We start from the raw sequence: 144179 nt of genomic DNA on the forward strand, positions 1-144179 counted from the left end.
AAAATTGTGTTTACAGGACCTTTTCAAAAAAAAACTCCAGATATATAGGAAACTCATAGCGCATTGGTTGTTTTAAAAATTAATCTAGAAATTATGTTGGTTGGATTAAATTAAAATCCATGTGAATTTGGATACTTAAAAACTTTTTTTTGTTGGCATTTTTGCTTTAAAAATAAAATAAAAATATTGAGAAAAAAAAGTAAAAATCCTAAACACCATTTTCGGTGCCATTTTTTTCTCAGTGCATCCGTCAAGTGACAGCAACACAAAGCCTCGGCCGTCCATCAGCAGCCATTTGTCATCATTCGAAAATCGCAGTCGGAGGAAATTTTATTTTTCTTCGCCCGCGGATTTGTTGTGAAAATTGCCGAAAAAGATCCGATTTCCGAGTTGTGTTAGCCGCTTTAGCCTTTTCCCGGTTGATCGTTGCTGTTTAAGGTAAGGATTTGTGGTAGATTTGTGCGGATTTGAACTTAATATGCTAACAAATCCAGCGTAGAAAAATCTCAACTTTTCGACACTTTCCGCGGTTGTGTTTTGTGCGTAGAACAAGTTTCTGCGTTTTGTGGATTTCCCTCTTCGCATTCCGTTCCGTCCATCCATCCTTCAAAGAGGAACGTCAATAAATTATTGCTCCGCAGTCCGCCGAAGCGCAGAATGTAATCAAATTTTGCTTCGCAGCGGATTAGTCATCGTCTTTTTCTAGCAATTGTCGAATTTGGAGATTTTTTTTTTCTTTTCGCTGGAGCAGGATCTTTGGCCACTCAAAAAGCAAGTGTTTTCTCCGTTCCAGCCGCACCTCTAGGCCCGTCGCTCGAAATGGCCGCCGGATCGACGCTGCAAAAGGCAATCGATATTGTCACGAAGGCCACCGAGGAGGATCGCAACAAGAACTACGAGGAAGCGCTACGGTTGTACGAGCACGGAGTGGAATACTTTCTGCATGCCATCAAATGTAAGTCTCGGTTGTGTGGGTTGGCCTTGGGTGGTGGGGGCGGCGAACCGTTTGACCTTTCGATTTCACTTTTCTCGTTTACGCAGATGAAGCCCAGGGTGACAAAGCAAAGGACTCGATCCGGGCAAAGTGCCTCCAGTATCTGGACCGGGCGGAAAAGCTGAAGGCGTACCTCAAGAAGGGCAAGAAAAAGCCGGTCAAGGACGGTGGCAGCGGCGGCAGTTCCAAGGACGACAAGGGCAAAAAGAACAACGGCGGCGACAGCAGCTCCGAGTCGGACTCGGACGATCCGGAGAAGAAGAAGCTGCAGTCGAAGCTGGAGGGCGCGATCGTGGTGGAGAAGCCGCACGTAAAGTGGTCCGACGTGGCGGGGCTGGAGGGCGCGAAGGAAGCGCTCAAGGAGGCGGTCATCCTGCCGATCAAGTTTCCACATCTGTTCACCGGGAAGCGCATTCCGTGGAAGGGGATCCTGCTGTTTGGGGTGAGTTTGGTAAACATTTTAAGGAATGTGTTTTTCAGATGTATTTTTACTCATATGAACCTGAAGAAATTTCAGCAAAAAATATTTTTATTCAATTCTAAACTCAATCAAACCTATTTTCAATTTGCTTGTTTCTATAAAAAATATTTAAACAGAAACAACCAAAAGTGCTTCACGAACAAAAAAACTAAATTTCAATCGTTATTTTTCAAAAAAAAAAATATATACAGCAATTCCCCACGAAAACAGCATGAAAAAAAACAAAAGTGCTCGGATCGGGCTCAAAATTTTTCTGGGGGTTCCCTGGCCGAAATAATTAGACCCGTATTTTTTTGTTTGGCCATTAGGGTGACCTACGCCGTGTTAGGGTGGTCTGAAAAATGGCCATTTTCGTCGATTTTCGCAAAAAACCACTTTTTTCGAAAAATCATAACTCCTCGCCATTTTAACCGATTTCAATTGTCTTATACGCAATGAAAGGTGATAAGTTGGCCTTTCAAAGAAAAATAGTAATAAGTGTCAAAAATCTAGCCTAACATATGAAAAGGTCGAATGAAACTTTAAAATGCCGTTTTGACGGTGTCTGGACCAAAGAGCCTATGTCTGGAAATATTTTTATCGGATTCCCCGGTCATTTTTACGTAACATACTAAAAAATGGGAGGAGTTCATTAACAGGATTCCGAGATATGATTTTTTGAAAATAAAATTCGTGCTTTTCGACGCGCCTCGCGCATAAACGGGAAAATGACAAAATCAGCAAAAAAACAATTTTTTCCACTAAAACTGCGATAACTTTAAAATTTCAGCTATGACCTATACATGTTTGGGTACCAAAATTTTCGTAATTAAAAGACGCAACTTTTGGTACCCAGACATGTATAGGTCATCGCTGGAATTTTTCAGTTATCGCAGTTTTAGTGAAAAAAGTTGATTTTTTGCCAATTTCGTCATTCTCCGGTTCTCCGGAATTGCTATATGTATAATAAATAATCAGAGTTTCACACGATGCTTAACAGCAATTCCAACCCAAATCAGGTACTTTTTTACATGACCCCCTCAGATTTCAATGAAACTTTGTAGACATGTTATCCTAGGACCTAGGATAATATATGCCATTTTTTAGTTACTCTAGAAAATGACATTTAAGCAGATTGTAAATTGTTTAAATATGTTTGTAGACCGTAATTTAAATATATTTAAATATTGCTGTATCTCGATGCCGTTGATTCGTAACAAAAAGTGATCAAAGACAAACTTATAGAAAATTTGACGGGCTATATTGCACTGTAATAAAATTTCACGCTATTTCTATAAGATGCTGCGATTAAAATGTTTTAAAGTCAAATTTGAAGATGATCTCATGATTTTTTTCCGTCCAAAATTTGTGTGGAAATAGCCTATGTTGCTGCAAAAAGCCACCAGGACCAGGGGGCAGAATGGGTTACCCTTGGTTTTGGACTTCAGAATGGATTTAGACCAACTATAAGGCTAGCTAGGTCTAATGAAAGACGTCATATAACATCACCACACCTAGACGGTGATTTTGGCGTATTGCAGTCTAGATTTCACTATGTGATGTGATGATTATCTAAGCCCAAATTCACAACGAAAAAGCTTTTTTTTCTGAGTTCAATGACCCTTTTTACGACCGCAAAGGATTTAAAATGGATTTTCAATTCAAATTTGAAAAAATAACATCGGCGGCCCTTCTTGACAGATAATATTCTACTTGACAGCTCGTTCCAAAGGGGCCATAGTTGATCCATCGAAAACATGTTGTCTTGTCAATTTATTTTATTGCATTAAAATGAAAAAAATATATCATAGATGGTTTTTAATTGTGTCGTTTATCGTTGTAAATAAAAATGTACAAAGGACCCTATTGGATAATTGGGAATAAAATCAACTCCACCAGAACTAGATTCTCACCACCATGACTGCCTTGAATAACTGGCCGTTCCCATCTTCACCGCGCACCTGGGACAAGGAAAAAGAATTTAGAAAACGGGAAGTGTTGATGCTCCACTTTTTCAAGGGGATAAGGGAAAATCTCGGTTTTGGGAAGGTTTAAGGTCCAGGATACGCTCTAAGCAAGTGTTGCGACCAATGGCTGGTTTGCTTAAAGGTTATAGTTTTTTTTTCTCAAGGCAAACTATCAGATGCTGCTGTCGAAAAAAAATATATACAACTCATAAAGTAATAAGTAAACGCACGCGTTGTCAATATGACTTCTTCATTCTCTTTCTCACTCTAAAGACCCTCTAGTACCGAAGATATGAAGTTTGAAAAAAAAAGATTTTTTGGAGTTTATTTTTTTTCAGAAAACAATCCAAATTATGCAATTATAAAATACCATTTTGAAGAAAATAAGGAATATTTCTGAAAAGCCACAAAAAAAACTAAATAAATTTTATAAATTCTTTGATATTTTCAATGTTTTTGGTAGTAGCACAGCTGTGATATTTTTTGCTTTAAAATTTTCAGGGGGTGTCCATAAACGACGAAATTTTCAAAACGCTCATACTTTTGCTCAACCTTCCTCGAGGATCAGGGCTTAAACAAGTCCGGTTCAGAATTCAAAAAGCCCAGAGCCCAAAAATTTAAAAAATGAAAAACTACAAAAAAAAATAAGAAACTGAATTCTGATAAATAAAACAAATCGAAAACTTGCAATTTAGATTTAACAATTCCTTAAATTCTTAAATTCCTAAAATCCAAAAATCCTGAATTACATAATTCCTGTATGCCTAAATTCCTTAAATCCTAAAATTCATAAATTCCTGAATTTCCTGAAATTCTTAAATTCTTGACTTGAAAAATTCAAAAATTAAAGAGCTTATTCTTAAATTCTTAAATTCTTAAATTCTTAAATTCTTAAATTCTTAAATTCTTAAATTCTTAAATTCTTAAATTCTTAAATTCTTAAATTCTTAAATTCTTAAATTCTTAAATTCTTAAATTCTTAAATTCTTAAATTCTTAAATTCTTAAATTCTTAAATTCTTAAATTCTTAAATTCTTAAATTCTTAAATTCTTAAATTCTTAAATTCTTAAATTCTTAAATTCTTAAATTCTTAAATTCTTAAATTCTTAAATTCTTAAATTCTTAAATTCTTAAATTCTTAAATTCTTAAATTCTTAAATTCTTAAATTCTTAAATTCTTAAATTCTTAAATTCTTAAATTCTTAAATTCTTAAATTCTTAAATTCTTAAATGCTTAAATTCTTAAATTCTTTAATTCTTTAATTCTTTAATTCTTTAATTCTTTAATTCTTTAATTCTTTAATTCTTTAATTCTTTAATTCTTTAATTCTTTAATTTAATTATTATTCGGTTTTATTGGTGAATTATCAATATACAATAAGTTCTTTTGAAATACATAACAGAGTTTTGGAGTTCCTTTCAGCTGTGTGTTACATCATAATCCATTTTGGAACAATTGTTGCTTGTAGTTAAGGGGTTACCGAAAGTAAGAAAAAGATAAGAGAAAAAAACTTACTAAAAAAATTCTTTAATTCTTTAATTCTTTAATTCTTTAATTCTTAAATTCGTAAATTCTTTAATTCTTTAATTCTTTAATTCTTTAATTCTTTAATTCTTTAATTCTTTAATTCTTAAATTCGTAAATTCTTAAATTCTTAAATTCTTAAATTCTTAAATTCGTGAATTCTTAAATTCTTAAATTCTTAAATTCTTAAATTCTTAAATTCTTAAATTCTTAAATTCTTAAATTCTTAAATTCTTAAATTCTTAAATTCTTAAATTCTTAAATTCTCAAATTCTTAATTTTTTGATGCTTTTATTTAAAGTTGTTGTGCTTTATTTTAATATATTATTTTAGCGTAACGTTTTTAAATTTTTGAACCTTAAAATTTTTGTTTTTTTCGATTTTCGAATTTTAAAATTTGAGAATTAAAATTTTTGGACAATTAAAAATTATTGAATATTCAAATTATAAAATTATATTTTTCAAATTTTTCTAATTTTGAATTGTTTGAATTTTGAAGCATTCAGTTTGTTATGTTTTAAAATATTGTTTTTAATATTTGGGTCAGAATGCAGGCCAAGAGTGAATGATACTGATATGATGCCTCTTCAGTTGACGCTCAGGCGAGGAACATCCTGGAAGGAGCGTCACTGACTACGCCCGTAGTCCTGTTAGATCATTCTTGATCAGGACAGTATAGCTCTGGTTCCTTGCAAGTGTCCTATTTTCTTACCTCCACGTTGGCTTGGTTTTCATGATGACCTAGCTGGTGGCCTGTGGAAACGGATCGTAAACTTTTGACCAGCGAGGGTCAGAGTCGAGACGGCTAGAAGAAAGGGGCGCGTCAATGTGGGAAAGGGAAGTAATTTGTGATTGTAGACGGTATTGTTTTGATTCGCAGTATGTTGAGTCAACTGCTGTGGATGTACCTGAAACGTCGCAGAACGGGGTTTCTCTTCTTTCCATTTCAGCTAACAGCTATCTTCTGTTTATTATGTTTCACTGATTTTCTAAAACGGTTTCTGTTTACTATCCTCCATTTGATTTCGATTTTACTTATTTCATTCTCTTATTTCTCAACGCTTTTCCACTCTATTTTACCAATTGATGCTGCTGTAACAAACTGTCTGCTTTCCCTTAATTTGGCAGCGATGTCAATTTGGTTTATCATGTGCCTTTTCCTTATTAATCTATTTGAATAATTTCTAATCTTCCCTGTAAATTGCCCTCAATACAATCTAAGCTTGTTTGTTAATTTCTTTATCTACTTCATAAATTACTATCTTTCTTTTACTATTGATTCTTTACATAGTATATTTCCTTCACTGTCCATTGTTTTGAAACTTCACCTTTTTCTTAAGCAAGTGAGGTTCGAGCCCTTACTCAATTTATGGAATGTTTAAAGGATTAACACAAATATTACTATTGTACTTTTGAAAAACTTTTCTAAAATGCTTAGGACCAAAATATTATAACAAAACACCGCGACAAAAGAAATAGCAACAGATTAACACGACTCAACATTAGGCAAGATTTCAGGAGAAAACAATACACTGTAAATAACAATTAGTTTTTGAATTCAAACTAAAAATTAAACAGTTTTTTGCTTTACTGAAAATTGATAAGCACACTATAAATGGTTAGGCGCTTATACTTACATCAAACCCTACGTAATGTACCACCCCCGGCCGAGTTAAAATGCGTAACCGGAAAAGAAGGTGTGCATGCCTGGCACGAACACTCAAAGTGTGTTCTAGCGTGCTGCTCGTACTGACTCAGAGCAAGGGTGAGATGTAGGTGTAAGGGCAGTGCGTGTTCGTCGGGAACCTGGTGCATAAGATCGGTCAAGGCCCGTTCTTACACTGAAAATTGCGAATTGCGAATATTTGGGTCAGAATGGCCTAAGTAAAATGCGCCAAAACCCTTACAAAAACATACATTTTTATGAATTGAGTGTAATAGATTTATGCCCCCAAGTGGATTTTAATTTAACACTTCCACCACCAAACTTTTTTAAACAATCCAACTTTTCTGAAAGCTTATTTAAAAACCTCGAAATAAACAACATTTGCGTGGTTTTGTCAATAAATTTACATTTTTGCTCATAATTCGAAAAATACAATGAATTCAAACGTCGTTTTCGGTGTGGTTATGTTATTTGACGTCCTTTATAAACCCTTGTCTTACAGTTGGGCTAAATCCATTCTAAAGCTCAAAACTAAGGGTGGCCCATTCTGTCCCCCTGCCCCTAAGTGATTTTCTTAAACACCCATTCATTATTTTCTGTTTTCGCAGCAAATGAAAAAAAAACTGGTCCCAACTTCTAGCAATATCACCTTTTGGCAAGTCTTCTGGACATGTTTTAGCTCCGAAAAATGTAACTAATTAGCAAGAACTATCGAAAATTCTGAGGCACTCAGTCATTTGACATATCTACCTATTGTAATCAAAATTGGTTGACATAAAAATAGAGCTATCTATGGTGTGCTCAATCCAGCGTCTCGCGGAGTTTACGTCATTTTGGCGGCTGTTTCGTAGTATCTAAATACTATATAGCCCAACATTTTGAGTCAATAGTTCCCGTAGATCTTCAGATTGGCAATGGTTCCGTCTAGACTCATCACCCAACCCCCATCTTCCCTCCTTCCAGCCTCCCGGCACGGGCAAATCCTACCTGGCGAAGGCCGTCGCCACCGAAGCGAACAACTCGACCTTCTTCTCCGTGTCCAGCTCGGATCTGGTGTCCAAGTGGCTCGGTGAGTCGGAAAAGTTGGTCAAAAATCTGTTCGAGCTGGCCCGGGCCCACAAACCGAGCATCATCTTCATCGACGAGGTCGACTCCCTGTGCTCGTCCCGGTCGGACAACGAGAGCGAAAGTGCGCGCCGTATCAAGACGGAATTTCTGGTGCAGATGCAGGGCGTCGGCACGGACACCGAGGGCATCCTGGTGCTGGGGGCGACGAATACGCCGTGGATCTTGGACTCGGCCATTCGGCGACGTTTCGAGAAGCGAATCTACATCCCACTGCCGGACGAGCACGCCCGGTTGGTCATGTTTAAGATTCACCTGGGCAACACGGCGCACTGCCTGACGGAGGACAACATCCGCACGTTGGCGGGCAAGACGGACGGGTACTCCGGGGCGGATATTTCGATCGTGGTTCGGGACGCGCTGATGCAGCCGGTGCGCAAGGTCCAGTCGGCGACGCACTTTAAGCGAATCAGTGGCCCCTCTCCGGCGGACAAGGAGCAGACCGTGGACGATCTGCTGGTGCCGTGCAGTCCGGGCGAAGCGGGTGCCATCGAAATGACCTGGATGGAGGTGCCCGGAGATAAGCTGAGCGTGCCGCCGGTTACGATGGTGAGTTTAGTGAGATTTCCCGGCAAGCCCATCTTCTTACAAATCGCCCTTCTAATTTCCAGAGTGACATCCTGAAGTCGCTGACCAGCACCAAACCGACCGTCAACGAGGAGGACATGAAAAAGTTGGACAAATTCACGGAAGACTTTGGTCAGGAAGGTTAATCGCTAATCGAAATGGCACCACACACGTGCTTGCATGGCTTTTCCTTTAACAATAAAACAACAACAAAACAAACTGTTTGTCACCAAGTTGTGCTGCTTTCTTCAGTGATTACTAAAACAAGCACATTGAATGCGTTTTGTAAATGTACGGCCGAAACTGACAACCACTTAAAAGATATTTTCTTCGTTCTTTAATTTACGCCGAGCCTTATCAAATGTGTATGTATTTTTAAAATATTTTTTCTTTCTCAATCTTTAAATCCCCGCAAAAAAAAAAAAACCTTGAACATGATTCTTAATATATATACGAGCGTAACTAAAAACAAACGAGAAGAAACGTGCAGTGTCTATTTGGTCAACCCATCCAATAAATTGTTAAGTATTTCTGATATATTCTCTATATATGTATCTATGTGTGTGCGCTGTTGATGGAATGAAATTGAAACAAAAAAAAATCACAGAACGCGACGATCTGTCAACAGCAACCGGCATTGGATTAATGATTTAAAGTGAATAAACTGTTATTAGTGAAATTGTGGTGTTTAATTTATTTACAGTGGAACAATCAAGAAATCATGTCCGGATAATTCCGAATCGAGAAACGGTCAAGGTTCATCTTTCGCGGTACGAAAACATTCAATAATTTAGATTTGCTTGTTTGAAATTGACAGAAAATTACAAACGATTAAATAATTTTGTACCGTAATCTGGGGTGGATCGGGACTACAGTCTGAAAAGGGACAGCAGTTTTTAGAGCGCTTGAAGCTTTAAAATTTGGAAATGGATGAACACATTTTGTTAGCCTGAGTCTGTTCTAGCCGAAACCAACCAGAAAAATCAAAATATTGTGCTCCAACATTATTAAAATTGCTGTCCCAATTCGCCCCATGTGTCCCGATTGACCCCAGTTTACGGTATTTCATATTATAAAATTGAAAATCTAGAGTTTTTTTTTAAAAGGACCTATAAACTATTGTCTTCTATATGTTTATAGGACCTATTAAAAAAAACTCAAGAAATCTAAAATTACCTCATAAGGCCGAATCTCAAAACGCAGAAGCTTGAAATATTGGAAATTAAAAGGACGGATTTTACGAATGGCCATAATAACAATCATTTAATTTTGTGGCAGATATTTAGAAGTTCCAAAATACAAATCTGGAGTTGTTTTTATTTTTTCATTTTTTTTTGTGTTTTTGAAAAAAAAAGTCCATTGAACATTAAAAAAAAACACTCCGGAAATATTCAAAAATCTAAAGTTCTGAAAAACACAATATTGAGAAACCAAACATAAAGTTTGAAAACTAAAAAATCTAAAATAAAGATAATCAATAATTAAAAAAATAATAATTTTAAACCAGAAACGAAGAAATTTAAAAAAAAATACAAAATTCTGAAATAGAAAAAAAATTGAAATAAATAGAATATTTAGAAATGTTTAAAATTCTAAAAACTGGGTTTAAAATTAAATTATAGGTCGTACTCGAACTATCTAAATTCCTCGCCAAAATATCACACAAAATCTTTTTTTAAGAATTTAAGAATTCAATAATTAAGGAATTTAAGTATTGTGATTATAATAATTCAAGAATTTGCATATAAAAAAAAATTAAATATCAAATTTTTAGTTTTTACATTTTTGCCTTCCTCAATGAGGGTAGGCTTGACCGGGACCGTCTGGGATCGAACCCAGTCCAAATGGAGTGAGAGGCAACCACGTTTACCCCTACACCACCGACCGCGTTCAGTCAGAATGCTAAAACACTCAAAAAGTAAAAAAAAAATATTAATTAATACATATTTTTTTCAAGATTCAAAATTAAAAAAAACTAAAATTCAAGTTTTAAAAACCTTAAAATTATAACTTAACAATTCAGAAATTATTAAAATCGGAAATTTTAAAAAATGAATTTTTAAGTTTTGAATTCAAGAATTGGAGTTTTTAAATATTTTAATTGTATCATTCATTTATTCATTTTTTTAATCTAATATCGTGAATGATATTAAAATGAAACAATAATCACTATATGTAAAATGCTTCTATAAACAACGCAAAGAAAACCGTTTTTTTGGTTGAAATACAGTCCAGACTCGATTATCCGAAGGCCTTGGCAAATTTTCACTTCGGATAATCGAATCACGAAAAAAAATTGTTTCGTTGTCTTATTTTTAATTGTTGAGCTTTAGTATTTTGACATTATGCCATTTTTAAGTTCAGTCTGATGTGTACTTTAAGAAAAACACATAACATCTGGTACTTTGTTCGGAAACTAATCAAAAACAACACCGAGTCTGTTTGTCCCATCGTTGAACTTCTACGCATAATTGTCCCACGAAGTATTTTCTTACACGATTAGAGACACATAGGGCGAAAAGGAACCCACGGGACAATTATGCGTAGAAACACAGAAATCGGTCGAAAAATTTCAATCGCGTTTTTCTCAGTTGCACTTTTTTGAACATGGGACAATTATGCGTAGAACGGCAGTAAAACTACTCTAAAATGATTCATACTTGCTTCAATTTGAAGAAAAACTAAAATTAGTGTCGGAGGTCACGGTGGCTCTTACAGCTTTTTGAAAACTCATCCGAGAATTTAATGTTTCAAGAAAGAAAATAAAAAATACGATTATTTTTTGTTTGTGATTCGATTATCCGTTATTCCCATACAATCTTTCGGATAATCGAGTCTGGACTGTATTCTGAACCAAGATTTGAATGTTTTTCTAAAACAAACATGGCCGCCAGAAAGGTGAAAATTTTACCATTTTTAGGGCAAATTTTATCGGATTTTTTCCGTTGGGTTGTTAGGCATACCAAACTGAACCGAAATACAGTTTTAAAACAAAAATATTAGAAAAAAAATCTATTAAACACGTTTTTCGGTTCAGGTTGGCACGGTTGGCATGCTTAACAACCCTACAGGCCAATACGCAACTCCCAAGAAAAGGGGTCAAGAAATTGCTTTATGAACAGTAGAACAAAGGAGAGGGAACGATTTCTTGGGCCTTTTCTTCACCCTCGTTGGCTTGCTTTCGCTGCCGCTGACAGACAAAATCCGGTGAAAATGGTCAAATTTTCACTTTTCTGAAAATCTGCATAAAATCCGGGTTTCGCGCTAACTATTTTGACAGCTGGGAAATCCCGCCTTGTTTTATCTAAGCTACATACCTTGGGCTTAGATAACTCTATTGGGACCATCCATAAACCACGTGGACACTTTCTTTCGTCCGTGGCTTGAACCCGATTCTTGGCTTGCCAATCTTGAAACTTCTTTCAGGCAGTTCATACAGCGCATTCGATTTTTCCAGAATGACCATGGGACAGTCAGAATCTGTTTCGGACTCACTCATCCTTTTTTAGATCTTGGAAAAAATCAACTTGACTTGACGGCGTTTTGAAAAAAATTTGACAGAACAAACTATTTCAGAATTAACAGGCTAAAGATGGCCCATACTCTTGGACGCCAAAAACTCTTTGTAAAAACCCTTTCAACTCGTCGTATTTATCTTCGCTCTGCCTTGTTGCATAAACTTGTTTCAATGCAAAAAAAAACGTATTTTTTTTCGGAATTTTGAGTACGCCATTAAATCGGACGTACGATTGACACCAAATTTCCAAGTCATCAATTTTTTTTGTGCAAATAATTTATAAACACGACTTTTTCGAATGCTCAAAAAATGAAGAGGGTCGTACCGCGCCTCCGTCACAAGATACCTATTAAAAAACGTTACTTAATCCACCCTTAGGTGGTTGGTGCCTTCCTCATATAATAGATACAAAAAGGCGGACCTTTCAGTGTTCTATCAACTTGATTCATTATTCATACCATCAGATTGGGTAGTCAGATCTTCATAATTCAGGGCACTTACGTGCTTATAACTTTTGATAGGATTGTCAGATCTTCAATCTTTTGAACTCGTTGTAAAGGTCTTTTGATTACCTATCCAAAGATAGGTCGCATGATAGATCCGGACAACGTTCTCATCAAAATATTTGAGATCCGGCCTCCAAAAAGTGCATAAATAACACTTAAGTGTTTATAACTTTCGATAGGGTTGTCAGATCTGCAATCTCTTGAGCTCGTTGGAAAGGTCTTTTGATTACCTATCCAACGACAAGTCGCATGATAGATCCGGACAACGTTTTCATCGAAATATATGAGATCCGGCCTCTAAAAAGTTCATAAATAACACTTAAGTGCTTATAACTTTTGATAGGGTCGTCAGATCTTCATTTTTTTGAACTCGTTGAAAAGGTCTTTTGAATACCTTTCTAAAAATGTATAACATGACGGGGTTTCTTACAAAAACCACCCTTTTTACAATCTTCCGTACTTTTGTTTAAATCGTTTTTTTAGCAAAACTTTTAAAGTATTAAACTAAACTTCATAATTTTCAATAGCGACTTATGGGACCCCAAGACGGATCGAATGAGATCAAAACGGTCCAAATCGGATCACCCAGTGCCGAGATAACCCAGTGCAAATTTTTTTGATCAACATCCCACCACACATTTGCTAAGAATTTGATTCTGAGTCGATAGGTATACATGAAGGTAGGTCTAGGAGGTCAAATTAAGAATTTCATTTTTCGAGTGATTTTATAGCCTTTCCTCAGTAAGGTGAGGAAGGCAAAAATGGACCTCGGAGTTGGAGTTTATCGCAAATCGAAGAGGGATGGGAAAACTGCTTCGTGAGTTGCTTGAGAATAAAAAAAAACGGTAAATGAACAAACACAGACGACGTACCTTCCGAGCAGTAATGCTATAGGGAGAACACTTTGAACCACGTGATAAATCAACGACACTTCAAATAAAACACGTTTTTCCGTATGAGTTGGAAATAATAATTTATTTACGAGATAAAAAGAAAACAAAATAACCACTGGTTGTGTCCTATGTACGCATGTGTGTGTGTGTCAGCATGTTTTGTTTGTTTGATTTTTTTTCTGTTAGTGTAGGGTTAGGTTTGCAATGCACGATACGATATTACAAGTCTACAAGAGAAAGCTCCAACAACCAAAACCAAGAAGAACAGAAAGAAAAATCTTCGTTTGCATTCATTATTTTCTTTTTTCGTTAAGCAGCACACCTACACCATATGTTTTCGCTGGTATTTTAGTTTGTTGTTTGTAACACATCTTCTAAGAGGGGGAAAGAAAATAAGTTGCGGGTGGTAGGAGGGAACGTTGTTGATTTAATTGTGTGTGATTGAATCCTTTTTTGTCTAGTAGCGCAAAGCGGTTTTTTTTTTCGTTTAACTTCCTCTCTAATTAATGATTTTCTGTTTAAAATTCGAAGTAAATGTTTAAATTTTGCTCTATTTTTTTCAAACATGGTTTCGTGTCATTTTTTTTCAACTAAAAATCGCAATTTGATTAGGACAACACTAAGAACAAAAATTAAAGAATGTGTTAGCAATAGTTATTGTTTGCAGTTAGCGCGTGTGGTAATGATGCTTTCGTTCCGGAACCGAACTGGAAGGAACATTCCGGAGGGGGAACTTCTTTCTCTCTCGCCTCTCTATTTTGCGTTCTTTTTACCTTTTTTTAGTCAAAACTATAAACATAACAAATACGGGTAGTTTTTTTTTGTTTTGTTTGCTTTATTCATTGTTCTACTGTTTAATGCTTATTCGCTAGGATTTGCTCTCCCTCCCTCTTTCTTTTCAATTTTCCTCTTTCTCCTCCTGTCTTGCTACGGGACACAATCGAACATGAATCTTGATTTTTTTTTTTGTTTTCTCAATAATCTGTGGTTGATTTTTGCTGGTCGCTGCCGCGACCGCCACTCTTCGCGTCCTGGTTTCGAGAGGGCCTCAATTTTTTTCTGTTATTGAATTCTTACGAGAGTGTGTGTGTGTGTTTGTTGAATTATATATATATATTTTTTGTTAATAATAATAATCTATTCCTCTACGAGCGACAGTTTACTTGTTTTTCTTTTTTATTTTCGTACTGCGTGTGTTTGAATTAGTGTTTTTTACTCTTTTTGCTAGGCATTTAAAAATGAATTTAATGGTAAAGAAAGATTGCTCTCTGTCTCGCGTATTATTTTTACTTTTTTCTCTCTCTTTCAGTTTTTTTTTTCACTAGAACCAGCAACAAGAAGAAGATTGATAACTAATAATTGTTCATTTCCTGTAACATGCCCTTCCACTCTCTCTCTCGCTAGCGAACATAATTCTAGGTTGTTTGTTGTTCTTAGGATAAATACGATTTTGCTTTCTTCTTGTTTTTTTCTTTTAGCAGCAACTGTTGTAGATGTTGTTTGTGGGCTTCGCTTCGTTGGAATCTGCTGCCAGAGCAGACCCTTTTGTCCAATAGTTTGAATGTTAGGTTTATTTTTCAACGATTTTTTTTTGTTTTGTTTATTTCTTCCATGAAAGTGAGTTTGTGAGTTTCTTCACCGAGAGTGACACTGATTCTCAATTGTTTTTTGTATATATTTTGTGTTTGCTTCTTTTGTTTATGAACCATACAGAGCTTATTTATTGGTATTCTTCAGTTTTAACATGTTCTTTTTTTGTTTAATTAGTAAAATGTGTGTGTGTGTTTTTGTCTCTTGTTTTCTCCCCACCGCGCACCCCACCACGTCTTAGTTTGTAAAATTTAACCTCGTTTTTTTTGTTTATCTTTCTCCATGCAGATTGAAACAGTACGTCACGTAAAGCAGCTTCTGCTGTTCGTCGGTCGGTCTAAAGTGTGTCCGTGTGTGTGTGTGTGTTTAGAGCTTATTATCATTGCCGCCGCTGCTATTGTTGCTGCCGCCACCATTGTCGAGCGTTCAGAGCACAAACTTGCCCAGGATGAAGCCAAAGATGGCGAGCGCGATCGCCGCCGCGACGTACATGATCGGGATCTGCTGCTGCTGGGCGAGCGCCGGCGGTCTGTACACGTTCGCGTACTCGCCGGACGCCGCTCCGCCGGGCGACGACGCCGACTTGGACTCCGCCGCAAACTCCTTCCGGATGTTTTCCTTTTCCAGCTGCAAGCGGAGAAGCGATTCCTGTGTGGCGAAAACAAAATTAAACTCAACAATCGATCGATCGAGTAACCACCCACCTTCAAGATCAGATTCTCGTGGCGCAGGTTGGTGGCGGCCTCCTCGAGCATCTTCCGCGCCTCCGACTGGCCTTCCACGGTGACGCCGGCGCCGCCTCCTCCGGATGATTTGTCCTTTTCCCCGCTAGACTGCAGCAGCAACTGGTCGGATGTGTTGGAACCGCCGCCGCCGGAGACGTTTTTCTTTGGTGTGTCGTCGGGGACGGCTGGGTCTGGAAAAGGGGAAACAAAAGAGGGATGGTGTTAGTAGAAATTTGAAAAGCTTCTGGCAACAAGTAAAACTTTCAAGTCGCTGGGTCTTTTAAAGGCCCATCTCCATAGAATCGTAGCTCGTAAGGCACGTCGGCGAGTTTAACGATTGATTGATTTTGTTACATGCCTTGAAGGTGAGGACCAAATTAGGCGTTTTCAAATGTTGCGACCCTCCGATTGTTTGGCTTGCCCTAGTGTTGTGCCAGCTCGTGGTTTATCCTTCTCCTCTGTTACATCCTAGTAGGCCGGTCGAGCCTATGACGTAAACAGGGTGACCACTCAAATCTGTAATTCTGTAATTCTGTAATTTCGGAATACATTCGTCCGGCTTCAGCTGAAGATTCATGCTGTCCCATGTTGCATGTTCGAGTGTAGACCTACGGAAAACCTTGCCGCGAGGAGAGGTGAGTGAACCTGTACACGAGCCACCTACGACATAATTCCTCGGGCGGCCCAGGTCAACTCGAAGTTACCCCAGGCACCCCCAGTGCAGGACACATTGGGGGTAGAAAGCGGATAGATATTTCAGTGAATACAATAATTATGACAATATAGTTTCATATAATCCTTATTCCTTGATCTTACCTTTTGACACTATCAAACCTAGCAATATTACTATTGCATCTTACCATTCCCTTTTGATAGTGTCACCCTCAAACCTTCATCCATTGTGCAATTAACGCAGAATTTCCACTATATCCTTCATGCGGAATCGTCGTCTACTTTCTTCGCCTTATTATCACTGAACCACGGCGCGATATTGCTCTCACATTTTTTTGAGCTTCAACGACCGATTGTTATTCACGCACTTATAAAAATACTTGTTCTGTTTCGCGGCTTTGTAAAAAATACACGTGTGTTGGCTTAAACAATGACTTTTTCGGTCATCGTATGCTCGCAAGGTACATGAAAGAGAAAAAGAGAAAAAAATGGGATAAGTACAATGCAAAATAAAATCGAACATTGAATAACAGACTAACACAGAAAGAAAGAATAAAGAAACCTTATTTTGCAACTAGTCAGAACTACCAACTTGTAACGAGAAGTTTACAAGAACACAACTGAAGTTGTGAAATATGGGACAGGACAAGCAAACTAGAATAGTTAATATATATAATAAAACAGATGGAACGTACCTTTAATCATATTAATAACAGTTATGCCCAAATTTCTTACCAATTTTTTTCAGCAGTTACATTTCTACAATAATGTATTGCGATTCCAAGATTGAAGAATAGAGTACTTAAAGTTTGTGAAGTAAGGGACAAGTTAGAGCAATAGCAAAAAAATAGATAGATAGATTTTACTAAATTTTATCTTAAAATAATAGGAAAAATCTAGCTTGTTTTTAAAATAGCCAATGCACCAATTGCAAACATACAGCATTTCACGTTCACACCGTATGGAGTAAGTGTGATAAACTATATGTCCACATTCGGCGCATCACCTTTTTCAAAATACAGGAAATGATAGAAGGAAGACCCCATTCTGTATAGTGGAAGATTTCTGCAACACCTTGGATTCGGACCAGACATTTTGTCTGAAATAAGAGAGAAAGACAAATATTAAATTGTGGTATTATCACTAAATCCTATCATCCTTTCACCCCCCAAGACATGGTCTATCCTTCGTGCCTTCGTGTCTTGGGTGATGGCGAATTCTACCTTCTTCAATGATCTTCGGACCACCTCCAACTAGAATTCACAACAGGACCTCCCTCGGCTCCAGTTTACAACATGACAGCGACGAGAACACAGCCGAATGGGAGTTGACAGTATCAAATGCATGCTATACCCTTTGCTTTGCTGGATACTTACTAATAGCAAAGGGCGAGAGTCCTGCGACTCTCAGCAATCATGAATACTGCCCATTTGCCACAGGGTGACCACTCAAATCCCATTTTCAAATTCCAGACTTTTTCCCGACTTTTCCACAAACTTAAAAAAATAGGCATTTCTTATCTAAATAATGATTTTAAACAAAAAATTCTTCATAAAAAATGCCATCGAAAAAAATGGAAACAAATAAAAAACTCAACAACAAACTCCTAAAAAATACTTTAAAAATGGTAGCACTCATTTTTTTATTCAACGTAGAAACATAAACAAATAATAGTCATTGAAAAACAACCGAAAACTTAAAAATACTTATAATTTCAATGTTAATTTTTAAAACTGGCAAACGTATAGTTTTTGATACTTCATATCAACTGAAAATGGAAAAAAGTTGAAGATAACTGAATTTAACATTTTATTCTAATTTTTATTTTATTTGAAATCAAAGAGTGCTTAAAACATGATTTCAAAGAATTTAAAGAAAATCTAGGAAATATGTATGTTTGTATCTCGGATTAGTTTTCGAAAGGACGTAAGAGCCTTTGTTAAATAAAGTCCTTTTTGCATCGGTATTCGACCTACTTACGAAAACCAAATTTCAAAAATGCTTGAGGTTGTTCATCTACACGTCCTTCAAGTGCCCGAAACTAAAAATAAATGAAATTTTGTTGCAATTTGGAGAAAAACGAAAATTAGTGTCGGAGGTCAAGGTGGCTCTGCATAGATTTTTTTTGCACGAATATTTAGAAAAATATTTAGGAAATCGATTGAAAAAAAAATAAGATCCCTACTAAATTTTGATATTGGTTTTTTAATCAATGCTGATGTATCCAGTTGTCAGCATTTAAATGTTTTAATTTTTTCAATGAAAAATTCAGATTGATAAGATTCTATGTTTTAAAACTTACTTTACGCGAAATGTTCGAAGGGACAATTTCTTTAAACATATTTGAAATAACTTAAATCAAAATTTCTTTTATTTATTTATACTTTATTGATTTTTCAAAAAAAAAAAAGATCATGTTTACAAAACGTAGAAAAGTTTTTTTATTTTTTTCATTCAGAACGAACAACGATTGGATTTTTTACGATATTTAAGTTTACCGAAAACTGAAAATCTAGCTTAATCTATAGTAATTTACCCATACTCACAAAAAAAGTTCAAGATAAACATTTGGATAAAATATTTGAAATGACTTATTGAATATTTTCCACAAAAAAAAAACCATTGCCAAACTTTAGTTGGAATCTTTTTTCAATTATTCAATCAATATTTAAAGCCAGGGCTGCGGAGTCGGGTCATGTTTTAGACGACTCCGACTCCGACTCCGACTCCGGCTTTCTGAGATTAGCCGACTCCGACTCCGACTCCGGCTCCGGCTTTCAGCTCGAACCGACTCCGACTCCGACTCCAACTCCGGCCTACAAACTCTAGCCGACTCCAACTCCGACTCCGACTCCAGCTTTCAACAAATGGTTAGCTCCGACTCCGACTCCGGCTCCACATATTTTTAAATGTTTCTAAAGTTACTTGACTATTATTTTGAAAACATTGATAAATAGGATTATTTAAATACTCTCTAATTGTAATGTATTTCTCAAGGAAAATAAGTTCAAATCACAAAACTGAAAAAAAATTCCAGGTGAAAAGTTTTAAACGTAATTGAAACAGAAATCAAAAAATATCTCCAGTTTTGAAATCATTTTCACAAGAACAATTCAGAAGTATGGACCAAAATTTTGCCGACGATATATGATTTTTTTAAAAAGTGAATTTTGTAAAAAAAATAAATCACGTACTTAAAATTTTTTGATCTCATTTTTATGTAAAATCGAATTTGCAATCGAAAAGTACTATACACATTTTTTTATTACGTGCACCGTTTTAAAAATATAGCCTTCAAAGTTAAATTTTGTCCGAAAAATTCCGTTTTTATTTTATTTTTTATATAGTGTCCATGATTGTCCATTCCTGAAAATATTTTTTTCGAAAAGTTCAGAAAATTTCCTACTTTTTTGTCGAAGAGGATTGGACCACTGGTTGCTTAGATATAGCGGATTAAAGAAACAGGAAAATTGATTTTATAAGTCTAACCCAAACAACCCTCCATTTTCTAATGTCTATATATCAGCAATTAATGGTCTGATTTTCAATATAGAAAAATGAAACATTCGTGAAATTTTCTAAATACTAACATTTCAAAAGGGCCAAACATTCATTATTTTTAGAAATGGACATTTTAAAAAGCCGGGACCGTGGTGTAGGGGTAAGCGTGATTGCCTCTCACCCAGTCGGTCTGGGTTCGATCCCAGACGGTCCCGGTGGCATTTTTCGAGACGAGATTTGTCTGATCACGCCTTCCGTCGGAAGGGAAGTAAATGTTGGCCCCGGACTAACCTAAAAATAAAGGTTAGGTCGTTAGCTCAGTCCAGGTGTAGGAGTCGTCTCCCTGGGTCCTGCCTCGGTGGAGTCGCTGATAGGCAGTTGGACTAACAATCCAAAGGTCGTCAGTTCGAATCCCGGGGTGGATGGAAGCTAAGGTGTAAAAAGAGGTTTGCAATTGGCAATGGCAATGCTGTAGAGCGAATAATTTGATTTGATTTTGAAAAAGCAAAAGCGGATTTTTTCGGCAAAATTTAACTTTAAATGAATATATTTGTAAAACGATGTACTTAATAAAAAAATGTGTGATTTACTTTTCGATGGCAAATTCGATTTTACATAAAAAATTAGTTCAGAAAATGTTAAGTACAAGATTTCCATTTGAACATAAATCACTATTAAAAAAATCATAACTCTTCGACAAAATTTTGGTCCATACTTCAGAATGGCTTAAAAGATGTGGGATGTCCCCTCAAATATACAAAAAACTAAAAAAATTAAAATACCGATTTTGGGAAATTAAAATTTTGTAAATAAAAGGTAATTAGAAAATCACCAATTTTTTTGGCCGTGAACCTGTTTTTTAATAGTTCTCATCAATACCTACAACTTTGTCGAAGACACTAAATCAATCAAAAAATTCCTTGAAAAGTTACAGATCTTCGAATATTTACGTACCATATTTATATGAACTTCTGTCAAAATTGTATGGAGATTACTTGAAGTGAATTAATGACACAAGATGGCTTCTTCTGGGAAGGCCCCCATAAAGTTTGAGTCAAATAGCAAAAAAAACAGAAAAAATAGGTTGAAATCGGCCAATTTCGTAGAGAAATCTGATAAATCTATTTAAAAAAATGAAAAAATGGCAACGCAATGCATGCGTCTTAAAAAAAACAATGAAAAAATAAGAAGTTTTGTGAATTAACCTACATTATAACAAATACCAAACAATAAAAAAAACATAATTTTTGTTGACGTTTAGATAACTCCGACTCCGACTCCGACTCCGGGTTATCACAAATTTTCGGCTCCGACTCCGACTCCGACTCCAGCTTATAAAATTTAGCCGACTCCGACTCCGGCTCCGACTCCAGCTGATCGATTTTTGACGACTCCGACTCCGACTCCGACTCCAGCTCCCCAAAAAGACCCGACTCCACCGACTCCGGCTCCGACTCCGACTCCGACTCCACAGCCCTGATTTAAACAGAATTATAACTTTCCGCTGGTCACAATCGCTAAAATTAGGTTCTATTTTTCTATTAGTTTTTTTTATTAACTTTGTTGTTGTTTTTAGTTGAATTTGTTTTTTTAATAAATAGATTTTGTTTGATAAACAAAAATTGGTAAAAATCTGTTGATTCATAAAAAAATTATTATGAAAATCTGTGATAAATGCATTCAATATTTATCAGGATTTTCAATGTCTAATGGCCTATTCATGCTGAAATAGTTTGAAATTGTGAAAGGAACCTTAAACTTTGAGTAAGTTACTGAAGAAAAATTGAGTAAATTTAATGTGAAAATCGTACAGAATATGACAAAATTAACTCTTGAAAAGAATTTTACAACAAGTATGTTTGGAATTCCCAACTTCGCGGCGGTGGTATGCGCGACAACGCAGCTAAACTGGGCCAGTCCAATTTACAGCGTCCTACGATCCAAGCCATATTTCTTCTCGAAGACTTCGGACTAACTGTTCCGCCACTTTGGTTCCTCTCCAACCGTCAGATCTAGCAACAGCATCAGAATCGCTTGACTGGTCCGATCTTGATTTCTCTGGCGACAATACTGAAGAATTCACTCACGCTCTCTAGCAATTTTACCTACTACAGTTGTTATCCGACGTCACCAACGATCCGAGGAACACAAACCCCTCCACGTCCTCGAACTCGTCCCCGTCGACCGTCACGCTCGGTTCTATGCGAGCCCTAAGGGACTCAGTACCTCCTACTAGCCTCCTCCGCTCGAAGACCCCAAGTGCTCTCTGGTCAGCCTCCTTTAGCGTCCACGACTCGTGACCGTAACGAGCTACAGGGAGTATCAAGGTCCTGTACAGCGTGGTTTTCGTAGGCGTCCTTAGGCTGCGGGACCTTAGCTGGCTACGAAGACCGTAGAAGGCCCTGTTTGCAGCACTAATCCGCCGTTTCACTTCGCAGCTCACATCGTTGTCGCATGTCACGAGTGTACCAAGATATATAAAGTCATCCACCACCTCATATCTTCCCCATCTATTTCCACCTCCGAAACACCTTCACCTGCACTGCCACGCGCTCTGTCAGCAACCAGATACTTGGTCTTGGCAGTATTGATGGTCAGTCCGATCTTCGCAGCTTCCCGCTTGAAAGGGACGAACGCCTCCTCCACTGAACGACGGTCGATACCAATGATGTCGATGTCGTCAGCGTATCCAAACAGCATGTGCGATTTAGTGATGAGTGTTCCGTTTCTTTGCACGCCTGCCCTTCGAGCAGCACCCTCCAACGCTATGATGAACAGTAAGTTCGAGAGAGTATCGCCCTGCTTCAATCCATCCAACGTAACGAAAGCTTCAGATGTCTCGCTTGATTTTGCTCAATCGAGCGTTGCACGAATCAGTCTTATTAGCTTCACCGGAAAGCCGTGTTCTAGCATAATATTCCAAAGTTCGTATCTTTTGACTGAATCGTACGCCGCCTTGAAGTCGATGAACAAATGGTGTGTTTGCAGGTTGTACTCCCGGAACTTGTCGAGGATTTGTCGCAGAGTGAACATCTGATCCGTCGTTGACCGACCCGAGCAGATATCTTTCGATAGTTCTTCGTTCGTGTTTAGAGAGTGTCCTGTAATCTTACTCCACTTCCGCGAATGCCCATTCCGCGTGATCCCATGCCGTTGCCGTACAAACTCCTTGCAGCTCCATTTAAATTAGCTTATGTTGCTTGTCGTCTTTGCATTCTCTGGAAGCTGGTTGTAAAGTTTAAATCTTTTGTAATAACAGCGATTTCTGCGTACATGCCTTTTTCCAGTTCTGCTTTCTGATATCGTCAGCTCCTCTAGTGTCATGCTTATGGATATCCCTTTCGCATACCATGGCTTCCGTCAATTATTGTGGCGCTATCCTTTTTTCATACGATAAACAAATACAAGAGTGTTGTACTCGACTCATTGCTTCACCGATATCCACTGTCGATTACACTTTAGTATCAGCCGCATTATTTTACTTTGTAGCACCTGCATCCTTTTAAGTTGTCGTTTTATTCCCAAGAACAAGATCTATGAACAATGGTCGCAGTGAGGAGCGATGAGCGAATTGTACACCTGAACTTTCGTCTCTGCCGTCAAGTAGCGATTGATCCTACACAGAATACCAAACTTCCGTGCTGCCTTCCGAATGGTATAGTCAATATTTTAGTTGAAGTTCAATTTTTCGTCCAACATGACTCCTCCGTCTCCGTCTTCTCAATGTTCAGCTGCAGCTTCTTCCATTTCAACCAGTCTGTGAATGCTATTAGCTCTTCGTTCATGTTGTCAAAGCACGCATCGAAGCTGTCACTCTGTCACCTGTACACTCCTCAGTGCCTGTTTTATGTCGTTTATGTACAGTATGAACAGCAGTGGGCCTAGCACGGTTCCTGGCGGTACTCCGAGCTTGAATGCTGTTTCTGATGACACCTATTAGTTTGGTCCGGTCAATGGTTTCGAAGGCCCGCTTCAGATCCACGAAAACTGATAGAACAGCTCTTCCTTCTTCAAGGTTCACATGGTGTCGATCCAAATCCCAAAATAAAATTCCCTGACTTTTCCCTGACCTCTCCAGACCACCAATTTTTTTTTTTATATTGTGTCAAAAAAAAAAAAACTTTTTTTATATTGTGTCAATCATTTTTTTCTTATCGAACATCCAAAATGAGCAATCATAAAAATGTCCTTTGTTTTTTTTATCTGGTGATGTCATTTTAAATGTTGCCCTTTACCAAAAAACTCTAGAAATAATTCATAATAAGATTGTTGCTAATTTGCAATTGTGATTAGTCAATTTCCCTTCATTTCGTAAAGAAAATTTAAAGTTAAAAGTTTTCCAAAAAAATCAATTGGTAATTTGAATTAAAGTAAGAAGTCATGTTTAGTTTTAAAATTGCTGCCTATTGCCGAATTTTCAAACGAATTAGGCCGATGCCATTTTTGATTGTGTTTTTATTAAAAAAAAACTAAATGTTTTGGAGACAAAAACTTGAAAAAACATGTAATTTTGCAAAACCTTAAGAAAGATTAAAAAAACTGAAAAACTAAAAAAAATATACAATTAAATGTGAATTTTTCAAGTACATGTTTACGGTTTAAAAAAAGATCTAAGTCTTTTTCAACAATGTTTGTATTTAAAGTAAACGGGTTTCTGGATATTTGAAGAAAACACTACTTTATTAAGTTTACATAAAAATATTTTTGCTATAAAATTCAAAAACAAACGATCAATCACACGATAAATACATTTTATAAAAATAAAAACAAAATACAACCTGCTCGAGCTTTTCAAAAAGTCATTATTTATCAAACTTAGATATTTGGGTGTTTTGGAATAGATTCCAAATTAAAGCTCAATCTGACCACGGGAACTCCTCCTTGTAAGCCCTTGAATGTGCTGGATCTTAATTAAAGTTGAAACAACTTTTCCGAAGAGACCATATTTGATAAATTCTTGAACTCTCAAATTCCATTATTCAGGGTTGTTACGGAGAAATAGAGAAAAAAAATATGCGCCATCCCAAAACCCAATCCGCGCAAAATCCACGTCATTTTTAGGAAAAATAATTTTGCGACAAACATATAAAAGAGTTTCATAATAAATTCAATTTTGTAATCTCAGAACGCAGAATCTTTAAACGCTGAAAATGTATTTTTGCTAGGCTTAGGTAAACTAGAGGGAAAAGCCAAAACAAACATTTTGGCATAAAAAATAAAAAATTTCAACATTTAGAAATTAAGATGTACAAACTGAATCAAATCTTAGTAAAGAAAAATAATAAAATTTTAAAATTGTAATAAATCCTCAATCTTGAGATTTTAAACTAAAGATACAGTTCATACTCGATGATCTTACCAAAGCGTCACTTTGAAAAATCGAAGCAAATTTTCCTACATATTCTTCTCAAAATTTCTCTAACCGAAAAAAATAACTCCAAAAATATTTCGAATTGTATCAGGTTTTCTGTAATCTAGATGGTAACAAAAATGGTACATTCAAGAACCTAGGAATTTAGAAATATAAGAATTTAAGAATTTAAGAATTTAAGAATTTAAGAATTTAAGAATTTAAGAATTTAAGAATTTAAGAATTTAAGAATTTAAGAATTTAGGAATTTAAGAATTTAAGAATTTAAGAATTTAAGAATTTAAGAATTTAAGAATTTAAGAATTTAAGAATTTAAGAATTTAAGAATTTAAGAATTTAAGAATTTAAGACTTTAAGAATTTAAGAATTTAAGAATTTAAGAATTTAAGAATTTAAGAATTTAAGAATTTAAGAATTTAAGAATTTAAGAATTTAAGAATTTAAGAATTTAAGAATTTAAGAATTTAAGAATTTAAGAATTTAAGAATTTAAGAATTTAAGAATTTAAGAATTTAAGAATTTAAGAATTTAAGAATTTAAGAATTTAAGAATTTAAGAATTTAAGAATTTAAGAATTTAAGAATTTAGGAATTTAAGAATTTAAGAATTTAAGAATTTAAGAATTCAAGAAAAAAAAATTGTTCTCTTGATTGTTAAAACAAAATATTTTTGAATTTTGATGTTTTTAAAAATTTCAGAATTTTTTTTATTATGATTTTTTTTTTGGTTGTTTAATACTTTTTTTCCTAATTTTATTTTCTAGTTTCTGAATAATTCAATTTTGAATGTTAGAGCTGTAATGTATGTTCAAATTAAAAAAATATATATACTACTGTTTGAATCCCATCTAAAATTGAAAAGCGGAGGCCAGCTTCTGTTACGTCCAATCAAGCTCATTTTTGGGATTTAAGCACAGTACACCCACTGGAACATGCCCCAATAATAATTTTTGTTACATCCTTATGTTTGTATCTTATAATATGATAATATATACAAGATTAAAATTGAATCTATCCAGTATAAAAGAAAACAAAATAATGATAAAAACATTACGCAAAACTTAAAAGCAATTAAATATTCAGAGTCAGTATGTTTAAAAATGAGTTGAGTGTAGTAATACATTTATTAAGGAAATCCTCAACAACACATTTAAAAAAATATCTCTTCATAATCTTCATCTTCATTTTTTCGACGTTTCTTGTATGTATGTATGTATGATCCCCATACCCGCAGGCAACTTGGTCCTGGAACACATGTGAGCGCTAGGTGAACAATTCGATCATCTTTTACTCCGTAATCTGTACACCCACGTGCATAAGTTTTTTTGCACGAATTTTTGTGCTACAAATACCGGCGCATAGAACAAAATGATTTCCCTCTTCCCTCCCCAAGCGCCAGAAATTTGTAGCGGGTGTAGGGACACTTTGCATAGACGCCCTTGCTCCCATCACGTCACTGAGGGTATGGAGCGACGAGAAATTAATAAGCATGCCCCCCCAGTCGAACCTTCATTAGAGAAGCAGGCAATCCACAACTCACAGCGAACGACTAAGGGAACACCCTACCACGTATATAGTAATAATTGGGCGTGGTTGTCTTGAATGATATGAGTGAATGTTAGAATAAGTGTTAGAATATTTGTTTTTATAACAAGAACGGGCTCACCAATTGTTGATATCGTCGAGTCTAGTTTTTGAGCTTCATTTACTTGCGATCTGCAGAACTTCAAACGTCGAAGATGACAAAACCTGGTACTGGAAACAGCACCGTCGGGCCCAACGGTTGACCACTGACGAACTGACGTGCCACCCCATACATATTTTTGAGAAAATTCTGACCGCAAATTCTCCAGCGAACACCAACTCCATCTACCTTCAGGTTCGCTGACTCTCTCCCACACGTGTTTTCGATAGTGCGACTATGCTTCAAATTGTTATCTGCGTCGTTTCAATAAAATCTACGCTCAGAACGTTTTTGGAGTGCGCTATTCGATTCGCTGAAAGCGCATGCAAGTTTAAGCTGACTTCAACAATACATTGCATGTAAACATTGGCGCGAAGCGAGAGGGAAGAGAGAAAAATCGGTTGACAGATTGTTCGCTAGAAGAAAAAACGCCAAACAAGAAGAAGACAACTGCGGTCAAATGTGGTTTGCTCGTGGCACGTCAGTTCGTCAGTGGGTTGACCTTGGAATTACACTGGGAGAAGAACCCCATCTTCCGATTTGCTACTGGTGCTCCTACAGATCCCTGTTGGCTACCGCGTTTTCTCCGGCTCGCTTGAACCTTCAACTTGCTCATCGACCGTAGAATCCTGGACCATTGAGCCTTCATCTTCGATCTGCTTTTGCTGCTGGTTGGCATCGCTGACGATCGCGTTGGCCACCGTTGACACCAATCGGAAGAGCACACGAAACTCGGACAATTCCGGAACGAGCTAAACTTCCCGACGAATTTATCACAAAATTCCCTTTTCGTTAATCTTCATAATTCACTTTTGCAAATAAATCTTTGATAAAAAACGTCATCGGAAAAAACGCATCCGATCTCGCGCACGGCTTACTTCGATCTCCATCTTCATTTTTTCGACGTTTCTTCTTGAGAAAATACAAACAAAAATTTTCGGAAGAAAATTCAATTAATAAGAAATCGAAGTTTTTGCACTCAACGAAAAAAAAAAAACAAATTATCCTGGTCCTTGATAATATTTTTCTTTATAAGTTGAAAGTAATTTTATCTCTCTCAATAATTTTTTTAAAAAAGTTGCTAACGCACGAAATCCGCGCCAAATTCGCGCCATCCGTAACAACCCTGCTTATTCCATAAATTTTTGTTTTATTTCTTTAATTCTTGAATTTTATTCTTTAATTTTTAATTTCATTTCACCATCACATCATTATTATGCTTACATTTTAAGATTACTTTGGATCATTTTTAAATCATAGTTCAGTTTAATCTTGAGAAAAATAAAAATTTAGATAACGAATACTAAAGTGAAATTTTGGAAAATTTTCTAACCTTAATTTTTTTTTTATTTTATAATAAGAATTTAAAAAATAAGAAATCAACAATTAAAAAAAAGCAAAAATTCAGAATTTTCAAAATGAGCTTTAGAATTTTAGATTTTTTTTTAATTTTCAAATGTTCGAATATTTTAACTTATGAATTTTTTAATCATTAAATTTTTCTAACAAAATGTATAATTTTCTCTATGGTCCTTATATGCTGAACAAACGACCAATTTTAGAACAAATCTCTGAGTATGGTGGGGCAACTGCCTCATATTGTCCCACCCTTTGTGCGCTAGTAATTTGTAATTTTCAGTTTAACGCAAATCCAAAGCAAATCCAAATTATTTGATTTTTAAGCCTAAACATATTGCAAACAAGCAACGTGCGAAGTAATGCCAAATGCAACTTTTTTGTTTCTGTTCCTTTTCTTCGTGACCCTTTTCTTAAGCATTTTTATATGGAGTTTCGCGTTCCTTCCGGACTGACCAATATAAAAAATTAAATATTATCAATGTTGTAAAGTTTGGCCTGGAAGACATTTAAATACATCATCAAGGGCGAATTTTCAAAAAGAAATTAAATGATGTAGTAATATTTTTAAGATCATCAAAATTCCCTGACCCAGCTTAAAATTCCCTGACTTTCCCTGACTTTTCCAGGTCAAATAAAATTCCCTGACAATTCCAGGTTTTCCCTGACTTTTCCAGAAATCGACACCATGGTTCAGGTTCAGATTCACAGAGGTGATGTTTCCGAAAACCAGATTGTTCCTTCAGCAGCACACCAGTACGATCAATGAACGCCATCAGTTGTTGTTCCTTCACGGTTGTCTCCACGACTTTCTCATACAGCGGCAACATGTTGATAGGTCTGTGGTCCTCCGGATTCTTCGATTCCGGAATCTTTGGAATTGGAATCACCAAGGTCCTCTTCCATGCGTCTGGGAATTCCCCTCGAGACAGCGACTTGTTTACAATATCGTCAGTCGCTATCCGCGCCACGATGGGTTCTGACGTCGATTCTGTCCGAGAAGTCGATGAGAACATGGTCGATTTGCGATCTCCGTGTCATTTAGTGATCTCCAGGTGTACTTGTAGAGGAGGCTGTGCTGGAAGAAGGTACTACGTATGGCCATGTTTCGGGAGGTAGCGAAATCGATGAGTCGTAGGCCGTTCTCGTTCGTCTGCTAGTGGGCGCTGAACCTCCCAATAGCCGGTCTCCTCTTGACAAGTTTGAGCGTTCAAGTCGCCGATGACAATCTTGAAGTCGTGTTATGGACACTTCCTGTACGAGTGTTCCCAGCTGTTTATGTAAAGAAGTTGAGAGACTTGCAGTTCCACGTTTCGAATTCCCGAAACTGGTCGATGATCTACTTGAAAATCAACAGATTGGAAACCTTGGCTTCTAATCCCAACTTCAACCCAACATCGCCAAGACACCGCCGCTTCCCTTACCTGTGGCTTCCCGCTTGTTCGCCCCGCCCAGCTCGGCCATCTCCGACAGCGTCATCTCCTTCTCCTCGGGCAGCTCGAACACGCACCGCAGCTTCGAGTCCATCAGGTTCTGCGGGTTGCAGTCCTTCCAGACGCTGTCGATCTGGACGTCCCCCTCCGGCATGATCATCGACTGCACCATGAACTTGTGCTTGTTCTTTTCGGCCGCTTCGAAGATGAACGGCTGCAACACAACTGCAAAAGAGATTCAACTCGTCAAATTCTATATGGGACCGTATTTCAAAAATACTACTTACTGGTAATTTCAATAGTGTCTTTCGGTTCCAGAACGCCACAGTTGGGACGTACGCAGTACTTTTTAGGCGCCGTGGTTTTGATTTTAAACAGGATGACATGCTCGGTCGGGTTGGTTAATCGCATAAACGACGAAACCGCTGTGCAGAATGGACCTGGAAAGAAAAAGGGAAATTGGTATTAGTTTTCAAAGTCTGGACAAGTGAATCTATTGACAGATGCTTCGAGCTACCTTGAAATTATTATCAAGAGTCATCTCTCAACATCGAACCTACTCCACCCCTCATCCCGTCAATCAAGCGGATCAACTTGAGTGCCAACAAGAACACTTGCATATAAGCAAATACGAAAAAGAGAAAAAAGGCGAAGGCGCAAAACTTTATCGATAAGGTTTCCCTCCAATTTTCACCACACACACACACCTTTTCTTATTCGCGTAGGTCGTCACAGCGTCTCATCGAGTTTCGATATATCGCTATCTTTCTGTTTGCCTCTTCTTATTCTTTACCATCATTAATAGAGGACCTGCGGGCTGGCAAGTAGGAAGACAGAAAGCTATTGATACCCACCATCAACCATCAACCAACTTCTACAAGCACACCATAAATTTTAAATGAGATTACACAAAGTCCTGATTAAAGTGGAGGAGCCTTTATTTTTTCGCGAAAAAGCTCATTTTATTCGTGGTCAGGGTGGATACTTGTGTCAATTTTTTTTTCTTTAAATTTTCAAGCATCGGAGCGTTTGGTAACGGTATGTCCACGCATCCTTCCTTCCCTTGACGATTCTGTGGGATATGATCCGTTCTCAGAATCCTCTCAGCGCTAAAAACTACACAGTAGGGCTGGCCACCTACATTTTTGTAATACATTTTTGGCTGTTCCATGTTTGATCTTGAATTTTGAAAATATTTTGATTCGAAATATTGGAAAAAACCCAAAGACTTCATTTTAAACATAAAAAATTGGACCGATGCTTAAAAAACCAGTTCGCTATTTTTTTTATCATAATGCAAAAAATCGAAGTTGACAAAACGACATTTTACGACGGATAAACTATGGTCCCCTTGAATCGAGCTGTCAAGAAACGCTGCGAAGCTGATTTTGCAAAACTATTTTAAAAATCTTTTTTTGACCAAACCGCCGCACAGTGGTCGGAAACGCAAATTTAGCAGGAATAATTTATTTCCGCTTCAGGGATGCATTTTCGAGCTTCGGTGTCTAAGAAGCATTTGTTAAGAATAAAATTCTACATATTTTGGTCAAAACGATATTAGGGTGGTCCAACAATTTCTACTATTTTCAAAAACTATCTTTGCTTCTAGATGAGATAGAGGTGTACTTTCTTCAACAGTATTGTAGTACTAGCCATTTCAAACAACTTTGTCGAAGACACCAAATCTCTATCTCTTAATCTGATCATTCTACAGCATTTTATATGAAAAGCAGTAGGGTGGCCCATCAAAAAAGTGTTTTTATTGCGTATCTTTTTTGTATTATTTTTGGAAATTTTGGTGTCTTCGGGACATATTTAGAGCATAAAAATACGCGTGTTATATTTGTTAGGAAACATCTTTTAGGCTAGTGTTCAGGTTTTGTTGTAAAACCTGGTACTATTTTTTTTGATTAAATGCACCGGTATCATTATTTGCATTTTTTGGTAAAAAGATATAAATTGGGAAAGGATCCTCGTATTGGCATACTAATTATACAAAGTGACTCCTTTTGTCAAAGAAAATGCATGGAAAGTTTTATCCTATTAAAAAAAAACACAAATAAAAGTCGATTTACGAAAACGTAGAGAAATAATAAAATCTTGAATCTTTAATCTTTTTATTTTCTAATTAATTTGAGCAACCCTAATCAGATATCATATCCTCAGCTACTTTACTATTTAAAACAGGTTATGTATTTTAATTTTGTTTAAATGTTTTTTTTTATTTTTATTTCCATGCGAATCAAATAAAATCATATCTTATAAGAGTGAACGAATATGAACCACCCTAGGTCATCTAAGACCACCCTATTTGCCATAAAAACCAGGTTCGACCACGCAAACCAATTTAACCTGCATTTGAGCTCACTAAGAGCCGTTTTGATACTGAATAATGCGACATTCATGTAAATTTTCTCATAGAGCATGGTACAAAATCTCATAAAATGACCATTTTTAAATCGCTGTAACTTGGGTTTAAGAAAAACCCTTTTGAGATGTTATGTTCATATTAAAGAAGAAGTTTTGAGCTTTCAGATGCACCGCAGAGCGTATTTTTTTGTGTCCCCCTCGAGAAGATACAAACATTTCAAAAAGGCCTATTAAAAACTTTAAAAACGCTGTAACTTTTTACCAAAATGACCTAGCGACTTCGTTGACATTCCAAAAGACGCGTATTTTTATGCTCTAAATATGTCCCGAAGACACCAAAATTGCCAAAAATAATACAAAAAAGATACGCAATAAAAACACTTTTTTGATGGGCCACCCTACTGCTTTTCATATAAAATGCTGTAGAATGATCAGATTAAGAGATAGAAATTTGGTATCTTCGACAAAGTTGTTTGAAATGGCTAGTACTACAATACTGTTGAAGAAAGTACATCTCTATCTCATCTAGAAGCGAAGATAGTTTTTGAAAATAGTAGAAATTGTTGGACCACCCTAATATCGTTTTGACCAAAAGATGTAGAATTTTATTCTTAACAAATGCTTCTTAGACACCGAAGCTCGAAAATGCATCTGTTTAGAAATTAAGTTTATTTGTACATTGCGCCGTTTGCCCTATATTTTAGATCGGTTTCAAGATGAACCGTGAGAGAAGAGAGAGTATGTTTAGAGAGAAGAGTGACCGTACGGGAGAGCCCTACGGGTTCAATGTGTTTACATTTGAGAATAAAGTTTAAGTTGCTTGCCGATACTCGACCGGCTCAGTTCAGTAGAACTCCGCGTACTTTGTACCGTTCGTTTGTCGCGCAATAAAGTTGTTCCGCACAACAACTTGTGTTTTTATTCGGCCTACGGGTGAAGAAAGTTTGGTGCGAGGTCGTTGACCTCTTGCGTGTGTGCTCTGGACGAGCAGAAGAACTCCCCCGCAATACAGTCCACAATTTGAAGGGCTCGATCCGGAACATTGGTCCTTCGAACCGGATCGAAGTGGCCGGCCCGAAGTGGAAGGACTTTTTGTGTGCGCGCGCGTGTGAAGTGGCCTGTTCGCGGAACAGTGGCCATCGCGATTCGGACTGTGCGAGTCCGCGGCAGTTGGCGCCATCGCGCAGTGATTTGCGGCTTTGTGCTGCAGTTTTTTATTGCTGTCTGCGAGGTGGTGCTGACGAGAAGAAGCAGCTGGAGCGATCGTGGTCTGCTGGGAGCTGTTCTACGGCGGACGGAAGCTGCGCTGCTGTTGGAAGCTGTGTGTTCGAGAGTGTTTGTGTGTGTGTGTGTGGAGGTTCCAGGAGGGCCAAGCAGCGTTCCAGAGGAAGTATTGGGTTGCATGTGGTGCATGAGGTGTGTGTGTGTCTGTGGTGAGGTGTGTGCCATTTTGGGTTTGAGTGAATGAGCGTTTTTCAAGAGAAGTTTTAAATAAAGATTTATTTGGATTTTTTACGCGTTTGCGTTTCTTTCCGGAGTTGTGGTCTGGGTATTCCTGCGCAAGCCCTGATTTTTGGATTGTTCTGGTCTCTGTCGGTCTGTCCACTGCTGGTTCTCCACCTTGGCTGTCTCTTCCCACTGTCAATCGGGTCGCGTAGAACGTTGAGTTGATCGTTCCGGTGTTCGCGGTTCCAGTGTTCTGGATTTTTGGCGGTCAACGGTGAGTGAAGGCGGTGAAGAATGGACGAGTTGAAGGATTTGCTGAAGCAGGAGCGGCAGCTGATTCTGACCATCAATGGTGTAGGTGATTTCGTGGAGGCGTACAAGAAGGCCGAGCATGAGAACCAGATCTCGATTCGGCTGGACACCCTGGAGGAGGCAATGAGGAAGTTCTTCAAGGTGCGCCGCAAGATCGAAGCCATGATTGACGACGAGGATGAGGATCAAGTTGTTGGGGAGTCAAAGGAGGCTCGGAAGAAGCGGTTGGCTGATCTGGTGGTTCAGCGTGAGATGGAGTACAACAAGGCTCTTCGTGACGTCGAGGAGAGGTACTTCGTGGTGAAGGCGAAGCTGGTCGCGCTGCGCCCAGTCAAGGTTGAGCCCACTCCTGCCGCTGACCTGAACGAATCCTGCTTCGATCGTTCGACCTCTCGTATTAAGTTGCCGGACATCAAGCTACCCAACTTCAGCGGCGCGCTGAAGGACTGGATCCCGTTTCGCGACACCTACAAGAGCCTCATCCACTCCAACATGCAGCTGCCGGACATCGACAAGTACACCTACTTGAGGTCCGCTCTGCAAGGTGAGGCGCAGCTAGAGATCCTGTCGGTTGATTTCTCCGCAGAAGGCTACGACGTTGCTTGGAAAGCACTGGAGAAAAAGTACGACAACCACAAGCTCATCGTCAAGGCATACCTGGACGCGATCTTCGACATCGAGCCGCTGCGGAAGGAGAGCTGTGACGGTCTGTCTCACTTGATCAGCGAGTTCGAGACGAACCTCCAGATGTTGAAGAAGCTTGGCGAAGGAACGGAAGCCTGGTCAACTATCCTGGTCCATATGCTCTGCGCGCGTTTGGATCATGCCACGCTGCGTCTGTGGGAATCGCACCACAACTCGAAAGCTGTGCCGAAGTACGACGTTCTGATCGAGTTTCTGCGTGACCAGTGTACGGTGCTGCAATCGATCAAGGCCAACCGGCCCAGCGAAGGAGACGGACGGCAGAACCGATCGAGAATCTCAACCGCTCACACGTCCTCGCAGTCACAACGGCGCTGCCTGTTCTGTGGAGAGACGTTTCACATGCCGTTCAATTGTAGCAAGCTGAGAAACATGTCTGTGTCTCAACGTGTGGAGGAAGTAAATCGTCGTCGGCTGTGCAGGAATTGTTTGAATGCTGGTCATTACGCCGATGGATGTTCTCGTGGTTCGTGTTCCCGCTGCTGCGCTAGACATCACACGTTGCTGCATTATGACACGCCGGCACCTGCTGGCGCTCGTCAAGGAAGATCCTCCGTTCAGAATACGCAAAATCGACCCCCAGCAGCTGGACAACAACAACACACGAGACAGCAAGGCCAGACACAGAGCAGTTCCACCCAACCAACCACAAGTTCCTACCCCGTGCACCAATCCACTTCTCGAAACACTCACCCACCACCACCCACAGACTCTCGCAATTCCACCACCCTCAATGCGGCATCCCTCCCCGCACAAAATGCACCCACACTGTCCCGCCAAGTCCTCATGTCTACGGCTGTAGTTCGTGTTGAAGACCAGTTCGGAAACTATTCGCTCGCTCGGACACTTCTTGATTCGTGTTCCGAGTTCTGCTACATGACTAGCACCTTTTCCAAGAAGCTGAAGTTCCGGACAACACCCGACGTACTGAGAGTACAGGGCATCGGAAACGGCTCGGCGACGTCGCTGAAGGCCGTACGTGCGAAGATCCAGCCGCGGTTGGATACGATCTCGTCGTTCTCGGAGGAAATGCGGTTCCACTTGCTGCAGAAGATTTCCAGTGATTTACCCGCCACACCGGTCGACGTCAGCCAGTTGATGCTCCCCAGTGACATCATCCTCGCTGATCCGCACTTCGGAGAACCTGGTCCCATTGATATGATCATCGGTGCTGAGTTTTTCCTCGATCTGCTGTCTGCTGGTCGGCGTAAGATCGTCGAGGACGGTCCGACGCTGCAAGAGACTGTGCTTGGGTGGATAATCTCTGGAAAGGTTCCCGCATCGTCGCCCAGTATCCCACGCACGGCAACCTACGTCAGCTCAACAGTTGACCTGAAGGAGTTGATGGAGAGGTTCTGGGAACTGGAGTCGTGTCACGTCAACAGCACCCACTCTGTGGAAGAGTCCACGTGCGAAGAGCTGTTCAACAAGACGACGATTCGAGACGCAGAAGGAAGATTCGTGGTGACCTTGCCGAAGAAGCAACGAGTCATCGAGAAGCTGGGCGAGTCCAGAAACATGGCGATGAAGCGGTTCATCGGCATGGAGAAGCGGTTCACGACGAATCCCGCACTGAAGTTCATGTACACGGAGTTTGTGCATGAGTACCTGCTCATGAAGCACATGCGAGAAGTGAAGGAGGACAGCGGAGAAGGCCCCGTCTACTACCTGCCGCACCATGCAGTTCTGAAACCCGACAGCACGACCACTAAACTGCGCGTGGTCTTTGACGGATCCTGCGGCACCTCCAGTGGTGTGTCCCTCAACGACGCGTTGATGGTAGGACCAGTCGTGCAAAGCGATCTCCTCTCGACCGTGCTACGGTTCCGCTTGCATCGAGTCGCGTTGATCGCTGATGTGGAGAAGATGTACAGGCAAATTCGCGTGACGCTGTCCGACCAACGCTTGCAACGCATCTACTGGAGAGACAACGAAGACGAGCCCGTCAAGACGTACGAGCTTTCGACCGTCACCTACGGAACGTCCAGCGCTCCGTATCTCGCTACCAGGTGCTTGAAGAAGCTTGGAGAGGATTGCGCGGAAAGCCATCCAGTGGCGTCTCGCGTCATCCAAGAAGACTTTTACGTCGATGACATGCTGTCTGGCGCAGACAGCATCGAAGAAGCAAGTGCGCTGATGAAGGAAGTCCGGCAGGTCACCGATTCAGCTGGGTTCACGCTGAGGAAGTGGAACTCGAACTGCCCAGAGCTGCTCAAGCGGCTCCCGAAGCACCTGAAGGACGAGCGCAGCACGCTCGAGATCGATCCTGCGAAAACAACGGTGAAGACGCTGGGATTACGATGGGAGGTGTCAACCGACATGTTTTGCTTCGTTCTCCCACAATGGAAGTCGGAACTGTCCCCCATCACGAAGCGCACGGTCCACTCGGACTCTGCGATGCTGTTTGATCCCGATGGTTTCTTGGCTCCGGTGGTCGTTCAAGCAAAAATAATCTGCCAACAGCTGTGGAGGATAAAGAGCGACTGGGATGTACCGCTCGACGAATCGCTGCAGCAGCTGTGGAGAGACTATCGTATGAGTTTGATGGCGGTCGCAACGATTAAGGTGCCGCGCTGGATTGGGTTCAGCACCGATTGCGTCGAGATCCAGATCCACGGTTTCTGTGACGCCTCAGAGCGAGCTTACGGTGCCGGTCTCTACCTTCGCTGCACTGCGCTTGACGGTTCTGTCACGTGCCGACTGTTTTTGGCCAAGTCCAAGGTAGCTCCGATGGAGAACCTGAAGCGCAAGAAGAAAAAGGTCAACATTCCACGCTTAGAGTTGTCGTCTGGTTTGTTGTTGTCCCACATGTACGAGAAGGTGCAGTCGATTCTACCAGCTGCACAGTTGTTCTGCTGGACGGACTCGATGATCACGCTTGGATGGCTTGCGTCACCCCCGTCACGTTGGAAGCCGTTCGTTGGAAATCGGGTCTCGGAGATTCAGCACATCACGAGGAACGCAATCTGGGGACACGTGCCTGGAGAAGAGAATCCCGCAGATATCATCTCGCGAGGGATGTCGCCGGCGCTACTACAGTACCGAACCGACTTCTACGAAGCGCCGCGCTGGGTCGTTCAAGATCGGGAGAATTGGCCACGAACACAACGTGTGTCCTTGGCGGACTTCGACCCAGAAATACTGGAAGAACGTGTCACCCCAGCATTTCCCACTCAAGTGCGACCTCCGCACTGGTTGTTTGGACTGTGTGGCTCGTACATGGAGTTGGTACGCTTGGTGACTTGGCTGCAAAGGTCCAAGTTCAACCTTTCACCGAAGAATCGAGCTGTTAGGAGATTTGGATTCCTGACATCCGAAGAAATAGAAGAAGCTGTGCTGTTTTTGGTTCGACTGTCGCAAGAAGAATGTTTCCCTGGAGAAATGCATTGCCTGAAGGCCGATGGTGTGGTCCACCCAACGTCGAAGATTGCACGCCTCAACCCACAACTGGTGGATGGCGTCATGCGAGTCGGTGGCCGTCTCTCGAACGCGAAGATCTCGACCAACCGGAAGCACCCCCTCATTCTGGACCATCACCATCCGTTCACTCGACTGGTAGTGATGTACTTCCACGAAAGACTGTTTCACGCAGGGCAACAGCTGCTCATTGCGAGCGTCCGCTCGAAGTTCTGGCCTGTCAACGTCCACAGCCTAGCGAGACAGGTCATCCACGAATGCATCAGTTGCTTCAAAAGTAAGCCGAAGGTGATCGAGCAGATCATGGCGGATCTGCCTGCTGAACGAGTGAATCCAGCGCCGCCGTTCCTCCACGTGGGCGTGGACTACTGTGGCCCATTCCTCGTCAGCTACCCGAATCGCAGGGCGAAGCCTGTGAAGTGCTACGTGGCCGTATTTGTGTGTCTCGCTGTGAAGGCTGTCCATCTGGAACTAGTCTCCGACCTGACGTCCCAGGCATTCATCGCAGCGTTGAGAAGGTTCGTGGCACGCCGCGGCAAACCGCTGCAGATCAAGTGCGACAACGCCACCACGTTCGTCGGAGCGAAGAACGACCTGATGGAGCTGCACCGGCTGTTCTACAAGCAGCAGTTCCAGGATGTCGTCACGAAGACCGCGATGGAAGATGGGATCGAGTTTAGTTTCATTCCACCACGCTCACCGAACTTTGGCGGCCTGTGGGAGTCGCAGGTCAAGTCGTTCAAAACTCACCTGAAGAAGACATTCGGACTGCAAGTACTGAAGATGGACGAGATGCTAACTGCCCTAGCGCAGATCGAAGCTGTGCTCAACTCGAGACCGTTGACGCCGATCAGTAACGACCCGCAGGACTTTGAAGCGCTAACGCCCGGGCATTTCCTGATCCAGCGTCCCCTCACGGCCATCGCAGAGCCAGATTTGGAAGGAGTGCCACAAAACCGCTTGGCAATGTGGCAAAACGCGCAGCGTTTTACGCAGCAACTTTGGAAGAAGTGGAGTACGCAGTACCTGTCCAACCTCCAAAGTCGGACGAAGTGGACGAAGGAGCGAAACAACGTCGCCGTTGGTACGATGGTGCTGATCAAGGACGAAAACGCGCCTCCCCAGAAGTGGAAACTTGGTCGAGTACTGCACGTGTTTCGCGGAACGGACGGCAACGTGCGCGTTGTGACCGTTCGCACGGCAACCGGACGCTTCGATCGAGCGATCTCGAAGGTCTGCGCGCTTCCCATTCGGGACAACCAAGAATTAAATCAATCGACGTCTGATTAAGCACTCGCTGTGCACCCCGACGCTCCTGCGTCATCCATTCTCGAAGGTTATGTTGGTGTTTGTAGGATGTATGTGTGCATGTTAAGTTGTCGTAGAAGAAAGTTCACTGGACGCGATCCAGTCTCTCTACTCGGTAGACACCTGTCTGCCCGAGCTGAGCGCGCAAGGCGCTCACCTGGTTTTGGGATTGTATGTTGTCATGTCGTTAATCACACCCTATCATTGGTAGTAAATCCTCCCACGCTACCACGTCTCACTGGAGGACCCATGGATCCTGCCAGTCGGTCTCGGCTGCTCGTTCGGCATTGAGCTTGGCCAGCTCATGCGCCGATCGACTTCCCCGACGACCACGAAGTACGAAGTCGAAGACATCCCAAGCCAGCGAAGGACAACGCCCCCAGGAATTCACCGATGATCTGCGGATCGAGCGCCAGAATTCACCTGGTGGGGTAAGTTGTTCCAGTTTACGCACGCTACATACACCTACTACATCCAAGTTCTGTCCGAGGCTCACCACCAACTACATCGACGTCCGAAAGTCCACCCGCACAAAACGCATCCTCGTCCGCAACAACAGCACAGCGACGACCAGAACACCGCCGAACAACACACCACCAGCGTAACACCTTTATGGCCTGCGGGCCCAGTATCATCGTTACCTGGCTAGGTAAGTTGTTCCGGTTTTACAGAAATCTCCACCAGAATACTACAGTAAATCTCTCCCCGAGGAAACCTGCAACGGAAACAGCATCAACAAGATGGCACACCGCACGAAGAAGAAGAAGGCATCAACCGATGCACCTGCACCCCAACCGTGTGCACTCTGTGGTCGACAGCTTGTCCCACCCGAAGCAGAGCGTGGTCCGCTGGAGCATGCGACCACCCACACCGAAGATTCGCAGCACAAGGTTGCACCAGAAGGTCAGCACACGGCCAGCGATATGGCGAATGCTGACAACGCGAAGCAGAGGCTGCAACGGCAACAACCACACCACCACGACCGCTACTCGGCGGCGACCCCCACGAGAAGGCTGCACCGGCAGCACCGAAGCAGCAGGTGACCTGATGCAGGGAGCAGAGTTGCAGTAGAAGCAGAATTGCAGCACAATCCAGCTGCATCGTCCACGATTTTCACCCCACGATGGCAGCAGTTTGTTTACAACAGCAGTTGAAGTTCGAATGAATTATTGAAGTGTTGTGAAGTTAGCCCTAAGAATATTAGACATGTAATTAGTATTAGTGGAAGAAGAAGGTAGAAGGTTTTTTGAAATGGTTGAAACCACAGGTTTCAAGGCGGGCGGCATGTTTAGAAATTAAGTTTATTTGTACATTGCGCCGTTTGCCCTATATTTTAGATCGGTTTCAAGATGAACCGTGAGAGAAGAGAGAGTATGTTTAGAGAGAAGAGTGACCGTACGGGAGAGCCCTACGGGTTCAATGTGTTTACATTTGAGAATAAAGTTTAAGTTGCTTGCCGATACTCGACCGGCTCAGTTCAGTAGAACTCCGCGTACTTTGTACCGTTCGTTTGTCGCGCAATAAAGTTGTTCCGCACAACAACTTGTGTTTTTATTCGGCCTACGGGTGAAGAAAGTTTGGTGCGAGGTCGTTGACCTCTTGCGTGTGTGCTCTGGACGAGCAGAAGAACTCCCCCGCAATACAGTCCACAATTTGAAGGGCTCGATCCGGAACAGCATCCTTGAAGCGGAAATAAATTATTCCTGCTAAATTTGCGTTTCCGACCACTGTGCGCCGTCTTTTTAGCTATGGCACAAGTTGGTCAACATTCATTTGGCAGTGTTGCCAATTTAAAAAAAACATGATTTTAGAAAATTGTGGAAAAAAAATCCAAAATGTTTGCAACTATTGGATTAGTTGTAATTTTAAGCTTCAAATTTTACTTACAAACAGTTTCCTGAAAAGTTTTAATCATATCCTAGAACTTTGGCGAAGACACCAAATCGATCAGAACATTCCTGCTCAAGATACACATTTTCGAACATTTACATCACAAAATTCCCGCAAAATGTTGATGATGCAAAATGGTTTCTTTTGACATAGAAAACGCATGGACTAAGTTTCTTGTAAATAAAAGCAAACAAAAATATCGATTTTCGAAAACGTAGAGAGTTACTCCTGTAAAAGTCGACCAAGCTTGACCATTCTTATGAAATATTTTTAAATTTTTTGGACTAATTTGTTGCAAAGACATAATCTTAAATGACCAATCGTTGCTGAGACACATTTGAAAATGCCCAAAATACTAATTTCGACCACATCAAATGTCAGAATTGATTTGAAACTTAATAATAGGGAATTTGGAATTTAGCGAATTGCTTTGTTTCTGGAGATAAGATTTTCTGATCGAATTGGTTTCTTCGGCAAATTTGTAGGTTATGACCAGGAATCTTATAGGTACCTGGAGATTTTTTTTGTTTTTCTAAATATATATATTTCAGGGGACTTAAAATGCATTTTTTTTTGCGTTAAAGTTTAGGATGGTTCAAACTCTAGCACAGTTGTAATGTTTTTCTGATTTTTTTTCGGAGATTTTCTGGAAAAACATGAAAATATGGTAATTTAAAATCAAAAACTCGCTTTAAAATAAAAATCAAGGTCGCATTCGAAAATGAAGCAGCATATTTTTCTAAAAGAGCTTATTTTTAAATTAAGGGAAAATCTTCGAAAAATACACAGTATTTTTATATTAAAGATTCTTAAAATGTTGCGAAATTTTAATAACTGCTTCAAAAAGTTACAATTCTGTAAAAACAATTTTTTTCAGTGTCTCATAAATTATGTTTTTTAGCCGTCTCAAGATGTAAGGCTTGATTTTATGCTTTATTTTTGGAATTTAGGGATTGCCCCTCATAGCTTTTAATTTTATAATTTGTAATATGGGTATCAAACGATGCAAAATTTGGTATGCATTTTCACTTGATTTTAGTATTATTATAATTTTCATATTTTTACTGTTTCAGCGTTTTTCGAACAAAATATTCAAATTTTCACAAAACTTTTTTTTTTTGCAGGCGTTTTCACTTTATTAGATTAGTTGTTGCAGGATACTCAAATCTTCACAACATATGGTATTTTATAAAATTGCTCATATTTTCATAAATATATTTTTTTTAAATAAAAAACCCGATTTAATATCACCAGAGGTGAAATAGAGTCTTTCTTACAAAATGATGAAACTCCGACAAATATATTGGTGCAATTAATTTTTCAGAAACAAAATGATACCACCTAGTGAGAATTTGACCTAAAGCTTCAAATATATTTAGGCAAAACCTCAAATGCCTTTTTTTAAATTTCAGAGGTACATTATGGGTTCGCAAGATATTTAAATTTAATTAAGAAAAACATATTGGATTGACATTATTAGAAAAAATAATAAAGGGTACTCAGTCTTTAATTTTAGTCTATGATTAACTTAAAAAAATATGTATCGCTATTGCACTTTGTCGATCTATTATGAGAAACCAGAAAGAACATTTTCACGCGCAAGCCTAAATGTGCTGGCGTTTATGCTTCGACTTGACGACTTGTCGATCTTTCGAGCGAGAACGAGCCGTGACTTCGAATTTGATGTTCAGTATATGATTTTGTATAAAACCAAAAATTTAATGGGAAAAAATAGGGTAAAAATAAGACGAAAAACACTAATATGGCCATATCTCTGGAAATACATTTTGGAAAAGCTTCAAATTTTGGGCCCCAGTAGTTTATGGCGCATGTTTTCCAATGGATTTTTGTTTGAAACTGAATTCTTTTAATTTGTCAGTGTTATCAGTAAAATTGTCCAAAAAATACCTCTAAAAATGGCTTTGACCACATTTATTGGAACTGTCCGGGTAGTCCCAGGAATGGCAAAATACTAGGTGTAAGAAGACAATTACCACTGATTATTCCTGCTGTGGAATTCTGGTCTTTGCTGTCGGGATGTAGCTAGTTTGTGTCGTTGAAGAGGGCGATTGGTTACCTTTCGCTACCCTGGAGCGATCTTCCAATGTCATTCAGGTGTTTTCACTTTTGTAATAAAGTCAATAATTGGGTAACTAAGAACTGAAAACAACAAAACGATCATACTGAAAAATATACGGATTTCTTTCATCCACAATCTATTTTTTTTCCAGAATATTGTTGAGTTTACAGCCAATTCCACGTAATTTTAATTAACCATCACCCAAAATTGGGCAGTAATCGACCTAGAAATCATGGCCTCGAGCCATGAGAATAATGGTACCGTTTATGGACTCAGCGAACACAGCTCGAAGTGGCTGATAGAATTATGCCCTCGATCTCATTAGAAAAAAAAAAACCGTCAATAAAACTCACAAGTTTCTGCTACGAGAATCGAACCAGAAACCTTCAACAGACCATCTCAATGACTTTACTGCCTCGGCAACCACAGCTAACTGATTAGATTGTGGTCAGAAGTCGATGAATTACACTTTTTTTGTTTGATGGTGTGATGGAAAATCAGTTTGCCAACTGTGATGAAAATTATCCCGCAGCACTCTACTGAGGTGCAAAGTGCGCAAAGTTGACAGTTCTCAGTCCTGCAAAACAGTGTGATGAAAAAATCTAGGCCTAGCACGATTGACACAAAACTCTAGGAATTTCTGCAAGGCGCAATAAAAATGCCCACAAAATTCCGCGCCTTTTGATAACCATATTGCAAATAATGAAAATGTTAGTTTTTTCATGAAATTCGATATTTTGGGAAAGTATCAGATATAAAGGCTCTACATCCAAAATAGGGACGTGGCGTTACATCGTGCTGCCACCTGGTTTTTTTAAGTGCAAGAGTGTAAAAGTGCTGAGTCATCGTCTAAAAATAGACGGCGTCCTATCTCGCCCAGCAAAATGAAGTCGATAAAGTAGTCGGTTTCGATGAGAAAAAGTGGAAAACGTGGTCTAAAAATAGCGACGCCATCCCCCTATTTATTGCGGACTCAGTGCCAACAATAAATCTCAAACAAGTGTCGTACATCGACTTCTGACCACACCTTGGTCATCAAGCTGTGGTGGTCGAGGCAGTTAAGTCATTGGGTCTGTGTGACAAAGGTCTCTGGTTCGATTCCCGTGGTCGACACTTTTTATTTTTTTGTTTTGACGGACGAACTTTTTTTTGCAAATGAACCTAGAGGGAATAATTCATCAAATAAAAAGTTTCTTTTAAATTTTCAAACAGAGTTGTCACCCTGGACATGGCAACGCCACATTTTGATAAGGCACCGTCCCCAAAAAGTGACTAGCTAAAATAGATTACGATTAGTTACGTTAGCCGGTCATCGCGCGACCACTTGAAACATACCTACTGTAAAACGACAATGTTTCTCAGGTTTGGTTGCGTGTGCCGAAGGCTCCTCTTTCTCTCTCGCAACGAGCAAAACATATAATTCCCAAGTGCACCCACCACCGCTAAATAAATTACTTTATTGCGTCATCCGTGGCGTAGTTATTGGGCCGACTCGAAAGGTATCACTTTTATACACGAACCCGTCGGTGGGGAGTTTTGTTGGCTTTTTGGCTGAGTCACTTTAAGAGGGGAGGTTGCAAATTATCTAAAGTGGTATTGTTATCACTGATTAAGAATGAATTAGGTTTTCCTGAAGACTTTTAAAAAATAAATTCAATCTTAGAAATTTTTCCTTTTTGATCAGCGCTGGCCAAACCTTTCTTCCGCAAAACTTCCGCAAACACAAATGCACAAAATCATGATGACTGCCAAAAAACTTAAGGCGCCACCACCACTACCTTCACCACAGAGTATCGGTGACGTTTGTTCCGAAAAACGAAGGTTGATGACGCCGGGCCAGGCCGCGGCAGCACGCGAGAAAGGCCAAAAAGTGAAAACAAAACATCAATTTCACAGACCTAGGAATCTATTTTTACGATCATATTTTTGCAGAGCTAACGCGATGCGGCACAGACAAAAAGACGTTCAAATCGAAATAATTTGGATAAAGAGAAAAAAAAACTTATTGTTTAAGAGGCAGTATTTGTAAATATTGCTCTAGTGGTCGTATTGGATTTGGATGAAACTTTCAGCGTTTGTTTGTCTATACATGAGATGAACTCATGCCAAATATGAGCCCTCTACGACAAAGGGAATGGGGGTTAAACGGGCATTGAAGTTTGAGGTCAAAAAAACATGAAAAATCTTGAAATTGCTCGCATTTCCGTAAACCTTCATCAATTCCAACTCTCTTAGATGCATTCGAAAGGTCTTTTGAAGCACTTCAAAATGTAGACATCCAGGATTGGTTTGACTTTTTCTCATAGCTTTTGCAAATTACTGTTAAAAATGGATTTTTTTTAAAACCTTAATATCTTTTTCCAACAGCCTCCAACACCCATACTCCCATCCCAATTTTTGGCCAATCGCAGTTTTTCTCATAGTTTTTCGATTTTTCTATAACAAACATTTTACAAAGTTAGTTTTTGCCCTGTAGGCCGTCAAAGCGGCACTTTTTGGTCTCAATTTTGTCATATTCGGAATCCTCGGACAATTTCACGTAAGTTAGAAGTATTGGAATTGTAAATTTGATTTAAAAAATAATTAAATAAAATATTTTTGAAAAAAGAAATAGATCTTATTTACCCTGTGATCAATACGTCAAATGCTGTATCAAGTAGACGAAAACCTGTTTTACCCCTAATCCGACAAATTGTGAAAAATATTTTAATTCATTCTAAATGGCATTTTTTCCAACCAAATTTACAACTTCAATACTTCTATCTTACGTGAAATTGTCCGAGGATTCCGAATATGACAAAATTGAGACCAAAAAGTGCCGCTATGACGGTCTACATGGCAAAAACTAACGTTGTAAAATGTTTGTTATAGAAAAATCGAAAAACTATGAGAAAAACTGCGATTGGCTAAAAAGTTATTTCCGTAGGCTTATAGTCCATGAAATTACCTATCTTTTGACCTATGGGAGTATGGGTGTTGGAGGCTGTTGGAAAAAGATATTAAAGTTTTAAAAAATCCATTTTTAACAGTAATTTGCAAAAGCTATGAGAAAAAGTCAAACCAATCCTGGATGTCTATGGCACATTTTGAAGTGCTCCAAAAGACCTTTCGAATGCATCTAAGAGAGTTGGAATTGATGAAGTTTTACGAAAATGCGAGCAATTTTAAGATTTTTCATGTTTTTTTGACCTTAAACTTCAAAGCCCGTTTTACCCCACTTCCCTTTGTCGTAGAGGGCTCATAATTGGCATGAGTTCATCTCATGTATAGAGTTTCATCCAAATCGGAGCACCTTGATACGACCTGTTACACATTGGTGAAAAACTCGCTCTTTAACTGTTTTGTTTTCTAATTTTCGTAATTACCGTTTGGTATTGCTCATTGAGTTACAATAGTTTCATGTCGGTTTGTCTAGTTCTTCAGTCTGTAAAAGAACGTCTGGCGCTTTTCCGGTGATAGATTTGGAAAACCAGAGACTCGTATCGAGGGTTTAATGGTCAAAGTAGTAACCCCAACAATTATCTCAGCCGCTAATCAGAGCCAATATAAATCATCGAAATGATTCAAAGATTGGAATCTGGCCTGAATCAAGTTCATTGTGCAGGTTTGCACACGTAAATTCCTCCTTAGTTATTTTTTTTTCTCATCGAACTTGTAAATATGTTGTGCACTTGTTCATCTTCGCTGGTTGTGGCCCACATTTCGTGGTTTGCTGAATTTTAGTGGTGAATGGTTTTGTTTTTCTATCTTCACTAACCCTCTGATCGGTGTCAGTTAAAAATTTAGCTATAATGTTGGGTTACCACAATTTGCACCAATTTAGGTACTCCGACGAAAATGCCGAAATAATTTGAGACAAATACACATATTTAGTTTACGATGCTGTTTTAGGATGCTATTTCCGATTTTTCACACCGATTTGATTAGAGGTGGGTAAAAACGCTCTTTTTCGTTCGCTCAATAAAAAGAGCCGCTCTTTTGAACGGCTCTTTCACTCTTTTTCAAATATGGATGAAAAGGATATTTTGTAAGAAAGGTCTGATTTTTTAAGCTTTTTCACATTAAAATTATAAAAATTATTTAAAAAAAAAAATACTAAAAACGAGAAGATGCCCTTGAAAACTATAGGTCTTAGCGGTCTCTATTTCAACATTTCTACTCGAACCTAAACGTTCGAATAATTTGATGGCATCCAAACTTAATTCTAGGATTTTGGACAAATTAATATTAATTTTAAAATTGCGTTTATCTTTGCTAAAACTGAACTAATGCTGATATTTTATTTATTTTATTCTTTCAAAAGACCAGAGTTTAAAAAAGAACCGCGGTTCTTTTTTTGTGAACCACCGTTCGTTCGCTCATTTTAATGAACCGGCTCTTTGAGCGGCTCTCTTTTTTTGTCCACCTCCAGATTTTATAGATTTTTTAAGAAAAAGTCGGAAATAACATTTTAAAATGGCTGTATCTCGTAAACTCATCAGAAAACCTTTTGAAACTTTGCCCAGAGATACTTGACAGTCATATGAAGCAAAGTCCATCATTAACTGTACATGCATATTTTTTAAAGTGCTGAAATTGTATAGATTGTTTTGGTTTTCTTATTGAAAATCGGATGTAACATCTTAAAAGGGCTGTATCTCGAAAACTACATCAGCGAATGTTTTAATTGTTTGCTCACAGGTACGTTATGGTGTAAGGAATCGATAGACACCAAAATCTCGGAATGCATTTTTTTCTTCTTCATAATAACGGTATTTTGAGAACCCGTGAAATAGGGTTGGGATCAATTTGGTAGGATATTGGCCACAGTTTGGAGCTGCTGGTGCCCTCAGGGATGTTCCGATGGAGAAACATTGACCGAACCGAACCGAAATTGGGCAATTTGGTTATCGAAATTCATGATTTTTGTTATATGGGGCATGAACATTTAGATTTGGGCCGAATCACTCACAAATCAGATTATAAAGATTATACCTAAAAATATTTTCTACAATTTTTATTATCTAACATTGTTTTTAGTCATATTAGTCATGTTTAACAGAACACCTTGCCCCAATTTTTTCTCGAGTTGTTAATTTTCAATCAATGCTTCGGTTTTGAATAGCAGAGATGCCAGGTACACAGATTTGTCTGTTCACAGACTTTTGAAGTTGTGTCCTGGCATTTTGTGATGCACAGACTTTTGAAATTTGACACAGACATACACAGATTTTCCGAAAACGGAGTGAAAATTCGATTTTTGGAAGTCAGGATGGTTTTGATAACATTAAAACAAGAAAAACATAAAACAAGAGGAGTAAATTTCAATTTCAATTCAATTAGTTTTTATTAGTAAATAATCAATTCACAATATCGTAATTATTATAACCTAATAGAGTTTTGGAGTACCTTTCAACTATGATTTGTACTATAATTCATTTAGATGTAATTGGATATTCTAACAATGGATTTGCCAAGAGAAGGAAAAATTATTTAAAAAAAAAACCTTCGAAATTTGCTAAGGAAAAGGATAGAAATAGAAAAGCTTAAAACTAGATCACAATTTGTTTTGTCTGTTGACGTCGAAAAAACTGCGCTGCACTAGGCAGCTTATCCGTTGTAGATATACTTCATCATCAGCTCACTAAGAGCTTGGAATTGTTCTGCCTTGTTCCGGCAGGCACGAAAGCGCGTGAGCATCTCTCCAGCAAGAGCGAAAAACTCGTGAAGCGTGAAGAGGTCATCTCCGGTGACGTCTGCTTGTCCCGGTGAAGTACCGCTCCCAGAAGCGGCTACTCTAGCGTACGAACCTCCCCAACCGGGAGGGAACGCTGGGTTGGTCGATGGAACCGCTCCGCCGCCAGCTGCTGCAGCTTTCGAGCTCGAAGTCTTCGGAGGTTGGCGGGACGCTGGCGCTTTCTTCTTCTTGTCCTGCTCCTCGAGGTACTTTTTCCGCGCGGCACAGCCACGGAAATTCGCCGTGTGGTTTCCACCACAGTTCGCGCACTTGACGCGTGCTTTGTGCTGCTGGGCGTTTTCCCCCAGCTGGTCTTTCCGCGGAAGATTGCACCTTTCGGTGAAGTGGGTCTCACCGCACTTTACGCACCGGGGCGGAAGATTACAGTTTCTTGAACCGTGTCCGAATTTTTGACAGCGGTGGCATTGCGCTGCGTCGGTCGGATTCTTCGTGTAGAATCGCCACGTCACGAAGAAGCCGTCCAGTGCTTTGATCCGCCGTAGGTCCTGGATTTTGACGGACCCACGATCGAAGTACAGGAGGTACAATGTGTACGTACCTGTCACTGTTGTCGATTTCGAGAGCACCTTAACCTCTCGAGGTTTAACCTTGATGCCCGACAGGTGTTCTTCCAGGTCGGAGATCGGGCGGTCCGGATATCCCTGAAGGACGATCTTGACAGGGACCTTCTCTGCTGGATCAAATGTGAAGAATTTGAAGTTTCGCAACTTCAACTTCTTCACCACCAGGTCGAAATTCTGTTTATTGTGCGTAATAACTTGCACAGAAGTTTTACTTATTTTCAGACAATATTGGAGTCCCTCAAGCAACTCGTCAATATTGTCTGCCAACGTTTCCAAAACAAAAATTGGAGGTGGACGTCGTTCCTTCGGAGAGTTGCATTTTTTCTTCTTTTCTTGCTTGCGCGCAAGTTCATCATCGTAATCGTCGTCGCTAGCATTGCTGCTGTCACTGTCGGTGTTGTTTTCTTCTCCACTCAGAATCTCAAATTCGTTTCTGGTGGGAAAGTTGGAAGTGGTTGTCGTCGTGGTGCTTGTGGACTGCTGCTGCTGCTGCTGGCCGGAAGTGCTCCCGGATGCCCGGGTGGATTGTCTCGTCCGTACAGGGGACTCACGTGGACGGTATGACACGTGCCACGGCCGGCCCTTGGCATGCTGGAGCAGCAAACTCGCGGATAATCACGGTAAATTACGGCGAAAAAAATCGAAAAGTTTGAGGAGCTCCGAACAGTAGACTGTTGCTGGCTGGTGTTGCCAGTCCCGATGAAAAGAGGAGTAAAGTTTTTCGTAGAACACGGGAAAAATAAAAATACTCGAAAACAAATTTGGGCAGTAGAGGGTTAACCTACCGGCAGTCACATACGTGTACCGTGTACATACTTTGTAAAGGCACTTGTATGAAACGCCAAAACACGCGACCTCCGAAAGGTTAAGAGCGAGTCCAATCTGCCTGAAATTTAGATCCCATTTTATGGTGATAATTTTATCATATTCGTGTTCCTGAGACAATTTCACAATAGAAACATCCATAAAAATGTTTATTTTCATACATTTTAACCCTTTAAAAAATGCGCTTTGGTTCTCAGTCTCAGATGGTAGTCCCAGATGTCCCCTACAAGCTGCAGGTCGAACCGAGTTGATATCTGGATGGAACCCTTTTTTATTTGAGTTTGAAAATTATGCTATTTTTTTCACTAAAATGCCAATAACTCCCTTTAGATTTAACCAATTGGGATGCTCTATACTGCATTTTGTTGCATTTTTTAAGCCCTTTCAGATGCATTTTGAAGTTTGAAATAAATATGAATTTTGCCTAAGTTATAGCCATTTTAAGATTTTTGACGTTTTTGAACCTTCCCGTTGACCTATATTTAAGGCAATTTCGCAAATGCTTTAATGTTGAAATTCACCTTTGTACGCAAAGGGTTTAAACTAATTTGCTCTGTTGCATCTCGAATCATGATTTTTATCGGATTCTGGATTCAACGGAGCAAAAAAAAATTTTTTTCACTCTTGTAAATTTACATTATTTTCATTGGAAAATTACACGATTTCACAATATTTTGGATAGGAACGTTTACAATGAAAATCATGTAAATTTCCTTTGAATCTAATGTAAATATACATCATTTATCATGATACCTTTTGGTACATGATAAATAATGTAAATATACAGGAATATTTTTTTCTGTGTAGAGTGCTCATATTTTGTCCAGATGCTAGTTTTATATGTACAAACAACCCCTGAAAATTTCAGGCAGATTGGTGAGGTCGCTGCGAGATGGGTATGCTTTGCTCGTGGACTCGCTCTTAAAAAGCATTTTAAATAAGAACTCTTAAGATTCATGAAAATTTTGGGGTTGGAAGTTTGACTTGTTTTATGTCACTTTGCCAGTGAGCAATTCTCTGAGATTTCGGTCATTCGATTTTTTTGTATTTTTTAATCCGTCTGAAACTTTATTGGTGCCTTTGGTATGCCCAAAGAAGCCATTTTGCATCATTAGTTCATTCAAATAATTTTCCATACAAATTTGGCAGCTGTCGATACAAAAATAATACGTGAAAATTCAAAAATCTGTATCTTTTGAAGGAATTTTTTGATCGATTTGGTGTCTTCGGCAAAGTTGTAGGTATGAATATGGACTACACTGAAAAAAATGATACACGGTAAAACAAATTTTGGTGATTTTTAATTTTACTTTTTGTCACTAAAACTTGATGTGCAAAATAAAATACTATTTTTAATTTTTTATTTTCTGATATGTTTTAGAGGACATGAAATGCCAACTTTTCAGAAACTTCCAGAATGGGCAAAAAATCTTTGACCGAGTTATGATTTTTTGAAACAATACAGATTTTTTCAAAAAAAAAATCGAAATATTGGTCGCAAAAAAATTTCAACTTCATTTTTCGATGTAAAATCAAATTTGCAATCAAAAGGTACTTTAGAGAAATTTTGATAAAGTGCACCGTTTTCAAGTTATAGCCATTTTCAGGTAACTTTTTGACAATAGTAGCAGTTATTCATTTTTTTTAATTAGTGCCCATGTTTGCCCTTTTTTGATAAACATATTTTTGTAAAGCTGAGAAAATTCTCTATATTTTTCTTTTTTGAACTTTGATGAAACGACCCTTAGTTGCTGAGATATTGCCATGCAAAGGTTTGAAAACACAAAAATTGATGTTTTCTAAGTCTTTTCACCATTTTCTAATGTCGATATCTCAGCAACTAATGGTCCGATGAACAATGTTAAAATATGAAACATTCGTAAAATTTTCCGATCCTTTCGAAAAATTATTTTCAAAATTTTTAAATCAAGACGAACATTTTAAAGGGCGTAATACAATATTCAATAAAAAAAATAAAAAAGACCGATTTCGTAGAGAATTGCTCTGCTGGGTTTGAATCGCGTCGGTTGTAACTTTTTTTTGTGTTTACAAAAATTGTACATGCAGTGTGTAATATCAAGTGTCTTTTTTTACGAAGGTGATGTGCATGCTTTTGCATACGATTTTAACATCGTTTTTTTCTTTTTGCTACGTACATTCACGTGTAAAAATTTACACCGATTTTGAAAATTCTTAATTTTTGGTTATTAAAAGTTAAATATTTCAGCTCAGAAACATAATTTTTAAAAAGTTTTCACAATAGTACTGGCAACTCACAATTAACCTAGTGAAGTGTTTGTTATGGCTGTCATTGTTTACTCGTTCATTTGACGTAATAGCCAAATCGAGAGAATTGTTGACAAGCTTTTGAAGCTATTTACAGGCAGGGAGACGACTTTTCAGTGTATCAACGAAAATCGATGTAGAGAAGGAAAATTTATGCAACATATGTCGAAGATGCCAAATTTCTAGCACTTGAACTAAACGAGATAGTGGAAATATACCCATTCCCAGCCTACTAAGTAGTCGTGTCTTAATATTGCTGGATAATCTGGAGTGTTCCTTAAAATCTACTAAAACCAAGTACACCAACCAGTAGAGCAGCTTCTTGGGGAACATTTCTGTTTAATTTAGCATTTACTAAAAGTTATTCGTATTCCTTTTACAAGAATTTTACCAAAATGTTTCCCAAGTCTATTACGATTTGACGAGGACACGCTGGAGCCCCCAAATCGGTTAAGCTATAAGGGTCGCTTTTTATCGTAGAATTTTGTATGGGAAACCGCAAAAAAAATATGGAGAAAATGGCGTTAAATGTGTCGGATCGTTTTCAAGTGTGAGATTCTTGAGTAAAATTTCATGACAAACAACTTTGTCGAAGGTCGCAAAACAATCCGAGTTAACCCTGAAGTTTGTGTATGAAAAGATTTTTTTACCAACTTCAATGATCTATAGCGACCCTTAAGGGGAGATTAACTTTGCCACATAGGGTTATTTTTTTCACTGTTTGATTTTTTATAATTTTTGTATTTAAGATATCGTAAAACCCTTTCAATCAATTGTTGTACACATCATGGAGAATGTTTGGTGAAAATATTAACATTTTTGGGGGTCATCCATAGAAACTGGGTGATCGATAAACGACGTACTTTTGGTATTTTGATATTAACTCGTATCCAATCCGTTCAAATATAGGCAATATGGGTATCAAACTTCATGATTTTGAATGGCCCATTCAGACAAAATAATTTGAGGTCAATTTTTGGACCATGGCCACTTCGGAACCGTTTCTGGGTACCCCCGGGGAACCTATGAAGTGGCCAATATCATATCAAAGCAAAACCCATCAATATGGGTATCAAAATTCTTCATTTTGTCAATACATCTCAAAAATGGTCTTCCAACATATTTTTTTGGCCACTGGCCACTCCGGAACCGGTTCCGGATTTCCCCCCGGGGAAATCTTCGAAGTGGCCAATATCATATCAGAGCAAAGCCCATCAATATGGGTATCAAAATTCTTCATTTTGTCAAAACATCTTAAAAATGGTCTTCCAAAATATTTTTCTGGCCACTGGCCACTCCGGAACCAGTTCCGGATTTCCCCCGGGTAAATCTTCGGAGTGGCCAATATCATATCAGAGCAAAGCCCATCAATATGGGTATCAAAATTCTACAATTTTATCAGAACATCTCAAAAATGGTCTTCCAAAATGTTTTTCTGGCCATTGGCCACTCCGGAACCGGTTCCGGATTTCCCCCCGGGGAAATCTTCGAAGTGGCCAATATCATATCAGAGCAAAGCTCATCAATAAAGGTATCAAAATTCTTCATTTTGTCAATACATCTCAAAAATGGTCTTCCAAAATATTTTTCTGGCCACTGGCCACTCCGGAACCGGTTCCGGATTTCCCCCCGTGTAAATCTTCGGAGTGGCCAATATCATATCAGAGCAAAGCCCATCAATATGGGTATCAAAATTCTTCATTTTGTCAATACATCTCAAAAATGGTCTTCCAAAATGTTTTTCTGGCCATTGGCCACTCCGGAACCGGTTCCGGATTTCCCCCCGGGGAAATCTTCGGAGTGGCCGGTTCCGGATTTCCCCCCGGGGAAATCTTCGAAGTGGCCAGTGACCAGAAAAATATTTTGGAAGACCATTTTTGAGATGTATTGACAAAATGAAGAATTTTGATACCTTTATTGATCGGCTTTGCTCTGATATGATATTGGCCACTTCGAAGATTTCCCCGGGGGGAAATCCGGAACCGGTTCCGGAGTGGCCAGTGGCCAGAAAAATATTTTGGAAGACCATTTTTGAGATGTATTGACAAAATGAAGAATTTTGATACCTTTATTGATGAGCTTTGCTCTGATATGATATTGGCCACTTCGAAGATTTCCCCGGGGGGAAATCCGGAACCGGTTCCGGAGTGGCCAATGGCCAGAAAAACATTTTGGAAGACCATTTTTGAGATGTATTGACAAAATGAAGAATTTTGATACCCATATTGATGGGCTTTGCTCTGATATGATATTGGCCACTCCGAAGATTTACACGGGGGGAAATCCGGAGCCGGTTCCGGAGTGGCCAGTGGCCAGAAAAATATTTTGGAAGACCATTTTTGAGATGTATTGACAAAATGAAGAATTTTGATACCTTTATTGATGAGCTTTGCTCTGATATGATATTGGCCACTTCGAAGATTTCCCTGGGGGGAAATCCGGAACCGGTTCCGGAGTGGCCAGTGGCCAGAAAAATATTTTGGAAGACCATTTTTGAGATGTATTGACAAAATGAAGAATTTTGATACCCATATTGATGGGCTTTGCTCTGATATGATATTGGCCACTTCGAAGATTTCCCCGGGGGGAAATCCGGAACCGGTTCCGGAGTGGCCAGTGGCCAGAAAAATATTTTGGAAGACCATTTTTGAGATGTATTGACAAAATGAAGAATTTTGATACCCATATTGATGGGCTTTGCTCTGATATGATATAGGCCACTCCGAAGATTTCCCCGGGGGGAAATCCGGAACCGGTTCCGGAGTGTCCAGTGGCCAGAAAAATATGTTGGAAGACCATTTTTGAGATGTATTGACAAAATGAAGAATTTTGATACCCATATTGATGGGCTTTGCTCTGATATGATATTGGCCACTTCGAAGATTTCCCCGGGGGGAAATCCGGAACCGGTTCCGGAGTGGCCAGTGGCCAGAAAAATATTTTGGAAGACCATTTTTGAGATGTATTGACAAAATGAAGAATTTTGATACCCATATTGATGGGCTTTGCTCTGATATGATATTGACCACTCCGAAGATTTACCCGGGGGGAAATCCGGAACCGGTTCCGGAGTGGCCAATGGCCAGACAAATATTTTTGAAGACCATTTTTGAGATGTATTGACAAAATGAAGAATTTTGATACCCATATTGATGGGTTTTGCTTTGATATGATATTGGCCACTTCATAGGTTCCCCAGGGGTACCCAGAAACGGTTCCGAAGTGGCCATAGTCCAAAAATTGACCTCAAATTATTTTGTCTGAATGGGCCATTCAAAATCATGAAGTTTGATACCCATATTGCCTATATTTGAACGGATTGGATACGAGTTAATATCAAAATACCAAAAGTACGTCGTTTATCGACCACCCAGTTTCTATGGATGACCCCCAAAAATGTTCATATTTTCACCAAACATTCTCCATGATGTGTACAACAATTGATTGAAAGGGTTTTACGATATCTTAAATACAAAAATTATAAAAAATCAAACAGTGAAAAAAATAACCCTATGTGGCAAAGTTAATCTCCCCTTAAACCTTAACCGATTTCGCTTAAAATTCTCACATTTACTGATTTCTGCCTAAGAAATCGAATCAGTGATGGGAAATGGTGCCTCAAAATATAAATTTTGATCAAAAGTCCATAACATTTGATCATGTTGACCAGTAAATGACATAAATTGGTCGAGACGGAGTTGTTGTTGATAAGTCAAAGTGTAAACAAAGTTAAGGGTCTATCACGCTCACGTTAGTTAATGTTTACGATGTTTATATTAGAAACGAGCAGGATAGCCTCTTTGTTTGCACTTCGACAAAGGCCCAATAACATTGTTTTTTTTTTGTATAATTATCCATACAAAGATTGTATGGAGCGTGGACAATCGGAGACATTTTCAGGAAATATAGTTAAAAATTGGTCTTTTCAGAAGCTTTTTTTGATTTTACGCCAAAATACGGCATTTTTAAACATAACTTCTTTAAAGCAGCCTCAAATATTTCGCTGTTTTCGAAAAAATGTGTAATTTTATGTTATAAACAACACTCCATGACATGGTAGGCCGGTTAAATGAAGTTACCACTGAAAAAGAGACTATTTCGACCAATTTTTATTTTTGCAAAAATGGCGTTTATCTCTTGTAGATCCAGAGCTACAAATTTAGCATCTTCGACAAACTTCCATGAAATTTTCTTCTCTACAATTTTGCCGAAGACACCAAAGCCAATGGACATTGGATTTGGTAAGAGAAGGAAAAAATACAATAACTAAACTAAATCACAGTTTGTTGTTGTCTTTTGACGTCGAAAAATTTCGCTCTAATCCGTTGTAGATGTACTTCATCATCAGCTCACTGAGAGCTTGGAAGCCTTTTTCCCCAGCTTGTTTTGTGGGTCTCACCCGCACCGAGGTGGGAGATCGAGTTGGACACCTGCCGCTCACCAGGTGTCTTTCCAGGTCGGAGATCGAACGGTCTAGATATCCCTGAATGACGTTGAAATTTCGCACCATGTCGAAATTCAGTTCGTTCAGTGTAATCACTTGCACTGACATTGTTTAATTCATTTTGCTACATGATGTGGCCAACAATATTGCTCATTTCAACACCTGCCGCTGGACAAAACGCGCTGCATCAGTATGCAGGAGTCGTTCTCCCTTTTTTCCTTTATCCCGGGAAGGAATGTTTATTTCCCTTTACGAGAAGTTTAATTTTGCTACGCATTTAATGCAAAATGTATCTCCCCTTTCCCCTTCTAGGCTTCCAGGTTTTGAGTTATCATCAAGTAAAAGACTCTTTAAAAGCGTCACGAAGCTGCACACACGTTTCTATTGTGGCATCTATTACGTTACGACAGACATTGCACTTGTACTCTCAGGCAGCAGTGTGCAGGGTGAAATTTTGACCGATTGATAAATAATGCAATGGCCGGAGCGGTGAGAGGAGGGTGGTCTCGGAGGAGGTCGGTCGGACGGAACGTGTAACACTCACACAATTCGACACACACACACACACACACACACGATTGTGTGTCCACGTACGAAGCGCTAATATGGTGGGCTTTTGGAAATGGAAATTTCTTCCAGTTTCGGAACTTACCCACGAATTTGAGCTCGTGCGCTGGCTCGATGATAAGCAATTGTTTGGACATTTTGCTTTGATTTGCGTTTTTTCCCCTTTTAGCGTTGGTCCTGGCGAGGGTGACCCTGTCGGAAGTTGCCTAGCGTTTTGTTCGCGTTTCCTGCCGGTCCTGGTCCGGATCTTCGTCGTGTGCCTTCCCCACGGGAAACGGCCTCAATCTGGTCCTGCTCCGCGGACCGAGTGCGGGGCTAAAAACCTTTCTTTTCCGAACGGATCGATAAAACACTCGAACTCCGCACACAAGAGCTCACCGTTCACACATACACACACTCACACGTACGCACACACACAATAAACACTGCTGCTGCTGGCAAAAATTCGGATTCCTGGCTCACTCTTTTCAGGGAACTTCTTCTTCTTCTTGGTTCTTTCCTTCAACGGTGCGTGTATGCAAGCTCCTTTTTTCTTCGTTCCTTCAGGAACCACACACGCACACAATCCGGGCGTTTCACGACGTTAATCCGCGACGGGGAAACCGTCCTTGCTTTTTCGGCGAGAGTTTGACAGCGGCCACACGAAAAATCAATTTTCACGCCCCGGTTTCGCTTTCGTCACTTCTTTTTTTTTGTGCTCGCGCTGACTTGACGGACTGCTGCGACTTTTCAGTTTCGTTTTTTGACAGTTGCGGGGTTCTCCTGCGCGGCGCTTTTCGAGGATTGCGTGTCGCGCGACAAGATAGAAAGGTTAAAACGTAACATCTAAAATATGTTTAAATTTTCGAAAAAACTAGTTTTTTAACAAGCAATACATTTTTTAAGTTCAAAATTTGAGTCTTAAAAAAAATATCTCACATTTTCCGCAAAGAATCATGTCAAAATCTAAAAATTAAACATTTCCCTCAACAAATCCGTCACCACCTTTCCATCTTGACGCGCGCGCAGCGATGATGGCAAGGTTTGTGGAACGCCGCAGCATGGTTGGCGTGACAGCATGCGGTGCATCTCGTTCTGGCGCACGGCGCGCCGCGGCATTATTGCGGGCGTCTCGCTCACACCCGGTGGGGACTCCCTCGGAGCAAAGTTGGCAGTTTGAAAAAGAAGCAAAGCGTCGCGACGCCACGTCACAGACAAATGGAGCCGATTTTGTGCGAACTGGAATATTGAGGTGCAAAGTTTGCAAAGTTTTGTTCATCAAAATCAATGAATCTATGAGCAATAGGGGGATGGCGTCGCTATTTTTAGACCACGTTTTCCACTTTTTCTCCGTCGAAACCGACTACTTTACCGACTTCATTTTGCTGGGCGAGATAGGACGCCGTCTATTTTTAGACGATGACTCAGCACTTTTCCACTCTTGCGCTTAAAAAAACCAGGTGGCAGCACGGTGTAACGCCACGTCCCTATCCAGGTTTTTAAGCGAAAATGGCGTTCGAATGGTGAACGCCCGAAATGTCAAAATCACGCAGTGGTACCAACATTACGAAAAAAGTGTGCCATGGCATGACAGAAGCATTTTTTTTTTCTAATGTTGGTGCTACTGCGCGATTTTGACATTTCGGACGTTCAACATTCGAACGCCATCTTCGCTTAAAAACCTGGATACTAAACCATAACCGGATATGTATTTTATTCATATTTTTTTATTTGGATCAAACTTTGTGGGGCCCTACACACAAAGAAAAAATACTCTAAATTTAAAAAGATCGTTCGTTGGATTAAAAGTTCGCGTTGGTGAATATTCGTAGAAAGTTCAAACTTTTCAATTTAAAAGTTGGAAAGTTTTTGATACTACCATGCATTTATGGAACAAAATCGTTGTATCGGTAAAAGTGTTTTACTTTTAATTTGAAAAGAAACCTTTTATAGCAAGAATAAACAACATTTAATACTACAGTGATAGTTTCAGAAAAATGGGCTTGATTCTAGGCTTGATTTTATGTTTATTTTTAAAAGTTTTAAACAGTATGTTAAAAAAATACATTTTGTTATTGTATTTAACGCTTCTGGCCAAAATCCGAGTCCAAGCTGTACCGATTCTTATGGTACGCCACCGGTCACTTCCGAAGACCCCAAGCTGGACAGTTCCGGATGGACGTTTCGACGCGCGACAGCAAAGTAGAGAACAGGATGGTCACGTTGCCGGCCTTCATCAGGACAGGTTTGGAGAAGTTGACTGTAGAGTCGGCAAGGGTGATCAACGTTTCCCGGCTGGAAAGTGAAGTGCCTGAATGGGTAGTTCCAGTTTCTGGAAGCGCATCCGGAACATTGGGTTGATGTGGCCCTCGGAACGGAATTCGATTTCGAGCACTTCATCCTCCTTCGAGAATGACACAGATTTTTTCGGCACGCTGTCCAGGTTCATTCGGCTGGAGCTGCGCCGTCGCGAGATGAGCATTTGTGGGCGGTTAGTTGCTAAAAGAGATGGAAGTTAGTGAAGTTGGCAAGCCACTGCACACATTATCATTACTCACCGGTGTTGTAAGCCGCCGGCACCGAGTGCAACATCCGCTCTGGCCACCTCCGATTATCCCGCTTCTCGTCGTCCTCCTCTTCGTCGGCTCCTTCTCCTCACCGTGAAAATCACCTGTCTAGTACTTGTCCAAAACCCGGATGTTTATCTTCTTCAACGCAATCTCGTTGTTCACGCAACGCTTCGGCAGCGCCATCTCCTCGATGATCTCGTTCCAGCCCTCGCGGGAATTGACCTTCAATCACCAATTCTGGGCCACCACCACCGAATACAACCGGTGCGAATCCACATTCCAACCTCCCATCCTACAAAAAACAAACAAAATCAATCACAAACCCCACAAAAACACCCAAGCTTCCTCCTTACCCAATCCGGTCGTGGAACAGCTGCAGTTCCTGCAGGAAGCTCGCCTAGTCCTTTTTGAGCACTTGACCTCATCCCGTACCCGCACCACCCTCTTTCGAAGGCGTTCCGCTGCTGCTGTTTGACTCACGAAGGTTTCCGCGTCCGATTCCTGGCTGCTGCCGCGGTCGGCTTTGCTTTGCGTCCTAGAATCACCAGCACCACCAGACCCACCAAAGTGTTTGTTTACATTTGGAACTTAGTCGTACACGGTTACACGAGAACGTCAAAATGAAAGAAATTTTACAGTCGTATTAAAAGTTAAGACTTTCAAATCAGTTAGTAAGGAGATTTTCCAAAACTTTACCAGTAAAAGTTTTCATTTTTTAAACAAGAAAAAAACTTTCCCTCAAGCTACTTTTAGCAACTTTTTAAATCAAAAATAAGTTACTTTTGTCATTACGGTAATATTTTTTTGTGTGTATGGCCAAAGAAGCCATTTTATGTCATTGGTTTACCCGTACAAGTCTCTATACAACTTTGGCAGCTGTCCATACAAAAATGGTACGTAAATATTCTGAAATCTGTAATTTTTGAAGGAATTTCCAGATCGATTTGGTGTCTTCGGAATAGTTGTAGATATTGATAACGACTATTAAGAAAAAAAAGCCAGATGGATTTTTTTTCTGCAGATCTTAGTTTTTTTTGCAAAAAATAAATACACTTAACCCTCTACAACCCAACCCCGCATTTAGACGGGCTTCGATTTAAAAAATCGTCAAAAATCCATTTTTGCAATTCCGTCGTGAAACTACTTACTTTTCATGTCATTCTCGAACGACGAAAAAGCCTACTTTTCTCTGCCAAAAATATTTAACAGAATCAAATAGTAACCCTTTTCAAAACAAATGCAGAAAAGTTCTACTTTTCAGCACTGAAAAGGATGCTGAAAAGTTGAAATTTTCAGCACTTGTTTGGAAAAGTAATACTTTTCAAAAAAAAAATTGATTTAAATGATTCATTGATTGAATATATGGACATTTGGCTTTTTATTCTGTTCAAAGTGTGTTTTTCGGAATTGTGTACTAAAGCCCTATGTCAATTTTTATGTGCAACGGTAAAAAACACGATTAAAAACCATTTCTGATCACTTTTTTTTAATTTTAATGCATTTTTTTAACAAGACAACATTTTTTCGATGGATTAACCACAGACAAACAGACGGGACACTCGAGTGCCGAACCATCGTCCTTCTAAAACGGTTATTTCAAATGCAATTTTGTTTCGGCATCCACTCACCTGGCGCTGATGGCGCTGCTGTAGTTACAGCTCGCCCGTCTTTTCTCAGTATGTGTGATGTGTGTTTTTAAGTTGAGCGTGAGCACGTGTGAGGCGGCAAATGAAAAGTCAAAGTAGTTATGTCACAGACATAACCGGAATGGCGTAGACTACGTAAAGTTTAGATGTGTGGGTTTGGTGAGAATCAAATCGGGTAGCAAGTTGTTTAACTTTCGACATTTTCGAAAAAATGAAATTCTTTGAAATTTTCAATAGGATTAAAAAGACTAATAAATTTTTAGCATTTCTAAGCATGAATCAATACATAATTATTGATTTTGAAGGTAAACGAGAGCAAAAGATGATAAAACCCATATTTGCCTCCCGCAGTGGGCTTGTTTCGGTGGCAAATTTGCTACCCTAGCGGTGGCGATGACGGAGTTTTTTCAAGGTGGCAAATTTGATCTCGGTATTTATAAGCCGGATGCAAAATTAGATTTTCACTCCAGCGTTGCAGATGCCCTGAGGGCACAAGCACTAACAATTGGGAATTGATTGCGTTTATTGGATGAATTTTTGCAAGAATGCTAAGAGCAGAATGGGGGGAGGGCAGAGGGGTTGGGGGCGAGAGCAGCCTTAGAAAGCTGTGCATTCCGTCGCCCCCAAAGACCAAAATTTGTTCCTGAAATTTAAATTGAAATTATTGCAGTTCGCTGCCTCATCCCGGGGATGAGGGCAACTCTTTCAACAGTTTGGAATTGAATATTGATCCTTGCATTGTAACTTGGATTTGGCCCGCACTTTTCTCTCGCACTTTTGACAACAAAATTTCCAAAAACTAGGCAACTAGGTTGTTTATTTACATTTCCAGTCGCAGTTTGCACCAAACTGGACATTCGCACTTTAAAATTGCGATTGACAGGTGCGCAACATCGGCTCGCTTTGATCATTTTTGGAGAAAATTAAAATTTCCCAAGCCAGTTTGACAAGTCGCAATAGTGCGATCGATAGCAATAATTTAGTGCAAAGTCCAAGTTAGTGAAAATTGCGCAATACGACGTAACTCTTTCAGAAGCGCTCGTCGCGAATGTGACGAGCTAGTTGGATGTATACAACCATGGCTTGACCCACGAGAGGCTTTTTGGCAGAAGGCAGCAGGCGCGCGCCTCATCTTGTTGATGCCTCGTCCCGGGTGGGACGAGGGACGAGGAGTGAAGCAACTCCGAAGAGTTGGGAAGTCTTCACCCCCTACCACGAAAGATCCAAAAGGTCCGGCCATCGAGAGGCAACTGGCTGAAGGTGACGACGAGAAGGCGATGCGCACTTCTTTTCAAGACCTGTTCCCATTCTCCTGCTGCTGCTCTGGGCTGAGCTTTCCTGCTGCTGCTGCTGCTGCTGCCGGTCCGACGTCTGAGACGTGAATGATAGAATGGGCTGAGCGCGCGTTCTTATATATGATTTCGGTCCGCTACTTCCCCTCCTTTTTCGCGACCGACACTCGGTCGCGTTGCTCGGATGATTTTCCCCTCAAAATAGGTACTTGACATTCCCGTCCGTGAGTGGGAAGCGCTCATTTTGCTTGTAAAATCTCTGCATTTTGAAAACATTTTAAAACATTCAATTGTTTCAATAGTTAAACTATTTTGCCAACAATGAAAGTTTTATAGCAAATTGCTGAATAATTTTCGAATCGAATGGAACCAAAATCGTGCCGATTCGATTTGAGGGAAGGAAGATATAAGCGATTGACGGATGACGCAATATTCCAGGGCCTTCGGCCCGGGTTTTTTGGAATGACACCCCAGTACCTTCGACAAAGACGTAAGTCTACGTCAAAACAAAACAATTATGATGGAATTCAGGAATTCGAACGATGATCCACAATCCAGGCTTTGCTGGACAAGATTGGGGCAGTCTTGGTCAGGGTCATATGAGCGGCTGACTAACGAGGACATACCTTTTGTCCCACTATTAACCCGGGAGGACTCCTCAACAGCCCGCCGATGTTGAAGCTGCTGCTGAGGCGCCCGTTACTGCGGAGGAAGCCGGATCCTATGGTGGAGTCATCTCCTTCGGAGCAACCTGATGCTTATCCTTCGTGGACTGCTGCTCAGATTGCTGCTGCTGGTCGTCCTTTTGGCGATGTTGCGTCGATCGTGGGCGCCACTCAATCTTCTTCTACAGTTGAGTTTCTTTGATTCTGTTTCGATATACACTGAAAATACGCCACCCTTTTTATTCAAGTGCCCAAACACATGAAATATTGAATAAAGCCACATCATAGATCTAATTGGTTTGTGTTTCAACATCAATCCAAATCACTATCAAAAGCAAGTGTTTGGGCGATTAATTTTTTGGTATTTTTTGACACTTTATTGTCATTTGGGTGGCTCAAGATTTTCAAGTGTTTTGCTAATGAATTTGTCTCACTGTCTTGAACTATTCAAAGTGATGAGGAAAACACTTGAAATTGATCTCAAGACCTACACAATACAAGCACTATTCAAAGTCAACGTGATTTTCCACTTGAATTTAATGTTCACTGATTGATTTTAGCGCGACTTTTATCGATGGGTTGAAGCGAGGCTAGAACGAGTAGCACAAAAAACTCTCCCGTTTTCAACTGGCCGTCCGGCGCAGTGGTAGCGTGCACGACTAGCAAGCGAGAACCTGCACTCAGCCAAACAAAGTTTTTAATTTCATAAGGCCAACCATATAAACGCTATCAAAATCTCCTTTTATTGAGTCCATATGTTTACTATATGACTGGTTGTTGCTCCTTTATAATTTATAAGGTTTGTGTATGAAGTCTATCAATATTGTATATGTGAAAAAGTCATATGACGACCTTATGGAAATAAATTTCATGATGGCGAAACAAGCTGACGAAGCCGAAGGAAGAGGATGGTTTTTTTGGTAAACGTAAGTTTAAGTGAGTTTTCTCATTTTTACTGCAACTAATATGTTTTATTACCATTCCAGGACTACTTTGACTGCAATATTAATTCGATTGCGGCTCAGCCGACGGGCTGTTTGTCAGAGCTGACACTCAAAGCTCGATACACCGGATGTGGAGCCATCACTCCGGAGAACCGCGCCGAACCGACGGTCGAACATCATGATAAACGTGGATGACGTCTGGTGTCGGACCTTAGGTGGCATACCTGGAGGGGCAGCCACGGACCAAGAGCGACGGGTAGATGAAGCAGCGGATTATGTACGAAGGTTGCCGGTTGAAGTTTCCTTAGATTCAGAAAGGCTTCAAGTTTCAAGGTGCGGGAGGAGTAGGCCATCTACCAAAGGGCTTACTGCTGCAACATATGCAACATGAATTCCAAGAGGACCTGGAGAGATGTCAAAGTAGCCTAGCCGCACTGCTGAGGACGCCTCGCAGGATCGAGAATGATCGGAAGGATTTCGCGAAACATCACCGGGGCAGAAGCTATGATGGCATTCTGATGGAGAGCGTTGAATCGTCAGATAACTTCAAAACAGGTGTTTATCTTGTTGCGGTGGGTATAGTGAGGATGTGAGGTTTACGGACCTTCGATTTATGAGGAAAAAAGTGGCTTGCTCCGTCATTAGTTATTATTTTAATGTGGTTAAAATAAACATGAGCATATTAAAAACCAAAAAAAAACATTGTATTTGTAATAAAATGAGAAAAAATTTATTCATAGGTTTCCCATTTTAAATACTATAATCTGCCAACCTCTCACATTTGAATATTATAAGGTTTGCTTATGAATGCAACAATTTCCCATGTATTATATTTATAAGGTTTACTTATAGAAAAAAATCCATTCCGAAATCCAATGAAATTTATATGGCCAGCATATGGAAAAAATCTATATGGTATACTTATGGCAGGTATGAAGTTTTTTGGCTGAGTGTGTATATCGCTTGTACGTACTATTATTTTTCAACACCATTTAAAATTCAAGTGTTTGGCTATTGAAAATATTTCATGGCCAATCACCGCAATTTCAAGTGTTTTGCGATTGATATTTGAGTGCTCTGTACTGCAGGGTCAGATCATGTGCGAAACACTTCGATGCGCTGTGTGAGTTTTGCTCAGTGTATGATTTTGTGGTAGCGATTTTTGAAATCTTTGCGACTTTTTGCTTTTGTTGTTTGGCGCAACTTAACTGCTCCGTGGACACGTTCCCCGCGGATGTTTCCAAACACCCATCATGGGGACCAATTCTGGTAGATTTGAATTGGATTTTTTTTCTATTCCAGCGGCCACTACTGGTGTTTTCGTGACCAGGGGTATCGAGATTTCGGTGGAGGAGGAATCTTCGACAGAACTTGGAAGCAACGGGAGGACCAGTTTTTTAGCCTCTGTCGTTGCGGTTGTGGTGCGTCGTTGCTGATGCTGCCGCATGATTTGGCACATGAAGTTCTGCCATTGGAAACGGATCCAACCATGGAACCGACCCACCGTCATCTTCGGCCATCGGTGTTGATTTTTTATGTTTTTCATCGGGTACTGACGATCAGCACAACAAAATTATTTCGATCAGCTGATTATGTTTACAATCGTTATGGCTTGATTGTCTCACGCATACATTGACATGACACATGACAGTGAAGGGTTTGTATTGGTATGTTTGGGCTGCGCTTCGGCATCAGCTCACCAGGCAGCGCTGGCGTCGCCGTGATTTGGTGGTTTGATGAAGGACGATGGATTTCAATAATAATTTGTATGGAGAGTCACGTCTGTTTGTCTGTGGATTAACTATGGTCCCCTTGGAACGAGCTGTCAAGTAGGACCTTTTCTGTCAAGAAGGACCGCGAGGTTAATTTTTTAAAATTGATTTAAAAATCCATTTTAAACTCTTTGTGGTCGTACAAAGGGTCATTGTACTCAGAAAAATAAGCTTTATCGCTGTAAAAAATAATATCAGCAATCCAAGCTTCATTTTAGGACCCAATTGCAAAAAATGTTGTATGGAACTCGTTGCAAAACATGATTTTTTCACCACTCGTCGTATTTATCCAACTCGGTGAACTTCGTTGGATAAATGTACGACTCGTGCTGAAAAAATCTTCTTGTTGCATAAACTACTTTTTTCAACCAATTTTTAACCTTTAAAAGGCATTGGAAGAACTCTAAAAATTTTAGAAAATTCAAGAGTTGGAACTTTAACTTTTTTTTGTGACTTTGCCAATGTTTAAAAATTTGTAATTTTTTAGGGATCAACTTTGGCTGTGTTTTTTACTTACATTTCCTATATTTTAAGTAAAAAGAAGTATGCAGTAATTTTTGTAGTGTCCCAGACTATGTCTCTACCAGTGTTGCAAATGAGTGATAGAAAAGCTATCAATTGATTATCTCTGCACCAACAATATCCGAGAGTATGGCGGCCGTCACTATAGCTTGTGAGATCTCTTCTTGTGTCTCGTGATTCCCAGCGATGTCATTCTCTCTCTACAACTCCTCCAATTTTCCTCGACTATGCGCTCTCACCGCTGAGTCTCTCAATCTCTCCGAAAACAGCAATGAGAGAACGCGAGATGGCGATTAGGAGCCGACTACGCATGACGTCCCATTAAACTGCGTTTGCGAAATTGGTTTTGTGGCGGCTTTTGTGGATAAACGCTGTTGCGGTAGGATGATCGTGGAAGCGGGAATGAGAGAGAAAAGGAAAATGTCAATCGCGAGTGAGTAAACACGAAAACGCGTTCGGCTATGTTCGGCGCTGATAGTTTCAATGAGGAGAGAAGAGCAGTTGTATTTGAGGCATGATTATTCAGGCGGGATAGTTGTAGTTGCTGAGAGCTGATATTTTGATATTTTAACAACCCTGGTCTCTACACATTTTTTTAACATTTTAAATGATAATGGTGCTTGGTAATGGTGTCATTTTATAGCAGAAAATGCGAAAACAAGCAAAATTTTTAAAAAGTGACTGTAAAAACATGAAAAATTAGATACCGTCATCTGGGGTGAATTAGGGACTATAGTCTGAATAGGGACAGCAGTTTTCAGAGCCTTAAAGTTTAAAAATTTGAAACAGATGTACAAATTTTGTTGGTATGAGTATGTTCTAATCGAAACCAATCAGAAAAAAAAACAAAATATTGTGCTCCAACATGGTTAAAACTGCTGTCCCAATTCGCCCCATGTGTCCCGATTCGCCCCAGTTAACGGTAGTCAAAATGTAATAATAGGAGGTGGTAGAATAGGCCCAATACTACCATAAACAAACATGAACTAAACAAGATAAATGCAAATTAAAATACCAAAAATGAAACAAGAAAAACATAAAACAAGAGAAGTAAAGTTTTTCGTATTTCGTATTTCGTATTTATTTTTGAAATTTTTTGATATGTTTTAGAGGACAAAAGACCGCAACTTTTGAGCTATAGAAAAGTATGAGCAAAAATGTTGCAACAGAGTTATGACTTCAAAAAAAAAATGTTTTTTGGAAAAATAAAAATTTTAACCAAAAAAAAAATAATAATTTAGTGATTTGCCATCAAACATATATTTTTCGAAAAAATCTGAATTTCATTTCCTAATAAAATTGCCCAAGGGACGTTGAAGATTGGCCATCTGGTTGCTAAAACGCTGCGAAAAAAAAATTATGAAATTTTTTAAGTCTTATCTAAACATTCCCGCATTTTCTAATGCCAATATCTCAGCAACTAATAATCCCATGTACAATGTTAAAAAATGAAACATTTGTGAAATTTTATGATCTTTTCGAAAAAAATATGTTAGAATCAAGATTAACATTTCAAAAGGGCCGAGATTAAAATGTTTGCCCCTTTGAAATATTAGTCTTGATTCTCAATTTTTTTAAATATTTCTTTCAGAGAGATCAACAAATTTACAGTTATTAATTTTTAACATTGAAAATTACACCATTGTTGTCACAGAGTTATGATTTAAAAAATAAATATTTTTTTTTTGTAAAGATAGAAATGTTAACCAAAAAATTATAATTTAGTAATTTGCCATCAAAAATATTTTTTCGAAAAAATCTGAATTTTAGTTTTTAATAAAATTGCCTTATAAGAGACGTTGAAACAATAAACTTTGAAAATTACTTGCAACGGTCTTATTTCAGTAACCAGAGGTCCAATCGTCAACGTCTCTAAAGCAATTTTATTAGAAACTGAAATTTTGATATTTTCGATAAAAATATTCTTGATTGCAAATTAGTTTTTTGATTGAAATCTGATCTCATTTTTTGCGGCTAAAATTTCTATTTTTAGGGAATTTCATTGATCGATTCTTCCGATCCTTTCCAAAACAATCCCAATTTTTATACAACGTTTTGACGGTAGTGGTGGAGAAGAAACCCTCCAATGTTTTAATATATGGAAAGATAGTTGATTTTCCTACAGAGAAATGTCATATAGTAAAACATAAGTAAACCTCCGCTTCCCCCGAAATGAAAAGACCTTATTGCTGACCATATTTGGCCAATATTTTTGGCTTTTGTTGTGATGCTTTGCTAAGAATCGGTCAATGGTAAATTTTCTGAAACTTTAGAAAAAAAAAAATCTGGAATGGACAATCATAGACATTATTTTTAAATTCGAGAAACGACATTTTTTCAGTTAAATTAAACCTTAAATCATGGAAATGGTGCTCTTTATCAAAAATACTGTACTTTTCGATTGCAAATTGATTTTATATTAAAAACTGAAGTCAATAAAAAAATTAACTAAAATTTCTTTTTTTATTCCAAAAACAATTTTTTAAATCATACAGTGCGGATTCGTTAATTCGAATTTCGCTACTTCCGAATTCGCTTATTGGAATTGGAACAACGGTATTGAAATGTCAACATCAGTTTGACAACTGAAATTCACGTTTGAGTGCTATTTTATTCGAATACGTTCGAATTAGCGGACATATGAAGTAGCGAAATTCGAATAAAAGAATCCGCTCTGTTTCTGCATATGGGATATTAATGCGAACATGGGCAGTAAACCTCTATTAAATTTCTTATGTTTACATGTGTTTGGATTCAATTAAACGAATTTTTGCACCAAAATGAATCAGCATGTGCCGGTTATTGCCTTCTTGAAGCCACTGAAAGTATTTTTGATCTAAATCAAAAGCGTCTCAAAATTTATCGAGCTTTCAAATCTGCAACTTGGAGTTAAACTTGCTGTGAAGTTTGCCATGGCACTTAAAAAAGTTCATGTTGCATGAACACACTCTCACTTTAATTTTCTCGATATTAATTTGGCTCGATATAATATCATGGCAATGATGGAGGTCATCACCTGAAACGCTTTCAAGAACAAGGTTGAATTCTTGCCCTTTTGTGTGATATTGTTGTTGTTGTTAATTGATTTATTTCCGGCAGTTTTAACCTTTCGGTCATTCGCTGCCCCTGTGTGATATTGGATTTTCAAAATGGCGTCTTTTTCATCGTATTTTTGGATACTTTGGTCATGTAAGTTAAATATCGAAAAGTGTTCGAAAAAATGTATACAAAGGAAATAAATCATTTGATTAACTATAAACGAAGTTGACTTTATAGCTGTCGGCCACCATTGCTAGTACCAACCACTAGTGTCTTCCTTTATATCTACAAGGACTTCGCCGCCCTGAGCTCCTAAGTGTATGAAAGTATGGCACGGAGCGACGGCGCCGAATACCCATATTTACACAAAGAATTTTAGAGCGCCCGCCGAGGGATTCGAACCGGTGACCTCTGGATTGTGAGTCCAGTGCGCGGTCCGATTGATCCACACGGGCGGGGATTAACTATGCTTCCATGAAAATTTCGATTAAGCCAATACCCACCTCCCAAGAAAAGGGGTCAAGAAATGGCTTTACGAACAGCAGAACAAAGGAGAAGGAAAGATTTCTTGAGGCTTTTCTTCACCCTCTCTGGCTTGCTTTCGTTGCCGCTGCTGCCCATTTGAAATTTTTCTTGACCGGTTCCTTCGGTGCGTATATCGCTTTAATCCTTGTCGCATCTGATCCAATCCCCATTTGTAGACTTGAGCCAAGCAACAGTTGGTTAGTTTTCGTCGAGATCATTGAACTTATAACTATAAATAGCTTCAAGTTTCATCAAATTTACCCAAAAATTGAAAAGAAGTTTAAAACACACCACCTTATTAATTTCATTAATAATTCATTATCTCCGGAAACCCCGGGGAGGCAACCGGACGAACCTTTTCACGGTCAAAAGTTTATAAATCGATATTAATATCAATCGATCGGAAGACTTCCCGCACGCAATGCGGTGGGAATTTGTGCAACGGTTTTCCATCTGCCGTCCAGTTTGCACATTAACTCATGCCTTCGAATCCGGCGGTGGTTTGGGTATAATTTGTCCCGCGCGCCCACGTGGCCACAACGTTGTGATTTGAATATGTAGTATAGTTGTTATACCATAATTATTGTGTTACATGCATTTTAAACGGTATTGATTTATCCTTTTTAAAATGGGTTGACTCACGAGGGTGGACGCTCATTCGTTGGTTCGGCTTGGACGGAAGTGGAAGTCATCGGAATGTTCCCTCGTAACGTGTACACGTTTCTGGACGAAGAGACCGGGGTTTGGAGTGGCCGTTCGACTCCGCCGGTTTACAACCCGAACCAGGGCGTCGGGGAGCTGTTGTGGCAGGTGCTGGGTCGTGCTCCGTGGAAGATAGCGCAGATTAGTGCCGACACGGGGGCTCGTGTGACGTACCAGGAGCTTCTGCTGCGAAGTGTTCGGGTGGCGCAGAATCTGGGCTCGATGGGGATCGAGGTGGGGGATTTGGTGACCTTGGTCGCGCGGAACAGCGAGAAGATCGCTCCGGTCGTGTTTGGCTGTTTGATGGCCGGCGTTCCGGTGAACACGTTGGATCCCAGCTTTCACCGGGAGGATTTTGCGCACATGTTTGGAACGACGAAGCCGGTGGCGGTGTTGTGCGAGGGGGATTTGGTGGAGGAGGTCGAGGCGGCTTTTGAGATGAGTGAGATTTCGCCGCAGCTGATTGTGTTTGGTCCGAGGATCAACGGGTTTGCTCGCGTTGACGATCTGCTGGTTGAAACAGGATCCGAGGAGCACTACGTTCCGGTGAGGATTGAAGATCCCGCGAATCAGCTTGCGATCGTGCTCTGTTCATCCGGGACTACCGGGAAATCGAAGGGCGTCTGCTTGTCCCATGGACTGTGCATCGCCAACATGGCTGCGGTTTGGAAATGTCGCGAGTCCGATCGGGTACTCTGTCTAAGCTCACTGTACTGGATCTCCGGGATTGGAACGCTGCTGACGGCTACGCTGGCCGGAGCAACTCGGGTCATCACGACGGATCGGTTCAGTGCGGAAATGATGATCGATATAATCGAGCAGTACCGTGTCACGGTGATCTTTTTCCCGCCCTCGCATGCGTTGGCCATTTTGAATGAACCAAGCGTCGGAATGGCGGATTTCTCCAGCCTGCGGCTGGTTCTGTGCGGAGGAGGTCCGACGTCGGCGGATTTGAAGCGGTCCTTTGAGATGTATCTTTCGCGGGGGAAGTTTGTGGTGGTTTATGGGTTGTCGGAGCTGGGCGGGGCCGGAATGATGAGCGAGGTAGCTTACAAAGATGGTTCCGTAGGGGTGTTGACGAATGGAGTGGAGGCGAAACTTGTGGATGATGAGGACAACCTGGTTGAGATTGGTCAGGAGGGCGAGTTGAACATAAGGGCACGTTTCGTCTTTATGGTAAGGTTTGAGCTGGATCTCTTTTTTAGACTTCAAAGTAATTTTAGTTTTGCGTTTTGTTATAATGCACATTTTTTCACACATTTTTTTTTATTTTAATTTTTGTATTTTTTAACCCGGCTGAAACTTTTTTGGTGCCTTTGGTATGCCCAAAGAAGCCATTTTGCATCATTAGTTTGTCCATATAATTTGCCATACAAATTTGGCAGCTGTCCATACAAAAATTATTTATGAAAACTCGAAAATCTGCATCTTTTGAAGGAATTTTTTGATCGATTTGGTGTCTTCGGCAAAGTTGTAGGTATGGATAAGGACTTCACTGAAAAAAAAGGATACAAGGTAAAAACAAATTTGATCCCGAGCAGACGGAAATAACTTGGGAATAACATATTTTGATATTCGAAAATACTGGGACAATAACATTTTATGTTATTTTTAACGAGATTTGTTATTCGTCGTTATGAATTTATAGTTATTGGATTGTTATTCTAATAACAAACTAATAACATTTTTCTTTGTTATCATTTTTTGTTATTTTTACAACTAATCCGATCGTTCCAATCAGTTGAAAATATTTTTCCATTATAAAATATGTTATTCCAAAGTTGTTGTGGCTTTCAACCAATATCAAACCAATTACATATTTTGTTATGATAACATAAATTGTTATTAAATTCTTATGCAAAAATGGATTTTTCAAGAAGATTCCATAACACTTTCTGTTATTTTAACAGTATTTGTTATTGAAATGGCATGAATTTTGTTATTACCGTCTGCTCGGGATGATTTTTTATTTAACTTTTTGTTACTAAAACTTGATTTTCCGATCTTTTCTTAAACAATATTTAATTTTTTTTTAAATCAAGACTAACATTTCAAAAGGTCCAAACATTCAATATTATGCTCTTTTGAAATGTAAGTCTTGATTAAAAAAAATCAAATTACTGTTTTGGAGAAGATCGGAAAATTTTACGAATGTTTCATATTTTAACTTTGAAAATCGGACCATTAGTTGCCGAGATATCGACATTAGAAAATGATGGGTTGTTTGGGTGAGACATAGATAACATCAATTTTCCTGTTTTTAAATCTTTGCATGGCAATATCTCAGCAACTAAAGGGTCGTATCAACAAAGTTTAAAAAAGCAAAATATAGAGAATTTTCTTTGCTCTTCAAATTTTTTTTTCAAAAGTGGGCAAACATGCGCACTAATTAAAAAAAAATGAAAAACTGCGACTATTTTCCAAAAAGTTACCTAAAAATGTCAAGAAAACGGTGCACTTTATCAAAATTTCACTACTTAAGTACTTGTTGATTGCACTTTGATTTTACATCGAAAAATGAAGTTGAAAATGTTTTACGACCAATATTTCGATTTTTAAAAAAACACTGTAATGATTAAAAAATTCATAACTCGGTCAAAGATTTTTTGCACGACCTGGAAATTTCTAAAAAGTTGGCATTTGATGTCCCCTAAAACATATCAAAAAATAAAAATAGCGTTTTTTTGCAAATCAAGTTTTAGTAACAAAAAGTTAAATTAAAAATCATCAAATTATATTTTACCGTGTATCATTTTTTTCAGTGTTGTCCTTATCCATACCTACCAGCGATGGAATAATCATCATCAAGAGAAAATCATTGGACGTTCATCAAGAGAAAAAATCCGAAGGGAGCATGGCTCTCCTCTCTCGCGCACGAAAGATCGGTAAAAGAAATCTTAAAAAAATTATCATTATTCGGCGGAACATCATTTTCACTGTTACACATGCAAGTGTGAAGTCACACGTCTAAATATGACCTATTACATTTTGTAGATGAGCAATCTGTGTAAACAAAGTGAAATAAATATTTTTAAGTGATGCTGACAAGGAAATTCACAAAAAATCATCAGCAGATTGATTTTCTTGGAGAAGTTCGGGAGCGATTTTCTTTTGCGTGATTTGGCTCCTCTCTCTTTCGTGGGTGAAGAAAGTTCGCAAGCGAAAATGATTTTATTGCGATTATTCCATCCCTGATACCGACAATTTTGCCGAAGACACCAAATCGATCAAAAAATTCTTTCAAAAGATGCAGACTTTTGAATTTTCATACATAATTTTTATATGGACAGCTGCCAAATTTGCATGGAAAATTATATGGACAAACTAATGATGCAAAATGGCTTCTTTGGGCATACCGAAGGCACAAAAAAAAGTTTCAGCCGGATTAAAAAATACAAAAAAATCGAATGACCGAAATCTGAGAGAGAATTGCTCTGTTGTTTTCTCATTGAGATTTGTATTGGAGCTTATCTTACACGCAGAAAAATAAGACATATTTGAATCAACAAAACGTTTTGTTGATTTGAAAATCAAGATTTTTGTTGAATCAACGCTAAACGTCAAAGCAACTTTTTCAAAACAACAAAAGATTTTTGTGGAATTGAGAAAATCAAGGTTTGTTTCAACGCAAAATCGGCGTTGATTATATTCAACAAAAATTTTGTTGAATCAAACCTCGTACAGGCTGATTCTACAAAATATTTTTCTGCGTGTACTCGTTGTCATGTAGCTCATGTCGCACGAAATCAATGCAACACTTTAACGTCACTGTTTGTCGCTTCACAAACTTGAATTGACAGATGACATTTGGGGCATCTGGTAAATCCGGAACCGATTACCGTTGATTATGCGGGGGACAATTCTGGAATTTGAACTAGAACCCTACCTTGCTGCATGTCAAACTTCATGAAATTTTAAATCAAGTCCAGAGCAACATTTGAAAGGGGCGGTACGACATTGCTCTTACGGCCTTTCGTCCCATTTAAACGCGTGTAATGAAAGGCCGTAAGAGCAATGTCGTACCGCCCCTTTCAAATGTTGCTCTGGAAGTTCAAAAACACTAACCTTTCTCAACTTTTCTGCAGGAGTACTTTGGCAACCCGGAGGAAACGGCCGAAATGCTGGACGCGAACGGCTGGCTGCACACGGGGGACATTGCGCGCGTCGACGAGGACGGCCTGTTTTACATCGTGGACCGCAAGAAGGACATTATCAAGTACGGCGGCTACCAGATATCGCCGACCGAGATCGAGACCGTAATCCTGAAGATGTCGGGCGTGGCGGCGGTTTGCGTGACGGGGATTCCCGTGCCCGGGCATGACCTGCCGGTGGCGCTGGTTATAAGGGCGCCCGAGTCGGGTGTTACGGAGGACGAGATTGTGCAGCAGGTGGAGAGGTCGATGGTGGATTTTAAGCGGCTGCGGGGTGGGGTGTTTTTTGTGACGGCGTTTCCGATGACGCCGTCGGGGAAGATCCTGCGGCGCAAGTGCCGCGAGATTGCCGTCGAGCTGTACAATGAGGCTAATGATGGTTGATGTTGTTGAAAATTTGAGGAAATAATAAATTTTGTAGCACTGTTCTGATAATTGTTTGATTCCGCCTGGACCAGATTCTCAACACCATTGTTTAAGGGGACAAGGGAAAATCTCCACATCTAGGGGATAATTTCGGATAACAAACACTGCATTTATTTAAACTTAGTGACTAAATTATAGGTTTATTCTTAATCTTTGTTAAGATTCGTTCTGTTTTCTGCGAAGCAACCCCGGTTGTTTGATTAGAGGAACAGTTTACCGCGAAACGGCGTTCCACGACTCACGGGAAGATATCAATCGAGCGTTCAGCTGTATATAATATAAGACAAAAAAATCGGTAAACTTACAAAACTATCCCACCTGAAGCGATAACAATAATTTGTACCCCCGAAGGGGGCTAGGCGGTGACCCGGGGCCCCGCCGCCACCCTCCACCTTTGGCCACAGCTCCTCTCTAGTTCTCGAAGCGGATCTTCTTGTTCGGCGGCGGATCGTTAGCCTCTGGCTTATCACGGTTCTTGTGGTCGTACAGCCCAGCCCGGACGAAGCGCTTCGCCGCGCCCTGGTCCAGCTGCGGCCGGTTGTACTTGTGGTCGTAGATCTCCTTCTCGCGCAGCATCGCGGCCTTTATGCGCGCCAGCTCGTCCTTGATGCCGTGCTGCGACGAAATTAGCAAAGACACCCACCAACAGGTTCATTTAACATTGCAAAGACACAAACCAAGCCCGGCCACTCACCTTGTTCGGGTCCAATCCGATGATTTTGTGGTACATCCAGTAAAGCGAGTTAATGCTGTACGACAGATGCAGATCGTACTTGACCTTTTCCTCCAGCGTGAAGCTCTCGTAGTTTTTGTAGTCCTCCCGGGCCACGGCCAGGTTCTGCCGGATGCGCTCGATGCACTCCGACAGGTTTTCGTTTTTCCTGATGAAGGCCGTGTCGTTCTTCAGCTCGCCATAGTCAAAGTCCTCGTGCTCGACGACTTCCATTTTGTGCCGCGGGTTCGGGCGTTCGGGCGGTGTATTCCGTCGGGGGCCACTCCTGCGAATGAAGAGGAACCGGTTTCAGCCCGTGCGGGACGTTTTAATTACCTATTTGAAGGCGAAATACGAAGGCACTTGCCTGGCCACCTTCCGACCAAAATAAAAGTTATACCTAGTTTTGACAGTTCTGATATGTTTTCATGCGGCAAAAACACGCGTTGTAATCTGGTACTGCAACAAACTTTGACAGTGTGTGCGTGAGCACGCGGGAATGCTCGTACTTTGGATGACTCTACTAATGTTATTTTTTTACTTGATTAATTTTATTTGTTAAGAATGTCGTTTCAAACAGCACATTTCGTTGAAGTTATGTAGTTAGTTTTGCGTTTTGACCTTTTCAATTATTGATTTTAAACTCAAAGCTTGTTTATTTGAAAACTAATGGTACGTTCGTTTGATGGCTAGTACCATAAGACATTTCTACATGAAACATTATTGCCTTTACACAGTATACTATGCATTGTTCAGTTATAAAATCAATTATGACCTTGTTGGTCGTAAATTGTTCAAAAAGGGTTTGCAAACAAACAGTGCATCACCGTCTCATTAAATGTAAACGAGAATAATGGGTTAGCTTCCAGTTGGTCCGGTCTGCAGCCATCAGGAACTCCAGCACTAATTTGCACTATTTTCTGAAACCAACTGAATTTTCATTGCTTTTCCGCTGAAATTCAAAGATTGATCGAAAACCGATTGAAAGTTGAAAGACGATTGATTATGACAAATTTAAATAAAATATAATCATCTTAAAAGGATTAATATCACAAGACTCCAACCTTTTCATTTCAGTGTCCTGTTGACACTAGTTTAGTGCAGTACTAGAATAATGTAAACAAGATGTACTTCCAAAAGACGAGAAAATTATTTAAATTTTGCTAAATTACCACAAAACATCTGTAAAGTTAAAAGTTGAAGTGTTTTTCAAAAACCACAAGAAAAAAGAAACATGTTTCAAGAGTCGTTCAAATACTACAAGGCGCGAGATCCGCCACCAAGCTTCGAGAACGTAATCGATACGGACAAGGATGGTGCTGAACTAGATTGCCGACTGCAGGTAAACAACCATGGGATGTCCGAATATTACGTGTTGCGCGCGCGTAACACGTGTAGAACAGTGTCACGCGCACGTGTCAGAAGACCGATATTCTTAACATTTTGATGTAATTATAGCTAGAATTTGATTTTCCAGCAAAAAACACGTTTTAGAGTTTTGAGTACGCTGTATCTTTTTTAAGGGGCAAGCTAGTACCCTACTCTCTTCGGGAAAGTTGTAGAGCACCTTTCACAGCAACCGAATACGAGTCCGGTTTTAATGGAGCGTCTAAAGTGAATTTTATAAATTTCAGAATAAAAAAATGTTTTTCCCATACAAATTTCCATAAAAAATTGAATATCGTTGCGCAAAGCGAGGAGTAAACCAATCGTTCTCAAACTTTGGGGAGTTGTTTAGGACATCAAAGGTAACTGAAAAGTTGCTGTGTTTACTAAATTTGGCCAACTTATTTTTTCCATACAACCATACAACAACCTTATAAACATAAGACCATTTTTTTAAGCCCGATCAACTCAATTCAAATTCTGAAATATTCTACGCCAATTGGGTACTAAAGCCCTATGTCAATTTTTATGTACAACGGTAAAAAACATGATTAAAAACCATTTCTGATCACTTTATTTTATTTTAATGCAAAAAAAAATATTGACAAGACAACATTTTTTGGATGGATCAACTATGGTCCCCATGGAACGAGCTGTCAAGTAGGAACTTTTCTGTCAAGAAGGACCGCGAGGTTAATTTTTCCAAATTGATTTAAAAATCCATTCTAAACGCTTTGTGGTCGTACAAAGGGTCATTGTACTCAGAAAAATAGGCTTTATCGATGTAAACAATAATATCAGCAATCTAAGCTTCATTTTAGGACCCAATTAGAACGACTGCCAGCTGCTAAAAACTTGAAACCACGCGCTCGGAAATCGTCAAAAAATATGGTTGAAATGTCGACATCAGTTTGGCAACTAATTTTGTCATTTGAGTGCTTTTTACGTTCAAATTAGCGAGGATACAAATGAACGCTCATTCGAAAAAGTGAAATTCAAATTAAAGAATTCTTATTATTGTGGATTTAGCTCGTAGCTGGATTTTCTGGCATCTTCTCACGGTCATTGGAAACGGTCGTAGATAGACCTAGGGGTTCCCAGTTGGAGTGAAAAAAATCAGTTTACAGAAAAATTATGGATTAAAATTTTGCTTTTTTATCACTTCTCCGACATCAGGAATAATTGTTTGAACACGCTCGAAATTTTTTTATTCGGTCAGGAAAATATTATTTTTCTTGAAAAAACTTTCATTTTTAATCACATGATTACCCCTAATTCTGGCTCGATGCCGCCATCATGCGACCGCGTGCTCCGTTTGGTTGTCAACAAAGCTGCAGCTGGATGGTGAGACGAAGTGAGGGGGGAAGAGATTTTGACATTTTTATGCCCGCATCTGGCCCGCCGCCTATTTCGTCGGTCACTGAGTCGCCGGTCGTTTCCAGTGACCGAGTCCAGCTAGGAACTGATCGTACAATATACACAGTAAAAAAAAATCATGGTTATATTACATCTGAGATTGGGTACATCTTTTATGGCAGAAAAAATGTGTAATTTTACCTCTGAATATGTGTAATTTTACCATTTTTCTGGTGTAATGCCACTTTTTCAGTCTAAATTGAGGTAAAATGACATAATAAAATATGTGATATTCAAACGTCCAAAATTACACCCTCCAAATTTACAAAAAAAAAAAATGTGTGCAATTCTCAACCAAAACCAAAAATGAATTTTATTTGTATTTTTTGATTTGGCTCAAGCTTTGTGAGGGCCTTTCCTATGACCATAGAAGCTATTTTGTGTCATTGGTTTACCAATACAAGTTTCCATACAATTTTGACAGCTGTCCATACAAAAATGGTACGTAAATATTCAAACAGCTGTAATTTTTGATTGAATTTTCAGATCAATTTGGTGTCTTCGGCAAAGTTGTAGGTACCTATTGATCAGAAAATTCACTCAAAAGTTACAGCTGTTTGAATATTTACGTACCATTTTTGTATGAACAGCAGCCAAAATTGTATGGAGACTTGTATGGGTGAACCAATGACACAAAATAGCTTCTTTGGTCATAGGGAAGGCCTCCACAAAGTTTGAGCCAAATAAAAAAATACAAAAAATAAAAATGGTCCAAATCGGCCGATTTTGTAGAGAGTTGCTCATGTGTAACTTTTCCTAAAATTTAGTTTAGATTGCACCCAACGATTTGTGTTACCTATTTTCTGAACACAATAACACTTTGTACAGAAACAAAAAGATTTAAATTTATTTTTAAATACATTTAAAAAAAGCTTTCTGTCAGATAGTATTACATTGACAGCTCATTTCAAGGGGACTGTAGTAGATTCATCCATAATTTAAATGGTTATCTGGCATGCCTTTTATTTACCTTTTATCGTTGAATGTTAAAATTTAAATAGGACTTTAGGACCCTATTTTAACCCAAAAGCAGTCGCATTGACTGATGCACGAAGTGATTTGTTTATCTTTTTTTAGTACCTTCCGCAAACGTCAAACCATACAAAATTGCTGCCGGATCTTTTCCGGAAGAGATCCGGAAAAAGATCCGGCCAGCAATTTGTATTCATTTAACGTTTGCTGACGGGTGCCGAAAAGTTTGGTTATGTTCTGCTTGCAAAAGACAAAATCAAAAAAAATCAAATCAAATTATTCGCTCTACAGCTTTGCCTTGGCGTTCTCGATTGCGAGATTCCTACTCGAAACTAGGTGTCCGAAGGCTTGATTGTTGAGGCAATTGCAAACCTCTTTTTACACCTAAGCTTCCATCCACCCCGGGATTCGAACTGACGACCTTTAGATTGTGAGTCCAACTGCCTACCAGCGACTCCACCGAGGCAGGACCCAGGGAGACGACTCCTACACCTGGACTGAGCTAACGACCTAACCTCTAGGTTAGACCGGGGCCAACATTTACTTCCCCGTCCGACGGAAGGCGTGATCAGACAAATCTCGTCTCGAAAAATGCCACCGGGACCGTCTGGGATCGAACCCAGGCCGACTGGGTGAGAGGCAACCACGCTTACCCCTACGCCACGGGTCCCGGCTTGCAAAAGACAATACACAGCAAATTCTGATGTTCGTTTTCAGTTGATATTTCGATGACAACATTTCAAAAAGCATCATGTACACACCATCCTTTTTGAGAAAAACGCATTTGAATGTTGAGCATTCAACTTCAATTCCCATTTTAATATAAAAGCAAAATAAGATGTTCTAATGATAACAAACGATGAAAAACCATGCTTTTATTGATACTTGATCATCAAAATTCAATAAAACATTATTTCCGTAATTTTATTTGAAAAAAAAAAAAAAACAAACATAGCTTCTTTTGAAATCACCCTGCTGTCATTGAGGGGGACGCTTTGTTATGATTCCTTTTTCTTCGCCGAATGTACATGGCGCTTTTTTCATGACGCTTTTTTTTCGTCACGAGGTATAGTCTTTTGTTTGACAGGTTGACAGGGCTTTATAAACAGGGACTGCTGATAGCAGAGATTTTGTTTATGTTACCTTATTTAAAATCATGATTAAACAGACTTTAATGAAGTAACTTTTGCTCATTTTTGGTGGAGAGGTAGCTTATTAGGAGTACTTTCAGAATATGCAAAAACCCAGAAAGTGTCAAAATGTACATGATGCCTTTTGAAATAAAACCGTCGATTTATTGAAAACTGCACTACTGAAATGTTCTGTTAGTTTTTCGCTGAACTTCAGTTAAAATTTGTATGGAGCTGTCAAAGTTTGCTGAAATTTAAGCAAGTTTTCATTTACTGATAATTTCAGTAGTGCAGATTTCATTAAATTTAACTGAATTCAGTAATGAGAGTTTGGTGAGTACGTGTACTTTGTACACCCTTTGTAAGAGAACTTCCATGAAACGTTAAGACACGTGACTTCCGAAGGGATAACGCAAAATAAAAAAAACCCGATGGTGATGTCAAAGACATAACCGAAAGACATGAGACAATTATAAATCAAAATAAAATGATTAAGGTAGTTAATGGAGCACCCGCAGTCGAGCAGTTTTTGACAGTTCGCTCCATAAGAAATACATTGTAGAAAAAAGCAAAAACTGCTCGAATGGAAGTGCTTCATTTTGTTAACACTATTTTTGTTTTAGAATTATTCGTCCACTGTCGGAAATAATGCCACCTTCCCGGATCTGCTCGACAGCAGTTCCTGGCGGATATTCGCGCTAAAGAACAGGCCCGGACTCATCATCATCAAAAACCCCTTCACCAAACACTCCCAAAGACACTGGATGACGCGCTGTATCTGCGACTATCCGAAACATCCCAACCACACGAACCTTCCGGACGCCATCGTAGACAAGTACGCACTCCGCAGTACGCGGGAACAATTCGACTGGTGGGCTACGGCCACGACCGTCGAAGATCCGGCCGACCGGAGGAAACTCCTGAAGGCGCTCCGTTGGACCACGCTGGGATATCAATACGATTGGACCAACAAAATTTACGACGAATCCGCTCGGAATGCGTTCCCGGAAGATTTGTCCGCCCTGTGCCGTCACTTTGCCCAGGTTCTGGGCTTCGTCCGGTTCCGACCGGAAGCGGCCATCGTGAATTACTACCCCGTCGGGAGTACCCTGGCAGGGCACACGGACCACTCCGAGAAGAATCTGGAGGCGCCGTTGTTTTCGTTTAGGTAATTGGTTGAATCTCTTTTGAAACCGATTTTTGAAGGTTATGTTTTGCAGCTTTGGCCAACCGGCCATCTTCCTGATCGGAGGGCACACCAAAGAGGAGCGGCCGGACGCCCTGCTGCTCCGGAGTGGCGACGTTATCGTGATGACTCGGGAGGCCAGACTGTGCTACCACGCGGTGCCAAAAGTTTTCCATTGTCCGGAGTCGGAACGAAGCCAACGGTGGGAGTCACCGGACGAGCAACCGGAAGTGCAAACTGCCGACTGTCGGTCAACAGCGACGATGACCACGGGTGCTTTCGCTGATTACATTGGTAATAGCCGAATCAACATCAATATTAGACAAGTTTTAAATGAGGGAGAAAATCATTTGTAAACGAGGTCCCTCCCCCCCCCTCTTCCAGCCCTGGCGCAACTTGGTCCAGGACGGAATCGCTTCCTGCTTATTTTTGTGTGTGGTTGGATTAAATTTTTAAAATTACCACCGGTTTAGTGAGAACGATAAAGTTTGTTCCGTTTGCTCCCTTTTTTGATCCGAAATTGCCCCGGAGTTTTTGCGGAATTCCCTCGAGTGCAAATAGGTACTATTTTGAGGGGCCATCCATAAACAGTGTGATAAGTATGTCAAATTCAAAATGGTGTCCTCAACTCAATCTAACCCAAAATGCACGTGCGGCAGGATAGCACGATTACGATGGCAAGTGAAATAGACCAAAATAGAAAAGGAAAAAAAAACGACGAATTCAAAACTATACGTAACCTACGAACGATCCCCCATAATGAGATGGTATTCTGTTTGGATCTGCCGGCAGACTATCCGGTTCCGGTTCGGGATGGATGGATAAGGCAAACTTTTACACACTTCTTTTTTTTCGATTCGGCCACATTAGGAACCGAGTTCGCTCTCATTTGGTCGGCTCATTCAACATTGGCAAACTGGTGTGTGGTGTCTGAGTGTGCGGAGTGGGATATTTGCCGGTTCCGTAGATTAATTTCATATGCACTATGATTAGTGGTGTGGGGAGGGAAAAGTTTCTCACTTTTTGACTGCTCTTCTGTTTAGGCTGAAGAGCTTCGGTTCGGCATTAGATGAAGGATAAAGTTCAGAAAAGTGACTTTTTGTTAATAGGCAACGTTTGGGGGATTCTGTGAATACAGATGAAATTAATCTACAAAACTGTTAGATTTTTTGAGTTTTAAAAAAGCAACATCAACTGTTTTGAAAATCGAAGTTGAATTTTTGAATAAACCCTAAATCAACGGTCCAGTCACAGTCCAGACTCGAGCAAAAAAGCAAAAAAAAAAAAACAAAAAAGCAAAAAAGCAAAAAATCAAAAAAGCAAAAAAGCAAAAAAGCAAAAAAGCAAAAAAGCAAAAAAGCAAAAAAGCAAAAAAGCAAAAAAGCAAAAAAGCAAAAAAGCAAAAAAGCAAAAAAGCAAAAAAGCAAAAAAGCAAAAAAGCAAAAAAGCAAAAAAGCAAAAAAGCAAAAAAGCAAAAAAGCAAAAAAGCAAAAAAGCAAAAAAGCAAAAAAGCAAAAAAGCAAAAAAGCAAAAAAGCAAAAAAGCAAAAAAGCAAAAAAGCAAAAAAGCAAAAAAGCAAAAAAGCAAAAAAGCAAAAAAGCAAAAAGCAAAAAAGCAAAAAAGCAAAAAAGCAAAAAAGCAAAAAAGCAAAAAAGCAAAAAAGCAAAAAAGCAAAATAGCAAAAAAGCAAAAAAGCAAAAAAGCAAAAAAGCAAAAAAGCAAAAAAGCAAAAAAGCAAAAAAACAAAAAAGCAAAAAAGCAAAAAAGCAAAAAAGCAAAAAAGCAAAAAAGCAAAAAAGCAAAAAAGCAAAAAAGCAAAAAAGCAAAAAAGCAAAAAAGCAAAAAAGCAAAAAAGCAAAAAAGCAAAAAGCAAAAAAGCAAAAAAGCAAAAAAGCAAAAAAGCAAAAAAGCAAAAAAGCAAAAAAGCAAAAAAGCAAAAAAGCAAAAAAGCAAAAAGCAAAAAAGCAAAAAAGCAAAAAAGCAAAAAAGCAAAAAAGCAAAAAGCAAAAAAGCAAAAAAGCAAAAAAGCAAAAAAGCAAAAAAGCAAAAAAGCAAAAAAGCAAAAAAGCAAAAAAGCAAAAAAGCAAAAAAGCAAAAAAGCAAAAAGCAAAAAAGCAAAAAAGCAAAAAAGCAAAAAAGCAAAAAAGCAAAAAAGCAAAAAAGCAAAAAAGCAAAAAAGCAAAAAAGCAAAAAAGCAAAAAAGCAAAAAAGCAAAAAAGCAAAAAAGCAAAAAAGCAAAAAAGCAAAAAAGCAAAAAAGCAAAAAAGCAAAAAAGCAAAAAAGCAAAAAAGCAAAAAAGCAAAAAAGCAAAAAAGCAAAAAAGCAAAAAAGCAAAAAAGCAAAAAACCAAAAAAGCAAAAAAGCAAAAAAGCAAAAAAGCAAAAAAGCAAAAAAGCAAAAAAGCAAAAAAGCAAAAAAGCAAAAAAGCAAAAAAGCAAAAAAGCAAAAAAGCAAAAAAGCAAAAAGCAAAAAAGCAAAAAAGCAAAAAAGCAAAAAAGCAAAAAAGCAAAAAAGCAAAAAAGCAAAAAAGCAAAAAAGCAAAAAAGCAAAAAAGCAAAAAAGCAAAAAAGCAAAAAAGCAAAAAAGCAAAAAAGCAAAAAAGCAAAAAAGCAAAAAAGCAAAAAAGCAAAAAAGCAAAAAAGCAAAAAAGCAAAAAGCAAAAAAGCAAAAAAGCAAAAAAGCAAAAAAGCAAAAAGCAAAAAGCAAAAAGCAAAAAGCAAAAAGCAAAAAAGCAAAAAAGCAAAAAAGCAAAAAAGCAAAAAAGCAAAAAAGCAAAAAAGCAAAAAAGCAAAAAAGCAAAAAAGCAAAAAAGCAAAAAAGCAAAAAAGCAAAAAAGCAAAAAAGCAAAAAAACAAAAAAGCAAAAAAGCAAAAAAGCAAAAAAGCAAAAAAGCAAAAAAGCAAAAAAGCAAAAAAGCAAAAAAGCAAAAAAGCAAAAAAGCAAAAAAGCAAAAAAGCAAAAAAGCAAAAAAGCAAAAAAGCAAAAAAGCAAAAAAGCAAAAAAGCAAAAAAGCAAAAAAGCAAAAAAGCAAAAAAGCAAAAAAGCAAAAAAGCAAAAAAGCAAAAAAGCAAAAAAGCAAAAAAGCAAAAAAGCAAAAAAGCAAAAAAGCAAAAAAGCAAAAAAGCAAAAAAGCAAAAAAGCAAAAAAGCAAAAAAGCAAAAAAGCAAAAAAGCAAAAAAGCAAAAAAGCAAAAAAGCAAAAAAGCAAAAAAGCAAAAAAGCAAAAAAGCAAAAAAGCAAAAAAGCAAAAAAGCAAAAAAGCAAAAAAGCAAAAAAGCAAAAAAGCAAAAAAGCAAAAAGCAAAAAAGCAAAAAAGCAAAAAAGCAAAAAGCAAAAAAATAATTATAATAATAGCAATAGTTCAATTAAAACTGAACAAAAGGAAAAGTTCCTTGTCTGCTGGCAATGTTTAATCGCAGCAAACCTGTAATTGAAGCCCTCTACCACCAACGCAGTTTCGCGGCATCTCTTCAAAGAACCACCGCCTTCTTTGATATCCCGTTAATACACACATACTTCAACTCCACTTTACCGTACTATTTTCTTAACACAGTGGCGCTTGCTCTGAACTAAACATACACACTTTTCGCACACAGCCTCCTTGGTTGAGGTTCTTTCTGCTCGCTAGTTCTAAGAAATAAGCCGCCAAAGTTGTTCAAGCTCAGCCTTTTTTTCTCGTTGAAGAGGCTTGCAATTTTTGTGTTTGCTGCAATAGTGCGGCGTGTTTTGCTTCGTTGTTACATTTATGAGTGGCGTGTTCTTTCATGCTGCTGTTGCTTTTGCTGCTCATGAGTGTACTCTCGACTTTATGTAATTTCACTCCCACGTGTACACCAGAATAGACTTCTTTCAACTTGGTGGTTTGATATTTTTTTCCCTCCTTCAGCATCAGCATAAAGAAGTAGGTTCTTATAGTCATGTTAGCCTTTGCTAATATTACGTTTTCCCTCTTTTTCTTGAGGTACACATTTTCCACCGTGTAACGAACAACAACAACTACGGCGAAGACTTGCGCCAAACAAGCAAATTCAAACTTCCAGCCAAACCCAATACACGAACCGCAACAACATAGACTTTTCCACATCCCAACCGAATGAAATAGGAAACATAAAAATGGAAGAACAAACATGATTACTTTCATCCTACATGTATGCTGTACGCGAGTTCACTTGCAAATTCGGCTCCGAACATGACTGGCGGCATCTTGACTTTTATTAACATTTCTCTACCATTTTCGTTTCTTCTTTTTTGCTTGTTCGTATAGTTCAAGTAGTTGTGCACACACCCATTATTGTGCAAGTACAAGATGCCGGTTCGTTTAATGTGAAATTCAAAAGAAAAGGAATTGAAATAGACCCTTTGATCCTCCAAAATTAAATCGCAGAAGGAACAGTATGCATTGTTTTATGAAGTGGTCCAAATGAACAAAGGACTCGGAATAATGAAAGGATCGTGCCTTAGCCAAATTTAATGAATTTGATTTCAATGCTCATCAGCTGTGTAATGGATCCGTTTTTTGGCGCTTTTTTTTTAACTAAAACTCAGGGGGATGTATATGGTAATTACTACAGTTTATCCAGCTCAAATAAGGGCGCTCAAGTTTTATTTCGTACCCTCGAATTATGACTCGTAATTTCGAAGAAGGGATTCCGGATCGATTTGGTGTTTTCGGCAAAGTTGCAGGTTATGTTTAGAGAGCATGCTTTTATTCCGTGACGCAAAAAATAGGATCCCCCTTCCCCAACTGCGTTACTTTATAAAGACACTCCCTTAGGATTTGAAAAAAGGATACACGAAAAAAATTATGTTATAAAACTAAAAAGTCTCCTTGAGGCAAGTTTATAGAATCGTGAAAAATCACAGAAAAAAAATCATGGTAATATTACATCTGGGAAGGGGGTACATCTTTTATGTCAGAAAAAATGTGTAATTTTAACCTCTGAAAATGTGTAATTTTACCACTGTTCTGGTGTAATGTCACTTTTTCAGTCTAAATTAAGGTAAAATAACATCATAAAAGAGGTAACATGCAACCTTCCTAAATTACACCTTCCAAATTCATACTTTTTTAAACGGCATAACTTTTTGAAAAAATGTTTTTGAAAAAAAAACCAAAAAACAAAAACTTCAAAAACTGTTTTCAAATGTTTAATAAATTTTGCAATTGAAGATGACTGTTCAGTTTTTTGATAACGTTCCTCCTTTCCAATTTATAGGCAACTCTAGGTATAACAAAACGAAAAATGTTCATTGTTTTGCTACACAATGAATGCTACACAATGAAGAAACATCTCGGTGAAAAATATGTGAAATAGCGAGAGATTTTTTTACAATTTTCTTTTTTCGACTTTATTAGTCGGTTTCCAATGTTAAAGATTCTGCTGTTCTTTTTTTTATAAAATTATTTGGAAAATCATGAATTTTATGGTTCAAGAATTATCAAAGTCAGAAATTACAAAATTAAAAATCTTAAAAAGTGAATTGCTAGGGAGCTAAGGTATTAAAAATGTATAAAATGATTTTGTAGAAAAACTCTCATTTTCAGATATTTGTTTTTGTTGAGTTGTATTAGGGGAAATATACCCATTTTAAGCCTAATAAGCGGTCATGTTTGAATGATGCTGGATAATCTGGAGTGTTCCTTGAAATTTACTAAAACCAAGTACACCAACGAGTAGAGCAGGGGTGCTCAAAGTTTTTGAATGGCGGGCCAAATTTGAAGCTCACATGAGCTTGCGGGCCATAAGAGAAAAAAAAATGTTTTTTTTTTAATTTCAATCTTTTAGCTATAAAGCTAAAAAAACAAAATATTAGAAAACAAAAAGAAATTAAACAGTTTGTACAAAAAAGCCTCAAATCAATTGGTTAAATTTAATTAAAATCAGAAAATCAAAAAAAAAAAATTATTCATCTGCTTTTCATTGCAACTTTCGTGCCTAAACTATCGTGATTTCACAAATATAATGAAAGTTTTAAAGTTGTATTTAAATAGATTTGTTTTATTTATTTTTAAATATATTTTAGAAGGGGTGACACAAACTTTGTAAAAGTGTGTAAATTATTTTTTAAATTATGTGCAATCTTAATGATAAATAGTTGCTTAAGTATTTTTCTAAATTTATTCCTCCAATTTTAATAAATTTTCAATTAATTTTTGATTAAGATTTTGACATAATTTACATTTGAACGTGTTACGATAGATAGTTACGATAAGATAGATTTTTAACACAATATTTGTTTCATATAATCGGGATCAAAGTATGGCTTTTCCATACTTTGATCCCGATTATACAATTAGTTTTATATTAACAAAATCTAAAAAGGTTCACAAAATAAGCATAAACTTAACCTTAATTTCTAGGAATTATAAAATCACTTGAAGATGCGTTAAAGGGCCATTTTAGATGATCATTCAAAATGGGTCCGCGGGCCACATAAAATGACCTCGCGGGCCACGTTTGGCCCGCGGGCCATACTTTGGTCAACCCTGGAGTAGAGCAACTTTTTGTGAACATTTCTGTTTATTTTCACTTTTATTAAAAGTTATGCTATTCCTTTTACAAGCATTAAAAAAAATCCCAAATGCATTCTAATCAGTCGAGTGCATTGGGCCACGCCAATTTTCCTATTTTCAGCTTAGTTCTTTTTTCCTTCCAGCGCTCTTTTGGGTCTGCTTAGTGCTGCCAAAATTGATGAAATTTTAAGCGAACTCTCACGAAATGTAGCATTTATAGAGAAAATTTCCTGGCAGCACTTGCTCACTCCAACAGGCGCTGCACCAGCATGTTGGTGGTGTTGGTGGCCACCCTTTGTTCTTTATTTGCCTTCGCTTCTCGCTCGGTTTTCTCCAGCCTTCGTTTGGAATGGGCCGTCAAAATTCAAACGTCAAAAGACTTGGCGCGTTTGTTTTTTTGATGTCGCTTGCTAATTATTTACATGTTTCGGGATTATTTTTCAAGTGAGTGACTAACTAATGTGCAAAATAACATGTTGCCGGTAGTTGGAAGCAATTTTATTTCTTAGCGCTTTGAATTCGTTAGCGCAAGTGAAAAGATATTGATGGCGACTTTCGTTAAGCAGTTAACCTCTCATCTTGCGTGTGGATGTGTGTGCCACCAAAATGATGAGAAATGGTCTCGCAAAATAGAAATTATGATCAAAAGTGCATTAAAATTGAACTTTTTGGCCAGTAAGTGGCATACATTTGCGTGCTTACTCGAGGCGGTGCTGTTGCTGGTATGTTCATAGCCTAAATAAAAAATTTTGAGCTTTAATCGAGCATCAAACTCTGGTGTTTGATCAGAAAGGGTATATTTCCCCTACCTTTTTTCAAACATCATCTAAATAAAGAATCACTCGCCGGAATTTCCCCCGGAAAAGCTCACCTCTTCAGGAAGCACAGAGGTAACTCGTTAGGAATTTCGTTCCCCAAAAAAAAAGATGGTGCTTTCTTCTAGGTTGTTGACTCGCATCCTTAAAAGCACCGGAAAGTGCTCAAGATTTGCGCACAAAAAAGGGGTTCAGCACGTAGGAAGTCATTAGCGAAAATCACGGAAAATGTCTTCCCAGTGTGGGGGAGGAGAAGTGGGGTTACTAGTAATTATGCAGCAGTTATTGTGTTGGAGCTGTAGGATGTTTGAGAACATTTTTTGTTGTTGTTGAATTCAAATTTCAGCCATGATGAAACATTTAAAAAAATCTTTGGAAAGGTCGAAACTTCACTGTAATTCTGTAAAGCCACCCCCTAACTTTTTTTTCCCTCTCAAAAAAAATGTCACCTTTTGTCTCATTCTCAACTCATCACTTTGACGAGTGATGATGAACACAGAAGACATGTGTGTGTGGGGTGCATTTTTGGTGAATGCACCGAGGCTTGGTTTTTGAAGTGCACTCTCCAGAGCCCTGCCCTCACCGCGGAACTACGAAGCTGTGGGTTGGTTCTTCTGTGGGGCCACGAAACAATGGACGAACTGTTTCAGAACACTCTGAAACAGCAAATAGCAGTCATTCCTGGGTGGGCACCGCCGCAAAACAGGAACGGAACGGAACTAAGAGTCCTGAAAAAGGGAGTAGGTTTGAAAGGAGCACGAAAGCTTCACGTTCGTTATGGTGGGGCGTGTGGGGTTGGTTATGGCATGAGATTAGAGGTTCATGCAAATGATACAGTTTTTTTTATTTGAATATCTAGAAAACGATTGAAAAATGGAGTGGAAACTGTTAATGAATTAAATCTATATTTTTTTATAGTTAAAGAGAAAACATTGGAAAAGGTAAAAAATTATTTTTTTGTTAAATCGTAAGTATATTTTGAAATGTATTAAAAGAAAGCAATTTGTTAATTTTTATTTTTGTTCTAAAAATATTAATGTACTAGAAAAAATCATATAATGAAAGTAATGCATTGTCTTTTGCAGCGAATTGAAAAAAGTGTGGAAAGGACAAAACTATTTCAATCAAATTTGAACTACTTTTTATTGGAATATATATCATAATTGAATTTTGAAGTTTGAGTTCGAGATAAAATAAAACAAAAAAAATCATACCGGATTATGAAGCATGATTCATTATTTTTTTTACAATATCCTGGAAATTTTAGATTAATTTTCAGTTTTAATTTTTTTCTAAAGTTTTTATCTTTGTCAATCCTAAAAAATAAAACAAATTGCGTAAGTTTTTAGAAAACTTTTTCTTACTCTTGTTTGTGCATTTAATTAACAGTTATAATTGCTCTAAACCGAATTAAGACGTAACACACAGCTGAAATGAACACAAAAACTCTGTTAGGTTCATAATATGTACAAATTGTAATTTGATTATTCACAAATAAAACCGAATTGAAATTGAAAATTGAAAAAATAAAACATTGACTAATCTTTCAAACAGTTAAAGGTGTAAAAATGACATATTAAAAAATTAATGATAAATTATTGAAGATTTTAAATAAATGTTTATCTTGTTTTTTTTTTATCTTGAGAAATACTGGATTAATCAAGACATATCACACTCATAAACTTTTTTGGCTTGGTAGAAAATTAAGGTTGTTCACAATCAGAATGGACTATTTATAGCAAATCATACTTTTTCAAAATATTTTTTTATATTATTTCCTTTTTCTAGAAAGTTGTAGGGCACAGGTATGTCAATTCTAGCAACATTGTCTAAACTCTAACATTTTTTCTGGCAAACTATGTCATCTAAGACTATTTTTCTCAAATGCATCATAAAAAACCCTCGAAAATAAGCCATTTTATTTTTTTGCTTATTTGGCTCTAACTTTGTCAAACTTACCACCATTTTGGTTCACCCGTACAAGTTTCCATACAATTTTCGTTAATACTTGAAAATCTGTAGCTTTTTGAAAAAAATATGATGGATTAGTTGTCTTCGGCAAAATTGCAGGTGTTCATGAGGATTATTCAGAAAAAATAGGAACACGGATTTTTTGGCCGATTTTTTAATTAACTTTTTTTTTCATCAAAAATCAATTTCCTACAATCCGTATTTTCAATTTTTGATTTTTTGATCTGTCTTAGGGTGCAAAAAAATCGCAACTTAAGCAATAGAAAAAATGTTGCTGCCAACTTATGATTTTTCGAAAAAATTTGTTGTTTGTAAAAATAAAAATTTCTGTCAGAATTACACCGTTTTCAAGATATAGCTATTTTTATTATTATTTTAACTGAAAAATTCCCCTATTTCGATTTTTTTAAAATAGTGTCCATGATCGATAATTCCTGAAAAGGTTTTTTTTCGAAAAGTTCATAAAATTTCCTATACAATTGCTTAAGAGTAATTGAAGATTGGACCTCTAGATGCTGAAATACAGCGCATATTGGTATTGATAATATTGAATGTTTTGCTCTTTTAAAATGTTAGTCTTGTTTCCAAAATTTTCGAAGCATTTTTTTTTCGGAAGGATAATATAATTTTAGAATTTTTTTAAATTATTCATTTAAACATTGAAAATTGGGGAAATAAAGAACATTTTCGTTTAAAGAAATATAAAATAATTTTACAAACCCATAGAATCCCAAAATATAAGCAAAAATCAATATTTTGACACTTTGACTCAATTCTGATGGAAGATTGCATTCTGATATGTTAAGATTCAAGTAATTTTACGTGGAAAAACATATAGTTTAACAATTTTAGGATTTCGTTAGGGGGATAATATGCACTTGTCTTGTGAAAATACGACATTTTCAAGTACACCGTATTCTTTATTTGAATCGTCTTTTATTATTTCACAACTTTGGGATGACTTGTAAATCCCTCAAAATAAGAATAACAATGCCTTTGATTAAGAATTTGAAAAAAATGTTAAAACGAATTGTAGAAATTTAACAATTTGAATTGCCAGAGACAACCTTTTAAACATGGCCTACTAAAATTTCACCCCAATTCTCCCACATCTGTTTGCATGCAAAACTGCATTCTACCATAGACTAAATATATATAGATACGCCACTCCCCTGTTGGGGCTGGCGACACTACCGCCACGCCAAAATTGCACCTGGTGGCAATTCACAGGTACTACTTTTCGATGTTTCCAAAGGGAAAATTATTTTTCCCCAGTTTCAGTTCAAGTGTTACGGTTGCATCGTAGCAACAGCTGCTTTTCAAACTTTGTTTATTTTCTGTCAACATTTTATCATCAAGTGGGACTTCAAATCGTTGGCTTTTTTCCTCGCTTCGCTTCGCTTCGCTTCGCTTCGCTTCGCTAGGAGACGGTGATTTTAGCGGATTGCAGACTGGATTTTCGCCATGTGATGTGATGATTGTCTAAGCCCAAGTTGCCTAGGAATCGATAATTGGGAATAGAACCAATTCCACCTGAACCAGATTCTCACCACCATGGCAGCCGTCCATTGCCGGCCGCTCCCATCTCCACCGCGCACCAGGGACAAGGAAAGGGAATTGGAAGACGGGAAGTGTTGATGCTCCACTTTTTTTAAGAGTATTAAGGGAAAATCTCCACGGTATCCTCAAGTAAGTTTCGCTTGGAGTTGGACGGTTTTTGGGAAGGTGAATGGTCTGAGGAGCCACCCTAGGCGAGTGGTAACGACCGTTGGCATTGTTGTTCGAATTCTTCGTGTGTTCTCATTTCTAATGGGAATGCTTTCAATTCTTCTCATCTCTTATTGGATGAATTCTAGCAGTCGCCCAGGCTATTTATAGCGAGGTAATGTAGGTTCATTTCAAATGCGCCTGCATGCATAGCGAGGTAATGTAGGTTCATTTCAAATGCGCCTGCATGCATGCAATGCAATGCATTTTTGTATGTTCTGATATTCAACTTGCATTCAACTTTATTCTCGTCCGTTTCTTGGATTCATCTATATCAGTCTAAGTCCTACTATAGCTACTAATGCTCCACAGTAAAGTGGAAAGCATTTTGCTTGCCAATCCTAAGGACAGGGGATCGAACCCCGCCGTGAGCTGAAGTTTTTTTCATTAATTCCAAATTCAATGAGTCTTTCTCGTTGGGAGCAGATGGGTATCGAACCCAGAACCATTCGCTTATAAAGCGAACATCGTAACCATTCAGCCACGACCGCTCCCCTTCAAATCGTTGGCTTTTTTCCTCTTAGAAGAATCCGATGCGGGCATCTCTGACCACCGAAAATCCTACGAACGAAGCCGTTTCCTTCGAGGGTGCGATCCGTTCATCTTGGAGACGTGTTAGCAAGTGAGTAGAAAAAAGTTTAACAGAAAAATTGCTAATGTGAAAATTTATTTTTACAGGCCCTCCGGTTGCACTCTAAACCTGATTAACCCTCCCAACCATTCCACCACAGCAAACGGAAACTGCGCAGCGTTCTAGAATCTGACCGTAACTGTCGGTGCTTCTAGCGGACACAACTTTCTCGTGTGAACAGAACTCAAGCAAAGCTTTTCCCGGGCCCGGTTCCACTAGAACCACGGTGTGCGACAATCCACCGTTGCCGGAATAGCGGAGGCGACCGGAAACACAAGTCTAATCTATACACATGCTGGGCACCATGATGAAATGCCTCGATTTTTGTTACAACTGTTTCTTGTTCTATTTTGTTAACTGATAATAAAACGTAGACCCAATAAAACGGATATCATACACCTACATGCTGATTAAATTTTATTTGTCTAGATCATTGATTCGCAAACTATTTTCACCTAGGCTCCACGGCTCCACCTTTCATACATCATTGGTGGGCCCACGGCCACTCTAGGAACTTGTCAGGCCTCACTAGCGGGGCCCAATACCCACTTTGGGAAACACTGTTCTTAGATTTTGGAGCAGCTCCAGAACATGTCCCAAAGCTGAAGATTATTCTTGCGGTTCAATGTCAGCCGGGTAGTTTAGCATACGGAAGTGGCCTCTTTAAATCTGATGCACATGAACGACGGAATCTGCGTTAGGTTTGTTTGTCTATTCTTGCGCTGCATTTTGGCAAAAGTTTTACATAAGTTCTTCATGTCTGGAAAAATAATAATAAAATGAAGCATCTACACATGGTAAAGGATTCTAAACAACCATATACAAAGAAGCATCTCTTTGAGGAGCGGACTGTAGCTCAGTTCGCTAACCTTCGTTGCCATCACTCGAGACTTTTCCACCTGGCCGGGGGAGTGGTGCAAATCCGCAGAGGTTTCGCCATAGAGTGGGAACTGCCCGTGTTCGGCTTGAAGAGAGGCATCTCCTCCCGTTTCCGGTTCGATTATTCTAGTCAGATTCTCTACTGCTGCTGCCACTGCTACTTGCCCTGCTGGAGTACACACCTGGCGGCCGATTTTTTTACGTGTTTTAGGATTTTAAAAGGTAAATTACAAAAATAGTTTGTTCAAAAACGCGTTGAACCCAATTCGGTGACACTTTGTCAAAAACAAAACAATTTTTCAACAGACAAGTGCACAGAGTACTATGATTTTGTTTTCCAATTTAGTACCTGTAAATTGACGATGGCGGCGCGCAGATCGCTAAAGGGGTGTCGCCAACTAGGTATATGGAGCAACTTCCAAGTGGGACATCTACTTGATTAATAATCTATGATTCTACACTGAAAGAAAAGCACATAGTAATATCACATGTTTTACACATGAATTTGCCCCATACGACTTGGCATGTGAATGTAACGTGAAAATCCCTTGAAAAAAATCTATCGCACGAACCGGCAAATCCAAATGCAAAACACGTTAATTTGACGTGAAAGCTCACATGACTTTGGAATGATATGCACAGGAATTTTAAATGATTTTGTAGTATAAATGGGATGGTTTTCCAGTGAAATTCATGAGTTCTGAAAGTGCATGTATAGTTTTCTGCATATTAAAATAGATTTTTTGTTGCGATTACAAATAAACTTTATTGCACAAGTTATAATACATTTTTTTAAATATTTGATATAAAAAAACAATTACAAAAAGTTCAAACACAACCAAACGGACCATCGACCTTTTTTGCGAATTTTCACGAATTACTCTCCATAAAAAAGGGTGGAACTAAAGGTACACGTCTGGTGTCGGCGGCACAGTTTTCTGGTATTAGGTGTACGGGCGACGGAACAGCTTCCGGGAGAGCTTGTGGTGGTATCGCTGCAGCAGCGGAAACCGGATCTTGGGGTCGTTCAACAGCTTGATGTGGGCAAGACGGTTCCGGAGTAGAGTCCCCCACCGAATCAACCTTGATAATCCGGATCGAGTGGTCAAGGGCACGGTGAAAGGAATCCGCCTCGTTCAGCACTGCGAACATGATTTCCTGAAAAACCACCGAAAATTAAGATTTATGTAAATTCGAACTTTTTCTTTAATTTATTACTTACCAACGAGTTATTAGACGAAAACTTTCATTTTTAAGCCAAAAAAATTATGAATTTGTTCACGATTACGAATTATTCGATTTGAGCACGTCCGTCGGCCGTCGCCATCTTACGAATGAATAATTTTTCATCAAACACCTTCAAAAACCAATACATTTCAATCTCACGTGATTTTCACTTCGAAATTATGGGAAAAGTCAAATGGGGCAAATCGAAATGAAATTCACTTGAAACCAGAGTGAACATCATGCGATAAAAGAATGAAAAAAATTTCGTTAGCCATCAGCTGATTTCAAATGAATATCACATCCATGTGACATGTTAAACATATCCGAGTCAAAGGAAAAGCATGTGAAATTATTGTGCCGAATTTTTGAGAAGCTCACATGAAAAATCACTTGAACTTGCTATGTCAGTTTCTTTCAGTGTACAGATGCCTTCCCCTGACACGTGGAGAAGTGAGAGTGAAATGCACTGCTTCTGCTTCTGCTGCATAAGTGCATACAGTGCATCCGAGTTTGAGTTTCGCGGGTTGCACAGCCCCTTAAGGTTCCATCATTACGGTTTTCGCCATCATCGCCGTCCTCTCGTTGTGCATTTTCCGAGGGATTTTCCCACCCAGTAGCAGCGAGTGCAACAGCTCTTTTGCAACTGCACTGCTGTGAATGGTTGGGTTGTTTGCATGCATGCAATTCAAGGACCTCTTTTCCGGCATTTCCATCAGGACCAGGCGGGAATGGAGTCGGGAAAAAATGTGCTCAAATGGGTGCGCAAATATGTGAGACACATTCTATGTTCTGCGAACCCCCTTTCATTGTTAAGTAATTCTCTGAGATATCGAATATTGATTTGGATTTTTTTATTTTAAATATACGAAACAGATTTTTTATTTTTTTGAACTTTAAGGAATGGAAAAAAAATGTTTAGAAAATTTTCAAAATATAATAAATTGTTTTTTTTTTTTCTAGAGACCTCCTTTATTGTAACTACTCCATGCTGTTTAACGGGGCAAATGAATGAATCCCTACATTTCCAGTGTAAAGAGGGCACACTCCATTCTGCTATACCAGGAATGGAACACCATTTTTAGCGTCTATAAAGCACACAATAAAAGGACTTTTCCAGTGAGGCAGTGAATGACAATGGGGCATTGTCGAGTTTTAGAAGCCATCGTCGTAGGAGCGCGAAAGGAAATATTGCATGCTGATTGCAGTGTGTGCACTTTATTTGTTGGTAAAATATGGAAATGCTTGACTTCATTTAATAAGGTTTAGTGGAATCTTCAACAACATGGTTAAATATATATATTATTTATGGGTAATTCTCTACCAACTCACACGAAATCGGGAAAAGTTGCCCCGACCCTCGTAGCTTTGCGAGAAACTTCGTCCTAAGGGGTAACTTTTTTCAGGAACAAAATCACGAATTCGAGGTCCGTTTTTTGATATCTCTTGACGGAGGGCGGTACGACCCCTTACATTTTTGAACATGCGAAAAAAGACATGTTTTTTCACTAATTTGCAGCCTGAAAAGGTGATGAGATGGAAATTTGGTGTCAAAGGGACTTTTATGTAAGATTGGACGCCCGATTTGATGGCGTGCTCAAAATAAAAAAAAACGTATTTTTCATCGAAAAAAAAAAAAAAACACTAGAAACGCTTTAAAAACTCTGCCATTTTCCGTTTAACTCAACTGTAAAAAATGGAACATCTCATTTTAAAGAATAAGTAATTTACTTTTTGAATCTACACTAACACAGAAGGGTCATTATTTCATTTAGAACAAAATTATCGATTTACAAATTTCGTGTTTTTCTAACTTTGCAAAGTTGTTTTTTAGAGTGTAACAATGTTCTACAAAGTTGTAGAGAAGACAATTAAAAAATTTTGACATATAAACATATGGGGTTTGCTTGTAATCATCATGAGTTATCGCGATTTTCCAAAATTCAAAGTTTTGAAAATGTTGGTTGTGTCGATCCTGGCCGTTCATTGTCACCCGCGACCGGGGGGATGGCAACCCTATTCCGACCAAAGCAAACTGACAACAGTCGAAAATAGCACGGTTGTCAAATGAGAACCCACAACAAAAGCACTAGCTGTCAAATGGTAGCCCATAACAAATCATTGTTTGGGTTTTTGATTTTCAAATTTTCCGCAATTTAAACGATAAATTCCAGAAAAAAACACGTGAATTGTGTTGCTGATGGCAAATTCTATCATATTCATGTAGATTCCATCCCAATATTGGCTGAAATTTCATATCGAAAAAAGTGATTTTTCTGTTTACTTTTTTTTGCTTTTTTTCTTTTGGTCGACAAAACAGTGCGCCCGTACACTCAGAATCGGCATTACACATTTTCCAGTTTGCTTTTACACATTTGCATGGGACTTTTGAGTTCAACCAGGATAACACACTTCGTGTAACCATAGTAATATGTATAAGACTGATTGACAGTGTTTGTTTTCTGAACTTCCAAGATGGCGTCTTCTTCGCTACCCCCCAGGGATGCCACATTTGAAGATTTTCGAGCACAGGCTCAATGCTCAAACGTATTGTTTTGCCATGTTATTCGATGATTTTTAATTAAATGAATTACTCACGAAAAAGATAACAATGTTTTGCTTCTTTTCCCAAAAACAGATTTGTAAAATATTATTTTGCCATCAAGTTAAACTCATTTGCGTTTTTGTGATGTGCCCGAAAATCTTCAAAATATGGCATGCCTGCTACTAGAGAGCCTGGAGCTTATTAGAGAACGGACATCTCAAACTAAAAGTACCAATCGAAGCACGAAAACTGTCAGACGGAGGTACCAATCGAGCATAAGACAAAGGATTTTGCTCGATTGGTACCTCCGTTTGACAGTTCTCGTGCTTCGATTGGTACTTTTGGTTTGAGATGTCCGTTCTCTAATAAGCTCCAGGCTCTCTACCTGCTACCCCCTGCCCGCGACAGCCACGATCGACGAAACAAAGAGAAACGTAAAAAGTAACATTTAAAAAAAAAATCGGATGAATTTATTGTTCGTGTTACAGAGAACAACTTTGTGTCCGGAGGCCAAGAGATTTGTCTACTTTTAAGAATATTTTAAAATTTATAGCATCGCCCACTAAAACACATAATTATTCATCATGCATTTCTGGTAGCAATATCAGCTAGCATTATTGTAAACGCAAACAATCCTAGTTGAGCAGTACTTTGATATTCGTTATTATTTTAAAATGTCTCGACCTCTTTTCAATTTTCGTGAAACTTTGTACTTACACTGACATTCGTTAAGCCACGTATTTAAAAAAAAATCAATGATTTGGAAAATTTGCAGTCAGAGGGACTTTTTTTTGTAAAATAGAACCCCCGATTTTATGGCGTGATAAAAATGTCAAAAAACGTATTTTTCTTAAAAAATACAAAAATAGATTTAAAACCTCTGCCATTTTTCGTTACTCAACTGTAAAAAACGTGGCACTGAATTAACCTAGATGGGTATTTTTTATTTAGTACATTTTTTTTTATTTTAATTTTTTTTGTTGCTTTGCAGGGTAACAATATTCTACATAATCATTTTTCCAAAATTTTAAAATAAAGGTAAAACAAATTGTTTAAATTTTTTTTAATTTAAAGTGGAATTTGCGATCGAAAAGTATTTTACTTATTTTTGAAACATTGCACTGTATCAAAAATAAATAAAATACTTTTCGATCGATATAGCAAAGCAAGTGACCAAGCTTGACTGTTTTTGAACAAATTCTTTTCGGAAAATTTCTTACAATAAAATATGATTTTCAAAATAAAGTATAATTTTCAAAAAGTCATGTCAATTTAATAATTCGATGGCTTCAGCGAAGTTGTTTCTTGGAACATGTAAGATAAGCTCACCAGGTTTTCGAACAATCGTTAAATGCTTGTGTTCGCAACCAATCGGGCTCAAACTCAGGGCTGAGCTGTAGGTTAGTCGAGGTTAGTCGTCGACTAACAAGTTCTTTACAAAAAATGTCGCCCTCCTTAAACAATTTGGCGCCCTCAGCAGGGCCCAAGAGAAACTTGCCAAGTTGCCGATTTGTGCTGCGCCTTCATGAAAAAGATATAGCGCCCCCTCAGGAGGCCCCAGGGCGCCCAAAATGATATTTTTTGCAAATTTCAAAAAATGCCTAAGGGAGCAAACTTGGGATTCGACATTTGTATACAACCAGGATGATCATGATTTGTATACAACCAGGATGACACACATAGTGGTCACTCTTAATTATATGTTTTTTAACCCAGAAACGTCGCACTTTGTCAAAAACTTTTAATAATAAAATAAATATCAATAACCGATCAAAACTTTCTATACAGATAATTGTAAAAAATATAAAACTTTTTACACTTTTGGTATACATATAAAATTAACAACATGTCGTCACTTATGTGCTATCTTATGACACGTGCTATCTTTTACAGCAGACGAGTGAAACGTGTATTTACACAAGTGACGATTGAATTAAAAATAGCTTCAAATCTATCACTCTTAACTTCAATTGAGAAAGAAAACTATAAGCGTTTAAAAATGAATGAAAAGCCTAATTAACTTTGCAGTTCAAGGCATAAAAAATCATAAAAATAGTCTTCGTTTTCGTTAGTTAGAAAAGGGGTTGTTAGCAAAACTCTACAAACATGATTTAACAGATGGGTAATTCTCTACCAACTCACACGAAATCGGGAAAAGTTGCCCCGACCCCTCTTCGATTTGCGCGAAACTCTGTCCTAAGGGGTAACTTTTGTCCCTGATCACGAATCCGAGGTCCGTTTTTTGATATCTCGTGACGGAGGGGCGGTACGACCCCTTCCATTTTTGAACATGCGAAAAAAGACGTGTTTTTCAATAATTTGCAGCCTGAAACGGTGATGAGATAGAAATTTGGTGTCAAAGGGACTTTTATGTAAAATTAGACGCCCGATTTGTTGGCGTACTCAGAATTCCTAAAAAACGTATTTTACATCGAAAAAAACACTAAAAAAGTTTTGAAAATTCTCCCATTTTACGTTACTCGACTGTAAATTTTTTTGGAATATGTCATTTTATGGGAAATTTAATGTACTTTTTGAATCTACATTGACCCAGAAGGGTCATTTTTTCATTTAGAACAAAAATTTTCATTTTAAAATTTCGTGTTTTTTCTAACTTTGCAGGATTATTTTTGAGAGTGTAACAATGTTCTACAAAGTTGTAGAGCAGACAATTACAAAAATTTTGATATATAGACATAAGGGGTTTGCTTATAAACATCACGAGTTATCGCGATTTTACGAAAAAAAGTTTTGAAAAGTTACTTTTTGCGTTTCTCTTTGTTTCGTCGTCCGTGTCTGTCGCGGGTGACCATGAACGGCTATGATCAACGACGACCAACATTTTCAAAACTTTTTTTTCGTAAAATCGCGATAACTGGTGATGTTTATAAGCAAACCCCTTATGTCTATGTATCAAAATTTTTGTCATTGTCTGCTCTACAACTTTGTAGAACATCGTTACACTCTAAAAAATAATCCTGCAAAGTTAGAAAAACACGAAATTCTAAAATGAAAAATTTTGTTCTAAATGAAAAAATTACCCTTCTGGGTCAATGTAGATTCGAAAAGTACATTAAATTTCCCATAAAATGACATGTTCCAAATTTTTTTACAGTAGAGTAACGGAAAATGGGAGAATTTTTAAAACTTTTTTAGTGTCTTTTTCGATGAAAAATACGTTTTTTCGGAATTCTGAGTACGCCATCAAATCGGGCGTCTAATTTTACATAAAAGTCCCTTTGACACCAAATTTCTATCTCATCACAATTCAGGCTGCAAATTATTGAAAAACAACTCTTTTTTCGCATGTTCAAAAATGGAAGGGGTCGTACCGCCCCTCCGTCACGAGATATCAAAAAACGGATCTCGAATTCGTGATCAGAGACAAAAGTTACCCCTTAGGGCAAAGTTTCACGCAAATCGAAGAGGGGTCGGGGCAACTGCTGTGTGAGTTGGCGGAGAATTACCCAGATATTATCACACACTTAGATTATTTTTACTGAATTCGGTTGTTAAAAAAGTCGGTAATGTTTTGATCGGTAAACCATCTGGCAAAATGAACAAAATTTTACAGAAAATTGGTAGTAAAATGAACAATAATGAAGTTTATTACCGAAATCCTGAAATTTTCAGTTTACCGAACTGTTCAGCAGCTAAAAAATCAGTAAAATTTACCGAATTCGGTAAAAAAATATCCTATTAGATATTTTTTTTAAATATATAGGTATTCGTGGCCAAATATGTTTTTATCAAGCTTCCCAATAATAATATTTTTTTTCGTAATTAAATTATTATGGCCTAATTAAAAACTATTAAACTTCTAATTGATATTCTGTCGTGAAACTACGTTCTTTTTCTGTCTTTCTCGTGTGACGAAACGGCCTACTTCTGTCTACCAAACACAACTTAAATGAAAAGTAATACAATTCAGTACAAGAACTGGAATGGTGCTGCAATGTTCAGCTTTTCAGCACTTGTATCGAAAAGCAAATTTTTTTAAAGGGTGTTTCTTGTAATTGCAAAACAATTGCTTGCAACTCGTTGTAAAACTTGATTTTTCAGCACTCGCAGTATTTTTCCAACTCGGTGAACTTTATTGTACGACTTGTGCTGAAAAATTTTCTTTTTGCATCTTGTTGCATAAACTGTATACCTCGGGTGGGTTTTCAAAAAGCCGTAATTATTTTTCGTTTTTCTCCAAATTGAAACAATATTTCATTAGTTTTAATGCAAAAAGGGTTTTGTTTACCAATGGCTCTTACGTCTTTTTGAAAACTAATCCGAGATATGATAACATTTTTTTAAATTTACTTCATGTCAAAATTACACCAATTGTTAAATGAAGGCAAAGGCCGTTTAAGAAGCTATTTAAATAAATCAGAACAAATATTGGATATAGGATTGTATGCATCTTTAGGACTGCAAAAGACATTATAATCCTATGAAGTATCGTAACAAATTCACTACAAAAATATAAGAAAATCAATTATGCTGAGATGAATTCATGATTTTGCTTCGTTTAAAACTTCTGGTAATAGCATGAAGGAAAAGCTCCACAGCCAGACTGTGAGCGCGACGACGTGCTCGGACTGTTGCATACCACTAGGCGTTTTCATGTTTGGTTTGGACTAAAGCTTATGGATTTATTTTTTATGCTGTGTGCTTCGAAAATTCGTTATTTTTAATTCATGGGAAAATCATATTTATAATTCAACTGCTTCACATTTTTCACCCAAGACAAATTTGATTTGATATTTCTTGTTGCGCTCATACCAGCAATCTGCCAAGACATTTCGCGCGCGCTCTAGAAATGCCACTCTCGTCGGTGCACCGCCTCAAGAAAACTCGAATAAATCATAACCATAGCTTGGAATTAATTACGGCAAAATCGTTGCGATCCATATCGGCTCGTCTTGGTACGCTGCCAATGAATGGTCCTCGGAAAGCATATGCGCCCCAGCATCATTCATATGCGACTAATCTAATTTTATAAATTATTTTGTACAACTCTTTGGATTCGAGAAGCTCTGCCAGCACGATCTGGACCGTGTGTGTTTGTGTGTGTCAGGCACAAAAATAAAGATACACCAGCGAGCGAGGTTTTTCTCATTTATTTATAAAACATATTTTGCTCGCAAATCTCGGGCTAATGCGATGCAGTTGTTTTTCTCGGCGGGCTGGAAAATCTGTATCTTTATTATATTTGGAAAACCGAGAGAGAGATAGAGAGACTGAGTTAAGGATGCGAGCATTGGAAAAAGGCAAACGGTCGTGAAATGTAGAATAAGTAGTTGCGTTTTCAGGATTTTGGAACATTACCAAAGGAGGAAAATGTTTGTAGCAAAATTGATGTGTTTTGATTGGAATTGATGCTTAAACTCAATTTGGAAACTTGTTGAATCGTAATCGAATTTTGTAAGACATCAAGATTGTTTCGAGACTTGGCTAATCGAGCATCTTAGGCAAGACTTGGCGTCTTGAGCAAGACTTGGCGTCTTATGCAAGACTTGGCGTCTTGTGCAAAACTTGGCGTCTTCAGCAAGCCTTGGCGTCTTCAGCAAGCCTTGGCGTCTTATGCAAGACTTGGCGTCTTGTGCAAAACTTGGCGTCTTCAGCAAGCCTTGGCGTCTTGGAGCAAGACTTGGCGGCTTGTGCAAGACTTGGCGTCTTGAGCAAAATTGGAGTCTTGAGCAAGACTTGGCGTCTTGAGCAAGACTTGGCGTCTTGAGCAAGACTTGGCGTCTTGAGCAAGACTTGGCGTCTTGAGCAAGACTTGGCGTTTTGAGCAATACTTGGCGTCTTAAGCAAGACTTGGCGTCTTGAGCAACACATGGCGTCCTGAGCAAGACTTGACGTCTTGTGCAATACTTGGCGTCTTGTGCAATACTTGGCGTCTTGAGCAAGACTTGGCGTCTTGTGCAAGACTTTGCGTCTTGTGCAAGACTTGGCGTCTTAAGCAAGACTTGGCGTCTTGAGCAACACATGGCGTCCTGAGCAAGACTTGGCGTCTCTGGCCAGCCAAACTTGGCAACTCAAACCAACCGCTCCAAAACGAATCTCCCAATTATCGTAGTTCATTAGCAGAACTCACACTTCATTAGTTCTGAGCGTGTTCAACAATTCGGAAGGCGTTACAGATCGTGACAAAAAAAGAAAAAAAAAACGTTTCTCGTGCGAAGAGAAATTCACAATGATTGGAAATTTATTGCCCAGGTCGACCATTTTATCACTTCGTTTCAGGCCGGGCACGTTATCAGCCCAAGTCAGCCCCGGACGTCCTCGCGTGGAACAAGTGGCCGGTCAACCGTTTTTTCGGCGTTCCTTCGTTCGTTTACTTTTGTCACCATCTATTAGTCCATTTTGTGGCGTTTTCTTTGCTTTTGCTCTGGGGTTGGTCGTGTTTGATGAAGAATAATTGGGTATCCGCGTGGTGATGTGGCCACCGGGTGGCCGGATGAGGCCGGTTCGAGAATGGAACCCACGAAATTTATGGCTTTTTCGAGGCTTTTTCTTGCTTTCTCTGAGGACGCGATGCGATATGATGCTTTGAGTGGAATAAATTTGCTGAAGCTTGGTTTGATATGGAAGACGGAAAGAAGCTTACTGAGTAAATTAGGTCCGAAATTTGTCATTTCTTCACTTGACTGTTGCTTGCAACTGCTGATAGTGGTCAGAAAGAGTGTAGATTAAGTGGTGAATTAATTACCACATGCTAGATTACTAATTATTTTGATGATTGGAAGAAATTGAAGTCAAACTGAAAAAGAAAAGCAAGAACTGGCAACTTTTTATACAAAAGATAATTTAAATTTGACTCTGCTAACTTCATTATGCTACTGTTATTAATCGAACAATAACCCATAACCATCCTCTCTGAACAATGTGCTATAGCATAACTTAGTCGATCGCATCTTTGCGGCCCAAAAGTGCTTACCAAGCCCGGAGTAGCACTTCTATAACGTCCGCGCGATAATTCCAATAATTAGCATTCGCTCATTCAAAGCCACTGAACCACCCCATTTGCGCCGGCATGGCTAAGCCGAGGTGAGCTAATCGCTAAATCAATATCGCGAGTCTTGGAAATTAATAATCACCATATTAAAGCAAGTTCCACACGATCTGTCTGTGGAGCGAGGCATCCCGAAACTGCCTCGGAATAACCCAATAATCGAGCCACTTAAACCGATTCTGGGCGCGCTGCTGGCTACTTTGCATAAGATAGGATGAAGGTAGAGGAAAAAAAAGAGTCAGTGAGAAATCGATTTCAATATCATAATTAAGCTGAAAGCCTTCCCTTGGGGGTGGGAGGAACTCAACTTGCTTTGAGATAGAGGGGGTATGTTTTTTTCTCTCTTCGTCTTATTTTTTCCACCTGGATCTGAACTGACCAAGATACCACGTGCAATGGAAAACATTCACAATGGGAGCCACCGAAATTATACGTTCGATTGACTAATCTCGCGCCAATGGCCAACCTGGTATAACTGGAAGGGTTGCCATTTTGACAAGTGAAAAAGCATTTTTTTGTAGGTTAGTTTCAAGACTATTTACGAATGTTTGAGGACTAAACCGTTAAAAAAACTAATACTTGAAATATTCACAATAACATTCAATGGTGTTTTCTTTTTATCAATATTTCCAACATTTGATCTCAACAATTTTGATAAAGTGCTTTTATAACTCCCTATAAACGCGTAGTGGTCAAATGGGAAATCTAGAAAATGAAATTTTTGGAAAGTTTTTGTCCCCCACCCCTCTCGGATTTTCCCAATAAAAAAAATCCGTATTCTTTCTCTCTTTTATGCAATACATAAATAGTCAAACGTTTATTTGTGCATTTCAAAACAAATAGGCCACTTTTAGAAATTAAATAAATTTTGAATTTTTGGTCAACAGATTGTCAATGATAATGGAAAACTTTCCAATCAAATGACCTAATTTGTATGCTTTGCTTCTTGGGCGGTTTCTTAAACACACAAAAAGCAATGAAAATAAAGGTTGGTCTGTTGGACTTTACGAAAAAGAAAGTCTTACAAAATGTAATAATGCTAATAATGCATTTAGCATGGTGTACATTTTGGTTATTTTTATTTTTGCAATAAGGCTTGAATTTTGGTCCCCCCTCAAGGAGATTGGAGCTTAAGCTTTATAACCACAGTAAAAAAACATTACAATTGCTAGTTTATGTCGCCCTTTAAAATCGGTCAAAAAAAAAATTTAACGAAATTTTAAGTGGATAAATATTAAAATGCCTTATCCTGTGTTTATTACCATTTTCGTAATGTTTAAGTTTGTTTAAACTTATTTTATTTTTTTGTGGAATTCCGTTGTACAGTCCTGCAAAAAGTTTTTTTTCGACCATTTATCTTAACCCTCTACAACCCAATCCTGCTTTTAGACGGGCTTCGATTTGAAAAAAATCTCCAAAAATCCATTTTTAACCAATTTTTGATCTTTAAAAAGCATTGGAAGAAAGAACTCTTAAAATTTTAGAAAATTTTTGGGTTGGAAGTTTTACTTATAGAGTTTTTTAATTAGGTCCTATAAACATATGAAAGACAATAGTTTATTGGTCCTTTAAAAAAAACTCTGGACTTGTTTTATGTCACTTTGCCAATGTTTTTAAAAATGTAATGTTTGTGAGGGTCAACTTTGGCTGTGTTTTTTACTAACACTTTCTATATTTTAAGTTAAAAGAAGTATGCAGTAATTTTTGTAGTGTCGCAGACTACGCATCTACGCATTGTTTTACAATTTAAATGATAATGGTACCAGAAAATGTGAAAAACAAGCACAAAATTGAAAAAGTGACTGTAAAAACATAAAAAAATAAATAGGCAGAATGTAATGAATACCGAAAACAAACATAAACTAATCAAGATAAACGTAAATTAAAATACTAAAAATGAAACAAAAAAAACATTAAACAAGTTTTTTTGTAGAACTAAAGTTGCTCAAAATGACCTCCTAAACACGGGAAAAAAAGCTTTCGAAAATAAAATTTGGGCAGTAGAGGGTTAAGAAGGGATTTGCTGATCGATTTGGAGTCTTCGACAAAGTTATAGGTTGTTTTAAGGACTTTTCGTAAAAAATTGGTACGCTGAAATAAATCGAGACCATTTCTCGTCATTTTGTTGGCACACACATTCACACGCAAGATAAGAGGTTAACTGCTTAACGAAAGTCGCCATCAATATCTTTTCACTTGCGCTAACGATTTCAAAGCGCTTAAGATATAAAATTGCTTACAACTACCGGCAACGTGTTATTTTGCACATTAGTTAGTCACTCACTATAAAAATAATCCCGAAAAATGTAAAAAATTAGCAAGCGACATCAAAAAAACAAACGCGCCAAGTTTTTTGACGTTTGAATTTTGACGACCCAAATAAAGAACAAAGGGTGGCCACCAACACCACCAGCAGCGCCTGTTGGAGTGAGCCAGTAATGCCATAAATGCTACTTTTCGTGGGTGTTCACATAAACTTTTATCACAATTGGCAGTATTAAGATGGAAGAAAAAATAACTAAACTGAAAATAGAAAAATGGGCGTGGCACAATGCATTCTCGTCTTATTAGAATAGATTTGAGAAATATTTTTGCTAAATGTTGTAAAAGGAATAAAATAACTTTTAGTAAAGTGAAAATAAACAGAACAGATTGCTCTACTCGTTGGCAGGGATGCCACATGATTTTTTAAAATGTCTTTGTCTAAAATTCAAATAAATCAATTTACAGTCATAGAAATCTAGCAAAAATTGTGTTTTTAAGCATTTGAAGACTAACGAAATAAGTTTCGATTGATATTTTAACAAAATAACAATTTAATGAAGTTTTTAAAAAGTCTGTGCACCTCAAAAAATGTCTGACACGAGCTCAAATGTCTGTGAAACACAGACAAATCTGTGTATCTGGCATCCCTGCTCGTTGGTGTACTTGGTTTTAGTAAATTTCAAGGAACACTCCAGATTATCCTAACGATTGCAAACCGGCTGTACTGCTGTATAATACAATTTTCTATGCATATTTATTGAAATGTTGAAGATCTGGCTTGTTACTTCAATTTTCATATTTATTTTCAATTTTTTTGCCCTTCCCCGCGACTGTATTTTACAGATTTTTCGATCCCAAAAATCACAAAAATCTGTATATACAGATTTTTGATAAAAGGATTATATTTAAAAATTTCAACAATTTAGTAATTAAATTATGCTTTAATATGAATAAAAAGCTTACCTGCTATTTAAAAATTTAAAAGGTCTTCTATGGCGACGAATTAGACATGATACAGGTAAAATACAAATTTATTTTAAAGAAAATACAGATTTCTCATAAAATGATCTGGCATCGTTGCATAGTACAGGATGGTGAAAATCTGGCTTAGAAGATATTAAATTTTGGAATCATCGTGATTTTGGAAAAATATCGAAAGCCCGAAATAAATAATATTTTTGCCATTCTAAAGTACTTTACATTTTTTGATAAATTGTACCGTTTTCAAGTTATAACTACCTTAAGGTATACATTTTCGATTTCTTTTAGTCAAAATATTTTACAAAAGTTAGATATATAAGATATAAGATATAAGAGTCTTTATCATGAAGTCAAAAAATGAAAAATTGTTTGAAATTTTCTTAAAATTACAAAAAAAATATTGCAGGGTTGCTTTTGAATTATAAAATCATAAATTCATCATCATCATAAATTGCAAAAAAAACATTTTTCAACATTTTGTTTGACAATATTTTCGAGTTGTTCCACAAATTAAATTAAGTACCTTCTTAAACTCTAGCACAAATGATGCCTTTTTTGCCTCCTTATACAATTAAAGAGATTTGTCGAAGACACCAAATTGATCATAGGATCCTTCTTAAGATAATTGGCAAAATGGCTTCTTTGGCAGCAGGCAATCAACAACTCTAATTTGACTAAAATGGAGTCGCAAAACTCAAATTTTGTGTTAAAAACAAAAAAAAAATACGTTATTCAATTATCCGAAGTCCCATATAAAACATCGGATAATCTAAACTTCGGATAATCGAGGCTTCGGATAATCGAGTCTGGACTGCATAGCTCTATTTTAAAATAAAATACACTTTATCCGTATACACTGTTGGTAATCTTATAAAAGTTTAAATTAACAAAAAAAAAAAAAAAAAAACTTCCAAAATAATACTTGACTTATAATAATTCAGAGGTTACCAAATTTTTGCTTTTTGCAACCCTTCTTTCACACAATCGACTGCGCTTCAAATGTAAATCCCTATTGAACCACGGATTTTACATACCGCTGCGAACCATTCGTTGGAGGATTCCTTCCTCCGATTCAGATTACCGGCCGGCCATTGGCTTCATATTTTCGAGTTCGCACTCCTCTAAACTATAAGCTCCATCACTTGGCGGCGGCGGCCAATGGCGAAATGCTGCTGCAGTGCCTAAAGTGGCAAATGGGCGTCCACTAGATCTGCTTTTTGTTATTAATTAAGATAAAGAGGACCGATCCTGCCGCCACCGCCACTGACCATCCCGACCCGGGAACCTCAATCAAGGGTGGATGCTTCACAAACGGCGGAATCTTAAAAGCAACTGACCGCCCGAGATATGCAAATCGTCTCGAACCACAGAGGGCACCACACAGATTAGCCCCGGCCATGATATTTCCTCCCTAATCGAAAAGATGTGTTTAGTCTTACAAAGTGGCGCACATTTATCATCGCGCGGTGGTGATTTATCAAACCGTGAGTGGTAATTGGGACAATGTTACATTTCTATTAGCGCGGTTGATATATTGACGGTGGTGCACCTCTTCAAGAGGTCCCACGACATGGTGTGCCAACCAAGCGGGGCAGGTGCTTTGACAAGGTGGTGGGATACGATCGGAACCAGTTCTGGGGGGATTTTCTTTGGAAAATTGGATTTAATAAAAATCAAAAGGACAGATAAAAAAAGTTTCTAAATTACAATTTATGTGCTTCCTGTACAACATGCTTTTAGTAAACTTGTAACTTTATTTAAAAAAAAATATTGTCGAATTTTTTTAAAATGGCCTTATTCAATTTGATGTTTTTCAATATCATCGACTTCCAGGAGAACATCACCGTTGCATTCATTCAGCAATTGATTTAGATTTATAGCACATAAAAGTTTTGGGCTACACCACGCAAAATGTTAAGGTTGGTGCGAGGTGCTTTGTCCACTAGAAGAAATCCACCTGTTGCTCCAAACTGATGAAATCATAAGAAAAGCAATCATATGGCATCATATCGCACTTAAAGTCTACCTCAATAATTTATTAATTGAAAACAAGTAAATCGTGGGCTCTCGACCAAAAAAATGTCCCCAAATCCATGTCACACCAGATCGAGACACCTACGACCACACGATTCACTTTTTGGCTGCGCAATAAATTTCAATATTTATATGAAAACGATAGGATTACAAGCAATAAAGTTTAGTTCCAGATAGCAGAGCTCAGCTCACCTCACGATCGGCAGCAGCAGCAGTCATAAAATGAAATGCACTGGCACGAGACTGCAGCAGAAAAAAAGAACTGTGCCCCCGCAAAATGCATCCTCGAAAAATGAGCAATAAAGTTTTTTTTTGAGAACATGCAGAAACACAAACATGATGTGTGTGTAGCACCTTCTTGGGACGAGGTGCGAACTTGTCGGAAACCAGTTCGATTTTCTTTCCGTGAATTTAAATGAATTATTTTCGGAATGGGAGTCATCTTCATAAATGTCAGGGTTGGTTTTTTGTAGATTAATTGACTTTATTTGTAGTTCTTTTTATTGTCTGAAAAGATGGAAACATGAATTTAAAATATTTGTACAAATTACAAATCATATCATTTTTTCTGTCGTTTGCTAACCCGAGCAGACGGAAATAACTTGGGAATAACATTTTTTGATATTTGAAAATACTAGGCCAATAACATTTTATGTTATTTATAGCAAGATTGTTATTCGTCGTTATAATTTTTTTGTTATTGGATTGTTATTGAAATAACAGACTAATAACATTTTAAGTTATTCTTCGAAAAAATCTTTGTTATTATTTTTTGTTTTTTAAACAACTCATCCGATCATCCCAATAACAGTTGAAGGTATTCTTTCATAACAAAAAAAATTATTTCAAGTTGTTTTGGCTTTCAACCAATATCAGACCAATAACAAATTTTGTTATGATAACATAAACTGTTATTAAACTCTTATGCAAAAATTGATTTTTTAAGATGATTTTGTTATTACCGTCTGCCCGGGATCTTAATAAATGCCAGGGTTGGTTTTTTGTAGATCAATTGATTTTGCTTTCCTGAAATTCTGAAAAGTTGGAAACATCCCGAGCAGACGGAAATAACTTGGGAATAACACTTTTTGATATTTGAAAATACTAGTTCAATAACATTTTATGTTATTTATAGCAAGATTTGTTATTCGTTGTTATGATTTTTTTTGTTATTGGATTGTTATTGTAATAACTGACTAATCACATTTTTAGTTACTCTACGAACAAATCTTTGTTATTATTTTTTGTTATTTTAACAACTAATCCGATCATCCCAATAACAATTGGAGTTATTCTTCCATAACAAAAAATGTTATTCCTAAGATGTTCTGGCTTTCAATCAATATCAGACCAATAACAAATTTTGTTATGATAACATAAACTGTTATTGAACTCTTATGCAAAAATGGATATTGCAAGAAAATTCCATAACACTTTTTGTTATTTTAACATCATTTGTTATTGAAATGGCATGAATTTTGTTATTACCGTCTGCCCGGGATTTTTTGTTATTTTAACAACTAATCCGATCATCCCAATAACAGTTTGAGTTATTCTTCCATAACAAAAATTGTTATTCCAGAGTTGTTTTGGCTATCAACCAATATCAGACCAATAACAAATTTGGTTATGATAACAAAAACTGTTATTTAGCTCTTATGCAAAAATGGATGTTGGAAGAATATTCCATGACATTTTTTGTTATTTTAACAGTATTTGTTATTGAAATGGCATGAATTTTGTTATTGACGTCTGCCCGGGAAATGGATTTTTCAAGAAGATTCCATAACATTTTCTGTTATTTTACCAGTATTTGTTATTGAATTGGCATGAATTGTGTTATTACCGTCTGCCCGGGATGAATTTGAAATATTTGTAAAAATTACAAATCATATGATTTTTTCTGTCTTTTGCTAAGCAAAATCAGAATCTAAAAATGTTTAATTAAAATATTTATAATTTCCCAAATTAATAAATTTCACAATGATTTGAGATTTTGGAATTTTTTAAATTTCATCACTGCTCCAAGACCTGGCACATCTTTATTCATGCTCGCTCCAACGCCGAATTGTAGGGAAAGTAACGCGATTTCCTGCGCGAGCAGCCTCTGCTGTCACAATAAATTATTATTTCTTCCCCACTAGCAACCGCCTTCCCCCCTCTCCGGTCCGGGGTTCCTCATTGGAAAATTGGTCCACACACAGTTAGATCAAAAGTCGTGAATCTTCCCTCTCCAAGACGTTGTGCGCGTAGGTGGGCTTCGAACTGAAACACAGGCCGGTAATTTATCAGCAACAAACAAACCAAGACTGCACAGACCGAGAGCTGTGCGACTATAATGTAAGATTTTGCCTTTCTAGTTGAATTTGCGGAGGAGCTAAATTTGTCTGATGAATTGAGTTTTTCAATAAAATTTGTCAGCTCAGTGTTGTTCAACCTTGAAGAACGAAATTTATTTTTGAAAATATTAAATTAGAAAAGAGTTATCGAAAAAATAATTCGTACACCCAAAGAAAAGACCGCTGAAATTCCGTTTGAACTTTTGACTTTAACAATGTTCTAACGTTTTATTTTTTTTATTTTTATCAATCGATAACACCCCTTATAGAGAAGAACCATTAAAGTACTATTAATCATATAGTTATTCAACTATGATTACTCTCAATTTCTATAAAAATTACTATCTGAGTAATGGCGATTGGCAATGGTTACTATTTTTTCAAATGTTTACCTTTTTAGTTAGAAAACTATTCATTGTATGGTTTAATTTGACTTTTTATTTTATGGTAGTTTGAAAAAATCAGTCGTGAAATCAATAATCTAGACATTATTTTTTTTATTTATTTATTTATTTATTTATTCATGTAACGTAAGATAAAATCTTTTTAATTGTTACAATTTGTGTGCTTGCGTGATTCAATAAAACTAATTTTACACAGTGATAGGTTCTCTTAAACTAATTAATTATTCGTGTTGTTAAGGTAGGTGAGCAAATCATGTTTGAAAGTATATTTAGATATAACGAGTTTAATACTGGTTGGTAAGCTGTTCCAATTTACAATGCCTCTAGCAAAGAATGATTGACTGTAGTAAAAGGAGTTATGATTTGGAATAACGTAACTTTGGGTTCTTGTGTTACGAAAGGGAATCAATTTTTCATAAAGATAATGGGGTAATCTTGATCTAATGATTCTATGAAGAAGAACGCAAGAACGATATTTACAGAATTTTGAGAAATTGCATCCAATGAGATTCGCTTGTAGGTGGGAGACTCGAGAATATCTATTCAAGTTGTAAACATATCGAACGCACGCATTTAATGCAATACGAAGTCTGTCCAACGAAGCGCCCAGTGCGTTAGAATATATGAAATCGGAATATATAAAGTGCGGGAAGATCAACGTTTTGAAAAGTTTTAATTTAATAGCTGTATCTAAATGTTTAGTTCTCATGTTTAATTGTTTCAGAGCTATGTAAATTTTTCGACACTGGGAATTAATTTGAGCATCCCATGCCAAGTTATTTTTAAAGATGACACCAAGGTTGTTCGCTTCAACTACAAAGTTTATCACTATTCCATTCATTTTTATAATGGGTGTTTCGGGTGTTTCCCTTTGATTGTGAATTAACAAAGCTTTCGTTTTTGAAGGATTAATGGGAAGTAGATTAGATACCGACCAATTTATCACTTGTTCTAGGTCGTAGTTTATATTTTCGCACACTACACTCATGTTTAAATTTGGAGCTACACAGTAATAAATTTGTACATCGTCAGCAAATAAATGCACTGAACAGTGACGCAATACAAGTGGTAAATCATTGATAAAGAGAGAGAATAAAAGGGGACCTAGTATGGAACCTTGAGGAACCCCAGATTCACAGAGTATAAAAGGTGAAAAAGTGCTATTGGAGAAAACAGACTGATACCTATCTTTTAAGTAACTTTCAATTAACTTTGCGGCTGAGTCAGAAAAATTGTAACGAGAAATTAATTTATTGATTAGTCTAGCATGCGAAACTCTATCAAACGCTTTGGCGAAATCGATCAATAAGAGAATAGCGACACCTTTCTTATCGATTGCAAGCGCAACATCGTCATGAACTTTCATGAGAGCTGTTTCAGTGCTGTGGTTTTTGCGAAAGCCAGATTGAAATGGGTGCAAGTAATTCATATCAGCAATGAACTGTGAGATTTGATCTTTAACTATCTTCTCAAAAGCTTTAGATAGAACGCTTAGCAAGCTTATTGGGCGCAAATTCATAATATCCGAGTTTCCTCTTTTCTTAAGAATTGGAATAACTTTCACGCGTTTCCATTGAGATGGGAATTTAGATGTAGAAATTATTGTATTGAATAAATGATGGATGAAAGGCAATGCTAGTGGTAAGATGGTTTGAAGAAATTTAAGGGGAAGAAGGTCAAGTCCGACCGCATTGGACTTAATAGAAAACAAAGAGATAATAATATCATTGCAATCAATTTGACCAAAATGAAACGAATTTTGGGAGTGAGAATAATGAATAATTGAATTGTCGATTTCAGAGAAATTTGATGCAAAATAATTATTTATCTCTTCTGCCGAATGAGCAGAGCTACTATTGGATAACTCTGAACTTGAAATTCCAATGTTTTTTATATTTTTCCAGAGTTGCTTAACTGGAAGGTTTGTGTTAATGCGTTGTCTATCATGAAAGTATTTAGCTTGTCTTATAAGAGAAGTGACAAGATTTCTCATTCTATTATAATGAACTCGATTTGCAGAAGTCTTGCAGTTTTTCCAATTTCTGTAGGCTAGATCTCTATTAATTATTGCTCTTTCAATGTCAGAGTTAAACCACGAATTACATTGAGATTTTTTAAAGCGAAGAGGAAAAATTTGTTCATGAATTATATATAAACGATTATTTAACATTCCAACGCCCAAGGCTCCAAAAAAGTTGGAACGGTAACTTCAACTCAATGGTTCTCGGGCATAACTCAACCAATCAAGATGATTCTTGTTTCCAGTGATTTGTTAGGATGTCTAGATGATTCTAGAACTTTGCAGAACTTAATTTGATCAAATCTGTAATTTTTGCGATCAAAAACATCGTTCCAACTTTTTTTTTCGCGTGTAAAAAAAAATTCGCCAAAAATTCCGCGGAGGCAGTTGTTTTAAAAAAGGTGGAACGATGTTTTCGGTCGCAAAAATTACAGATTTGATCAAATCAAGTTCTGCAAAATTTTAGGATCATCTAGACATTCTTACAAATCACTGGAAACAAGAATCGTCCCAATTGGTTGAGTAATGCCCGAGAACCAGCGAGTTGAAGTTACCGTTCCAACTTTTTTGGGAGGCTTGGGCGTCCGTGTAAGTTGGACATGCGTTGGGCGTTCCAGTGTTAAAATGTTGAGAAGAATGTCAGAGTCATGAATACTTTTAAATTCATTTAAGTTGATGTGGTTGAAAGCTACATTTAGTGATTCCTGTTCATAATGATAGTAGTCACGAAACCAATAACCCACAGACTCGCGGCGTGAAGTTATATCTAAAGTGGCAAAAACTAGATCATGGTTAGAAACACCAGGCATAGAAATTTGATTGCATTTAAGTACAGAATCTGGAGCATCAGTTAACAATAAATCTAACAGTGATGAGCCGTTGTTGTGATAAAAAGTTGGTTCATTATTTATGCATGAAAGTGACATGCTAGAAATTGTTTCCACAAACTCATTTGTTCTTCTGTTTTGAAAACGAATATCGGTATTGAAGTCGCCAATAAAATAAGATCTTTCATAGTTCATACAAAACTCTTCAATGTGGGATCGCAAACTGTAAGAGCAGTCTAACGTAGGTGGATTATAGTAAACAGATAGTAAAAATCTACTATCACCACAAATAACTTCTAATATAAGAAACTCAGTTGTATAACGACCTTCATTAGTTGCTAAATTGTTTGAATTTTTAAGTATTCGACACGTTAACCTTTTTTGATTGAAATATACACAAATTCCACCTCCATGGCGATTCCGATCATTACGCACCACGTCGAAACCTTGTATTGCAATTAAGGAGTCATTGATGGAGGTATCAAGCCAAGTTTCAGTAAAGCAGATAATATCTAATTTGCTACCAATTATGTTTTGTTTCAATTCTTCAAGTTTTGTAAACCGTCTAGCACAAAGGCTCTGAACATTCATGTGGCAGATATTGATTTTATCACTCAACATTGCAGCATTCATAACAGCTTTAGGGATTAAAGGATTTGCTGAGGCATGATTAGGTAAATCATCCATAATCAAAAAGAAAAACGTAGCAGATAGAAAATGATTTAGTCACCACACCAAAAACAACAGAATAAATAATAGTTAGAGAGAACCTTTTCTTAAAACTAAATGCAGATTCATTCATGATTATTTGATTACTAATTCAATAAGTATCGTTAACAAAACGACCAAGAAAATAACAAAAAAAGAGATAAAAGAAAATGCACGCACCAAAAATGGAACTAATCCAATCGCTTAACGCCGGCAAGCGACTACAGCGTGACACCAGAGCAGCAACGGCCCGAAATTCCAATGGCATCGACGTGGAGTGGCCCCAGCAAGCTTTCCGACAAATCAGGAGACAGCATCCCAGCAGTTATCAGGAATAGTCAGAAACAGCAGCGTCCATAATTCAGCAATTCAGGTCCAGTAGTCATCAGACATCCATAGCGTGACAGGAACATAACTTTTAGGAAGGATTCAGGAATCATGGGAGAAACTAAGGATCGGATTCATAGGAGGAAAGGGAAGGAAGAAGAAAAACGTTTAAGGAAAAGGGATTGGCTAGGGAACAGCCGTCGGTGGCCTCCATTAACTCAGGGGGTTTGACTTCCCCCCTACGAAGGACCACTAACGTACAATGTCCAGCTCACCGGAGTGTCCACTGGAAACATTGTAAGTTAGGCGACCGACACACAAAATGCCGGGTTTCCCCTACGGCTGAGTCATTAGCTCAGGAACAAGTGTCTTTTGTCCCCTACAGACTTTTAAGTTTATTTTTCTTTTCTTTTTTTTTTTGGGGTTTTTTTTTTGTATTTTTTAGTTTTTTTTTTTTTTTTTTTTTTTTTTTTTTTTTTTTTTCTTTTATGTTTTTTTTTTTGGTTTTTTTTTTTTTGCTTTTAGGAGGGGACGGAATCAAAGGAAAATCAGGAGTGGAACCAAGGAAAATAGAGAAAAGGAAGAAGAAGATCGTTAGGGAAAAGGATTTACTTTTCAGCAGGAAGAAGTTGATCGATGCTTCGCACTTGTTCAGCTTCAGTCGCACCACGCCGCTTCACAAAGACTGCTCCATTTCTGGTGTACACCTGGACAACGCTACCGGACTTCTTCAGCTTCAACGCTTCCGCTCGGATGACTCTGGACAGCTTGGTGAGGTTTTCATTGATGAACACCCGGTTTTCCGCATCAAATCCAAGGTGACGCAGTGTGAGACTACGACTACCCATGTAGCGCCTGTAGAACTCATTCCTCACATTCCGCAGAGCAAATTGGATGAGTATCGGGGGCGTACTTCCCGCAGCAATGGGTAATTTGGACAAGCGCTGTAAGTCGACAATCGGGAGTTGTCCGGATTGGTAGCCTAACACAGTGGAGATGTTGGCAAAAAGCTGTGCAAGGTTCTCGTTCGCTTGATAGGGCACCCCAGAAACAATCAACTCCACGGCTCTCTCCAGCTTACCCACGTCCTCGGCAGTTTGTAGTTGTTCGAAGCGGACGTTTTCAATAGTTGAATGAAGGTAACCCATCTTATCTTCACACTCTTTGCGTAGCGCCACAAACTCATTCTCCAAGGTATCAATGCTAGCTTTGCAAGCATCGATTTTCGTTTCAAGTCGGGAACTGTTGTCGGAGAGCAGCATTCTCATGTTGGTCCACAGGTCGCTTAAAGATTCCACCTCGTCGGAAATGCTGATGTCTTCTCTGGATCGCTTGGTCGAACTGTTTTTTCCCCCAGGTTTGTTTTTATTTTGGCCAGCCATCATAGCAGTAGCGAGACAGACGACAACTGTGTTTGTTAGTTGTCAGTCGTAACTTCAGAGGGTCGTACGAAAAAGACTATAAACCGTACCGAGCGAGATGTTGCTGAAGGGTCAACCGAATACAGCGTGCCAAAGCGGACTTAATTTGTTCCGTTTTGCGGGTCGATTTAAAAAGTCAGGCTCAACCTTCACTATTCACAGCTGTAGCACTCACTAATGCTTCGTTCTAGACTAGTTAAAGAGTCCAACGCGGATAAAAACTAGCAGAGCACGGTCGATTTGTAACGATACCACCAACTGTTTACTCACTTTGGAACATCCCTTCAGAATTTTCAAGACATTGTTTTGAATAGTGATAAATCAATCTAGTCACATACATTTTCTTTTTAACAAATGATTAGTAATTTGTTGATTGCATAATTATTAAATGGTAACTGTTTACCCGGGATCTCACTACCTCAGAGATACTATAAATCTTGTCAGCCTTCCCTCACTTGGGTGTAACAATTCCCAAATCTCTCAATTCACTTAACCTTTCACAAGCCGCAGATCTGGACCCACCAGGGCTAACAATTAGCCACAACCGAAGACGTAACTCTCCTCGGGAAGGTTGATTGCGCCGGAGGTCTAGTTCGAAAGGTCCCTTTTCTCCACTAGCGGCAGGTCAGAATAGAAGCCGCCAGCTCGCAGAAGCAAACAGCAATCAATACGAGGTTCATTAGCAGTGTGCGTTCCGGTTCATAAGTCAAATGATGATTGGGAATTGGGACGGCCGATACGCAGAGAGGGTTTGGGGGAATGGTGAGGTTAGACAGCTGAAAGAGAGTGAGTGGGATTGAACGTCGGCGTGGTCTTTCGTAGCTGGTAATTATATTTATTCTGATGATACGGTAGCATTCGGGACGTGTCTAATCTTTGTGGCTCTGGCGTGCCTTCCGACAAAGGAGCCGCTCGCGCAAAATAGTGCTACTTGAGCGGGATCGGTTGAAGCGTGAAGGATTGTAAGAAAACTTGCGTAGCGATTTTATGAACTGATAATGTGTTTAGGATTATGTGGGAAATAAGTAAATTGATTTTTCATCTCTCATCTCTCATCTCTCATCTCTCATCTCTCATCTCTCATCTCTCATCTCTCATCTCTCATCTCTCATCTCTCATCTCTCATCTCTCATCTCTCATCTCTCATCTCTCATCTCTCATCTCTCATCTCTCATCTCTCATCTCTCATCTCTCATCTCTCATCTCTCATCTCTCATCTCTCATCTCTCATCGCTCATCTCTCATTGTGTGTCGAGTGTCTGTCATTAAAATTTTCAGCATTTTTCATTAATCGTTTTTCAATAATGAGCACTTGTGAGCCTTTTATTGTGAGACTTTCAAAGTTCGTCTCCAAATCAATACGATTTCAAATTTTCTGCCCCCAAATTACCCAAAATTATACACTAAACTTCAACATTTCAAATGGCAGTGGACAAACGCACCCAGCAAGGTATGCCTAATTACTCTTTTTCCCTTTCCCGAGGAATTGCCTGTTCCCGCAAGAGTGTTGCCGAAGCTATTCACCGGATAATGACAAAAATGTGCTCCAAAAACACGCAATCGAAAAACCAAAATAAAAGTTGAAATAATTGCGTCCCTTCAGTTGGCCAGGACAATTTCGAGGAGTTTTTCTCAGGTGTGTAATTTTCTAATGGCCCTTCCTTGGCGGCAGCTTTGGTAAATTGATCCGGTTTTTAGTTGGTTCGTTTCGTTATTAGACCTCCTCGGAATCCTTCTGGAGCAGACGGCATCGTCTCGTGCAAGCGCTCGGGGCCAAACACGTTTGCCTCTGCTGAGCGATCTGGATCTGCGTGACGAATGCCGGATGACATTGTTGTGCAGGGGGGTTGCTGTGGGACCGCACTTGGACCCGTGGTGAATTTAATGAGTAGTTGGAGGTTTTTGATGGAGTTTTCCAGTTTTCTGAAGTTTTTAGTTTTGTTCTCCTCAGTACCGACTTTAAAACGACAAGCTGAAAGTGACATTTAAGAGTTGAGAAATGAAAAATGAGATTTGAGAAATGAGAAAGGAGAAATGAGAAATGAGAAATGAGAAATGAGAAATTAGAAATGAGAAATGAGAAATGAGAAATGAGAAATGAGAAATGAGAAATGAGAAATGAGAAATGAGAAATGAGAAATGAGAAATGAGAAATGAGAAATGAGAAATGAGAAATGAGAAATGAGAAATGAGAAATGAGAGCATGAGCATGAGCATGGTTGACTGCAAATGAGCTGCTACTCCGTTATTGACAGATCAGCTGAAGTTAAACAATGAATCAAAAATGATCAGTGGGAGCCAACCATCCGTTCACTGTTTAACCTCTGAAGATCCCTACTTTATTAGTCAATACCGGTGCCCTCCATAGAAGCCTGCAGTTCAACGAAAGGGAGGAATGTTAGTCCGATAGTTGAAGTTGCAGACTCATCAAGCACATAGTTTTTCGCTATTTATTAATTTTTTTTTTGGTTAATAGGATAAGGTATTGGCTTTTCGATGCCTCCCGAGCTACGACGCTATGGGGAGGACTTTCGTAAAAGACCCGTCGGCGAGCCTTCCGAGCAATGATGCTATGGGAAGGTCTTTCTGGTTAGCACCCAAAATCACTCACACACAGTTATTTTGAGCATGAGCATGAGCATGAGAGATCACCCATGGTTGCCCCTCCGTTGCTGAACAGAAACGTAATATCCTTTCAGCACTACTGATTATAGGCTTCGACAATCTAGTGGTGTTTCCCTTATCAACAGCATGTATGAATGCGCTGAAAAGATAAAACACCACGATTGCTAAAACTAGATCAGTTGCGAATAGGTAACAGTCATTGGCCACCAACGGCGCCCACCATGTCAGTTTGTAGACCTCGATTTTAAGGGACACTCACACACAGTTATTTTGCTCCACTATTAACTCGACGATCCAAATTGTCAATGCTTCTTTCTTTCATTATATAGAAATGGCTTTTCAACCGAAAAAAAAATAAACCCTTATTCGAAAAATTTAAACACAATCCACCCGACGCCGTGCCTTCCGATCAAGGATGATATAGGAAGGGCTTTGAAAATCACAAAACAATAAATTAAGACACACACCATTCACGACAAAAGGCACACAAAAAAAATCACGTTTCACTCCGAATATTTTTTGCACCACCTTTACAAATTATGCACTCACCCCATACAAACAGCAGCACAAAAGCAAACAAAAAAATTAACCTGAATAATCACGACTTCGCGTCCCTACTTCCAGCGCACCAATGATGCTATTATTCGATTACCACAATCGCTCACCCCATACGAACAGCGGCACAAAAGAACACAAAAAAATTAACCTGAATAATCACGACTTCGCGTCCTCACTTCCAGCGCACCAATGATGCTATTATTCGATTACCACAATCACTCACCCCATACGAACAGCGGCACAAAAGCACACAAAAAAATTAACCTGAATAGAAATGAAAAATGAGAAATGATATATGAGAAATGAGAAATGAGAGATGAGAAATGAGAAATGAGAAATGAGAAATGAGAAATGAGAAATGAGAAATGAGAAATGAGAAATGAGAAATGAGAAATGAGAAATGAGAAATGAGAAATGAGATATGAGAAATGAGAAATGAGAGATGAGAAATGAGAAATGAGAGATGAGAAATGAGAAATGAGAAATGGGAAATGAGAAATGTGAAATGAGAAATGAGAAATGAGAAATGAGAAATGAGAAATGAGAAATGAGAAATGAGAAATGAGAAATGAGAAATGAGAAATGAGAAATGAGAAATGAGAAATGAGAAATGAGAAATGAGAAATGAGAAATGAGAAATGAGAAATGAGAAATGAGAAATGAGAAATGAGAAATTAGAAATGAGAAATGAGAGATGACAAATTTGAAACGAAAAATGACGAATTCCAAATTCAAAAATCGAAACGAAAAACATTCCCATCGCTGCCAACCTGCTCCTTTTCCTGCAGCCTCCAATTATTACAGCAGTTGGTGCAGTTTTCGTGTTGTTCTGACAAAATCGTGTTGATTGTACCCAAACAGATTCGTTTTGTTGCCCTTGTGGTTGGTAATTGCAGAAGTCGCTCTTTTTCTGGATGTTGCACAACGGTGACATTGAACTTGAAAAACAATTTCCGGCACAACATATGGTGAAGGTGCAATTTGTTTATTTGTTTGATTTGAAATCTTTCTCAACTCACAGCTGACGTTATTGAAAGTGACGTTCGGTCAGATCAGCCAATTGGGGTCGTTTCGGCTTGTTTGATCTGCTTATCGAGTTGTTTTCCAGCTGAATAAGGACTAATCAAATCAATTACGATGTGAATAATGATGAAACACAATCGAAATGTACAATCGTGTGGTGACAAAAGCCGTACTTCAAATATTTGCTTCGGTACCTCGCGGGGGATCATCACGATAAAATGTGCATTATTTCCCAATATCGGTTGGGTGCCGATTTCATACCGTATTCAATTGAATGGAATTAAAAATTTAATCATATAAATTATAAATTTATTTTTTATGTACCCGCAGACGCACACATTTGGGCTCTTTTGTGCGGTGCAGCTTCCATTGAGTTCAGTTCATTTGCGAAATAGAGCAGCCTCCGTTTTTTTTGTTCGTACTCTCCATTCAATGACCTTTTTTTCGTATCCAATGGCCAATTCCGTTGCAAACCAATAGGTGGCAGCAGCAGCGGAGAACTCCAACAAAGCGAAACGAAACGGCAGACTGTATCAATGTGACATAAATGTTTAATTCGAAATTTGAAACTGAAAAAAACCCTCGTGTCCCGCGTGCGTACGAACCCTTTGTGTTGATCGGATGTTTGGTCAGGGAGAAAAAAAATGGTTGGTTGGGGAGATATATTTATATTTCAAGTACGTCGTCTGGTGCTGATGCTGCGGAATTGAAATGTGCGGAACGTGTGAATTGTGGGGATGGTTTTTTCGAAATGGCTAAGCCTTCTGGTTGTGGCGGGTGCCGAATAAAAAAGGGAAGTTTACAAACATGACGAATATGGAAAAGAAAATACAAATATTTAAATGCAAAAAAATTAAACTAACATCAACAAAATAAGAAAAGATGAACTAAACAAAAGAATTTGAAAAAGGGAATAAGACATGAATTAAACGAAACATGACGATAACAAATCTGGAAAGTTATTTTGATTTGTTGATCAGGATAAAATTTTGTGTATAGCTTTTCTGTGACCAAAAAAGACCAAATAAGTTCGTCCATAGAAGTCTCCATACAATTTTGGCAGCTGTCCATTAATATGGCTATTAAATTGTTAGAAAATCTCATCTTGTGATCGGACTTTCTTATCAACTGTGTGTCATTGGCAAAGCTAGAGATATTTCTTTGGAGACTTCTTAGAACAAAATAGTGATACCGATTTTTTTAATGAAATTTTACACAAATATTGAATTGCGCATATAACCATTTTTTAAATCTCGTTTTTTGGATACGTTTTAGATGACAAAAAATTACATGTTTTGTGCTATGGCACAAGTAGGTTAAAATTCACTTGGCGGTGTTGCGATTATTTAAAAAATAATCATAATTTTTAATGCGTGAAGAAAGGGCAAACATTCATTTTTACTTAAGTTTAAGCTGTAGAATCATATTTGCAATCGAAAAGAACTTTACCAAAATTCCGATGTCGTGCACCGTTTTCGTTATTTTGTTGATAACGTGACTTTTTTCACCTGACAATTTCATGACCAAGCTTGAGCTTCTCTGAAAATACTTTTTTTTGTGATGTAGAGATACCTCGTTTTTCTTGTCGCGTCAGTATCGTGCAAGCAGTGGTGATGGGAAGATGGGTTTTTGTGGTGTTCTCTTTGAGCTGTGTTCGTGTTCATGTTCGAGTCATGCATGCAGTGGGGGGTCATTGTGCTAATGAATATTATTGCGCGTCAGTATCGTGCAAGCAGTGGTGATGGGAAGATGGGTTTTTGTGGTGTTCTCTTTGAGCTGTGTTCGTGTTCATGTTCGTGTCATGCATGCAGTGGGGGGTCATTGTGCTAATGAATATTATTGCGCGTCAGTATCGTGCAAGCAGTGGTGATGGGAAGATGGGTTTTTGTGGTGCTCTCTTTGTGCTGTGCTCGTGTTCATGTTCGAGTCATGCATGCAGTGGGGGGGTCATTGTGCTAATGAATATTATTGCGCGTCAGTATCGTGCAAGCAGTGGTGATGGGAAGATGGGTTTTTGTGGTGCTCTCTTTGTGCTGTGCTCGTGTTCATGTTCGAGTCATGCATGCAGTGGGGGGGTCATTATGCTAATGAATATTATTACGCGTCAGTAGGCAGTGCCGGGATGATGGTTTTATTGTTGTGTTCGTTTTGTAATGTATTTGTATTAAAATCTAGCATTACTTTTTGTGGTGATGGTATTGTTTTGGTGGTGGTGGTGATGGTGTTAAAAAAACAAACGTTCAATTTACTAACATTGAGTCCAAAACCTCCCTACAAACATCTATACCACTAGGTGACGTAGAGATCTCTGCGCATTCTAGATAGATGTTTACTAACATACCTTCCAATCCCCGAGGTTAGCAAGGTACCGGCCAGGAGCCCCTTATCTTACTGGATAGTATTACACGCTCATCTAAAGATGAAAACATGGTATCTCCCGTGTTGGAATATTGTAACCGGATGAAAGTCTAGTGCTATCATACGTTTAATTACAGTTAAACAGCAAGATAAGCGTTGTGCAGCCATCCGGAATTGTGCGACCTTTATTGCTAATGCTAATGCTAATGCTAATAGAGATACCTCGTTTTTCTTGTGTTATTTTCTTTCTTCCCAAATAAATTTATAAATCAGAATTGATATTGAAAAAATCATATTTCATTTTTCTTTTAGTGATAAGTATTATACTTGGATTTTTAGAACTTTTAGATTTTTAGAATTTGCTTAGTACGCAGAAAAAATATTGTAATTTTTATCTGGGACAGATTTTGGGTAATATAACGGACGAAGTAATATTACATCAGGAACTGGTGAATTTTAATCAGTTTCTTATGAATTTTCATCATTTTTTTATGAATGTTCATCAGGTTTACATTTTTACACTTTATTTATGTAAAACAAGCAAAACCCGACAAACTTCGTCTTGTATTTTTTCGCCTCCTGTGATTAAAATTTGATTTTACGTAACTTTTCCCATACAATCTGAAGATTTTTCGGAATCGGTTCCAGAGTGGCCAAAGTTGTCACTTTTTGGCGTAAGAACCTTCCTTGGGCTTATACGACCCCAACGCAACAAAGAGCACCTCGATCCGATGCTCCGTAATGAACTGATTCGAACAAAACCATTGAAATTTATGTATATAGAAGATAGATTACTCATAAAAGAAGAAATATTCAATCTACCAAATTTTGAACCTTCTAAAATTCCACTTTTTCTGTGTAGGGGAGGTGAGGGTAAGACGCCCATGCTCGTGTTTTACCTTAAATTGATAAAAATTATCTCAATTTCGTTATGATTTTGTACCTTATGCTAAATAAGTCACATTGAGCCACTTTTTGCAAAATAAATCATTGTTTGGTTTATAAATTTATAATAAATAAGCAAAAGTTGCCCTTATTTCCAGCGTGACGTAAAATTCATCATCACTATAAAGTGTTTGGTTAATTTAAAGTTTCACATGTTTCAGCACATTACACAGAAAAAAAATTTGGTAATATTCATCACAGATTTTGTGTCGATAAAAATGTGTAATTTTACATCAGGAATTGGTAAATATTTATCAGTTTTTGATGAATATTCATCAGGTTATATTACTCAAAAAAATAGGTAATATTCAACCTACCAAATTTTCAACCTTCTAAAATTCAACTTTTTTTCTGTGTACTTAAAGATTTTCAATTCACATTCACAGAAAAAAGATGGTAATATTCATCACGAAATCATTTTTTTGTCGAAAAAATGTGTAACATTGCATCAGGACTTGGTGAATTTTCATCAAATTTTGGTGAATTTTCATCAGGTTCACATTTTTATACATTTTTGTAATATTACTCAAAAAAAAAAAAGAGGTAATATTCAACCTACCAAATTATCAACATTCCAAAATTCAATCAATATGTGTTGATGATGAAAATGTCAATAACCGTATCTAATACACAGAATAAAAAATGCTAATATTCATCAGGAAATTAAGACAGGTAACATGTAAAAAAAAAGTGTAATATTAGGGGAGAGTGGGGAGACTTGATCCTTGGGGACACTTGACCAAGCCTGTATCTCTTCAGCATGTGGGTAGAAAAATTAAAAAAAAATTGAGTCAAACTATTGTAGAAAACCATTATCGTTGTCATCTATTTCCACAACAAAACCTGGATTTCCAGACCAAAATTCGATATTTTTTCCAATTTCGGGAATTCCCGTGACAAAATACAAAAAATCCCGGGATTCGGGAATTCCCGGTTTTGGAAAAATCCCGAGAATTCCCGGGATGGACGAACTAGAACCAAAAAATGCATTTTTATGAAAATTTGGGAGGTTGTAGATCTCGAAAAATGCAATTTTTGGGATAAAAAAAATATTTAAAAATGTAAAATTTCGACTATATTATTATTTGATTTTTTTTGTAATTCGTTGAAAATTCCAATCACATTCGAAAAAGCATTAAAATTTCGAAATTTGATCGGCAACTCGTTCAGGTTCAGCACATTAGCTTCCATATGCAAACAGAAGAATCGCAATCGAAAATAGGGGAGCTGAGAACTACACGACACAAAATTGTACCCCACGCGAACATCACTCGAACTCCACGGATTTTTTTTATCTCAAAATTCGAGGGTTGAAGATGGACGAGTTCTGGTTTATGAATCGATAAAGCGTCTAAAACCGATGCAGTGAGATTTTTAAACAATTTTTGCGAAGAAAATGGAAAAAATATCCAGCAGTAAAGCAAAACCTATACCTTTCTTAAGTAAGAAAGGCAAAAAACATTTAAAAATAAAAACAAAAAATTCAAATCATGGAAAAATAAATTAAGATATAGATGCATAAAAGGTTCATAATAAAGCAAAAAGGATTTTTGAATTATAATAAGCGAAGAAGTAATTGAAATAAAACAGCATTTAAAAAAATGACTAAAATTAACAAAAGTAATCAAAATGTAGAAAAAAATTAAAAAAAATAATTTCGAACTAAATTGCAATGATTTTATCTCGGGACTTGCACCAGAAGTGTCCTCGACAATGGCATCCTGCAAAACGGCACAATATTTCCGATCCAGAAGTCGAGATGCCATCGAAACGCATTTCAGAATCATCATCATCATTGCGTGAGATAAAAAAAGAGCACATCTCCTCGCCCCCTTCAGGTAAATGAGTTGCATGGCAACACAATGGCGACGGCATCAGATCCGACAGTTGTTGGTCTTTTTTATGAGGTAATTCGGTACTTTTATTAACGCGCGCTTGAAACAGTTATAAAACTCGAACCGGGACTGCATTAAGGTGTGTGGGGGTGAGTGAAGTACTCTCCTGATGGTGACTGGGCTGTCAGTTGCACACAAGTTGGGCTGCGACAACGGGTGATTGATTTCAGTTGTTGTGTAATTTACTGTTCAGAGGAAAGTGGTTTTGGCAGGGTAAAATTTGACAAAAAATGTTAATAATTTGATTTTAGTTAATTATGACAATTCTGTCAATAAAAAAATATTATTCTAAGAGTTATTTTTATTTTTAAAGCAGTATTTATTGGCAAATTTCTCAAAAAAATGCATTTCAAATACCAGGTCCCTCCCAAAAGGCTTATGGTTACACACAACTGTCACAAAAAAGGAAGCCGCTCAAACAAACAAAAAAAATCCCAGAGCTGGATTAGAGTGTTACCTCTGGATGCAAAAGTATTACAAATTGAAATGGGACTGACACCGGCAGAGTGACAACAAGTGGATTGTTTGTGGAGAAGGGTGGATGGGGTGAGCTTAATTGAAGGATTTTCCGGGAAATTTTTAACTGACACCGACCGGCTCTGGAGTCTGGATTTGTTACGTGACAGGTGGCATTAGTGGTACGTAACGGTTGTAAATCTGGATCAGAGTGTTTCTGACGATATGGTTTGACGTTGAAATGTGTTGCATCATAACTTTATCATAAAATAGTTCCATCATCACTGCTCTCAATTTCTATTCAACATCTGCAATTTTAGTTGCAGACACACCGGGAATCCATATCAAAGGAACAATTCTTCAAGCTAACATCTTAATTAGCAACAATTCCTCGGAACAGCAGTGATAAACTATTTCATGAATGAAGCGATTAATCTTCGTCTCCACGCAACAGATGTACTCATTTTTCAACTCACTTTGCACCAGCCAGCCAGTCAGCACTTTAAACAGTGCAAATGTCAAAGATCAAGCCGCGTTCCTCCCGTCTTAATGCAGGAAATTTTTCACTGAGCCGGTGATAATTTGTAGCACAACGCTGTAGCAATTAATTTCCCAATTTTAACGTTTCTAGTCTTTTCATTTCCCCGCGCGGAAAACGCACTCCAAGCTCCCCCCCTTTTTCGGGTAGTCTAATTCAAGTCAAATTAATTCAGGAATATTTTTCTCTAACGCACACTTCTCACTCCAACTCACATCATGCTGTTGGTTCATCCTCGCATCGTTGTTAGATTGGAGTAGAAAGAAGGCTTAAATGTTGAGATTAAAATCCAAAATATTCAAGAACCAGCCGAAGTTAGACGGAAACCGTGAAGGAAGCATTTTCTTCTTGTCTATAAATATCATTCCTGAAATTGTTTGGAGTTTCATTCTAGCTTGATGTTAGAAGTGACGGAGGGCTTTGCAATTTTAAGTTCTAAAAAAATGATTTAATTTCTTGAAACAAGGTGGGTAATTCTCTACCAACTCACACGAAATCGGGAAAAGTTGCCCCGACCCCTCTTCGATTTGCGTGAAACTTTGTCCTAAGGGGTAACTTTTGTCCCTGATCACGAATCCGAGGTCCGTTTTTTGATATCTCGTGACGGAGGGGCGGTACGACCCCTTCCATTTTTGAACATGCGAAAAAAGAGGTGTTTTTCAATAATTTGCAGCCTGAAACGGTGATGAGATAGAAATTTGGTGTCAAAGGGACTTTTATGTAAAATTAGACGCCCGATTTGATGGCGTACTCAGAATTCCGAAAAAACGTATTTTCATGAAAAAAAAACACTAACAAAGTTTTAAAAATTCTCCCATTTTCCGTTACTCGACTGTAAAAAATTTGGAACATGTCATTTTATGGGAAATTTAATGTACTTTTCGAATCTACATTGACCCAGAAGGGTAATTTTTTCATTTAGAACAAAATTTTTCATTTTAAAATTTCATGTTTTTTCTAACATAACAGAGATCTTTTTTAGAGTGTAACAATGTTCTACAAAGTTATAGAGCACACAGTTACAAAGATTTTGATATATAGACATAGGGCTTGTAAACATCACGAGTTATTGCGATTTTACGAAAAAAAGTTTTGAATATGTTGGTCGTCGTTGATCATGGCCGTTCACTGTCACCAGCGATAAACACGGACGACGAAACAAAGAGAAACGCAAAAAGTACCTTTCTAAAAACTTTTTTTTTCGTAAAATCGCGATAACTTGTGATGTTTATAAGCAAACCCCTTATGTTTATATATCATTTTTTTTTGTAATTGTCTGCTCTACAACTTTGTAGAACATTATTACACTCTAAAAAATATCCCTGTTAAGTTAGAAAAAACACGAAATTAAAAATGAAAAATTGTGTTCCAAATGAAAAAATGACCCTTCTGGGTCATTGTAGATTCGAAAAGTACATTAAATTTCCCATAAAATGACATGTTCCAAATTTTTTTTTGCAGTCGAGTAACGGAAAACGGGAGAATTTTAAAAACTTTTTTAGTGTTTTTTTCGATGAAAAATACGTTTTTTTTCGGAATTCTGAGTGCGCCATCAATCGGGCGTTTAATTTTATATAAAAATCCCTTTTACACCAAATTTCTATCTCATCACCGTTTCAGGCTGCAAATTATTGAAAAACACCTCTTTTTTCGCATGTTCAAAAATGGAAGGGGTCGTACCACCCCTCCGTCACGAGATATCAAAAAACGAACCTCGGATTCGTGATCAGGGACAAAAGTTACCTTTTTTCGTTTCCGTTTTTGGATTTTTTAAAATTAGTGTCCATAATTGTTTATTCCTGAAATTTCTTTTTCGAAAAGTTCAGAAAATTTCAAATAAAATTGCCTAAAAGACATTGAATATTGAACCTCTGGTTGTTGAAATACAGCGAATATAAGAACCAATTTTCTAATTACAGTATCTCAGCAACTAATTATTCAATTTTCAATGTTGAAAAATGAAGCATTTGTTAAATTTTATGAGCCAAACAATTATAACATTTCAAGAGGGCCAAACATTTAATATTATGCACATTTGAAATGTTAGTCTTCACAGAGAAAAATAATGGTATTATTACATCTGGAAAGGGGTACATCTTTTATGTCAGAAAAATGTGTAATTTTACGACTATTCTGTTGTAATGTCGCATTTTCAGTCTAATTGAGGTAAAATTACATCATAAAAGAGGTAATATTCAACCTTCTAAAATTACACCTTCCAAATTTACACTTGTTTTCGCTTGGTTGATAACAAAATATAGCGAATATTTGTTTCGAAAAGATCATAAAATTTAACAAATGTTTCATTTTTCAACATTGACAATTGGACCATAATTTGCTGAGTTTTGGCATAAAAAAATGTTAGAATGTTTGGATGAGACTCAAAAAACTTCAATTTTTATTTTTCTTTTTCTTTTATTCGCTCTATTTCATCAAACAGAGATCCAATCTTGAATGTTTCTAAGGCAATTTTATTGTACATTTTCTGAAACTTTAAAAAAAAGGAAATCATGCACACTACACAGTAAAAAATAGTGTAAATTTGGAAGGTGTAATTTAGGAAAGTTGAATTTTACAATAGAAAAAGTGGTAAAATTACATAAAGTTCTTTTCAAATTTACATTGAAAGTTGAATTCTAAATTTTTTTAGACTAAAGTTCCTATTTATTCCAAAAAAACATTAAAAAAAAAACATAACTGGACGGCAATTTTTTTCCATGCTTTCTCGATGGTGCAATAGTAGCGGTTTTTTGTCCACTGAAACATAAAAAAATCCAAAATTCAAAAATACTGATTTTGAGAAATTGTTTTTTTTTGCAAAAAAAAGTTAATTAAAAATGTTCATGTGCCTATTTTTTCCTGAGTAGTTCTCATCAATACCTACGACTTTGCCGAAGACACCAAATCGATCAGAAAATTCCTTAAAAAGTTACAGATTTTCGAATATCTTACGTACCATTTTTGTATGAACTGTTGCCAAAATTGTATGGAGTCTTGTATAGGTGAACCAATGACACAAATTGGCTTTTTAGGTCATAGGGAAGAACTCCACAAAGTTTGAACCAAATAAAAAATATAAATAAAATCCATTTCCGATTTGGTGGAGAATTGCTCATGTTTCAATAGAATTATACATAATTTAGATAGAAAAGACTTTGTCTTTTATTCACAGTAAAAAAAAACATGGTAATATTACATCTGGGAAGAGGTACAACTTTCAAGTCAGAAAAAATGAGTAATTTTACCACTTTTCTGGTATAATGTCACTTTTTTAGTCTAAATTGAGGTAAAATTACATCGTAGTAGAGGTAATGTTCAACCTTCAAAAATTACACCTCCCAAATTTACATTATTTTTTGCTGTGTAAATCAGCACAATGGCGTCAGTATTTTCTATATTGTATTTAAATTATATAATTTTAACTCTTTGTGTGTACAGTTGAGGTGGATTGACCTTTTTTTAAATGATGGTAATATTAGATTTGAAAAAGGTGACAGATTTTGTGTTAAAAAATGTGTACATTCTGGAAATTTCATCACTTTCTGTTGAATTTTTTATGCATTATTTTGTAAAAAAAAAAAAATACAAAAAAGATGTAATATTCATCCATCAATATTTTCCATCTAAAAAAAATCAGCTTGCTTTTTACAAAAAAAAAAACACTCTAGCATCAACAATTCTAATTAAAAACCACTTAGAATAAAGTTCAACTTTGGTAGGTTGAAAATTTGGTTGGTTGAATTTTACCTTTTTGTGAGTAATTTTCCTAAAAAATATATCAAAAAAAAAAAAACCAAACCATCCACATTAACGACCCCCGGGTCTTTTGTGGTCTCTATTGCAAGTTTCTGCTCGAACCTAGGAGTCCGAAGGCTTGAATGGGGAGAGCACCCAAACCTCTTTCTACTCTAAGGAACCTTCCACCCCAGTGTTTGAACTGACGACCTTTGGATTGCGAGTCCAACCGCCGCCAGCGATTCCACCGGAGTAGGCTTGGTTTGGTGTGTTGTTTGTACTTATGGCATGGAGACGACTCCTACACCTGGAATGACTTAACGGCCTAACAACCAAGGCCGGGACCGACATTTTACTTCCTCATCCGATGGAAGGTTGGAGCAGATGGGAATCGAACCCAGAATCATCCGCTTACAAAGCGGACAGCTAAAAAATATATATAAATGTTAAATTCAACAGTAATTACCAATTTCTGATGTAAAATACACGATTTTTTTTAACGAAATCTGTCATCATTCCCAGATGTTATGTTAACATTTTTTTCGGTGCATTAAATCCTATTACAACCACAGAAATGACCCGCAACAATACAGTTCCGATGTTTCGAAAAAGGATTTAAACTGTCAGTTGGCTTGGCGTACAAGCTCGCCACACGGTTAAATTTTATTTTTTCTGGAAAATGTGACCTGTCTCACGTTTGAAGTGGCAAACTGGTACCGAAACTCATAAAATACTGAGGGAAAAAGGGGTCACCATCAGACACACACAGAGCTCGAGTTGAAAATTTAATCCCTCTTGGAAAATCCAGCACGTAAGCGATTTTTGAGTGAATAAATATGGTCGATATGTGACTGGTTTTTTTTCGGTTCCTTCTGCCAGTGCTGCCAGATGAATATTTTATGGCGCGCGCTGCTGTGTGCACGTGCAAATTTGCACACACGCACGGAATGGCGATTTTTACACTTCAAAGGAATTTACAATAAATCGAATCTGCCTCACTGCGGTATGTCGAGCGTCACGTAAGCCCTTTTTGCGTGAAATGACAGTTTTTTTTTTATGTGGTGAACTTTTTTATTTGCGGTGGAAGTTTAATTTCAGTAGCTTAATAAAAATTACGGAAAAATTTCGGTGTTTTGACAATTCGAGTTTGACAAACTGGCAACCCATAATTAAACTTTGGATAAAGATGGCAACCCTGCATTTGTTTTGATTATCTTTTGCAGATTTCTTGATAAGTGTGTACAAATTGCAAGTTTTTCCCAGTAATTTCACTTAAAGTGACACATCATTTGCACTACTACCCAGTTGATCGGATCAAAACCCCTCGCAAACCATTTCTTGCCCAAAAGCGACATAAATCACTGTCAAAACAGCGAGTAACGATAAAACACCATCAAACAAGTGCAATGAATTGCATCGACTGCAGCCAGACGGATCCGATGGTCCGCGTTAGAAGGCCAATCCAATGGTTTTTTGCGAGATAATGTGGATGATGGGAGCAGCAGCCTGGCATCAGCAACACCAGAGATTGCGAACAAAAGAAAACAAGTGTTTTCATATGCAAATTGCAATCAATCAAATTGTGCCCATGTATCTGGCTGACTACCGGCGCGGAGGGAACCCGAGGAGAGAAAGTTCATGAGAATTAAAATTACAGAAAAAACTATCTTCGCTTAACTCGCAAAAAAGCAAAAAAGCAAAAAAGCAAAAAAGCAAAAAAGCAAAAAAGCAAAAAAGCAAAAAAAGCAAAAAAGCAAAAAAGCATTAAGCAAAAAAGCAAAAAAGCAAAAAAGCATTAAGCAAAAAAGCATAAAAGCAAAAAAGCAAAAAAGCAAAAAAACAAAAAAGCAAAAAAGCAAAAAAGCAAAAAAGCAAAAAAGCAAAAAAGCAAAAAAGCAAAAAAGCAAAAAAGCAAAAAAGCAAAAAAGCAAAAAAGCAAAAAAGCAAAAAAGCAAAAAAGCAAAAAAGCAAAAAAGCAAAAAAGCAAAAAAGCAAAAAAGCAAAAAAGCAAAAAAGCAAAAAAGCAAAAAGCAAAAAAGCAAAAAAGCAAAAAAGCAAAAAAGCAAAAAAGCAAAAAAGCAAAAAAGCAAAAAAGCAAAAAAGCAAAAAAGCAAAAAAGCAAAAAAGCAAAAAAGCAAAAAAGCAAAAAAGCAAAAAAGCAAAAAAGCAAAAAAGCAAAAAAGCAAAAAAGCAAAAAAGCAAAAAAGCAAAAAAGCAAAAAAGCAAAAAGCAAAAAAGCAAAAAAGCAAAAAAGCAAAAAAGCAAAAAAGCAAAAAAGCAAAAAAGCAAAAAAGCAAAAAAGCAAAAAAGCAAAAGAGCAAAAAAGCAAAAATGCAAAAAAGCAAAAAAACTAAAATCAGCTAAATCAACATAATTAACATGATCAAAATCAAAATCAAAAAAACATGATCAAAATCAAAATCAACTCAACTCAACTCAACTCAACTCAACTCAACTCAACTCAACTCAACTCAACTCAACTCAACTCAACTCAACTCAACTCAACTCAACTCAACTCAACTCAACTCAACTCAACTCAACTCAACTCAACTCAACTCAACTCAACTCAACTCAACTCAACTCAACTCAACTCAACTCAACTCAACTCAACTCAACTCAACTCAACTCAACTCAACTCAACTCAACTCAACTCAACTCAACTCAACTCAACTCAACTCAACTCAACTCAACTCAACTCAACTCAACTCAACTCAACTCAACTCAACTCAACTCAACTCAACTCAACTCAACTCAACTCAACTCAACTCAACTCAACTCAACTCAACTCAACTCAACTCAACTCAACTCAACTCAACTCAACTCAACTCAACTCAACTCAACTCAACTCAACTCAACTCAACTCAACTCAACTCAACTCAACTCAACTCAACTCAACTCAACTCAACTCAACTCAACTCAACTCGACTCAACTCAACTCAACTCAACTCAACTCATTTCTGCTCGGGATCGCCCCTTCAAACGTCTGACAAACGCAATTTAACGCGTTTCCAGACGCAGAAAAAGTCTGTTCTGTTGAAGTTGGGGTTGGTTGGTCATTTTCTCCCCCCCCCTGTTGAATTTGTTCGATGCGTCATCCGCGCCCGGACCCTTGTGTGCGATATGACGACGGCGACGCGCCAATCGAATTGAAACGTAGTGTGTAAAGCGAGTGCTTGTGCAAGTGCAAATTATAATTGAAAAATTATGCAATTATCGCCATAGTCGCTGATCGTTCCGCCGGATAACCGTAGAACCGAAGGGGGTAGGTACAGCGGGGGCACCGTTGGTTAGACAGTTTGATGTTGATTTTTTTATTTTTATATTTTTATGACTCTTTTTGATTTAATTTTGTCAAATCAACAATTAAAAAAAAGAGACAATAAAATTAATGATACCAATCCAATCAACCAAAACCAAATAACCAAACAACCAAATAACTAAATAACCAAATAACCAATTAACCAAATAACCAAATAACCAAATAACCAAATAACCAAATAACCAAATAACCAAATAACCAAATAACCAAATAACCAAATAACCAAATAACCAAATAACCAAATAACCAAATAACCAAATAACCAAATAACCAAATAACCAAATAACCAAATAACCAAATACCCAAATAACCAATTAACCAAATAACCCAATAACCAAATAACCCAATAACCAAATAACCAAATAACCAAATAACCAAATAACCAAATAACCAAATAACCAAATAACCAAATAACCAAATAACCAAATAACCAAATAACCAAATAACCAAATAACCAAATAACCAAATAACCAAATAACCAAATAACCAAATAACCAAATAACCAAATAACCAAATAACCAAATAACCAAATAACCAAATAACCAAATAACCAAATAACCAAATAACCAAATAACCAAATAACCAAATAACCAAATAACCAAATAACCAAATTACCAAATTACCAAATTACCAAATAACCAAATAACCAAATAACCAAATAACCAAATAACCAAATAACCAAATAACCAAATAACCAAATAACCAAATAACCAAATAATCAAAAAAACAAAAAACCACAAAAAAACATACAAAGATCAAACAATAATGAGCAAAAACCCAAGAAGTTAAAGAGTTTTTTTTTGAAAATGTTCAATGAACCAAATTTTAGGCAACTTGGGCTTAGACAATCATCCCATAACATGACGAAATCCAGTCCGCAATCCGCTAAAATCACCTTCTCCTAGCGAAGCGAAAATGACCAATAAACCAAATTTTCTTTTTTTGCTTTTAGGGTGTTTTTGAGTCAGGGGTATTTAAAAACACTCAAAAAGTAAAAAAAAAATTTTTTTGTTGGACCTTCTTGATAAATACTTCAGAATTCTGGACATAATTTTGTTTAAATTTTGACCTTTTAGCCTTATTTTCATTTGAATTTGTCAAATCAACAGTGTAAAACACAAAAATCAAAATAACGATTGTCAAACCAGCGAGGTTTCACTGTACCGCGAGGAAAGGGAATTTTGCTCAGGCACGATTGGCGTGACGAGTGCAGCAGCGCCTTTTATGGTGCACGTGGGTCAAGTGTGACTATTCGCAACAGGACACGGTTTGTTGAATTTTGAAAGACCTGGGGTTTGTGCCAATAAAATGGGGGAGGTTAGTTTGACAGTGAGAAAGTTTCAAGGGTACTTACAGGAAACTAGTGAGTTTGTTTATGTTTCATGGTTTTCAAATTGTTTAGGGGAGATTGCAAATAAATTTTGAGAATAATTTTGAAGAAAAAAATTAACATTTTTGTTGATTAAGAAATTTCTTAGAACACAAAGCGCTTTCGAATCTTCGACAAAGTTTTGACAGTTCCCCCTTTCACCCCTCCTTCCCTGCACCGATTCCGAAATGCAGTGAGGATGTTGAAAGGAAGCGGGAGAGGCGAGCCATACACATTATCTAATTATTGATCAAAAGCAAATTTGCATATGAATATGAATCACTCTCATCGGGGTTCTCGCGTCGCGCGCAATCATTCGAATTGTGCTGCTCACAAAAGTGTGTGTTTGTGTGTGTTTGTGCACTTTTTTGAGTGTTTGTGAAATTTCCCCTCCCCCTCCGATCCACCCTCTCTTTGTGTTTCGCGTGATCGGATTTGGTTGAGGGGGAGGGGCTTTTTTGGCACAAACGCCCGGGATAATTTGGGCTGGAAGTGTGATTTTATTGAATAATCACTGCATCGCATTATGCAGAAGCCATCACGTGGGGTGCCGATAAGGGGAGCGGGATAATGTTATCAGCATGGTTTGGATAGATTCTGGGGAGGAATTTAAACGCTGGATTTATTGAGAGATATTGGATAGTTTTAATTACAGTTTAAAGGAATTTTGCTTTCAATTTTGAGTTTTATTTTTTGAAAATGTCATTTTGCAAAACAGCAAAAAAGCAAAAAAGCAAAAAAGCAAAAAAGCAAAAAAGCAAAAAAGCAAAAAAGCAAAAAAGCAAAAAAGCAAAAAAGCAAAAAAGCAAAAAAGCAAAAAAGCAAAAAAGCAAAAAAGCAAAAAAGCAAAAAAGCAAAAAAGCAAAAAAGCAAAAAAGCAAAAAAGCAAAAAAGCAAAAAAGCAAAAAAGCAAAAAAGCAAAAAAGCAAAAAAGCAAAAAAGCAAAAAAGCAAAAAAGCAAAAAAGCAAAAAAGCAAAAAAGCAAAAAAGCAAAAAAGCAAAAAAGCAAAAAAGCAAAAAAGCAAAAAAGCAAAAAAGCAAAAAAGCAAAAAAGCAAAAAAGCAAAAAAGCAAAAAAGCAAAAAAGCAAAAAAGCAAAAAAGCAAAAAAGCAAAAAAGCAAAAAAGCAAAAAAGCAAAAAAGCAAAAAATCTAAAAAACAAAAAAGCAAAAAAGCAAAAAAGCAAAAAAGCAAAAAAGCAAAAAAGCAAAAAAGCAAAAAAGCAAAAAAGCAAAAAAGCAAAAAAGCAAAAAAGCAAAAAAGCAAAAAAGCAAAAAAGCAAAAAAGCAAAAAAGCAAAAAAGCAAAAAAGCAAAAAAGCAAAAAAGCAAAAAAGCAAAAAAAGCAAAAAAGCAAAAAAGCAAAAAAGCAAAAAAGCAAAAAAGCAAAAAAGCAAAAAAGCAAAAAAGCAAAAAGCAAAAAAGCAAAAAAGCAAAAAAGCAAAAAAGCAAAAAAGCAAAAAAGCAAAAAAGCAAAAAAGCAAAAAAGCAAAAAAGCAAAAAAGCAAAAAAGCAGAAAAGCAAAAAAACAAAAAAGCAAAAATGCAAAAAAGCAAAAAAGCAAAAAAGCAAAAAAGCAAAAAAGCAAAAAAGCAAAAAGCAAAAAGCAAAAAAGCAAAAAAGCAAAAAAGCAAAAAAGCGAAAAAGCAAAAAAGCAAAAAAGCAAAAAAGCAAAAAAGCAAAAAAGCAAAAAAAGCAAAAAAAGCAAAAAAGCAAAAAAGCAAAAAAGCAAAAAAGCAAAAAAGCAAAAAAGCAAAAAAGCAAAAAAGCAAAAAAGCAAAAAAGCAAAAAAGCAAAAAAGCAAAAAAGCAAAAAAGCAAAAAGCAAAAAAGCAAAAAAGCAAAAAAGCAAAAAAGCAAAAAAGCAAAAAAGCAAAAAAGCAAAAAAGCAAAAAAGCAAAAAAGCAAAAAAGCAAAAAAGCAAAAAAGCAAAAAGCAAAAAAGCAAAAAAGCAAAAAAGCAAAAAAGCAAAAAAGCAAAAAAGCAAAAAAGCAAAAAAGCAAAAAAGCAAAAAAGCAAAAAAAGCAAAAAAGCAAAAAAGCAAAAAAGCAAAAAAGCAAAAAAGCAAAAAAGCAAAAAAGCAAAAAAGCAAAAAAGCAAAAAAGCAAAAAAGCAAAAAAGCAAAAAAGCAAAAAAGCAAAAAAGCAAAAAAGCAAAAATGCAAAAAAGCAAAAAAGCAAAAAAGCAAAAAAGCAAAAAAGCAAAAAAGCAAAAAAAGCAAAAAAGCAAAAAAGCAAAAAAGCAAAAAAGCAAAAAAACAAAAAAGCAAAAATGCAAAAAAGCAAAAAAGCAAAAAAGCAAAAAAGCAAAAAAGCAAAAAAGCAAAAAAGCAAAAAAGCGAAAAAGCAAAAAAGCAAAAAGCAAAAAAGCAAAAAAGCAAAAAAGCAAAAAAGCAAAAAAGCAAAAAAGCAAAAAAGCAAAAAAGCAAAAAAGCAAAAAAGCAAAAAAGCAAAAAAGCAAAAAAGCAAAAAAGCAAAAAAGCAAAAAAGCAAAAAAGCAAAAAAGCAAAAAAGCAAAAAAGCACAAAAGCAAAAAAGCAAAAAAGCAAAAAAGCAAAAAAGCAAAAAAGCAAAAAGCAAAAAAGCAAAAAAGCAAAAAAGCAAAAAAGCAAAAAAGCAAAAAAGCAAAAAAGCAAAAAAGCAAAAAAGCAAAAAAGCAAAAAAGCAAAAAAGCAAAAAAGCAAAAAAGCAAAAAAGCAAAAAAGCAAAAAAGCAAAAAGCAAAAAAATCAACAAAATCAACAAAATTACCAAAATCAACAAAATCACCAAAATAAACAAAATCAACAAAATCAACAAAATCAACAAAATCAACAAAATCAACAAAATCAACAAAATCAACAAAATCAACAAAATCAACAAAATCAACAAAATCAACAAAATCAACAAAATCAACAAAATCAACAAAATCAACAAAATCAACAAAATCAACAAATCAACAAAATCAACAAAATCAACAAAATCAACAAATCAACAAAATCAACAAAATCAACAAAATCAACAAAATCAACAAAATCAACAAATCAACAAAATCAACAAAATCAACAAAATCAACAAAATCAACAAAATCAACAAAATCAACAAAATCAACAAAATCAACAAAATCAACAAAATCAACAAAATCAACAAAATCAACAAAATCAACAAAATCAACAAAATCAACAAAATCAACAAAATCAACAAAATCAACAAAATCAACAAAATCAACAAAATCAACAAAATCAACAAAATCAACAAAATCAACAAAATCAACAAAATCAACAAAATCAACAAAATAAACAAAATCAACAAAATCAACAAAATCAACAAAATCAACAAAATCAACAAAATCAACAAAATCATCAAATCAACAAAATCAACAAAATCAACAAATCAACAAAATCAACAAAATCAACAAAATCAACAAATTAACAAAATCAACAAAATCAACAAAATCAACAAAATCAACAAAATCAACAAATCAACAAAATCAACAAAATCAACAAAATCAACAAAATCAACAAATCAACAAAATCAACAAAATCAACAAAATCAACAAAATCAACAAAATCAACAAAATCAACAAAATCAACAAAATCAACAAAATCAACAAAATCAACAAAATCAACAAAATCAACAAAATCAACAAAATCAACAAAATCAACAAAATCAACAAAATCAACAAAATCAACAAAATCAACAAAGGATAAAGGACAAAAGGACAAAAGGACAAAAGGACAAAAGGACAAAAGGACAAAAGGACAAAAGGATAAAAGGACAAAAGGACAAAAGGACAAAAGGACAAAAGGACAAAAGGACAAAAGGACAAAAGGACAAAAGGACAAAAGGACAAAAGGACAAAAGGACAAAAGGACAAAAGGACAAAAGGACAAAAGGACAAAAGGACAAAAGGACAAAAGGACAAAAGGACAAAAGGACAAAAGGACAAAAGGACAAAAGGACAAAAGGACAAAAGGACAAAAGGACAAAGGACAAACTGCACTCTAGTTGTAACACTGCACTCTAGTGCAACTCAATCTCTAGCAGATTATTCCTCGTTGTTACACGACTCAAATTCATTAACTGTAACGAATCTCATTAATTTTGATCGAGCCCACTTGACCACCCGACACAATACTTTCACTATGCAAATCGAACACACACAAAAGTGGCGCTTATCTCGATGGATTAGCCACTCCGGGACTTCAATTGCGGCTCCGTCGAGGGTGGTGTGTGACTAATCACCAGGCTCAAATCAGCCAGCGAGTGCCGGTGCTCACACAGGTGTGAAATTTACCCTGCACGCCAATTTCCTGTCCAACTAACCTTCCCCCATTTGCTATAGAACCGGAAGCACGTAATTTCCTTTTTCAGGACGGGGGTGGTGGACTTTTTTTTAGTACCTGCTCCCTTTTATCCGAGAGAAACGAAACACTCTTCGACGGAGAATGGGTTGAACGGGGCTGATAAAATAAATTTCCATTCAAACGAACCATTGAGCATCGATCGAGCTTCGACGGTGGCCGATTCTGTGCGGAATCGGGAAATATAAATTGGCTAATTAACCGAATGCAAACCGACCGGTTGTCGTTATCCAGAATACCCGGACCCGGTTGGAAGAAGAACTGGGGTTGATGGTTGACCGACTGAATGATGCTAGTAATTAGAACGCTAACGAGCCTGATTAATTTAGGTTGGTTGTGGATTGAAGAATGGTTCTTGTAGAGTTTCGGCAGCATTTGTGATACAATCTCTTTACAAAATTGATCGATACAAGAAGTAACACACTACTGACCTACCCAATGGCATAACATTCTTGACCTAGTTTTGCCCCCAACTTTGATCATAAATCTTCCCTCTTCAATTTCGAATCGTCCTTCCAACGCCAAGATTCAAGTCACTCTTCTGAGCAAAACTCAATCTCAACCTTTAAACACAAGATTCGTTATCTCTGTCCAAAGTCATTATCCATCCCGGCGCTACGACGTGCAACAGATTCCACTCATCTTTTCAAGAGTAGTTGACAGCCTGCACAGCGCCACCAGCATCCTTGGCCGGATGAATCTACCCTTAAGGACTCCTTCTCGACAGGTTCGAAAAATCAATACCCCTCCCTCGACAAAAGCGACAAAGCTGTGCAATAATGAAAAACAAACCCTTCAAAATCTAGGCTAAATGATAACAATCTTATTATCCGCGCGCGCGCTTTTCAGCAGTTGCAGCAGCACAGCCCATGTTGATGACGATGAGAGACGAGGGTCGACCAGCAGCAGCTCATAGCTCCATGAGAGTCCTTGGAATGTGAATCCTCGGTCGTTGGGTTGCTTTCTTGGGTGCTGCAAGTTGGAAAGAGGTGAAAATTGTACACCTGAATCAAGTTACTGTAAAGTTTATTGAGGTTTAAATAAATTTAAAAAAAAATATTAAAGCTTCAAAAATAAATTTTGAAAAAAAAAATCTTCCTGTTGAAAACCATACACAATATTCAAGATTTACATAACTGAATCATACTCTTCAAAAATCAATATTGTTTTATGTTTTATGTTTTATGTTTTATGTTTTATGTTTTATGTGTTATGTTTTATGTTTTATGTTTTATGTTTTATGTTTTATGTTTTATGTTTTATGTTTTATGTTTTATGTTTTATGTTTTATGTTTTATGTTTTATGTTTTATGTTTTATGTTTTATGTTTTATGTTTTATGTTTTATGTTTTATGTTTTATGTTTTATGTTTTATGTTTTATGTTTTATGTTTTATGTTTTATGTTTTATGTTTTATGTTTTATGTTTTAAGTTTTATGTTTTATGTTTTATGTTTTATGTTTTATGTTTAATGTTTAATGTTTTATGTTTTATGTTTTATGTTTTATGTTTTATGTTTTATGTTTTATGTTTTATGTTTTATGTTTTATGTTTTATGTTTTATGTTTTATGTTTTATGTTTTATGTTTTATGTTTTATGTTTTATGTTTTATGTTTTATGTTTTATGTTTTATGTTTTATGTTTTATGTTTTATGTTTTATGTTTTATGTTTTATGTTTTATGTTTTATGTTTTATGTTTTATGTTTTATGTTTTATGTTTTATGTTTTATGTTTTATGTTTTATGTTTTATGTTTTATGTTTAACCCTCAACTGCCCAAAATTTACGTTTCTCGTTTAGGAGGTC

The 144179-nt window shown here is 37.7% G+C and overlaps 5 protein-coding genes across 6 annotated transcripts; 3 read left to right on the forward strand and 2 right to left on the reverse strand.

Annotated features, from left to right (window-relative positions):
* The first annotated feature begins 278 nt into the window (after positions 1 to 278).
* Positions 279 to 8984, forward strand: LOC120413337 (vacuolar protein sorting-associated protein 4). 2 transcript variants are annotated; one of them, XM_039574113.2, is made up of 5 exons: positions 279 to 438; positions 794 to 955; positions 1042 to 1436; positions 7577 to 8287; positions 8350 to 8984. In XM_039574113.2, exons 2-5 carry the CDS (start codon positions 820 to 822, stop codon positions 8449 to 8451), a joined length of 1344 nt encoding a protein of 447 aa, XP_039430047.1. In that variant the 5' UTR covers positions 279 to 438; positions 794 to 819; the 3' UTR covers positions 8452 to 8984. The 2 variants fall into 2 exon arrangements, with proteins under 2 accessions (XP_039430047.1, XP_039430048.1); XM_039574114.2 differs by lacking the exon at positions 279 to 438 and having other exon boundaries at positions 647 to 955.
* A 5190-nt stretch (positions 8985 to 14174) lies between these two features.
* On the reverse strand, positions 14175 to 58247 carry LOC120413324 (vesicle-associated membrane protein/synaptobrevin-binding protein). The gene is made up of 5 exons (XM_039574097.2): positions 57585 to 58247; positions 29840 to 29992; positions 29544 to 29777; positions 15516 to 15727; positions 14175 to 15459 (listed from the first exon to the last, which is right to left on the reverse strand). Exons 1-5 carry the CDS (start codon positions 57634 to 57636, stop codon positions 15238 to 15240), a joined length of 873 nt encoding a protein of 290 aa, XP_039430031.1. The 5' UTR covers positions 57637 to 58247; the 3' UTR covers positions 14175 to 15237.
* A 12882-nt stretch (positions 58248 to 71129) lies between these two features.
* On the forward strand, positions 71130 to 75728 carry LOC120413353 (uncharacterized). The gene is made up of 2 exons (XM_039574137.2): positions 71130 to 72331; positions 75241 to 75728. The coding sequence occupies exons 1-2, from the start codon at positions 71150 to 71152 to the stop codon at positions 75688 to 75690; spliced, it is 1632 nt and encodes a 543-aa protein (XP_039430071.1). The 5' UTR covers positions 71130 to 71149; the 3' UTR covers positions 75691 to 75728.
* Positions 75729 to 75852: 124 nt separating this feature from the next.
* On the reverse strand, positions 75853 to 76904 carry LOC120413330 (nuclear nucleic acid-binding protein C1D-like). Its single transcript, XM_039574103.2, has 3 exons — positions 76812 to 76904; positions 76427 to 76730; positions 75853 to 76347 (listed from the first exon to the last, which is right to left on the reverse strand). The coding sequence occupies exons 2-3, from the start codon at positions 76676 to 76678 to the stop codon at positions 76144 to 76146; spliced, it is 456 nt and encodes a 151-aa protein (XP_039430037.1). The 5' UTR covers positions 76679 to 76730; positions 76812 to 76904; the 3' UTR covers positions 75853 to 76143.
* Positions 76905 to 77564: 660 nt separating this feature from the next.
* LOC120413342 (nucleic acid dioxygenase ALKBH1) lies at positions 77565 to 83020 on the forward strand. The gene is made up of 3 exons (XM_039574121.2): positions 77565 to 77786; positions 81972 to 82516; positions 82569 to 83020. Exons 1-3 carry the CDS (start codon positions 77679 to 77681, stop codon positions 82888 to 82890), a joined length of 975 nt encoding a protein of 324 aa, XP_039430055.1. The 5' UTR covers positions 77565 to 77678; the 3' UTR covers positions 82891 to 83020.
* The last annotated feature ends 61159 nt before the right edge of the window (positions 83021 to 144179 follow it).

The sequence above is a fragment of the Culex pipiens genome, chromosome 1 (genome assembly GCF_016801865.2).
Source record: "Culex pipiens pallens isolate TS chromosome 1, TS_CPP_V2, whole genome shotgun sequence".
Lineage (NCBI taxonomy): Eukaryota > Metazoa > Arthropoda > Insecta > Diptera > Culicidae > Culex > Culex pipiens.

Excerpts from the sequence above, each read along its gene's own strand:
- LOC120413337 (XM_039574113.2), top strand. The coding sequence starts at position 820 with ATGGCCGCCGGATCGACGCTGCAAAAGGCAATCGATATTGTCACGAAG. Across the intron at positions 956-1,041 it reads CTTTCTGCATGCCATCAAAT|ATGAAGCCCAGGGTGACAAA; the intron begins GTAAGTCTCGGT and ends TCGTTTACGCAG. Across the intron at positions 8,288-8,349 it reads GCGTGCCGCCGGTTACGATG|AGTGACATCCTGAAGTCGCT; the intron begins GTGAGTTTAGTG and ends TCTAATTTCCAG.
- LOC120413324 (XM_039574097.2), bottom strand. The coding sequence starts at position 57,636 with ATGTCCAAACAATTGCTTATCATCGAGCCAGCGCACGAGCTCAAATTC. Across the intron at positions 29,993-57,584 it reads GCACGAGCTCAAATTCGTGG|GTCCATTCTGCACAGCGGTT; the intron begins GTAAGTTCCGAA and ends TTTTCTTTCCAG. Across the intron at positions 15,460-15,515 it reads ACGAGAATCTGATCTTGAAG|GAATCGCTTCTCCGCTTGCA; the intron begins GTGGGTGGTTAC and ends TTCGCCACACAG.
- LOC120413353 (XM_039574137.2), top strand. The coding sequence starts at position 71,150 with ATGTTCCCTCGTAACGTGTACACGTTTCTGGACGAAGAGACCGGGGTT. Across the intron at positions 72,332-75,240 it reads GGGCACGTTTCGTCTTTATG|GAGTACTTTGGCAACCCGGA; the intron begins GTAAGGTTTGAG and ends ACTTTTCTGCAG.
- LOC120413330 (XM_039574103.2), bottom strand. The coding sequence starts at position 76,678 with ATGGAAGTCGTCGAGCACGAGGACTTTGACTATGGCGAGCTGAAGAAC. Across the intron at positions 76,348-76,426 it reads TCGGATTGGACCCGAACAAG|CACGGCATCAAGGACGAGCT; the intron begins GTGAGTGGCCGG and ends ATTTCGTCGCAG.
- LOC120413342 (XM_039574121.2), top strand. The coding sequence starts at position 77,679 with ATGTTTCAAGAGTCGTTCAAATACTACAAGGCGCGAGATCCGCCACCA. Across the intron at positions 77,787-81,971 it reads AACTAGATTGCCGACTGCAG|AATTATTCGTCCACTGTCGG; the intron begins GTAAACAACCAT and ends TTTTTGTTTTAG. Across the intron at positions 82,517-82,568 it reads GCGCCGTTGTTTTCGTTTAG|CTTTGGCCAACCGGCCATCT; the intron begins GTAATTGGTTGA and ends TATGTTTTGCAG.